Source organism: Oncorhynchus mykiss, chromosome 22 (genome assembly GCF_057628025.1).
Source record: "Oncorhynchus mykiss isolate SJ-2025 chromosome 22, ASM5762802v1, whole genome shotgun sequence".
Taxonomy (NCBI): Eukaryota; Metazoa; Chordata; class Actinopteri; order Salmoniformes; family Salmonidae; genus Oncorhynchus; species Oncorhynchus mykiss.
Genome location: NC_143043.1, coordinates 56,039,648 through 56,175,629, shown reverse-complemented (window position 1 = coordinate 56,175,629; position 135,982 = coordinate 56,039,648). Strand labels below are relative to the sequence as shown.

Sequence of the window (135,982 nt, the reverse complement as noted above, 5' to 3'; positions counted from 1 at the left end):
GCTCTGTTTTACCGGGGTCTACGGTGGGCTCTGTTTTACCGGGGTCTACGGTGGGCTCTGTTTTACCGGGGTCTAAGGTGGGTCCTGTTTCACCGGGGACTACGGTGGGTCCTGTTTAACCGGGGTCTAAGGTGGGTTCTGTTTCACCAGGGTCTACGGTGGGTCCTGTTTCACCAGGGTCTACGGTGGGTCCTGTTTCACCGGGGTCTAAGGTGGGCTCTGTTTTACCGGGGTCTACGATGGGCTCTATTTCACCGGGGTCTAAGGTGGGTTCTGTTTCACCGGGGTCTAAGGTGGGTTCTGTTTTGCCGGGGTCTAAGATGGGCTCTGTTTTACCGGGGTCTAAGGTGGGTTCTGTTTCACCGGGGTCTAAGGTGGGTTCTGTTTCACCGGGGTCTAAGGTGGGTTCTGTTTCACCGGGGTCTAAGGTGGGTTCTGCTTCACCGGGGTCTAAGGTGGGCTCGGTTTCACCGGGGAATAAGAAGGGCTCTGTTTCACCGGGGTCTAAGGTGGGTTCTTTTTTTACCGGGGTCTACGGTGGGCTCTGTTTGACCAGGGTCTAAGGTGGGCTCTGTTTCACCGGGGAATAAGGTGGGTCCTGTTTCACCGGGGTCTACGGTGGGTCCTGTTTCACCGGGGTCTAAGGTGGGTCCTGTTTTACCGGGGTCTACGGTGGGCTCTGTTTTACCGGGGTCTACGGTGGGCTCTGTTTTACCGGGGTCTAAGGTGGGTCCTGTTTCACCGGGGACTACGGTGGGTCCTGTTTAACCGGGGACTACGGTGGGTCCTGTTTAACCGGGGTCTAAGGTGGGTTCTGTTTCACCGGGGTCTACGGTGGTTTCTGTTTTACCGGGGTCTAAGGTGGGTTCTGTTTCACCGGGGTCTAAGGTGGGTTCTGTTTCACCGGGGTCTAAGGTTGGTTCTGTTTCACCGGGGTCCACGGTGGGCTCTTTTGCCGGGGTCTACGGTGGGCTCTTTTACCGGGGTCTACGGTGGGCTATGTTTCACCGGGGTCTAAGGTGGGTTCTGTTTCACCGGGGTGTAAGGTGGGTTCTGTTTCACCGGGGTCTAAGGTGGGTTCTGTTTCACCGGGGTCTAAGGTGGGTTCTGTTTCACCGGGGTCTAAGGTGGGTTCTGTTTACCGGGGTCTACGGTGGGCTCTGTTTCACCGGGGTCTAAGGTGGGCTCTGTTTCACCGGGGAATAAGGTGGGTTCTGTTTCACCGGGGTCTAAGGTGGGCTCGGTTTCACCGGGGAATAAGGAGGGCTCTGTTTCACCGGGGTCTAAGGTGGGTCCTGTTTCACCGGGGTCTACGGTGGGTCCTGTTTCACCGGGGTCTACAGTGGGTCCTGTTTCACCGGAGTCTACAGTGGGTTCTGTTTCACCGGTGTCTACGGTGGGCTCTGTTTCACCGGTGTCTACGGTGGGTTCTGTTTCACAAGGGTCTACGGTGGGTTCTGTTTCACCGGGGTCTACGGTGGGCTCTGTTTTACCGGGGTCTACGGTGGGCTCTGTTTTACCGGGGTCTACGGTGGGCTCTGTTTTACCGGGGTCTACTGTGGGTCCTGTTTCACCGGGGACTACGGTGGGTCCTGTTTCACCGGGGACTACGGTGGGTCCTGTTTCACCGGGGAATAAGGTGGGTCCTGTTTCACCGGGGTCTACGGTGGGTCCTGTTTCACCGGGGTCTACTGTGGGTCCTGTTTCACCGGGTCTACGGTGGGTTCTCTTTCACCGGTGTCTACGGTTGGCTCTTTTGCCGGGGTCTACGGTGGGCTCTTTTACCGGGGTCTACGGTGGGCTCTGTTTCACCGGGGTCTACGGTGGGTTCTGTTTCACCAGGGTATAAGGTGGGTTCTGTTTACCGGGGTCTACGGTGGGCTCTGTTTCACCGGGGTCTAAGGTGGGCTCTGTTTCACCGGGGAATAAGGTGGGTTCTGTTTCACCGGGGTCTAAGGTGGGCTCGGTTTCACCGGGGAATAAGGAGGGCTCTGTTTCACCGGGGTCTAAGGTGGGTCCTGTTTCACCGGGGTCTACGGTGGGCTCTGTTTTACCGGGGTCTGAGGTGGGTCCTGTTTCACCGGGGTCTACGGTGGGCTCTGTTTTACCGGGGTCTACGATGGGCTCTGTTTTACCGGGGTCTACGGTGGGCTCTGTTTTACCGGGTTCTACGGTGGGTCCTGTTTCACCGGGGACTACGGTGGGTCCTGTTTCACCAGGGAATAAGGTGGGTCCTGTTTCACCGGGGTCTACGGTGGGTCCTGTTTCACCGGGGTCTACGGTGGGTCCTGTTTCACCGGGGTCTACGGTGGGTTCTGTTTCACCGGTGTCTACGGTGGGCTCTGTTTCACCGGTGTCTAAGGTGGGTTCTGTTTCACCGGGGTCTACGGTGGGTTCTGTTTCACCGGGGTCTACAGTGGGCTCTGTTTTACCGGGGTCTACGGTGGGCTCTGTTTTACCGGGGTCTACGGTGGGCTCTGTTTTACCGGGGTCTACGGTGGGTCCTGTTTCACCGGGGACTACGGTGGGTCCTGTTTCACCGGGTCTACGGTGGGTTCTCTTTCACCGGTGTCTACGTTGGGCTCTGTTTCAACGGTGTCTACGGTGGGTTCTGTTTCACCAGGGTCTACGGTGGGTCCTGTTTCACCGGGCACTACGGTGGGTCCTGTTTCAACGGGGTCTAAGGTGGGTCCTGTTTCACCGGGGACTAAGGTGGGTCCTGTTTCGCCGGGGACTACGGTGGGTCCTGTTTAACCGGGGTCTAAGGTGGGTTCTGTTTCACCGGGGTCTACGGTGGGTCCTGTTTCACCGGGGTCTACGGTGGGCTCTGTTTCACCGGGGTCTACGGTGGGTTCTCTTTCACCGGTGTCTACGGTGGGCTCTGTTTCACCGGTGTCTACGGTGGGTTCTGTTTCACCAGGGTCTACGGTGGGTCCTGTTTCACCGGGGAATAAGGTGGGTCCTGTTTCACCGGGGTCTAAGGTGGGTCCTGTTTCACCGGGGACTACGGTGGGTCCAGTTTCACCGGGGTCTAAGGTGGGTCCTGTTTCACCTTGGACTACGGTGGGTTCTGTTTACCGGGGTCTACGGTGGGCTCTGTTTCACCGGGGTCTAAGGTGGGCTCTGTTTCACCGGGGAATAAGGTGGTTTCTGTTTCACCGGGGTCTAAGGTGGGCTCGGTTTCACCGGGGAATAAGGTGGGTCCTGTTTCACCGGGGTCTACGGTGGGTCCTGTTTCACCGGGGTCTACGGTGGGTTCTGTTTCACCGGTGTCTACGGTGGGCTCTGTTTCACCGGTGTCTAAGGTGGGTTCTGTTTCACCGGGGTCTACGGTGGGTTCTGTTTCACCGGGGTCTACAGTGGGCTCTGTTTTACCGGGGTCTACGGTGGGCTCTGTTTTACCGGGGTCTACGGTGGGCTCTGTTTTACCGGGGTCTACGGTGGGTCCTGTTTCACCGGGGACTACGGTGGGTCCTGTTTCACCGGGTCTACGGTGGGTTCTCTTTCACCGGTGTCTACGTTGGGCTCTGTTTCAACGGTGTCTACGGTGGGTTCTGTTTCACCAGGGTCTACGGTGGGTCCTGTTTCACCGGGCACTACGGTGGGTCCTGTTTCAACGGGGTCTAAGGTGGGTCCTGTTTCACCGGGGACTAAGGTGGGTCCTGTTTCGCCGGGGACTACGGTGGGTCCTGTTTAACCGGGGTCTAAGGTGGGTTCTGTTTCACCGGGGTCTACGGTGGGTCCTGTTTCACCGGGGTCTACGGTGGGCTCTGTTTCACCGGGGTCTACGGTGGGTTCTCTTTCACCGGTGTCTACGGTGGGCTCTGTTTCACCGGTGTCTACGGTGGGTTCTGTTTCACCAGGGTCTACGGTGGGTCCTGTTTCACCGGGGAATAAGGTGGGTCCTGTTTCACCGGGGTCTAAGGTGGGTCCTGTTTCACCGGGGACTACGGTGGGTCCAGTTTCACCGGGGTCTAAGGTGGGTCCTGTTTCACCGGGGACTACGGTGGGTTCTGTTTACCGGGGTCTACGGTGGGCTCTGTTTCACCGGGGTCTAAGGTGGGCTCTGTTTCACCGGGGAATAAAGTGGTTTCTGTTTCACCGGGGTCTAAGGTGGGCTCGGTTTCACCGGGGAATAAGGAGGGCTCTGTTTCACCGGGGTCTAAGGTGGGTCCTGTTTCACCTGGGTCTACGGTGGGCTCTGTTTTATCAGGGTCTAAGGTGGGTCCTGTTTCACCGGGGTCTACGGTGGGCTCTGTTTTACCGGGGTCTACGATGGGCTCTGTTTTACCGGGGTCTACGGTGGGCTCTGTTTTACCGGGTTCTACGGTGGGTCCTGTTTCACCGGGGACTACGGTGGGTCCTGTTTCACCAGGGAATAAGGTGGGTCCTGTTTCACCGGGGTCTACGGTGGGTCCTGTTTCACCGGGGTCTATGGTGGGTCCTGTTTCACCGGGGTCTACGGTGGGTTCTGTTTCACCGGTGTCTACGGTGGGCTCTGTTTCACCGGTGTCTAAGGTGGGTTCTGTTTCACCGGGGTCTACGGTGGGTTCTGTTTCACCGGGGTCTACGGTGGGCTCTGTTTTACCGGGGTCTACGGTGGGCTCTGTTTTACCGGGGTCTACGGTGGGCTCTGTTTTACCGGGGTCTATGGTGGGCTCTGTTTTACCGGGGTCTACGGTGGGTCCTGTTTCACCGGGGACTACGGTGGGTCCTGTTTCACCGCGGAATAAGGTGGGTCCTGTTTTACCGTGGTCTATGGTGGGCTCTGTTTTACCGGGGTCTACGGTGGGCTCTGTTTTACCGGGGTCTACGATGGGCTCTGTTTCACCGGGGTCTAAGGTGGGTTCTGTTTCACCGGGGTCTAAGGTGGGTTCTGTTTCGCCGGGGTCTAAGATGGGCTCTGTTTTACCGGGGTCTAAGGTGGGTTCTGTTTCACCGGGGTCTAAGGTGGGTTCTGTTTCACCGGGGTCTCCGGTGGGTTCTGTTTTACCGGGGTCTACGGTGGGCTCTGTTTTACCGGGGTCTACGGTGGGCTCTGTTTTACCTGGGTCTAAGGTGGGCTCGGTTTCACCAGGGAATAAGGAGGGCTCTGTTTCACCGGGGTCTAAGGTGGGTTCTGTTTTACCGGGGTCTACGGTGGGCTCTGTTTCACCAGGGTCTAAGGTGGGCTCTGTTTCACCGGGGAATAAGGTGGGTCCTGTTTCACCGGGGTCTACGGTGGGTCCTGTTTCACCGGGGTCTAAGGTGGGTCCTGTTTTACCGGGGTCTACGGTGGGCTCTGTTTTACCGGGGTCTACGGTGGGCTCTGTTTTACCGGGGTCTACGGTGGGTCCTGTTTCACCGGGGACCACGTTGGGTCCTGTTTCACCGGGGAATAAGGTGGGTCCTGTTTCACCAGGGTCTACGGTGGGTCCTGTTTCACCGGGGTCTAAGGTGGGTTCTGTTTCACCGGGGTCTACGGTGGGTTCTGTTTCACCGGTGTCTACGGTGGGCTCTGTTTCACCGGTGTCTACGGTGGGTTCTGTTTCACCAGGGTCTACGGTGGGTTCTGTTTCACCGGGGTCTACGGTGGGCTCTGTTTTACCGGGGTCTACGGTGGGCTCTGTTTTACCGGGGTCTACGGTGGGCTCTGTTTTACCGGGGTCTAAGGTGGGTCCTGTTTCACCGGGGTCTACGGTGGGTCCTGTTTCACCGGGGTCTACGGTGGGTCCTGTTTCACCGGGGAATAAGGTGGGTCCTGTTTCACCGGGGTCTACGGTGGGTCCTGTTTCACCGGGGAATAAGGTGGGTCCTGTTTCACCAGGGTCTACGGTGGGTCCTGTTTCACCGGGGTCTACGGTGGGTCCTGTTTCACCGGGGAATAAGGTGGGTCCTGTTTCACCGGGGTCTACGGTGGGTCCTGTTTCACCGGGGAATAAGGTGGGTCCTGTTTCACCAGGGTCTACGGTGGGTCCTGTTTCACCGGGGTCTACGGTGGGTCCTGTTTCACCGGGGTCTACGGTGGGTTCTGTTTCACCGGTGTCTACGGTGGACTCTGTTTTACCGGGGTCTACGGTGGGCTCTGTTTCACCGGGGAATAAGGTGGGTTCTGTTTCACCGGGGTCTAAGGTGGGCTCGGTTTCACCGGGGAATAAGGAGGGCTCTGTTTCACCGGGGTCTAAGGTGGGTCCTGTTTCACCTGGGTCTACGGTGGGCTCTGTTTTATCGGGGTCTAAGGTGGGTCCTGTTTCACCGGGGTCTATGGTGGGCTCTGTTTTACCGGGGTCTACGATGGGCTCTGTTTTACCGGGGTCTACGGTGGGTCCTGTTTCACCGGGGACCACGTTGGGTCCTGTTTCACCGGGGAATAAGGTGGGTCCTGTTTCACCAGGGTCTACGGTGGGTCCTGTTTCACCGGGGTCTAAGGTGGGTTCTGTTTCACCGGGGTCTACGGTGGGTTCTGTTTCACCGGTGTCTACGGTGGGCTCTGTTTCACCGGTGTCTACGGTGGGTTCTGTTTCACCAGGGTCTACGGTGGGTTCTGTTTCACCGGGGTCTACGGTGGGCTCTGTTTTACCGGGGTCTACGGTGGGTCCTGTTTCACCGGGGAATAAGGTGGGTCCTGTTTCACCAGGGTCTACGGTGGGTCCTGTTTCACCGGGGTCTACGGTGGGTTCTGTTTCACCGGTGTCTACGGTGGACTCTGTTTTACCGGGGTCTACGGTGGGCTCTGTTTCACCGGGGAATAAGGTGGGTTCTGTTTCACCGGGGTCTAAGGTGGGCTCGGTTTCACCGGGGAATAAGGAGGGCTCTGTTTCACCGGGGTCTAAGGTGGGTCCTGTTTCACCTGGGTCTACGGTGGGCTCTGTTTTATCGGGGTCTAAGGTGGGTCCTGTTTCACCGGGGTCTATGGTGGGCTCTGTTTTACCGGGGTCTACGATGGGCTCTGTTTTACCGGGGTCTACGGTGGGTCCTGTTTCACCGGGGACCACGTTGGGTCCTGTTTCACCGGGGAATAAGGTGGGTCCTGTTTCACCAGGGTCTACGGTGGGTCCTGTTTCACCGGGGTCTAAGGTGGGTTCTGTTTCACCGGGGTCTACGGTGGGTTCTGTTTCACCGGTGTCTACGGTGGGCTCTGTTTCACCGGTGTCTACGGTGGGTTCTGTTTCACCAGGGTCTACGGTGGGTTCTGTTTCACCGGGGTCTACGGTGGGCTCTGTTTTACCGGGGTCTACGGTGGGTCCTGTTTCACCGGGGAATAAGGTGGGTCCTGTTTCACCAGGGTCTACGGTGGGTCCTGTTTCACCGGGGTCTACGGTGGGTCCTGTTTCACCGGGGTCTACGGTGGGTTCTGTTTCACCGGTGTCTACGGTGGGCTCTGTTTCACCGGTGTCTACGGTGGGTTCTGTTTCACCAGGGTCTACTGTGGGTTCTGTTTCACCGGGGTCTACGGTGGACTCTGTTTTACCGGGGTCTACGGTGGGCTCTGTTTCACCGGGGAATAAGGTGGGTTCTGTTTCACCGGGGTCTAAGGTGGGCTCGGTTTCACCGGGGAATAAGGAGGGCTCTGTTTCACCGGGGTCTAAGGTGGGTCCTGTTTCACCTGGGTCTACGGTGGGCTCTGTTTTATCGGGGTCTAAGGTGGGTCCTGTTTCACCGGGGTCTACGGTGGGCTCTGTTTTACCGGGGTCTACGATGGGCTCTGTTTTACCGGGGTCTACGGTGGGCTCTGTTTTACCGGGTTCTACGGTGGGTCCTGTTTCACCGGGGACTACGGTGGGTCCTGTTTCACCAGGGAATAAGGTGGGTCCTGTTTCACCGGGGTCTACGGTGGGTCCTGTTTCACCGGGGTCTACGGTGGGTCCTGTTTCACCGGGGTCTACGGTGGGTTCTGTTTCACCGGTGTCTACGGTGGGCTCTGTTTCACCGGTGTCTAAGGTGGGTTCTGTTTCACCGGGGTCTACGGTGGGTTCTGTTTCACCGGGGTCTACGGTGGGCTCTGTTTTACCGGGGTCTACGGTGGGCTCTGTTTTACCGGGGTCTATGGTGGGCTCTGTTTTACCGGGGTCTACGGTGGGTCCTGTTTCACCGGGGACTACGGTGGGTCCTGTTTCACCGCGGAATAAGGTGGGTCCTGTTTTACCGTGGTCTATGGTGGGCTCTGTTTTACCGGGGTCTACGGTGGGCTCTGTTTTACCGGGGTCTACGATGGGCTCTGTTTCACCGGGGTTTAAGGTGGGTTCTGTTTCACCGGGGTCTAAGGTGGGTTCTGTTTCGCCGGGGTCTAAGATGGGCTCTGTTTTACCGGGGTCTAAGGTGGGTTCTGTTTCACCGGGGTCTAAGGTGGGTTCTGTTTCACCGGGGTCTCCGGTGGGTTCTGTTTTACCGGGGTCTACGGTGGGCTCTGTTTTACCGGGGTCTACGGTGGGCTCTGTTTTACCGGGGTCTACGGTGGGCTCTTTTACCGGGGTCTAAGGTGGGTTCTGCTTCACCGGGGTCTAAGGTGGGCTCGGTTTCACCAGGGAATAAGGAGGGCTCTGTTTCACCGGGGTCTAAGGTGGGTTCTGTTTTACCGGGGTCTACGGTGGGCTCTGTTTCACCAGGGTCTAAGGTGGGCTCTGTTTCACCGGGGAATAAGGTGGGTCCTGTTTCACCGGGGTCTACGGTGGGTCCTGTTTCACCGGGGTCTAAGGTGGGTCCTGTTTCACCGGGGACCACGGTGGGTCCTGTTTCACCGGGGAATAAGGTGGGTCCTGTTTCACCAGGGTCTACGGTGGGTCCTGTTTCACCGGGGTCTAAGGTGGGTTCTGTTTCACCGGGGTCTACGGTGGGTTCTGTTTCACCGGTGTCTACGGTGGGCTCTGTTTCACCGGTGTCTACGGTGGGTTCTGTTTCACCAGGGTCTACGGTGGGTTCTGTTTCACCGGGGTCTACGGTGGGCTCTGTTTTACCGGGGTCTACGGTGGGCTCTGTTTTACCGGGGTCTACGGTGGGCTCTGTTTTACCGGGGTCTAAGGTGGGTCCTGTTTCACCGGGGACTACGGTGGGTCCTGTTTAACCGGGGTCTAAGGTGGGTTCTGTTTCACCGGGGTCTACGGTGGGTCCTGTTTCACCGGGGTCTACGGTGGGCTCTGTTTTACCGGGGTCTAAGGTGGGTTCTGTTTCACCGGGGTCTAAGGTGGGTTCTGCTTCACCGGGGTCTAAGGTGGGCTCGGTTTCACCGGGGAATAAGGAGGGCTCTGTTTCACCGGGGTCTAAGGTGGGTTCTGTTTTTACCGGGGTCTACGGTGGGCTCTGTTTCACCAGGGTCTAAGGTGGGTCCTGTTTCACCGGGGACTACGGTGGGTCCTGTTTAACCGGGGTCTAAGGTGGGTTCTGTTTCACCGGGGTCTACGGTGGGTCCTGTTTCACCGGGGTCTACGGTGGGTCCTGTTTCACCGGGGAATAAGGTGGGTCCTGTTTCACCAGGGTCTACGGTGGGTCCTGTTTCACCGGGGTCTACGGTGGGTCCTGTTTCACCGGGGAATAAGGTGGGTCCTGTTTCACCGGGGTCTACGGTGGGTCCTGTTTCACCGGGGAATAAGGTGGGTCCTGTTTCACCAGGGTCTACGGTGGGTCCTGTTTCACCGGGGTCTACGGTGGGTCCTGTTTCACCGGGGTCTACGGTGGGTTCTGTTTCACCGGTGTCTACGGTGGGCTCTGTTTCACCGGTGTCTACGGTGGGTTCTGTTTCACCAGGGTCTACTGTGGGTTCTGTTTCACCGGGGTCTACGGTGGACTCTGTTTTACCGGGGTCTACGGTGGGCTCTGTTTCACCGGGGAATAAGGTGGGTTCTGTTTCACCGGGGTCTAAGGTGGGCTCGGTTTCACCGGGGAATAAGGAGGGCTCTGTTTCACCGGGGTCTAAGGTGGGTCCTGTTTCACCTGGGTCTACGGTGGGCTCTGTTTTATCGGGGTCTAAGGTGGGTCCTGTTTCACCGGGGTCTACGGTGGGCTCTGTTTTACCGGGGTCTACGATGGGCTCTGTTTTACCGGGGTCTACGGTGGGTCCTGTTTCACCGGGGACCACGTTGGGTCCTGTTTCACCGGGGAATAAGGTGGGTCCTGTTTCACCAGGGTCTACGGTGGGTCCTGTTTCACCGGGGTCTACGGTGGGTCCTGTTTCACCGGGGTCTACGGTGGGTTCTGTTTCACCGGTGTCTACTGTGGGTTCTGTTTCACCGGGGTCTACGGTGGACTCTGTTTTACCGGGGTCTACGGTGGGCTCTGTTTCACCGGGGAATAAGGTGGGTTCTGTTTCACCGGGGTCTAAGGTGGGCTCGGTTTCACCGGGGAATAAGGAGGGCTCTGTTTCACCGGGGTCTAAGGTGGGTCCTGTTTCACCTGGGTCTACGGTGGGCTCTGTTTTATCGGGGTCTAAGGTGGGTCCTGTTTCACCGGGGTCTACGGTGGGCTCTGTTTTACCGGGGTCTACGATGGGCTCTGTTTTACCGGGGTCTACGGTGGGCTCTGTTTTACCGGGTTCTACGGTGGGTCCTGTTTCACCGGGGACTACGGTGGGTCCTGTTTCACCAGGGAATAAGGTGGGTCCTGTTTCACCGGGGTCTACGGTGGGTCCTGTTTCACCGGGGTCTACGGTGGGTCCTGTTTCACCGGGGTCTACGGTGGGTTCTGTTTCACCGGTGTCTACGGTGGGCTCTGTTTCACCGGTGTCTAAGGTGGGTTCTGTTTCACCGGGGTCTACGGTGGGTCCTGTTTCACCGGGGTCTACGGTGGGTCCTGTTTCACCGGGGAATAAGGTGGGTCCTGTTTCACCAGGGTCTACGGTGGGTCCTGTTTCACCGGGGTCTACGGTGGGTCCTGTTTCACCGGGGAATAAGGTGGGTCCTGTTTCACCGGGGTCTACGGTGGGTCCTGTTTCACCGGGGAATAAGGTGGGTCCTGTTTCACCAGGGTCTACGGTGGGTCCTGTTTCACCGGGGTCTACGGTGGGTCCTGTTTCACCGGGGTCTACGGTGGGTTCTGTTTCACCGGTGTCTACGGTGGGCTCTGTTTCACCGGTGTCTACGGTGGGTTCTGTTTCACCAGGGTCTACTGTGGGTTCTGTTTCACCGGGGTCTACGGTGGACTCTGTTTTACCGGGGTCTACGGTGGGCTCTGTTTCACCGGGGAATAAGGTGGGTTCTGTTTCACCGGGGTCTAAGGTGGGCTCGGTTTCACCGGGGAATAAGGAGGGCTCTGTTTCACCGGGGTCTAAGGTGGGTCCTGTTTCACCTGGGTCTACGGTGGGCTCTGTTTTATCGGGGTCTAAGGTGGGTCCTGTTTCACCGGGGTCTACGGTGGGCTCTGTTTTACCGGGGTCTACGATGGGCTCTGTTTTACCGGGGTCTACGGTGGGTCCTGTTTCACCGGGGACCACGTTGGGTCCTGTTTCACCGGGGAATAAGGTGGGTCCTGTTTCACCAGGGTCTACGGTGGGTCCTGTTTCACCGGGGTCTACGGTGGGTCCTGTTTCACCGGGGTCTACGGTGGGTTCTGTTTCACCGGTGTCTACTGTGGGTTCTGTTTCACCGGGGTCTACGGTGGACTCTGTTTTACCGGGGTCTACGGTGGGCTCTGTTTCACCGGGGAATAAGGTGGGTTCTGTTTCACCGGGGTCTAAGGTGGGCTCGGTTTCACCGGGGAATAAGGAGGGCTCTGTTTCACCGGGGTCTAAGGTGGGTCCTGTTTCACCTGGGTCTACGGTGGGCTCTGTTTTATCGGGGTCTAAGGTGGGTCCTGTTTCACCGGGGTCTACGGTGGGCTCTGTTTTACCGGGGTCTACGATGGGCTCTGTTTTACCGGGGTCTACGGTGGGCTCTGTTTTACCGGGTTCTACGGTGGGTCCTGTTTCACCGGGGACTACGGTGGGTCCTGTTTCACCAGGGAATAAGGTGGGTCCTGTTTCACCGGGGTCTACGGTGGGTCCTGTTTCACCGGGGTCTACGGTGGGTCCTGTTTCACCGGGGTCTACGGTGGGTTCTGTTTCACCGGTGTCTACGGTGGGCTCTGTTTCACCGGTGTCTAAGGTGGGTTCTGTTTCACCGGGGTCTACGGTGGGTTCTGTTTCACCGGGGTCTACGGTGGGCTCTGTTTTACCGGGGTCTACGGTGGGCTCTGTTTTACCGGGGTCTACGGTGGGCTCTGTTTTACCGGGGTCTATGGTGGGCTCTGTTTTACCGGGGTCTACGGTGGGTCCTGTTTCACCGGGGACTACGGTGGGTCCTGTTTCACCGCGGAATAAGGTGGGTCCTGTTTTACCGTGGTCTATGGTGGGCTCTGTTTTACCGGGGTCTACGGTGGGCTCTGTTTTACCGGGGTCTACGATGGGCTCTGTTTCACCGGGGTCTAAGGTGGGTTCTGTTTCACCGGGGTCTAAGGTGGGTTCTGTTTCGCCGGGGTCTAAGATGGGCTCTGTTTTACCGGGGTCTAAGGTGGGTTCTGTTTCACCGGGGTCTAAGGTGGGTTCTGTTTCACCGGGGTCTCCGGTGGGTTCTGTTTTACCGGGGTCTACGGTGGGCTCTGTTTTACCGGGGTCTACGGTGGGCTCTGTTTTACCGGGGTCTACGGTGGGCTCTTTTACCGGGGTCTAAGGTGGGTTCTGCTTCACCGGGGTCTAAGGTGGGCTCGGTTTCACCAGGGAATAAGGAGGGCTCTGTTTCACCGGGGTCTAAGGTGGGTTCTGTTTTACCGGGGTCTACGGTGGGCTCTGTTTCACCAGGGTCTAAGGTGGGCTCTGTTTCACCGGGGAATAAGGTGGGTCCTGTTTCACCGGGGTCTACGGTGGGTCCTGTTTCACCGGGGTCTAAGGTGGGTCCTGTTTTACCGGGGTCTACGTTGGGCTCTGTTTTACCGGGGTCTACGGTGGGCTCTGTTTTACCGGGGACCACGGTGGGTCCTGTTTCACCGGGGACCACGGTGGGTCCTGTTTCACCGGGGAATGAGGTGGGTCCTGTTTCACCAGGGTCTACGGTGGGTCCTGTTTCACCGGGGTCTAAGGTGGGTTCTGTTTCACCGGGGTCTACGGTGGGTTCTGTTTCACCGGTGTCTACGGTGGGCTCTGTTTCACCGGTGTCTACGGTGGGTTCTGTTTCACCAGGGTCTACGGTGGGTTCTGTTTCACCGGGGTCTACGGTGGGCTCTGTTTTACCGGGGTCTACGGTGGGCTCTGTTTTACCGGGGTCTACGGTGGGCTCTGTTTTACCGGGGTCTAAGGTGGGTCCTGTTTCACCGGGGACTACGGTGGGTCCTGTTTAACCGGGGTCTAAGGTGGGTTCTGTTTCACCGGGGTCTACGGTGGGTCCTGTTTCACCGGGGTCTACGGTGGGTCCTGTTTCACCGGGGAATAAGGTGGGTCCTGTTTCACCGGGGTCTACGGTGGGCTCTGTTTTACCGGGGTCTAAGGTGGGTTCTGTTTCACCGGGGTCTACGGTGGGTCCTGTTTCACCGGGGTCTACGGTGGGTCCTGTTTCACCGGGGAATAAGGTGGGTCCTGTTTCACCGGGGTCTAAGGTGGGCTCTGTTTTACCGGGGTCTACGATGGGCTCTATTTCACCGGGGTCTAAGGTGGGTTCTGTTTCACCGGGGTCTAAGGTGGGTTCTGTTTTGCCGGGGTCTAAGATGGGCTCTGTTTTACCGGGGTCTAAGGTGGGTTCTGTTTCACCGGGGTCTAAGGTGGGTTCTGTTTCACCGGGGTCTAAGGTGGGTTCTGCTTCACCGGGGTCTAAGGTGGGCTCGGTTTCACCGGGGAATAAGGAGGGCTCTGTTTCACCGGGGTCTAAGGTGGGTTCTGTTTTTACCGGGGTCTACGGTGGGCTCTGTTTCACCAGGGTCTAAGGTGGGCTCTGTTTCACCGGGGAATAAGGTGGGTCCTGTTTCACCGGGGTCTACGGTGGGTCCTGTTTCACCGGGGTCTAAGGTGGGTCCTGTTTTACCGGGGTCTACGGTGGGCTCTGTTTTACCGGGGTCTACGGTGGGCTCTGTTTTACCGGGGTCTAAGGTGGGTCCTGTTTCACCGGGGACTACGGTGGGTCCTGTTTAACCGGGGACTACGATGGGTCCTGTTTAACCGGGGTCTAAGGTGGGTTCTGTTTCACCGGGGTCTACGGTGGGTTCTGTTTTACCGGGGTCTAAGGTGGGTTCTGTTTCACCGGGGTCTAAGGTGGGTTCTGTTTCACCGGGGTCTAAGGTGGGTTCTGTTTCACCGGGGTCCACGGTGGGCTCTTTTGCCGGGGTCTACGGTGGGCTCTTTTACCGGGGTCTACGGTGGGCTCTGTTTCACCGGGGTCTAAGGTGGGTTCTGTTTCACCGGGGTGTAAGGTGGGTTCTGTTTCACCGGGGTCTAAGGTGGGTTCTGTTTCACCGGGGTCTAAGGTGGGTTCTGTTTCACCGGGGTCTAAGGTGGGTTCTGTTTCACCGGGGAATAAGGTGGGTTCTGTTTCACCGGGGTCTAAGGTGGGCTCGGTTTCACCGGGGAATAAGGAGGGCTCTGTTTCACCGGTGTCTAAAGTGGGTCCTGTTTCACCGGGGTCTACGGTGGGTCCTGTTTCACCGGGGTCTACAGTGGGTCCTGTTTCACAAGGGTCTACGGTGGGTTCTGTTTCACCGGGGTCTACGGTGGGCTCTGTTTTACCGGGGTCTATGGTGGGTCCTGTTTCACCGGGGACTACGGTGGGTCCTGTTTCACCGGGGAATAAGGTGGGTCCTGTTTCACCGGGGAATAAGGTGGGTCCTGTTTCACCGGGGTCTACGGTGGGTCCTGTTTCACCGGGGTCTACTGTGGGTCCTGTTTCACCGGGTCTACGGTGGGTTCTCTTTCACCGGTGTCTACGGTTGGATCTTTTGCCGGGGTCTACGGTGGGCTCTTTTACCGGGGTCTACGGTGGGCTCTGTTTCACCGGGGTCTAAGGTGGGTTCTGTTTACCGGGGTCTACGGTGGGCTCTGTTTCACCGGGGTCTAAGGTGGGCTCTGTTTCACCGGGGAATAAGGTGGGTTCTGTTTCACCGGGGTCTAAGGTGGGCTCGGTTTCACCGGGGAATAAGGAGGGCTCTGTTTCACCGGGGTCTAAGGTGGGTCCTGTTTCACCGGGGTCTACGGTGGGCTCTGTTTTACCGGGGTCTGAGGTGGGTCCTGTTTCACCGGGGTCTACGGTGGGCTCTGTTTTACCGGGGTCTACGATGGGCTCTGTTTTACCGGGGTCTACGGTGGGCTCTGTTTTACCGGGTTCTACGGTGGGTCCTGTTTCACCGGGGACTACGGTGGGTCCTGTTTCACCAGGGAATAAGGTGGGTCCTGTTTCACCGGGGTCTACGGTGGGTCCTGTTTCACCGGGGTCTACGGTGGGTTCTGTTTCACCGGTGTCTACGGTGGGCTCTGTTTCACCGGTGTCTAAGGTGGGTTCTGTTTCACCGGGGTCTACGGTGGGTTCTGTTTAACCGGGGTCTACAGTGGGCTCTGTTTTACCGGGGTCTACGGTGGGCTCTGTTTTACCGGGGTCTACGGTGGGCTCTGTTTTACCGGGGTCTAAGGTGGGTTCTGTTTTGCCGGGGTCTAAGATGGGCTCTGTTTTACCGGGCTCTAAGGTGGGTTCTGTTTCACCGGGGTCTAAGGTGGGTTCTGTTTCACCGGGGTCTAAGGTGGGTTCTGCTTCACAGGGGTCTAAGGTGGGCTCTGTTTCACCGGGGTCTAAGGTGGGTCCTGTTTCACCGGGGTCTACGGTGGGCTCTGTTTTACCGGGGTCTGAGGTGGGTCCTGTTTCACCGGGGTCTACGGTGGGCTCTGTTTTACCGGGGTCTACGATGGGCTCTGTTTTACCGGGGTCTACGGTGGGCTCTGTTTTACCGGGTTCTACGGTGGGTCCTGTTTCACCGGGGACTACGGTGGGTCCTGTTTCACCAGGGAATAAGGTGGGTCCTGTTTCACCGGGGTCTACGGTGGGTTCTGTTTCACCGGGGTCTACGGTGGGTTCTGTTTTACCGGGGTCTAAGGTGGGTTCTGTTTCACCGGGGTCTAAGGTGGGTTCTGTTTCACCGGGGTCTAAGGTGGGTTCTGTTTCACCGGGGTCCACGGTGGGCTCTTTTGCCGGGGTCTACGGTGGGCTCTTTTACCGGGGTCTACGGTGGGCTCTGTTTCACCGGGGTCTAAGGTGGGTTCTGTTTCACCGGGGTGTAAGGTGGGTTCTGTTTCACCGGGGTCTAAGGTCGGTTCTGTTTCACCGGGGTCTAAGGTGGGTTCTGTTTCACCGGGGTCTAAGGTGGGTTCTGTTTACCGGGGTCTACGGTGGGCTCTGTTTCACCGGGGTCTAAGGTGGGCTCTGTTTCACCGGGGAATTAGGTGGGTTCTGTTTCACCGGGGTCTAAGGTGGGCTCGGTTTCACCGGGGAATAAGGAGGGCTCTGTTTCACCGGTGTCTAAAGTGGGTCCTGTTTCACCGGGGTCTACGGTGGGTCCTGTTTCACCGGGGTCTACAGTGGGTCCTGTTTCACAAGGGTCTACGGTGGGTTCTGTTTCACCGGGGTCTACGGTGGGCTCTGTTTTACCGGGGTCTATGGTGGGTCCTGTTTCACCGGGGACTACGGTGGGTCCTGTTTCACCGGGGAATAAGGTGGGTCCTGTTTCACCGGGGTCTACGGTGGGTCCTGTTTCACCGGGGTCTACTGTGGGTCCTGTTTCACCGGGGTCTACGGTGGGTCCTGTTTCACCGGCGTCTACTGTGGGTCCTGTTTCACCGGGTCTACGGTGGGTTCTCTTTCACCGGTGTCTACGGTTGGATCTTTTGCCGGGGTCTACGGTGGGCTCTTTTACCGGGGTCTACGGTGGGCTCTGTTTCACCGGGGTCTACGGTGGGTTCTGTTTCACCAGGGTCTAAGGTGGGTTCTGTTTACCGGGGTCTACGGTGGGCTCTGTTTCACCGGGGTCTAAGGTGGGCTCTGTTTCACCGGGGAATAAGGTGGGTTCTGTTTCACCGGGGTCTAAGGTGGGCTCGGTTTCACCGGGGAATAAGGAGGGCTCTGTTTCACCGGGGTCTAAGGTGGGTCCTGTTTCACCGGGGTCTACGGTGGGCTCTGTTTTACCGGGGTCTGAGGTGGGTCCTGTTTCACCGGGGTCTACGGTGGGCTCTGTTTTACCGGGGTCTACGATGGGCTCTGTTTTACCGGGGTCTACGGTGGGCTCTGTTTCACCGGGTTCTACGGTGGGTCCTGTTTCACCGGGGACTACGGTGGGTCCTGTTTCACCAGGGAATAAGGTGGGTCCTGTTTCACCGGGGTCTACGGTGGGTCCTGTTTCACCGGGGTCTACGGTGGGTTCTGATTCACCGGTGTCTACGGTGGGCTCTGTTTCACCGGTGTCTAAGGTGGGTTCTGTTTCACCGGGGTCTACGGTGGGTTCTGTTTCACCGGGGTCTACAGTGGGCTCTGTTTTACCGGGGTCTACGGTGGGCTCTGTTTTACCGGGGTCTACGGTGGGCTCTGTTTTACCGGGGTCTACGGTGGGTCCTGTTTCACCGGGGACTACGGTGGGTCCTGTTTCACCGGGGTCTAAGGTGGGCTCTGTTTCACCGGGGAATAAGGTGGGTTCTGTTTCACCGGGGTCTAAGGTGGGCTCGGTTTCACCGGGGAATAAGGAGGGCTCTGTTTCACCGGGGTCTAAGGTGGGTCCTGTTTCACCGGGGTCTACGGTGGGCTCTGTTTTACCGGGGTCTGAGGTGGGTCCTGTTTCACCGGGGTCTACGGTGGGCTCTGTTTTACCGGGGTCTACGATGGGCTCTGTTTTACCGGGGTCTACGGTGGGCTCTGTTTTACCGGGTTCTACGGTGGGTCCTGTTTCACCGGGGACTACGGTGGGTCCTGTTTCACCAGGGAATAAGGTGGGTCCTGTTTCACCGGGGTCTACGGTGGGTCCTGTTTCACCGGGGTCTACGGTGGGTTCTGTTTCACCGGTGTCTTCGGTGGGCTCTGTTTCACCGGTGTCTAAGGTGGGTTCTGTTTCACCGGGGTCTACGGTGGGTTCTGTTTCACCGGGGTCTACAGTGGGCTCTGTTTTACCGGGGTCTACGGTGGGCTCTGTTTTACCGGGGTCTACGGTGGGCTCTGTTTTACCGGGGTCTACGGTGGGTCCTGTTTCACCGGGGACTACGGTGGGTCCTGTTTCACCGAGTCTACGGTGGGTTCTCTTTCACCGGTGTCTACGGTGGGCTCTTTTTCAACGGTGTCTACGGTGGGTTCTGTTTCACCAGGGTCTACGGTGGGTCCTGTTTCAACGGGGTCTAAGGTGGGTCCTGTTTCACCGGGGACTAAGGTGGGTCCTGTTTCGCCGGGGACTACGGTGGGTCCTGTTTAACCGGGGTCTAAGGTGGGTTCTGTTTCACCGGGGTCTACGGTGGGTCCTGTTTCACCGGGGTCTACGGTGGGCTCTGTTTCACCGGGGTCTACGGTGGGTTCTCTTTCACCGGTGTCTACGGTGGGCTCTGTTTCACCGGTGTCTACGGTGGGTTCTGTTTCACCAGGGTCTACGGTGGGTCCTGTTTCACCGGGGAATAAGGTGGGTCCTGTTTCACCGGGGTCTAAGGTGGGTCCTGTTTCACCGGGGACTACGGTGGGTCCAGTTTCACCGGGGTCTAAGGTGGGTCCTGTTTCACCGGGGACTACGGTGGGTCCTGTTTCACCGGGGAATAAGGTGGGTCCTGTTTCACCGGGGTCTACGGTGGGTCCTGTTTCACCGGGGAATAAGGTGGGTCCTGTTTCACCAGGGTCTACGGTGGGTCCTGTTTCACCGGGGTCTACGGTGGGTCCTGTTTCACCGGGGTCTACGGTGGGTTCTGTTTCACCGGTGTCTACGGTGGGCTCTGTTTCACCGGTGTCTACGGTGGGTTCTGTTTCACCAGGGTCTACTGTGGGTTCTGTTTCACCGGGGTCTACGGTGGACTCTGTTTTACCGGGGTCTACGGTGGGCTCTGTTTCACCGGGGAATAAGGTGGGTTCTGTTTCACCGGGGTCTAAGGTGGGCTCGGTTTCACCGGGGAATAAGGAGGGCTCTGTTTCACCTGGGTCTACGGTGGGCTCTGTTTTATCGGGGTCTAAGGTGGGTCCTGTTTCACCGGGGTCTACGGTGGGCTCTGTTTTACCGGGGTCTACGATGGGCTCTGTTTTACCGGGGTCTACGGTGGGCTCTGTTTTACCGGGTTCTACGGTGGGTCCTGTTTCACCGGGGACTACGGTGGGTCCTGTTTCACCAGGGAATAAGGTGGGTCCTGTTTCACCGGGGTCTACGGTGGGTCCTGTTTCACCGGGGTCTACGGTGGGTTCTGTTTCACCGGTGTCTACGGTGGGCTCTGTTTCACCGGTGTCTAAGGTGGGTTCTGTTTCACCGGGGTCTACGGTGGGTTCTGTTTCACCGGGGTCTACGGTGGGCTCTGTTTTACCGGGGTCTACGGTGGGCTCTGTTTTACCGGGGTCTACGGTGGGCTCTGTTTTACCTGGGTCTATGGTGGGCTCTGTTTTACCGGGGTCTACGGTGGGTCCTGTTTCACCGAGGACTACGGTGGGTCCTGTTTCACCGCGGAATAAGGTGGGTCCTGTTTTACCGTGGTCTATGGTGGGCTCTGTTTTACCGGGGTCTACGGTGGGCTCTGTTTTACCGGGGTCTACGATGGGCTCTGTTTCACCGGGGTCTAAGGTGGGTTCTGTTTCACCGGGGTCTAAGGTGGGTTCTGTTTCGCCGGGGTCTAAGATGGGCTCTGTTTTACCGGGGTCTAAGGTGGGTTCTGTTTCACCGGGGTCTAAGGTGGGTTCTGTTTCACCGGGGTCTCCGGTGGGTTCTGTTTTACCGGGGTCTACGGTGGGCTCTGTTTTACCGGGGTCTACGGTGGGCTCTTTTACCGGGGTCTAAGGTGGGTTCTGCTTCACCGGGGTCTAAGGTGGGCTCGGTTTCACCAGGGAATAAGGAGGGCTCTGTTTCACCGGGGTCTAAGGTGGGTTCTGTTTTACCGGGGTCTACGGTGGGCTCTGTTTCACCAGGGTCTAAGGTGGGCTCTGTTTCACCGGGGAATAAGGTGGGTCCTGTTTCACCGGGGTCTACGGTGGGTCCTGTTTCACCGGGGTCTAAGGTGGGTCCTGTTTTACCGGGGTCTACGTTGGGCTCTGTTTTACCGGGGTCTACGGTGGGCTCTGTTTTACCGGGGACCACGGTGGGTCCTGTTTCACCGGGGACCACGGTGGGTCCTGTTTCACCGGGGAATAAGGTGGGTCCTGTTTCACCAGGGTCTACGGTGGGTCCTGTTTCACCGGGGTCTAAGGTGGGTTCTGTTTCACCGGGGTCTACGGTGGGTTCTGTTTCACCGGTGTCTACGGTGGGCTCTGTTTCACCGGTGTCTACGGTGGGTTCTGTTTCACCAGGGTCTACGGTGGGTTCTGTTTCACCGGGGTCTACGGTGGGCTCTGTTTTACCGGGGTCTACGGTGGGCTCTGTTTTACCGGGGTCTACGGTGGGCTCTGTTTTACCGGGGTCTAAGGTGGGTCCTGTTTCACCGGGGACTACGGTGGGTCCTGTTTAACCGGGGTCTAAGGTGGGTTCTGTTTCACCGGGGTCTACGGTGGGTCCTGTTTCACCGGGGTCTACGGTGGGTCCTGTTTCACCGGGGAATAAGGTGGGTCCTGTTTCACCGGGGTCTACGGTGGGCTCTGTTTTACCGGGGTCTAAGGTGGGTTCTGTTTCACCGGGGTCTACGGTGGGTCCTGTTTCACCGGGGTCTACGGTGGGTCCTGTTTCACCGGGGAATAAGGTGGGTCCTGTTTCACCGGGGTCTAAGGTGGGCTCTGTTTTACCGGGGTCTACGATGGGCTCTATTTCACCGGGGTCTAAGGTGGGTTCTGTTTCACCGGGGTCTAAGGTGGGTTCTGTTTTGCCGGGGTCTAAGATGGGCTCTGTTTTACCGGGGTCTAAGGTGGGTTCTGTTTCACCGGGGTCTAAGGTGGGTTCTGTTTCACCGGGGTCTAAGGTGGGTTCTGCTTCACCGGGGTCTAAGGTGGGCTCGGTTTCACCGGGGAATAAGGAGGGCTCTGTTTCACCGGGGTCTAAGGTGGGTTCTGTTTTTACCGGGGTCTACGGTGGGCTCTGTTTCACCAAGGTCTAAGGTGGGCTCTGTTTCACCGGGGAATAAGGTGGGTCCTGTTTCACCGGGGTCTACGGTGGGTCCTGTTTCACCGGGGTCTAAGGTGGGTCCTGTTTTACCGGGGTCTACGGTGGGCTCTGTTTTACCGGGGTCTACGGTGGGCTCTGTTTTACCGGGGTCTAAGGTGGGTCCTGTTTCACCGGGGACTACGGTGGGTCCTGTTTAACCGGGGACTACGGTGGGTCCTGTTTAACCGGGGTCTAAGGTGGGTTCTGTTTCACCGGGGTCTACGGTGGGTTCTGTTTTACCGGGGTCTAAGGTGGGTTCTGTTTCACCGGGGTCTAAGGTGGGTTCTGTTTCACCGGGGTCTAAGGTGGGTTCTGTTTCACCGGGGTCCACGGTGGGCTCTTTTGCCGGGGTCTACGGTGGGCTCTTTTACCGGGGTCTACGGTGGGCTCTGTTTCACCGGGGTCTAAGGTGGGTTCTGTTTCACCGGGGTGTAAGGTGGGTTCTGTTTCACCGGGGTCTAAGGTGGGTTCTGTTTCACAGGGGTCTAAGGTGGGTTCTGTTTCACCGGGGTCTAAGGTGGGTTCTGTTTACCGGGGTCTACGGTGGGCTCTGTTTCACCGGGGTCTAAGGTGGGCTCTGTTTCACCGGGGAATAAGGTGGGTTCTGTTTCACCGGGGTCTAAGGTGGGCTCGGTTTCACCGGTGTCTAAAGTGGGTCCTGTTTCACCGGGGTCTACGGTGGGTCCTGTTTCACCGGGGTCTACAGTGGGTCCTGTTTCACAAGGGTCTACGGTGGGTTCTGTTTCACCGGGGTCTACGGTGGGCTCTGTTTTACCGGGGACTACGGTGGGTCCTGTTTCACCGGGGAATAAGGTGGGTCCTGTTTCACCGGGGTCTACGGTGGGTCCTGTTTCACCGGGGTCTACTGTGGGTCCTGTTTCACCGGGGTCTACGGTGGGTCCTGTTTCACCGGGGTCTACTGTGGGTCCTGTTTCACCGGGTCTACGGTGGGTTCTCTTTCACCGGTGTCTACGGTTGGATCTTTTGCCGGGGTCTACGGTGGGCTCTTTTACCGGGGTCTACGGTGGGCTCTGTTTCACCGGGGTCTACGGTGGGTTCTGTTTCACCAGGGTCTAAGGTGGGTTCTGTTTACCGGGGTCTACGGTGGGCTCTGTTTCACCGGGGTCTAAGGTGGGCTCTGTTTCACCGGGGAATAAGGTGGGTTCTGTTTCACCGGGGTCTAAGGTGGGCTCGGTTTCACCGGGGAATAAGGAGGGCTCTGTTTCACCGGGGTCTAAGGTGGGTCCTGTTTCACCGGGGTCTACGGTGGGCTCTGTTTTACCGGGGTCTGAGGTTTCACCGGGGTCCTGTTTCACCGGGGACTACGTTGGGTCCTGTTTCACCAGGGAATAAGGTGGGTCCTGTTTCACCGGGGTCTACGGTGGGTCCTGTTTCACCGGGGTCTACGGTGGGTTCTGTTTCACCGGTGTCTACGGTGGGCTCTGTTTCACCGGTGTCTAAGGTGGGTTCTGTTTCACCGGGGTCTACGGTGGGTTCTGTTTCACCGGGGTCTACAGTGGGCTCTGTTTTACCGGGGTCTACGGTGGGCTCTGTTTTACCGGGGTCTACGGTGGGCTCTGTTTTACCGGGGTCTACGGTGGGTCCTGTTTCACCGGGGACTACGGTGGGTCCTGTTTCACCGGGGTCTAAGGTGGGCTCTGTTTCACCGGGGAATAAGGTGGGTTCTGTTTCACCGGGGTCTAAGGTGGGCTCGGTTTCACCGGGGAATAAGGAGGGCTCTGTTTCACCGGGGTCTAAGGTGGGTCCTGTTTCACCGGGGTCTACGGTGGGCTCTGTTTTACCGGGGTCTGAGGTGGGTCCTGTTTCACCGGGGTCTACGGTGGGCTCTGTTTTACCGGGGTCTACGATGGGCTCTGTTTCACAGGGGTCTACGGTGGGCTCTGTTTTACCGGGTTCTACGGTGGGTCCTGTTTCACCGGGGACTACGGTGGGTCCTGTTTCACCAGGGAATAAGGTGGGTCCTGTTTCACCGGGGTCTACGGTGGGTCCTGTTTCACCGGGGTCTACGGTGGGTTCTGTTTCACCGGTGTCTACGGTGGGTTCTGTTTCACCGGGGTCTACGGTGGGTTCTGTTTCACCGGGGTCTACAGTGGGTTCTGTTTCACCGGGGTCTACAGTGGGCTCTGTTTTACCGGGGTCTACGGTGGGCTCTGTTTTACCGGGGTCTACGGTGGGCTCTGTTTTACCGGGGTCTACGGTGGGTCCTGTTTCACCGGGGACTACGGTGGGTCCTGTTTCACCGAGTCTACGGTGGGTTCTCTTTCACCGGTGTCTACGGTGGGCTCTTTTTCAACGGTGTCTACGGTGGGTTCTGTTTCACCAGGGTCTACGGTGGGTCCTGTTTCAACGGGGTCTAAGGTGGGTCCTGTTTCACCGGGGACTAAGGTGGGTCCTGTTTCGCCGGGGACTACGGTGGGTCCTGTTTAACCGGGGTCTAAGGTGGGTTCTGTTTCACCGGGGTCTACGGTGGGTCCTGTTTCACCGGGGTCTACGGTGGGCTCTGTTTCACCGGGGTCTACGGTGGGTTCTCTTTCACCGGTGTCTACGGTGGGCTCTGTTTCACCGGTGTCTACGGTGGGTTCTGTTTCACCAGGGTCTACGGTGGGTCCTGTTTCACCGGGGAATAAGGTGGGTCCTGTTTCACCGGGGTCTAAGGTGGGTCCTGTTTCACCGGGGACTACGGTGGGTCCAGTTTCACCGGGGTCTAAGGTGGGTCCTGTTTCACCGGGGACTACGGTGGGTTCTGTTTACCGGGGTCTACGGTGGGCTCTGTTTCACCGGGGTCTAAGGTGGGCTCTGTTTCACCGGGGAATAAGGTGGGTTCTGTTTCACCGGGGTCTAAGGTGGGCTCGGTTTCACCGGGGAATAAGGAGGGCTCTGTTTCACCGGGGTCTAAGGTGGGTCCTGTTTCACCTGGGTCTACGGTGGGCTCTGTTTTATCGGGGTCTAAGGTGGGTCCTGTTTCACCGGGGTCTACGGTGGGCTCTGTTTTACCGGGGTCTACAATGGGCTCTGTTTTACCGGGGTCTACGGTGTGCTCTGTTTTACCGGGTTCTACGGTGGGTCCTGTTTCACCGGGGACTACGGTGGGTCCTGTTTCACCAGGGAATAAGGTGGGTCCTGTTTCACCGGGGTCTACGGTGGGTCCTGTTTCACCGGGGTCTACGGTGGGTCCTGTTTCACCGGTGTCTACGGTGGGCTCTGTTTCACCGGTGTCTAAGGTGGGTTCTGTTTCACCGGGGTCTACGGTGGGCTCTGTTTTACCGGGGTCTACGGTGGGCTCTGTTTTACCGGGGTCTACGGTGGGCTCTGTTTTACCGGGGTCTACGGTGGGCTCTGTTTTACCGGGGTCTACGGTGGGTCCTGTTTCACCGGGGACTACGGTGGGTCCTGTTTCACCGCGGAATAAGGTGGGTCCTGTTTTAACGTGGTCTATGGTGCGCTCTGTTTTACCGGGGTCTACGGTGGGCTCTGTTTTACCGGGGTCTACGATGGGCTCTGTTTCACCGGGGTCTAAGGTGGGTTCTGTTTCACCGGGGTCTAAGGTGGGTTCTGTTTCGCCGGGGTCTAAGATGGGTTCTGTTTTACCGGGGTCTACGGTGGGCTCTGTTTTACCGGGGTCTACGGTGGGCTCTGTTTTACCGGGGTCTACGGTGGGCTCTTTTACCGGGGTCTAAGGTGGGTTCTGCTTCACCGGGGTCTAAGGTGGGCTCGGTTTCACCAGGGAATAAGGAGGGCTCTGTTTCACCGGGGTCTAAGGTGGGTTCTGTTTTACCGGGGTCTACGGTGGGCTCTGTTTCACCAGGGTCTAAGGTGGGCTCTGTTTCACCGGGGAATAAGGTGGGTCCTGTTTCACCGGGGTCTACGGTGGGTCCTGTTTCACCGGGGTTTAAGGTGGGTCCTGTTTTACCGGGGTCTACGGTGGGCTCTGTTTTACCGGGGTCTACGGTGGGCTCTGTTTTACCGGGGTCTACGGTGGGTCCTGTTTCACCGGGGACCACGGTGGGTCCTGTTTCACCGGGGAATAAGGTGGGTCCTGTTTCACCAGGGTCTACGGTGGGTCCTGTTTCACCGGGGTCTAAGGTGGGTTCTGTTTCACCGGGGTCTACGGTGGGTTCTGTTTCACCGGTGTCTACGGTGGGCTCTGTTTCACCGGTGTCTACGGTGGGTTCTGTTTCACCAGGGTCTATGGTGGGTTCTGTTTCACCGGGGTCTACGGTGGGCTCTGTTTTACCGGGGTCTACGGTGGGCTCTGTTTTACCGGGGTCTACGGTGGGCTCTGTTTTACCGGGGTCTACGGTGGGCTCTGTTTTACCGGGGTCTAAGGTGGGTCCTGTTTCACCGGGGACTACGGTGGGTCCTGTTTAACCGGGGTCTAAGGTGGGTTCTGTTTCACCAGGGTCTACGGTGGGTCCTGTTTCACCAGGGTCTACGGTGGGTCCTGTTTCACCGGGGTCTAAGGTGGGCTCTGTTTTACCGGGGTCTACGATGGGCTCTATTTCACCGGGGTCTAAGGTGGGTTCTGTTTCACCGGGGTCTAAGGTGGGTTCTGTTTTGCCGGGGTCTAAGATGGGCTCTGTTTTACCGGGGTCTAAGGTGGGTTCTGTTTCACCGGGGTCTAAGGTGGGTTCTGTTTCACCGGGGTCTAAGGTGGGTTCTGCTTCACCGGGGTCTAAGGTGGGCTCGGTTTCACCGGGGAATAAGGAGGGCTCTGTTTCACCGGGGTCTAAGGTGGGTTCTGTTTTTACCGGGGTCTACGGTGGGCTCTGTTTCACCAGGGTCTAAGGTGGGCTCTGTTTCACCGGGGAATAAGGTGGGTCCTGTTTCACCGGGGTCTACGGTGGGTCCTGTTTCACCGGGGTCTAAGGTGGGTCCTGTTTTACCGGGGTCTACGGTGGGCTCTGTTTTACCGGGGTCTACGGTGGGCTCTCTTTTACCGGGGTCTAAGGTGGGTCCTGTTTAACCGGGGACTACGGTGGGTCCTGTTTAACCGGGGTCTAAGGTGGGTTCTGTTTCACCGGGGTCTACGGTGGGTTCTGTTTTACCGGGGTCTAAGGTGGGTTCTGTTTTACCGGGGTCTAAGGTGGGTTCTGTTTCACCGGGGTCTAAGGTGGGTTCTGTTTCACCGGGGTCTAAGGTGGGTTCTGTTTCACCGGGGTCCACGGTGGGCTCTTTTGCCGGGGTCTACGGTGGGCTCTTTTACCGGGGTCTACGGTGGGCTATGTTTCACCGGGGTCTAAGGTGGGTTCTGTTTCACCGGGGTGTAAGGTGGGTTCTGTTTCACCGGGGTCTAAGGTGGGTTCTGTTTCACCGGGGTCTAAGGTGGGTTCTGTTTCACCGGGGTCTAAGGTGGGTTCTGTTTACCGGGGTCTACGGTGGGCTCTGTTTCACCGGGGTCTAAGGTGGGCTCTGTTTCACCGGGGAATAAGGTGGGTTCTGTTTCACCGGGGTCTAAGGTGGGCTCGGTTTCACCGGGGAATAAGGAGGGCTCTGTTTCACCGGGGTCTAAGGTGGGTCCTGTTTCACCGGGGTCTAAGGTGGGTCCTGTTTCACCGGGGTCTACGGTGGGTCCTGTTTAACCGGGGTCTAAGGTGGGTTCTGTTTCACCGGGGTCTACGGTGGGTCCTGTTTCACCGGGGTCTACGGTGGGCTCTGTTTCACCGGGGTCTACGGTGGGTTCTCTTTCACCGGTGTCTACGGTGGGCTCTGTTTCACCGGTGTCTACGGTGGGTTCTGTTTCACCGGGGTCTAAGGTGGGTTCTGTTTCACCGGGGTCTAAGGTGGGTTCTGCTTCACCGGGGTCTAAGGTGGGCTCGGTTTCACCGGGGAATAAGGAGGGCTCTGTTTCACCGGGGTCTAAGGTGGGTTCTGTTTTTACCGGGGTCTACGGTGGGCTCTGTTTCACCAGGGTCTAAGGTGGGCTCTGTTTCACCGGGGAATAAGGTGGGTCCTGTTTCACCGGGGTCTACGGTGGGTCCTGTTTCACCGGGGTCTAAGGTGGGTCCTGTTTTACCGGGGTCTACGGTGGGCTCTGTTTTACCGGGGTCTACGGTGGGCTCTCTTTTACCGGGGTCTAAGGTGGGTCCTGTTTCACCGGGGACTACGGTGGGTCCTGTTTAACCGGGGACTACGGTGGGTCCTGTTTAACCGGGGTCTAAGGTGGGTTCTGTTTCACCGGGGTCTACGGTGGGTTCTGTTTTACCGGGGTCTAAGGTGGGTTCTGTTTCACCGGGGTCTAAGGTGGGTTCTGTTTCACCGGGGTCTAAGGTGGGTTCTGTTTCACCGGGGTCCACGGTGGGCTCTTTTGCCGGGGTCTACGGTGGGCTCTTTTACCGGGGTCTACGGTGGGCTATGTTTCACCGGGGTCTAAGGTGGGTTCTGTTTCACCGGGGTGTAAGGTGGGTTCTGTTTCACCGGGGTCTAAGGTGGGTTCTGTTTCACCGGGGTCTAAGGTGGGTTCTGTTTCACCGGGGTCTAAGGTGGGTTCTGTTTACCGGGGTCTACGGTGGGCTCTGTTTCACCGGGGTCTAAGGTGGGCTCTGTTTCACCGGGGAATAAGGTGGGTTCTGTTTCACCGGGGTCTAAGGTGGGCTCGGTTTCACCGGGGAATAAGGAGGGCTCTGTTTCACCGGGGTCTAAGGTGGGTCCTGTTTCACCGGGGTCTAAGGTGGGTCCTGTTTCACCGGGGTCTACGGTGGGTCCTGTTTAACCGGGGTCTAAGGTGGGTTCTGTTTCACCGGGGTCTACGGTGGGTCCTGTTTCACCGGGGTCTACGGTGGGCTCTGTTTCACCGGGGTCTACGGTGGGTTCTCTTTCACCGGTGTCTACGGTGGGCTCTGTTTCACCGGTGTCTACGGTGGGTTCTGTTTCACCAGGGTCTACGGTGGGTCCTGTTTCACCGGGGAATAAGGTGGGTCCTGTTTCACCGGGGTCTAAGGTGGGTCCTGTTTCACCGGGGACTACGGTGGGTCCAGTTTCACCGGGGTCTAAGGTGGGTCCTGTTTCACCGGGGACTACGGTGGGTTCTGTTTACCGGGGTCTACGGTGGGCTCTGTTTCACCGGGGTCTAAGGTGGGCTCTGTTTCACCGGGGAATAAGGTGGGTTCTGTTTCACCGGGGTCTAAGGTGGGCTCGGTTTCACCGGGGAATAAGGAGGGCTCTGTTTCACCGGGGTCTAAGGTGGGTCCTGTTTCACCTGGGTCTACGGTGGGCTCTGTTTTATCGGGGTCTAAGGTGGGTCCTGTTTCACCGGGGTCTACGGTGGGCTCTGTTTTACCGGGGTCTACGATGGGCTCTGTTTTACCGGGGTCTACGGTGGGCTCTGTTTTACCGGGTTCTACGGTGGGTCCTGTTTCACCGGGGACTACGGTGGGTCCTGTTTCACCAGGGAATAAGGTGGGTCCTGTTTCACCGGGGTCTACGGTGGGTCCTGTTTCACCGGGGTCTACGGTGGGTCCTGTTTCACCGGGGTCTACGGTGGGTTCTGTTTCACCGGTGTCTACGGTGGGCTCTGTTTCACCGGTGTCTAAGGTGGGTTCTGTTTCACCGGGGTCTACGGTGGGCTCTGTTTTACCGGGGTCTACGGTGGGCTCTGTTTTACCGGGGTCTACGGTGGGCTCTGTTTTACCGGGGTCTACGGTGGGCTCTGTTTTACCGGGGTCTACGGTGGGTCCTGTTTCACCGGGGACTACGGTGGGTCCTGTTTCACCGCGGAATAAGGTGGGTCCTGTTTTACCGTGGTCTATGGTGCGCTCTGTTTTACCGGGGTCTACGGTGGGCTCTGTTTTACCGGGGTCTACGATGGGCTCTGTTTCACCGGGGTCTAAGGTGGGTTCTGTTTCACCGGGGTCTAAGGTGGGTTCTGTTTCGCCGGGGTCTAAGATGGGTTCTGTTTTACCGGGGTCTACGGTGGGCTCTGTTTTACCGGGGTCTACGGTGGGCTCTGTTTTACCGGGGTCTACGGTGGGCTCTTTTACCGGGGTCTAAGGTGGGTTCTGCTTCACCGGGGTCTAAGGTGGGCTCGGTTTCACCAGGGAATAAGGAGGGCTCTGTTTCACCGGGGTCTAAGGTGGGTTCTGTTTTACCGGGGTCTACGGTGGGCTCTGTTTCACCAGGGTCTAAGGTGGGCTCTGTTTCACCGGGGAATAAGGTGGGTCCTGTTTCACCGGGGTCTACGGTGGGTCCTGTTTCACCGGGGTTTAAGGTGGGTCCTGTTTTACCGGGGTCTACGGTGGGCTCTGTTTTACCGGGGTCTACGGTGGGCTCTGTTTTACCGGGGTCTACGGTGGGTCCTGTTTCACCGGGGACCACGGTGGGTCCTGTTTCACCGGGGAATAAGGTGGGTCCTGTTTCACCAGGGTCTACGGTGGGTCCTGTTTCACCGGGGTCTAAGGTGGGTTCTGTTTCACCGGGGTCTACGGTGGGTTCTGTTTCACCGGTGTCTACGGTGGGCTCTGTTTCACCGGTGTCTACGGTGGGTTCTGTTTCACCAGGGTCTATGGTGGGTTCTGTTTCACCGGGGTCTACGGTGGGCTCTGTTTTACCGGGGTCTACGGTGGGCTCTGTTTTACCGGGGTCTACGGTGGGCTCTGTTTTACCGGGGTCTACGGTGGGCTCTGTTTTACCGGGGTCTAAGGTGGGTCCTGTTTCACCGGGGACTACGGTGGGTCCTGTTTAACCGGGGTCTAAGGTGGGTTCTGTTTCACCAGGGTCTACGGTGGGTCCTGTTTCACCAGGGTCTACGGTGGGTCCTGTTTCACCGGGGTCTAAGGTGGGCTCTGTTTTACCGGGGTCTACGATGGGCTCTATTTCACCGGGGTCTAAGGTGGGTTCTGTTTCACCGGGGTCTAAGGTGGGTTCTGTTTTGCCGGGGTCTAAGATGGGCTCTGTTTTACCGGGGTCTAAGGTGGGTTCTGTTTCACCGGGGTCTAAGGTGGGTTCTGTTTCACCGGGGTCTAAGGTGGGTTCTGCTTCACCGGGGTCTAAGGTGGGCTCGGTTTCACCGGGGAATAAGGAGGGCTCTGTTTCACCGGGGTCTAAGGTGGGTTCTGTTTTTACCGGGGTCTACGGTGGGCTCTGTTTCACCAGGGTCTAAGGTGGGCTCTGTTTCACCGGGGAATAAGGTGGGTCCTGTTTCACCGGGGTCTACGGTGGGTCCTGTTTCACCGGGGTCTAAGGTGGGCTCTGTTTCACCGGGGAATAAGGTGGGTCCTGTTTCACCGGGGTCTACGGTGGGCTCTGTTTTACCGGGGTCTACGGTGGGCTCTCTTTTACCGGGGTCTAAGGTGGGTCCTGTTTCACCGGGGACTACGGTGGGTCCTGTTTAACCGGGGACTACGGTGGGTCCTGTTTAACCGGGGTCTAAGGTGGGTTCTGTTTCACCGGGGTCTACGGTGGGTTCTGTTTTACCGGGGTCTAAGGTGGGTTCTGTTTCACCGGGGTCTAAGGTGGGTTCTGTTTCACCGGGGTCTAAGGTGGGTTCTGTTTCACCGGGGTCCACGGTGGGCTCTTTTGCCGGGGTCTACGGTGGGCTCTTTTACCGGGGTCTACGGTGGGCTATGTTTCACCGGGGTCTAAGGTGGGTTCTGTTTCACCGGGGTGTAAGGTGGGTTCTGTTTCACCGGGGTCTAAGGTGGGTTCTGTTTCACCGGGGTCTAAGGTGGGTTCTGTTTCACCGGGGTCTAAGGTGGGTTCTGTTTACCGGGGTCTACGGTGGGCTCTGTTTCACCGGGGTCTAAGGTGGGCTCTGTTTCACTTGGGAATAAGGTGGGTTCTGTTTCACCGGGGTCTAAGGTGGGCTCGGTTTCACCGGGGAATAAGGAGGGCTCTGTTTCACCGGGGTCTAAGGTGGGTCCTGTTTCACCGGGGTCTACGGTGGGTCCTGTTTCACCGGGGTCTACGGTGGGTTCTGTTTCACCGGAGTCTACAGTGGGTTCTGTTTCACCGGTGTCTACGGTGGGCTCTGTTTCACCGGTGTCTACGGTGGGTTCTGTTTCACAAGGGTCTACGGTGGGTTCTGTTTCACCGGGGTCTACGATGGGCTCTGTTTTACCGGGGTCTATGGTGGGCTCTGTTTTACCGGGGTCTACGGTGGGCTCTGTTTTACCGGGGTCTACTGTGGGTCCTGTTTCACCGGGGACTACGGTGGGTCCTGTTTCACCGGGGAATAAGGTGGGTCCTGTTTCACCGGTGTCTACGGTTGGCTCTTTTGCCGGGGTCTACGGTGGGCTCTTTTACCGGGGTCTACGGTGGGCTCTGTTTCACCGGGGTGTACGGTGGGTTCTGTTTCACCAGGGTCTAAGGTGGGTTCTGTTTACCGGGGTCTACGGTGGGCTCTGTTTCACCGGGGTCTAAGGTGGGCTCTGTTTCACCGGGGAATAAGGTGGGTTCTGTTTCACCGGGGTCTAAGGTGGGCTCGGTTTCACCGGGGAATAAGGAGGGCTCTGTTTCACCGGGGTCTAAGGTGGGTCCTGTTTCACCGGGGTCTACGGTGGGCTCTGTTTTACCGGTCTCTGAGGTGGGTCCTGTTTCACCGGGGTCTACGGTGGGCTCTGTTTTACCGGGTTCTACGGTGGGTCCTGTTTCACCGGGGACTACGGTGGGTCCTGTTTCACCAGGGAATAAGGTGGGTCCTGTTTCACCGGGGTCTACGGTGGGTCCTGTTTCACCGGGGTCTACGGTGGGTTCTGTTTCACCGGTGTCTACGGTGGGCTCTGTTTCACCGGTGTCTAAGGTGGGTTCTGTTTCACCGGGGTCTACGGTGGGTTCTGTTTCACCGGGGTCTACAGTGGGCTCTGTTTTACCGGGGTCTACGGTGGGCTCTGTTTTACCGGGGTCTACGGTGGGCTCTGTTTTACCGGGGTCTACGGTGGGTCCTGTTTCACCGGGGACTACGGTGGGTCCTGTTTCACCGGGTCTACGGTGGGTTCTCTTTCACCGGTGTCTACGGTGGGCACTGTTTCACCGGTGTCTACGGTGGGTTCTGTTTCACCAGGGTCTACGGTGGGTCCTGTTTCACCGGGGACTACGTTGGGTCCTGTTTCAACGGGGTCTAAGGTGGGTCCTGTTTCACCGGGGACTAAGGTGGGTCCTGTTTCGCCGGGGACTACGGTGGGTCCTGTTTAACCGGGGTCTACGGTGGGTTCTGTTTCACCGGGGTCTACGGTGGGCTCTGTTTTACCGGGGTCTATGGTGGGCTCTGTTTTACCGGTGTCTACGGTGGGTTCTGTTTCACCAGGGTCTATGGTGGGTTCTGTTTCACCGGGGTCTACGGTGGGCTCTGTTTCACCGGTGTCTACGGTGGGCTCTGTTTCACCGGTGTCTACGGTGGGTTCTGTTTCACCAGGGTCTATGGTGGGTTCTGTTTCACCGGGGTCTACGGTGGGCTCTGTTTTACCGGGGTCTACGGTGGGCTCTGTTTTACCGGGGTCTACGGTGGGCTCTGTTTTACCGGGGTCTAAGGTGGGTCCTGTTTCACCGGGGACTACGGTGGGTCCTGTTTAACCGGGGTCTAAGGTGGGTTCTGTTTCACCAGGGTCTACGGTGGGTCCTGTTTCACCAGGGTCTACGGTGGGTCCTGTTTCACCGGGGTCTAAGGTGGGCTCTGTTTTACCGGGGTCTACGATGGGCTCTATTTCACCGGGGTCTAAGGTGGGTTCTGTTTCACCGGGGTCTAAGGTGGGTTCTGTTTTGCCGGGGTCTAAGATGGGCTCTGTTTTACCGGGGTCTAAGGTGGGTTCTGTTTCACCGGGGTCTAAGGTGGGTTCTGTTTCACCGGGGTCTAAGGTGGGTTCTGCTTCACCGGGGTCTAAGGTGGGCTCGGTTTCACCGGGGAATAAGGAGGGCTCTGTTTCACCGGGGTCTAAGGTGGGTTCTGTTTTTACCGGGGTCTACGGTGGGCTCTGTTTCACCAGGGTCTAAGGTGGGCTCTGTTTCACCGGGGAATAAGGTGGGTCCTGTTTCATCGGGGTCTACGGTGGGTCCTGTTTCACCGGGGTCTAAGGTGGGTCCTGTTTTACCGGGGTCTACGGTGGGCTCTGTTTTACCGGGGTCTACGGTGGGCTCTCTTTTACCGGGGTCTAAGGTGGGTCCTGTTTCACCGGGGACTACGGTGGGTCCTGTTTAACCGGGGACTACGGTGGGTCCTGTTTAACCGGGGTCTAAGGTGGGTTCTGTTTCACCGGGGTCTACGGTGGGTTCTGTTTTACCGGGGTCTAAGGTGGGTTCTGTTTCACCGGGGTCTAAGGTGGGTTCTGTTTCACCGGGGTCTAAGGTGGGTTCTGTTTCACCGGGGTCCACGGTGGGCTCTTTTGCCGGGGTCTACGGTGGGCTCTTTTACCGGGGTCTACGGTGGGCTATGTTTCACCGGGGTCTAAGGTGGGTTCTGTTTCACCGGGGTGTAAGGTGGGTTCTGTTTCACCGGGGTCTAAGGTGGGTTCTGTTTCACCGGGGTCTAAGGTGGGTTCTGTTTCACCGGGGTCTAAGGTGGGTTCTGTTTACCGGGGTCTACGGTGGGCTCTGTTTCACCGGGGTCTACGGTGGGTCCTGTTTCACCAGGGTCTACGGTGGGTCCTGTTTCACCGGGGTCTAAGGTGGGCTCTGTTTTACCGGGGTCTACGATGGGCTCTATTTCACCGGGGTCTAAGGTGGGTTCTGTTTCACCGGGGTCTAAGGTGGGTTCTGTTTTGCCGGGGTCTAAGATGGGCTCTGTTTTACCGGGGTCTAAGGTGGGTTCTGTTTCACCGGGGTCTAAGGTGGGTTCTGTTTCACCGGGGTCTAAGGTGGGTTCTGCTTCACCGGGGTCTAAGGTGGGCTCGGTTTCACCGGGGAATAAGGAGGGCTCTGTTTCACCGGGGTCTAAGGTGGGTTCTGTTTTTACCGGGGTCTACGGTGGGCTCTGTTTCACCAGGGTCTAAGGTGGGCTCTGTTTCACCGGGGAATAAGGTGGGTCCTGTTTCACCGGGGTCTACGGTGGGTCCTGTTTCACCGGGGTCTAAGGTGGGCTCTGTTTCACCGGGGAATAAGGTGGGTCCTGTTTCACCGGGGTCTACGGTGGGCTCTGTTTTACCGGGGTCTACGGTGGGCTCTCTTTTACCGGGGTCTAAGGTGGGTCCTGTTTCACCGGGGACTACGGTGGGTCCTGTTTAACCGGGGACTACGGTGGGTCCTGTTTAACCGGGGTCTAAGGTGGGTTCTGTTTCACCGGGGTCTACGGTGGGTTCTGTTTTACCGGGGTCTAAGGTGGGTTCTGTTTCACCGGGGTCTAAGGTGGGTTCTGTTTCACCGGGGTCTAAGGTGGGTTCTGTTTCACCGGGGTCCACGGTGGGCTCTTTTGCCGGGGTCTACGGTGGGCTCTTTTACCGGGGTCTACGGTGGGCTATGTTTCACCGGGGTCTAAGGTGGGTTCTGTTTCACCGGGGTGTAAGGTGGGTTCTGTTTCACCGGGGTCTAAGGTGGGTTCTGTTTCACCGGGGTCTAAGGTGGGTTCTGTTTCACCGGGGTCTAAGGTGGGTTCTGTTTACCGGGGTCTACGGTGGGCTCTGTTTCACCGGGGTCTAAGGTGGGCTCTGTTTCACTTGGGAATAAGGTGGGTTCTGTTTCACCGGGGTCTAAGGTGGGCTCGGTTTCACCGGGGAATAAGGAGGGCTCTGTTTCACCGGGGTCTAAGGTGGGTCCTGTTTCACCGGGGTCTACGGTGGGTCCTGTTTCACCGGGGTCTACGGTGGGTTCTGTTTCACCGGAGTCTACAGTGGGTTCTGTTTCACCGGTGTCTACGGTGGGCTCTGTTTCACCGGTGTCTACGGTGGGTTCTGTTTCACAAGGGTCTACGGTGGGTTCTGTTTCACCGGGGTCTACGATGGGCTCTGTTTTACCGGGGTCTATGGTGGGCTCTGTTTTACCGGGGTCTACGGTGGGCTCTGTTTTACCGGGGTCTACTGTGGGTCCTGTTTCACCGGGGACTACGGTGGGTCCTGTTTCACCGGGGAATAAGGTGGGTCCTGTTTCACCGGTGTCTACGGTTGGCTCTTTTGCCGGGGTCTACGGTGGGCTCTTTTACCGGGGTCTACGGTGGGCTCTGTTTCACCGGGGTGTACGGTGGGTTCTGTTTCACCAGGGTCTAAGGTGGGTTCTGTTTACCGGGGTCTACGGTGGGCTCTGTTTCACCGGGGTCTAAGGTGGGCTCTGTTTCACCGGGGAATAAGGTGGGTTCTGTTTCACCGGGGTCTAAGGTGGGCTCGGTTTCACCGGGGAATAAGGAGGGCTCTGTTTCACCGGGGTCTAAGGTGGGTCCTGTTTCACCGGGGTCTACGGTGGGCTCTGTTTTACCGGTCTCTGAGGTGGGTCCTGTTTCACCGGGGTCTACGGTGGGCTCTGTTTTACCGGGTTCTACGGTGGGTCCTGTTTCACCGGGGACTACGGTGGGTCCTGTTTCACCAGGGAATAAGGTGGGTCCTGTTTCACCGGGGTCTACGGTGGGTCCTGTTTCACCGGGGTCTACGGTGGGTTCTGTTTCACCGGTGTCTACGGTGGGCTCTGTTTCACCGGTGTCTAAGGTGGGTTCTGTTTCACCGGGGTCTACGGTGGGTTCTGTTTCACCGGGGTCTACAGTGGGCTCTGTTTTACCGGGGTCTACGGTGGGCTCTGTTTTACCGGGGTCTACGGTGGGCTCTGTTTTACCGGGGTCTACGGTGGGTCCTGTTTCACCGGGGACTACGGTGGGTCCTGTTTCACCGGGTCTACGGTGGGTTCTCTTTCACCGGTGTCTACGGTGGGCACTGTTTCACCGGTGTCTACGGTGGGTTCTGTTTCACCAGGGTCTACGGTGGGTCCTGTTTCACCGGGGACTACGTTGGGTCCTGTTTCAACGGGGTCTAAGGTGGGTCCTGTTTCACCGGGGACTAAGGTGGGTCCTGTTTCGCCGGGGACTACGGTGGGTCCTGTTTAACCGGGGTCTACGGTGGGTTCTGTTTCACCGGGGTCTACGGTGGGCTCTGTTTTACCGGGGTCTATGGTGGGCTCTGTTTTACCGGTGTCTACGGTGGGTTCTGTTTCACCAGGGTCTATGGTGGGTTCTGTTTCACCGGGGTCTACGGTGGGCTCTGTTTCACCGGTGTCTACGGTGGGCTCTGTTTCACCGGTGTCTACGGTGGGTTCTGTTTCACCAGGGTCTATGGTGGGTTCTGTTTCACCGGGGTCTACGGTGGGCTCTGTTTTACCGGGGTCTACGGTGGGCTCTGTTTTACCGGGGTCTACGGTGGGCTCTGTTTTACCGGGGTCTAAGGTGGGTCCTGTTTCACCGGGGACTACGGTGGGTCCTGTTTAACCGGGGTCTAAGGTGGGTTCTGTTTCACCAGGGTCTACGGTGGGTCCTGTTTCACCAGGGTCTACGGTGGGTCCTGTTTCACCGGGGTCTAAGGTGGGCTCTGTTTTACCGGGGTCTACGATGGGCTCTATTTCACCGGGGTCTAAGGTGGGTTCTGTTTCACCGGGGTCTAAGGTGGGTTCTGTTTTGCCGGGGTCTAAGATGGGCTCTGTTTTACCGGGGTCTAAGGTGGGTTCTGTTTCACCGGGGTCTAAGGTGGGTTCTGTTTCACCGGGGTCTAAGGTGGGTTCTGCTTCACCGGGGTCTAAGGTGGGCTCGGTTTCACCGGGGAATAAGGAGGGCTCTGTTTCACCGGGGTCTAAGGTGGGTTCTGTTTTTACCGGGGTCTACGGTGGGCTCTGTTTCACCAGGGTCTAAGGTGGGCTCTGTTTCACCGGGGAATAAGGTGGGTCCTGTTTCATCGGGGTCTACGGTGGGTCCTGTTTCACCGGGGTCTAAGGTGGGTCCTGTTTTACCGGGGTCTACGGTGGGCTCTGTTTTACCGGGGTCTACGGTGGGCTCTCTTTTACCGGGGTCTAAGGTGGGTCCTGTTTCACCGGGGACTACGGTGGGTCCTGTTTAACCGGGGACTACGGTGGGTCCTGTTTAACCGGGGTCTAAGGTGGGTTCTGTTTCACCGGGGTCTACGGTGGGTTCTGTTTTACCGGGGTCTAAGGTGGGTTCTGTTTCACCGGGGTCTAAGGTGGGTTCTGTTTCACCGGGGTCTAAGGTGGGTTCTGTTTCACCGGGGTCCACGGTGGGCTCTTTTGCCGGGGTCTACGGTGGGCTCTTTTACCGGGGTCTACGGTGGGCTATGTTTCACCGGGGTCTAAGGTGGGTTCTGTTTCACCGGGGTGTAAGGTGGGTTCTGTTTCACCGGGGTCTAAGGTGGGTTCTGTTTCACCGGGGTCTAAGGTGGGTTCTGTTTCACCGGGGCCTAAGGTGGGTTCTGTTTACCGGGGTCTACGGTGGGCTCTGTTTCACCGGGGTCTAAGGTGGGCTCTGTTTCACCGGGGAATAAGGTGGGTTCTGTTTCACCGGGGTCTAAGGTGGGCTCGGTTTCACCGGGGAATAAGGAGGGCTCTGTTTCACCGGGGTCTAAGGTGGGTCCTGTTTCACCGGGGTCTAAGGTGGGTCCTGTTTCACCGGGGTCTACGGTGGGCTCTGTTTCACCGGGGTCTACGGTGGGTTCTCTTTCACCGGTGTCTACGGTGGGCTCTGTTTCACCGGTGTCTACGGTGGGTTCTGTTTCACCAGGGTCTACGGTGGGTCCTGTTTCACCGGGGAATAAGGTGGGTCCTGTTTCACCGGGGTCTAAGGTGGGTCCTGTTTCACCGGGGACTACGGTGGGTCCAGTTTCACCGGGGTCTAAGGTGGGTCCTGTTTCACCGGGGACTACGGTGGGTTCTGTTTACCGGGGTCTACGGTGGGCTCTGTTTCACCGGGGTCTAAGGTGGGCTCTGTTTCACCGGGGAATAAGGTGGGTTCTGTTTCACCGGGGTCTAAGGTGGGCTCGGTTTCACCGGGGAATAAGGAGGGCTCTGTTTCACCGGGGTCTAAGGTGGGTCCTGTTTCACCTGGGTCTACGGTGGGCTCTGTTTTATCGGGGTCTAAGGTGGGTCCTGTTTCACCGGGGTCTACGGTGGGCTCTGTTTTACCGGGGTCTACGATGGGCTCTGTTTTACCGGGGTCTACGGTGGGCTCTGTTTTACCGGGTTCTACGGTGGGTCCTGTTTCACCGGGGACTACGGTGGGTCCTGTTTCACCGGGGTCTACGGTGGGCTCTGTTTCACCGGTGTCTACGGTGGGCTCTGTTTCACCGGTGTCTACGGTGGGTTCTGTTTCACCAGGGTCTATGGTGGGTTCTGTTTCACCGGGGTCTACGGTGGGCTCTGTTTTACCGGGGTCTACGGTGGGCTCTGTTTTACCGGGGTCTACGGTGGGCTCTGTTTTACCGGGGTCTACGGTGGGCTCTGTTTTACCGGGGTCTAAGGTGGGTCCTGTTTCACCGGGGACTACGGTGGGTCCTGTTTAACCGGGGTCTAAGGTGGGTTCTGTTTCACCAGGGTCTACGGTGGGTCCTGTTTCACCAGGGTCTACGGTGGGTCCTGTTTCACCGGGGTCTAAGGTGGGCTCTGTTTTACCGGGGTCTACGATGGGCTCTATTTCACCGGGGTCTAAGGTGGGTTCTGTTTCACCGGGGTCTAAGGTGGGTTCTGTTTTGCCGGGGTCTAAGATGGGCTCTGTTTTACCGGGGTCTAAGGTGGGTTCTGTTTCACCGGGGTCTAAGGTGGGTTCTGTTTCACCGGGGTCTAAGGTGGGTTCTGCTTCACCGGGGTCTAAGGTGGGCTCGGTTTCACCGGGGAATAAGGAGGGCTCTGTTTCACCGGGGTCTAAGGTGGGTTCTGTTTTTACCGGGGTCTACGGTGGGCTCTGTTTCACCAGGGTCTAAGGTGGGCTCTGTTTCACCGGGGAATAAGGTGGGTCCTGTTTCACCGGGGTCTACGGTGGGTCCTGTTTCACCGGGGTCTAAGGTGGGTCCTGTTTTACCGGGGTCTACGGTGGGCTCTGTTTTACCGGGGTCTACGGTGGGCTCTCTTTTACCGGGGTCTAAGGTGGGTCCTGTTTCACCGGGGACTACGGTGGGTCCTGTTTAACCGGGGACTACGGTGGGTCCTGTTTAACCGGGGTCTAAGGTGGGTTCTGTTTCACCGGGGTCTACGGTGGGTTCTGTTTTACCGGGGTCTAAGGTGGGTTCTGTTTCACCGGGGTCTAAGGTGGGTTCTGTTTCACCGGGGTCTAAGGTGGGTTCTGTTTCACCGGGGTCCACGGTGGGCTCTTTTGCCGGGGTCTACGGTGGGCTCTTTTACCGGGGTCTACGGTGGGCTATGTTTCACCGGGGTCTAAGGTGGGTTCTGTTTCACCGGGGTGTAAGGTGGGTTCTGTTTCACCGGGGTCTAAGGTGGGTTCTGTTTCACCGGGGTCTAAGGTGGGTTCTGTTTCACCGGGGTCTAAGGTGGGTTCTGTTTACCGGGGTCTACGGTGGGCTCTGTTTCACCGGGGTCTAAGGTGGGCTCTGTTTCACCGGGGAATAAGGTGGGTCCTGTTTCACCGGGGTCTAAGGTGGGTCCTGTTTCACCGGGGTCTACGGTGGGCTCTGTTTCACCGGGGTCTACGGTGGGTTCTCTTTCACCGGTGTCTACGGTGGGCTCTGTTTCACCGGTGTCTACGGTGGGTTCTGTTTCACCAGGGTCTACGGTGGGTCCTGTTTCACCGGGGAATAAGGTGGGTCCTGTTTCACCGGGGTCTAAGGTGGGTCCTGTTTCACCGGGGACTACGGTGGGTCCAGTTTCACCGGGGTCTAAGGTGGGTCCTGTTTCACCGGGGACTACGGTGGGTTCTGTTTACCGGGGTCTACGGTGGGCTCTGTTTCACCGGGGTCTAAGGTGGGCTCTGTTTCACCGGGGAATAAGGTGGGTTCTGTTTCACCGGGGTCTAAGGTGGGCTCGGTTTCACCGGGGAATAAGGAGGGCTCTGTTTCACCGGGGTCTAAGGTGGGTCCTGTTTCACCTGGGTCTACGGTGGGCTCTGTTTTATCGGGGTCTAAGGTGGGTCCTGTTTCACCGGGGTCTACGGTGGGCTCTGTTTTACCGGGGTCTACGATGGGCTCTGTTTTACCGGGGTCTACGGTGGGCTCTGTTTTACCGGGTTCTACGGTGGGTCCTGTTTCACCGGGGACTACGGTGGGTCCTGTTTCACCAGGGAATAAGGTGGGTCCTGTTTCACCGGGGTCTACGGTGGGTCCTGTTTCACCGGGGTCTACGGTGGGTCCTGTTTCACCGGGGTCTACGGTGGGTTCTGTTTCACCGGTGTCTACGGTGGGCTCTGTTTCACCGGTGTCTAAGGTGGGTTCTGTTTCACCGGGGTCTACGGTGGGCTCTGTTTTACCGGGGTCTACGGTGGGCTCTGTTTTACCGGGGTCTACGGTGGGCTCTGTTTTACCGGGGTCTACGGTGGGCTCTGTTTTACCGGGGTCTACGGTGGGTCCTGTTTCACCGGGGACTACGGTGGGTCCTGTTTCACCGCGGAATAAGGTGGGTCCTGTTTTACCGTGGTCTATGGTGCGCTCTGTTTTACCGGGGTCTACGGTGGGCTCTGTTTTACCGGGGTCTACGATGGGCTCTGTTTCACCGGGGTCTAAGGTGGGTTCTGTTTCACCGGGGTCTAAGGTGGGTTCTGTTTCGCCGGGGTCTAAGATGGGTTCTGTTTTACCGGGGTCTACGGTGGGCTCTGTTTTACCGGGGTCTACGGTGGGCTCTGTTTTACCGGGGTCTACGGTGGGCTCTTTTACCGGGGTCTAAGGTGGGTTCTGCTTCACCGGGGTCTAAGGTGGGCTCGGTTTCACCAGGGAATAAGGAGGGCTCTGTTTCACCGGGGTCTAAGGTGGGTTCTGTTTTACCGGGGTCTACGGTGGGCTCTGTTTCACCAGGGTCTAAGGTGGGCTCTGTTTCACCGGGGAATAAGGTGGGTCCTGTTTCACCGGGGTCTACGGTGGGTCCTGTTTCACCGGGGTTTAAGGTGGGTCCTGTTTTACCGGGGTCTACGGTGGGCTCTGTTTTACCGGGGTCTACGGTGGGCTCTGTTTTACCGGGGTCTACGGTGGGTCCTGTTTCACCGGGGACCACGGTGGGTCCTGTTTCACCGGGGAATAAGGTGGGTCCTGTTTCACCAGGGTCTACGGTGGGTCCTGTTTCACCGGGGTCTAAGGTGGGTTCTGTTTCACCGGGGTCTACGGTGGGTTCTGTTTCACCGGTGTCTACGGTGGGCTCTGTTTCACCGGTGTCTACGGTGGGTTCTGTTTCACCAGGGTCTATGGTGGGTTCTGTTTCACCGGGGTCTACGGTGGGCTCTGTTTTACCGGGGTCTACGGTGGGCTCTGTTTTACCGGGGTCTACGGTGGGCTCTGTTTTACCGGGGTCTACGGTGGGCTCTGTTTTACCGGGGTCTAAGGTGGGCTCGGTTTCACCGGGGACTACGGTGGGTCCTGTTTAACCGGGGTCTAAGGTGGGTTCTGTTTCACCAGGGTCTACGGTGGGTCCTGTTTCACCAGGGTCTACGGTGGGTCCTGTTTCACCGGGGTCTAAGGTGGGCTCTGTTTTACCGGGGTCTACGATGGGCTCTATTTCACCGGGGTCTAAGGTGGGTTCTGTTTCACCGGGGTCTAAGGTGGGTTCTGTTTTGCCGGGGTCTAAGATGGGCTCTATTTTACCGGGGTCTAAGGTGGGTTCTGTTTCACCGGGGTCTAAGGTGGGTTCTGTTTCACCGGGGTCTAAGGTGGGTTCTGCTTCACCGGGGTCTAAGGTGGGCTCTGTTTCACCAGGGTCTAAGGTGGGCTCTGTTTCACCGGGGAATAAGGTGGGTCCTGTTTCACCGGGGTCTACGGTGGGTCCTGTTTCACCGGGGTCTAAGGTGGGTCCTGTTTTACCGGGGTCTACGGTGGGCTCTGTTTTACCGGGGTCTACGGTGGGCTCTCTTTTACCGGGGTCTAAGGTGGGTCCTGTTTCACCGGGGACTACGGTGGGTCCTGTTTAACCGGGGACTACGGTGGGTCCTGTTTAACCGGGGTCTAAGGTGGGTTCTGTTTCACCGGGGTCTACGGTGGGTTCTGTTTTACCGGGGTCTAAGGTGGGTTCTGTTTCACCGGGGTCTAAGGTGGGTTCTGTTTCACCGGGGTCTAAGGTGGGTTCTGTTTCACCGGGGTCCACGGTGGGCTCTTTTGCCGGGGTCTACGGTGGGCTCTTTTACCGGGGTCTACGGTGGGCTATGTTTCACCGGGGTCTAAGGTGGGTTCTGTTTCACCGGGGTGTAAGGTGGGTTCTGTTTCACCGGGGTCTAAGGTGGGTTCTGTTTCACCGGGGTCTAAGGTGGGTTCTGTTTCACCGGGGTCTAAGGTGGGTTCTGTTTACCGGGGTCTACGGTGGGCTCTGTTTCACCGGGGTCTAAGGTGGGCTCTGTTTCACTTGGGAATAAAGTGGGTTCTGTTTCACCGGGGTCTAAGGTGGGCTCGGTTTCACCGGGGAATAAGGAGGGCTCTGTTTCACCGGGGTCTAAGGTGGGTCCTGTTTCACCGGGGTCTACGGTGGGTCCTGTTTCACCGGGGTCTACGGTGGGTTCTGTTTCACCGGAGTCTACAGTGGGTTCTGTTTCACCGGTGTCTACGGTGGGCTCTGTTTCACCGGTGTCTACGGTGGGTTCTGTTTCACAAGGGTCTACGGTGGGTTCTGTTTCACCGGGGTCTACGGTGGGCTCTGTTTTACCGGGGTCTATGGTGGGCTCTGTTTTACCGGGGTCTACGGTGGGCTCTGTTTTACCGGGGTCTACTGTGGGTCCTGTTTCACCGGGGACTACGGTGGGTCCTGTTTCACCGGGGAATAAGGTGGGTCCTGTTTCACCGGGGAATAAGGTGGGTCCTGTTTCACCGGGGTCTACGGTGGGTCCTGTTTCACCGGGGTCTACTGTGGGTTCTCTTTCACCGGTGTCTACGGTTGGCTCTTTTGCCGGGGTCTACGGTGGGCTCTTTTACCGGGGTCTACGGTGGGCTCTGTTTCACCGGGGTGTACGGTGGGTTCTGTTTCACCAGGGTCTAAGGTGGGTTCTGTTTACCGGGGTCTACGGTGGGCTCTGTTTCACCGGGGTCTAAGGTGGGCTCTGTTTCACCGGGGAATAAGGTGGGTTCTGTTTCACCGGGGTCTAAGGTGGGCTCGGTTTCACCGGGGAATAAGGAGGGCTCTGTTTCACCGGGGTCTAAGGTGGGTCCTGTTTCACCGGGGTCTACGGTGGGCTCTGTTTTACCGGTCTCTGAGGTGGGTCCTGTTTCACCGGGGTCTACGGTGGGCTCTGTTTTACCGGGGTCTACGATGGGCTCTGTTTTACCGGGGTCTACGGTGGGCTCTGTTTTACCGGGTTCTACGGTGGGTCCTGTTTCACCGGGGACTACGGTGGGTCCTGTTTCACCAGGGAATAAGGTGGGTCCTGTTTCACCGGGGTCTACGGTGGGTCCTGTTTCACCGGGGTCTACGGTGGGTTCTGTTTCACCGGTGTCTACGGTGGGCTCTGTTTCACCGGTGTCTAAGGTGGGTTCTGTTTCACCGGGGTCTACGGTGGGTTCTGTTTCACCGGGGTCTACAGTGGGCTCTGTTTTACCGGGGTCTACGGTGGGCTCTGTTTTACCGGGGTCTACGGTGGGCTCTGTTTTACCGGGGTCTACGGTGGGTCCTGTTTCACCGGGGACTACGGTGGGTCCTGTTTCACCGGGTCTACGGTGGGTTCTCTTTCACCGGTGTCTACGGTGGGCACTGTTTCACCGGTGTCTACGGTGGGTTCTGTTTCACCAGGGTCTACGGTGGGTCCTGTTTCACCGGGGACTACGTTGGGTCCTGTTTCAACGGGGTCTAAGGTGGGTCCTGTTTCACCGGGGACTAAGGTGTGTCCTGTTTCGCCGGGGACTACGGTGGGTCCTGTTTAACCGGGGTCTACGGTGGGTTCTGTTTCACCGGGGTCTACGGTGGGCTCTGTTTTACCGGGGTCTATGGTGGGCTCTGTTTTACCGGGGTCTACGGTGGGCTCTGTTTTACCGGGGTCTACTGTGGGTCCTGTTTCACCGTGGACTACGTTGGGTCCTGTTTCACCGGGGAATAAGGTGGGTCCTGTTTCACCGGTGAATAAGGTGGGTCCTGTTTCACCGGGGTCTACGGTGGGTCCTGTTTCACCGGGGTCTACTGTGGGTCCTGTTTCACCGGGGACTACGTTGGGTCCTGTTTCAACGGGGTCTAAGGTGGGTCCTGTTTCACCGGGGACTAAGGTGGGTCCTGTTTCGCCGGGGACTACGGTGGGTCCTGTTTAACCGGGGTCTACGGTGGGTTCTGTTTCACCGGGGTCTACGGTGGGCTCTGTTTTACCGGGGTCTATGGTGGGCTCTGTTTTACCGGGGTCTACGGTGGGCTCTGTTTTACCGGGGTCTACTGTGGGTCCTGTTTCACCGTGGACTACGTTGGGTCCTGTTTCACCGGGGAATAAGGTGGGTCCTGTTTCACCGGTGAATAAGGTGGGTCCTGTTTCACCGGGGTCTACGGTGGGTCCTGTTTCACCGGGGTCTACTGTGGGTCCTGTTTCACCGGGTCTACGGTGGGTTCTCTTTCACCGGTTTCTACGGTTGGCTCTTTTGCCGGGGTCTACGGTGGGCTCTTTTACCGGGGTCTACGGTGGGCTCTGTTTCACCGGGGTCTACGGTGGGTTCTGTTTCACCAGGGTCTAAGGTGGGTTCTGTTTACCGGGGTCTACGGTGGGCTCTGTTTCACCGGGGTCTAAGGTGGGCTCTGTTTCACCGGGGAATAAGGTGGGTTCTGTTTCACCGGGGTCTAAGGTGGGCTCGGTTTCACCGGGGAATAAGGAGGGCTCTGTTTCACCGGGGTCTAAGGTGGGTCCTGTTTCACCGGGGTCTACGGTGGGCTCTGTTTTACCGGGGTCTGAGGTGGGTCCTGTTTCACCGGGGTCTACGGTGGGCTCTGTTTTACCGGGGTCTACGATGGGCTCTGTTTTACCGGGGTCTACGGTGGGCTCTGTTTTACCGGGTTCTACAGTGGGTCCTGTTTCACCGGGGACTACGGTGGGTCCTGTTTCACCAGGGAATAAGGTGGGTCCTGTTTCACCGGGGTCTACGGTGGGTCCTGTTTCACCGGGGTCTACGGTGGGTTCTGTTTCACCGGTGTCTACGGTGGGCTCTGTTTCACCGGTGTCTAAGGTGGGTTCTGTTTCACCGGGGTCTACGGTGGGTTCTGTTTCACCGGGGTCTACAGTGGGCTCTGTTTTACCGGGGTCTACGGTGGGCTCTGTTTCACCGGGGTCTAAGGTGGGCTCTGTTTCACCGGGGAATAAGGTGGGTTCTGTTTCACCGGGGTCTAAGGTGGGCTCGGTTTCACCGGGGAATAAGGAGGGCTCTGTTTCACCGGGGTCTAAGGTGGGTCCTGTTTCACCGGGGTCTACGGTGGGCTCTGTTTTACCGGGGTCTGAGGTGGGTCCTGTTTCACCGGGGTCTACGGTGGGCTCTGTTTTACCGGGGTCTACGATGGGCTCTGTTTTACCGGGGTCTACGGTGGGCACTGTTTTACCGGGTTCTACAGTGGGTCCTGTTTCACCGGGGACTACGGTGGGTCCTGTTTCACCAGGGAATAAGGTGGGTCCTGTTTCACCGGGGTCTACGGTGGGTCCTGTTTCACCGGGGTCTACGGTGGGTTCTGTTTCACCGGTGTCTACGGTGGGCTCTGTTTCACCGGTGTCTAAGGTGGGTTCTGTTTCACCGGGGTCTACGGTGGGTTCTGTTTCACCGGGGTCTACAGTGGGCTCTGTTTTACCGGGGTCTACGGTGGGCTCTGTTTTACCGGGGTCTACGGTGGGCTCTGTTTTACCGGGGTCTACGGTGGGTCCTGTTTCACCGGGGACTACGGTGGGTCCTGTTTCACCGGGTCTACGGTGGGTTCTCTTTCACCGGTGTCTACGGTGGGCTCTGTTTCACCGGTGTCTACGGTGGGTTCTGTTTCACCAGGGTCTACGGTGGGTCCTGTTTCACCGGGGACTACGGTGGGTCCTGTTTCAACGGGGTCTAAGGTGGGTCCTGTTTCACCGGGGGACTAAGGTGGGTCCTGTTTCGCCGGGGACTACGGTGGGTCCTGTTTAACCGGGGTCTAAGGTGGGTTCTGTTTCACCGGGGTCTACGGTGGGTCCTGTTTCACCGGGGTCTACGGTGGGCTCTGTTTCACCGGGGTCTACGGTGGGTTCTGTTTCACCGGGGTCTACGGTGGGCTCTGTTTTACCGGGGTCTATGGTGGGCTCTGTTTTACCGGGGTCTACGGTGGGCTCTGTTTTACCGGGGTCTACTGTGGGTCCTGTTTCACCGGGGACTACGGTGGGTCCTGTTTCACCGGGGAATAAGGTGGGTCCTGTTTCACCGGGGAATAAGGTGGGTCCTGTTTCACCGGGGTCTACGGTGGGTCCTGTTTCACCGGGGTCTACTGTGGGTCCTGTTTCACCGGGTCTACGGTGGGTTCTCTTTCACCGGTGTCTACGGTTGGCTCTTTTGCCGGGGTCTACGGTGGGCTCTTTTACCGGGGTCTATGGTGGGCTCTGTTTCACCAGGGTCTAAGGTGGGTTCTGTTTACCGGGGTCTACGGTGGGCTCTGTTTCACCGGGGTCTAAGGTGGGCTCTGTTTCACCGGGGAATAAGGTGGGTTCTGTTTCACCGGGGTCTAAGGTGGGCTCGGTTTCACCGGGGAATAAGGAGGGCTCTGTTTCACCGGGGTCTAAGGTGGGTCCTGTTTCACCGGGGTCTACGGTGGGCTCTGTTTTACCGGGGTCTGAGGTGGGTCCTGTTTCACCGGGGTCTACGGTGGGCTCTGTTTTACCGGGGTCTACGATGGGCTCTGTTTTACCGGGGTCTACGGTGGGCTCTGTTTTACCGGGTTCTACGGTGGGTCCTGTTTCACCGGGGACTACGGTGGGTCCTGTTTCACCAGGGAATAAGGTGGGTCCTGTTTCACCGGGGTCTACGGTGGGTCCTGTTTCACCGGGGTCTACGGTGGGTTCTGTTTCACCGGTGTCTACGGTGGGCTCTGTTTCACCGGTGTCTAAGGTGGGTTCTGTTTCACCGGGGTCTACGGTGGGTTCTGTTTCACCGGGGTCTACAGTGGGCTCTGTTTTACCGGGGTCTACGGTGGGCTCTGTTTTACCGGGGTCTACGGTGGGCTCTGTTTTACCGGGGTCTACGGTGGGTCCTGTTTCACCGGGGACTACGGTGGGTCCTGTTTCACCGGGTCTACGGTGGGTTCTCTTTCACCGGTGTCTACGGTGGGCTCTGTTTCACCGGTGTCTACGGTGGGTTCTGTTTCACCAGGGTCTACGGTGGGTCCTGTTTCACCGGGGACTACGGTGGGTCCTGTTTCAACGGGGTCTAAGGTGGGTCCTGTTTCACCGGGGACTAAGGTGGGTCCTGTTTCGCCGGGGACTACGGTGGGTCCTGTTTAACCGGGGTCTAAGGTGGGTTCTGTTTCACCGGGGTCTACGGTGGGTCCTGTTTCACCGGGGTCTACGGTGGGCTCTGTTTCACCGGGGTCTACGGTGGGCTCTGTTTTACCGGGGTCTATGGTGGGCTCTGTTTTACCGGGGTCTACGGTGGGCTCTGTTTTACCGGGGTCTACTGTGGGTCCTGTTTCACCGGGGACTACGGTGGGTCCTGTTTCACCGGGGAATAAGGTGGGTTCTGTTTCACCAGGGAATAAGGAGGGCTCTGTTTCACCGGGGTCTAAGGTGGGTTCTGTTTTACCGGGGTCTACGGTGGGCTCTGTTTCACCAGGGTCTAAGGTGGGCTCTGTTTCACCGGGGAATAAGGTGGGTCCTGTTTCACCGGGGTCTACGGTGGGTCCTGTTTCACCGGGGTCTAAGGTGGGTCCTGTTTTACCGGGGTCTACGGTGGGCTCTGTTTTACCGGGGTCTACGGTGGGCTCTGTTTTACCGGGGTCTACGGTGGGTCATGTTTCACCGGGGACCACGGTGGGTCCTGTTTCACCGGGGTCTAAGGTGGGTCCTGTTTCACCGGGGACTACGGTGGGTCCTGTTTAACCGGGGTCTAAGGTGGGTTCTGTTTCACCAGGGTCTACGGTGGGTCCCGTTTCACCAGGGTCTACGGTGGGTCCTGTTTCACCGGGGTCTAAGGTGGGCTCTGTTTTACCGGGGTCTACGATGGGTTCTGTTTCACCGGGGTCTAAGGTGGGTTCTGCTTCACCGGGGTCTAAGGTGGGCTCGGTTTCACCGGGGAATAAGGAGGGCTCTGTTTCACCGGGGTCTAAGGTGGGTTCTGTTTTTACCGGGGTCTACGGTGGGCTCTGTTTCACCAGGGTCTAAGGTGGGCTCTGTTTCACCGGGGAATAAGGTGGGTCCTGTTTCACCGGGGTCTACGGTGGGTCCTGTTTCACCGGGGTCTAAGGTGGGTCCTGTTTTACCGGGGTCTACGGTGGGCTCTGTTTTACCGGGGTCTACGGTGGGCTCTGTTTTACTGGGGTCTAAGGTGGGTCCTGTTTCACCGGGGACTACGGTGGGTCCTGTTTAACCGGGGACTACGGTGGGTCCTGTTTAACCGGGGTCTAAGGTGGGTTCTGTTTCACCGGGGTCTACGGTGGGTTCTGTTTTACCGGGGTCTAAGGTGGGTTCTGTTTCACCGGGGTCTAAGGTGGGTTCTGTTTCACCGGGGTCTAAGGTGGGTTCTGTTTCACCGGGGTCCACGGTGGGCTCTTTTGCCGGGGTCTACGGTGGGCTCTTTTACCGGGGTCTACGGTGGGCTATGTTTCACCGGGGTCTAAGGTGGGTTCTGTTTCACCGGGGTGTAAGGTGGGTTCTGTTTCACCGGGGTCTAAGGTGGGTTCTGTTTCACCGGGGTCTAAGGTGGGTTCTGTTTCACCGGGGTCTAAGGTGGGTTCTGTTTACCGGGGTCTACGGTGGGCTCTGTTTCACCGGGGTCTAAGGTGGGCTCTGTTTCACCGGGGAATAAGGTGGGTTCTGTTTCACCGGGGTCTAAGGAGGGCTCTGTTTCACCGGGGTCTAAGGTGGGCTCTGTTTCACCGGGGAATAAGGTGGGTTCTGTTTCACCGGGGTCTAAGGAGGGCTCTGTTTCACCGGGGTCTAAGGTGGGTCCTGTTTCACCGGGGTCTAAGGTGGGTCCTGTTTCACCGGGGTCTACGGTGGGTTCTGTTTCACCGGAGTCTACAGTGGGTTCTGTTTCACCGGTGTCTACGGTGGGCTCTGTTTCACCGGTGTCTACGGTGGGTTCTGTTTCACAAGGGTCTACGGTGGGTTCTGTTTCACCGGGGTCTACGGTGGGCTCTGTTTTACCGGGGTCTATGGTGGGCTCTGTTTTACCGGGGGCTACGGTGGGCTCTGTTTTACCGGGGTCTACTGTGGGTCCTGTTTCACCGGGGACTACGGTGGGTCCTGTTTCACCGGGGAATAAGGTGGGTCCTGTTTCACCGGGGAATAAGGTGGGTCCTGTTTCACCGGGGTCTACTGTGGGTCCTGTTTCACCGGGGTCTACTGTGGGTCCTGTTTCACCGGGTCTACGGTGGGTTCTCTTTCACCGGTGTCTACGGTTGGCTCTTTTGCCGGGGTCTACGGTGGGCTCTTTTACCGGGGTCTACGGTGGGCTCTGTTTCACCGGGGTCTACGGTGGGTTCTGTTTCACCAGGGTCTAAGGTGGGTTCTGTTTACCGGGGTCTACGGTGGGCTCTGTTTCACCGGGGTCTAAGGTGGGCTCTGTTTCACCGGGGAATAAGGTGGGTTCTGTTTCACCGGGGTCTACGGTGGGTTCTGTTTCACCGGTGTCTACGGTGGGTTCTGTTTCACCGGTGTCTACGGTGGGCTCTGTTTCACCGGTGTCTAAGGTGGGTTCTGTTTCACCGGGGTCTACGGTGGGTTCTGTTTCACCGGGGTCTACAGTGGGCTCTGTTTTACCGGGGTCTACGGTGGGCTCTGTTTTACCGGGGTCTACGGTGGGTCCTGTTTCACCGGGTCTACGGTGGGTTCTCTTTCACCGGTGTCTACGGTGGGCTCTGTTTCACCGGTGTCTACGGTGGGTTCTGTTTCACCAGGGTCTACGGTCGGTCCTGTTTCACCGGGGACTACGGTGGGTCCTGTTTCAACGGGGTCTAAGGTGGGTCCTGTTTCACCGGGGACTAAGGTGGGTCCTGTTTCGCCGGGGACTACGGTGGGTCCTGTTTAACCGGGGTCTAAGGTGGGTTCTGTTTCACCGGGGTCTACGGTGGGTCCTGTTTCACCGGGGTCTACGGTGGGCTCTGTTTCACCGGGGTCTACGGTGGGCTCTGTTTCACCGGGGTCTACGGTGGGTTCTGTTTCACCGGGGTCTACGGTGGGCTCTGTTTTACCGGGGTCTATGGTGGGCTCTGTTTTACCGGGGTCTACGGTGGGCTCTGTTTTACCGGGGTCTACTGTGGGTCCTGTTTCACCGGGGACTACGGTGGGTCCTGTTTCACCGGGGAATAAGGTGGGTCCTGTTTCACCGGGGAATAAGGTGGGTCCTGTTTCACCGGGGTCTACGGTGGGTCCTGTTTCACCGGGTCTACGGTGGGTTCTCTTTCACCGGTGTCTACGGTTGGCTCTTTTGCCGGGGTCTACGGTGGGCTCTTTTACCGGGGTCTACGGTGGGCTCTGTTTCACCGGGGTCTACGGTGGGTTCTGTTTCACCAGGGTCTAAGGTGGGTTCTGTTTACCGGGGTCTACGGTGGGCTCTGTTTCACCGGGGTCTAAGGTGGGCTCTGTTTCACCGGGGAATAAGGTGGGTTCTGTTTCACCGGGGTCTAAGGTGGGCTCGGTTTCACCGGGGAATAAGGAGGGCTCTGTTTCACCGGGGTCTAAGGTGGGTCCTGTTTCACCGGGGTCTACGGTGGGCTCGGTTTTACCGGGGTCTGAGGTGGGTCCTGTTTCACCGGGGTCTACGGTGGGCTCTGTTTTACCGGGGTCTACGATGGGCTCTGTTTTACCGGGGTCTACGGTGGGCTCTGTTTTACCGGGTTCTACGGTGGGTCCTGTTTCACCGGGGACTACGGTGGGTCCTGTTTCACCAGGGAATAAGGTGGGTCCTGTTTCACCGGGGTCTACGGTGGGTCCTGTTTCACCGGGGTCTACGGTGGGTCCTGTTTCACCGGGGTCTACGGTGTGTTCTGTTTCACCGGTGTCTACGGTGGGCTCTGTTTCACCGGGGTCTAAGGTGGGTTCTGTTTCACCGGGGTCTACGGTGGGTTCTGTTTCACCGGGGTCTACAGTGGGTTCTGTTTCACCAGGGTCTACGGTGGGTCCTGTTTCACCGGGGACTACGGTGGGTCCTGTTTCAACGGGGTCTAAGGTGGGTCCTGTTTCACCGGGGACTAAGGTGGGTCCTGTTTCGTCGGGGACTACGGTGGGTCCTGTTTAACCGGGGTCTAAGGTGGGTTCTGTTTCACCAGGGTCTACGGTGGGTCCTGTTTCACCGGGGAATAAGGTGGGTCCTGTTTCACCGGGGTCTAAGGTGGGTCCTGTTTCACCGGGGACTACGGTGGGTCCAGTTTCACCGGGGTCTAAGGTGGGTCCTGTTTCACCGGGGACTACGGTGGGTTCTGTTTACCGGGGTCTACGGTGGGCTCTGTTTCACCGGGGTCTAAGGTGGGCTCTGTTTTACCGGGGTCTAAGGTGGGTTCTGTTTCACCTGGGTCTAAGGTGGGTTCTGTTTCACCTGGGTCTAAGGTGGGTTCTGTTTCACCGGGGTCTAAGGTGGGTTCTGTTTCACCGGGGTCTACGGTGGGCTCTTTCACCGGGGTGTAAGGTGGGTTCTGTTTCACCGGGGTCTACGGTGGGTTCTGTTTCACCAGGGTCTACGGTGGGTCCTGTTTCACCGTGGAATAAGGTGGGTCCTGTTTCACCGGGTACTACGGTGGGTCCTGTTTCACCGGGGACTACGGTGGGTCCTGTTTAACCGGGGTCTAAGGTGGGTTCTGTTTCACCGGGGTCTACGGTGGGTCCTGTTTCACCGGGGACTACGGTGGGTCCTGTTTCACCGGGGAATAAGGTGGGTCCTGTTTCACCGGGGAATAAGGTGGGTCCTGTTTCACCGGGGTCTACGGTGGGTCCTGTTTCACCGGGGTCTACTGTGGGTCCTGTTTCACCGGGGTCTACGGTGGGTTCTCTTTCACCGGTGTCTACGGTGGGCTCTGTTTCACCGTGTCTACGGTGGGTCCTGTTTCACCGGGGACTACGGTGGGTCCTGTTTCACCGGGGAATAAGGTGGGTCCTGTTTCACCGGGGTCTAAGGTGGGTCCTGTTTCACCGGGGACTACGGTGGGTCCTGTTTCACCGGGGTCTAAGGTGGGTCCTGTTTCACCGGGGACTACGGTGGGTCCTGTTTAACCGGGGTCTAAGGTGGGTTCTGTTTCACCGGGGTCTACGGTGGGTCCTGTTTCACCGGGGTCTACGGTGGGCTCTGTTTTACCGGGGTCTTCGGTGGGCTCTGTTTCACCTGGGTCTACGGTGGGTCCTGTTTCACCGGGGTCTACGGTGGGTCCTGTTTCACCGGGGTCTACGGTGGGCTCTGTTTCACCGGGGTCTACGGTGGGCTCTGTTTTACCGGGGTCTAAGGTGGGTTCTGTTTCACCTGGGTCTAAGGTGGGTTCTGTTTCACCGGGGTCTAAGGTGGGTTCTGTTTCACCGGGGTCTACGGTGGGCTCTTTCACCGGGGTGTAAGGTGGGTTCTGTTTCACCGGGGTCTAAGGTGGGCTCTGTTTCACTGGGGTCTAAGGTGGGCTCTGTTTTAACGGGGTCTAAGGTGGGTTCTGTTTCACCGGGGTCTAAGGTGGGTTCTGTTTCACCGGGGTCTACGGTGGGTCCTGTTTCACCGGGGTCTACGGTGGGCTCTGTTTTACCGGGGTCTTCGGTGGGCTCTGTTTCACCTGGGTCTACGGTGGGTCCTGTTTCACCGGGGTCTACGGTGGGTCCTGTTTCACCGGGGTCTACGGTGGGCTCTGTTTCACCGGGGTCTACGGTGGGCTCTGTTTTACCGGGGTCTATGGTGGGCTCTGTTTTACCGGGGTCTAAGGTGGGTTCTGTTTCACCTGGGTCTAAGGTGGGTTCTGTTTCACCTGGGTCTAAGGTGGGTTCTGTTTCACCGGTGTCTAAGGTGGGTTCTGTTTCACCGGGGTCTACGGTGGGCTCTTTCACCGGGGTGTAAGGTGGGTTCTGTTTCACCGGGGTCTAAGGTGGGCTCTGTTTCACCGGGGTCTACGGTGGGCTCTGTTTTAACGGGGTCTAAGGTGGGTTCTGTTTCACCGGGGTCTAAGGTGGGTCCTGTTTCACCGGGGACTACGGTGGGTCCTGTTTCACCGGGGTCTAAGGTGGGTCCTGTTTCACCGGGGACTACGGTGGGTCCTGTTTAACCGGGGTCTAAGGTGGGTTCTGTTTCACCGGGGTCTACGGTGGGTCCTGTTTCACCGGGGTCTACGGTGGGCTCTGTTTTACCGGGGTCTTCGGTGGGCTCTGTTTCACCTGGGTCTACGGTGGGTCCTGTTTCACCGGGTTCTACGGTGGGTCCTGTTTCACCGGGGTCTACGGTGGGCTCTGTTTCACCGGGGTCTACGGTGGGCTCTGTTTTACCGGGGTCTACGGTGGGCTCTGTTTTACCGGGGTCTAAGGTGGGTTCTGTTTCACCTGGGTCTAAGGTGGGTTCTGTTTCACCGGGGTCTAAGGTGGGTTCTGTTTCACCGGGGTCTACGGTGGGCTCTTTCACCGGGGTGTAAGGTGGGTTCTGTTTCACCGGGGTCTAAGGTGGGCTCTGTTTCACCGGGGTCTACGGTGGGCTCTGTTTTAACGGGGTCTAAGGTGGGTTCTGTTTCACCGGGGTCTAAGGTGGGTTCTGTTTCACCGGGGTCTAAGGTGGGTTCTGTTTTACCGGGGTCTACGGTGGGCTCTGTTTCACCGGGGTCTAAGGTGGGCTCTGTTTCACCGGGGAATAAGGTGGGTTCTGTTTCACCGGGGTCTAAGGTGGGCTCGGTTTCACCGGGGAATAAGGAGGGCTCTGTTTCACCGGGGTCTAAGGTGGGTTCTGTTTTACCGGGGTCTACGGTGGGCTCTGTTTCACCGGGGTCTAAGGTGGGCTCTGTTTTACCGGGGAATAAGGTGGGTTCTGTTTCACCGGGGTCTAAGGTGGGTTCTGTTTCACCGGGTTCTAAGGTGGGTTCTGTTTCACTGGGGTCTAAGGTGGGTTCTGTTTTACCGGGGTCTACGGTGGGCTCTGTTTCACCGGGGTCTAAGGTGGGCTCTGTTTCACCGGGGAATAAGGTGGGTTCTGTTTCACCGGAGTCTAATGTGGGTTCTGTTTCACCGGGGTCTACGATTGGTCCTGTTTCACCGGGGTCTAAGGTGGGTCCTGTTTCACCGGGGTCTACCCCAGTGGTGTTGATTGTTGGAGATTTTAACCTTGCAGGATGCTGAGTGTTTAAATGATTTTTGTACAAATCTAAATTTGACCCAGCTGGAAAGCCTACTCTTCCAAACTTAAAGGACGAAATCGACTGATCGATCTGATTTATTTTATTTACAATCAATTTACAAAAAGTATTTACAATTATTTACCATTTTTTACAATTTCCAATCTGACAGAAACTCCCTCTAAATGAAGTTTATTTGTCACGTGATGAATACAACATGTGTAGTCGACCTCACAGTGAAATGCTGAATACAACAGGTGTACAGTGCTTTGCGAAAGTATTCGGCCGCCTTGAACTTTGCGACCTTTTGCCACATTTCAGGCTTCAAACATAAAGATATAAAACTGTATTTTTTTGTGAAGAATCAACAACAAGTGGGACACAATCATGAAGTGGAACGACATTTATTGGATATTTCAAACTTTTTTAACAAATCAAAAACTGAAAAATTGGGTGTGCAAAATTATTCAGCCCCTTTACTTTCAGTGCAGCAAACTCTCTCCAGAAGTTCAGTGAGGATCTCTGAATGATCCAATCTTGACCTAAATGACTAATGATGATAAATACAATCCACCTGTGTGTAATCAAGTCTCCGTATAAATGCACCTGCACTGTGATAGTCTCAGAGGTCCGTTAAAAGCGCAGAGAGCATCATGAAGAACAAGGAACACACCAGGCAGGTCCGAGATACTGTTGTGAAGAAGTTTAAATCCGGATTTGGATACAAAAAGATTTCCCAAGCTTTAAACATCCCAAGGAGCACTGTGCAAGCAATAATATTGAAATGGAAGGAGTATCAGACCACTGCAAATCTACCAAGACCTGGCCGTCCCTCTAAACTTTCAGCTCATACAAGGAGAAGACTGATCAGAGATGCAGCCAAGAGGCCCATGATCACTCTGGATGAACTGCAGAGATCTACAGCTGAGGTGGGAGACTCTGTCCATAGGACAACAATCAGTCGTATATTGCACAAATCTGGCCTTTATGGAAGAGTGGCAAGAAGAAAGCCATTTCTTAAAGATATCCATAAAAAGTGTAGTTGAAAGTTTTCCACAAGCCACCTGGGAGACACACCAAACATGTGGAAGAAGGTGAACTTTTTGGCAACAATGCAAAACGTTATGTTTGGCGTAAAAGCAACACAGCTGAACACACCATGCCCACTGTCAAACATGGTGGTGGCAGCATCATGGTTTGGGCCTGCTTTTCTTCAGCAGGGACAGGGAAGATGGTTAAAATTGATGGGAAGATGGATGGAGCCAAATACAGGACCGTTCTGGAAGAAAACCTGATGGAGTCTGCAAAAGACCTGAGACTGGGACGGAGATTTGTCTTCCAACAAGACAATGATCCAAAACATAAAACAAAATCTACAATGGAATGGTTCAAAAATAAACATATCCAGGTGTTAGAATGGCCAAGTCAAAGTCCAGACATGAATCCAATCGAGAATCTGTGGAAAGACCTGAAAACTGCTGTTCACAAATGCTCTCCATCCAACCTCACTGAGCTCGAGCTGTTTTGCAAGGAGGAATGGGAAAAAATGTCAGTCTCTCGATGTGCAAAACTGATAGAGACATACCCCAAGCGACTTACAGCTGTAATCGCAGCAAAAGGTGGCGCTACAAAGTATTAACTTAAGGGGGCTGAATAATTTTGCACGCCCAATTTTTCAGTTTTTGATTTGTTAAAAAAGTTTGAAATATCCAATAAATGTCGTTCCACTTCATGATTGTGTCCCACTTGTTGTTGATTCTTCACAAAAAAATACAGTTTTATATCTTTGTTTGAAGCCTGAAATGTGGCAAAAGGTCGCAAAGTTCAAGGGGGCCGAATACTTTCGCAAGGCACTGTAGTAGACCTCACAGTGAAATGCTGAATACAACAGGTGTAGTAGACCTCACAGTGAAATGCTGAATACAACAGGTGTAGTAGACCTCACAGTGAAATGCTGAATACAACAGGTGTAGTAGACCTCACAGTGAAATGCTGAATACAACAGGTGTAGTAGACCTTACAGTGAAATGCTGAATACAACAGGTGTAGTAGACCTCACAGTGAAATGCTGAATACAACAGGTGTAGTAGACCTCACAGTGAAATGCTGAATACAACAGGTGTAGTAGACCTCACAGTGAAATGCTGAATACAACAGGTGTAGTAGACCTCAGTGAAATGCTGAATACAACAGGTGTAGTAGTCCTCACAGTGAAATGCTGAATACAACAGGTGTAGTAGACCTCACAGTGAAATGCTGAATACAACAGGTGTAGTAGACCTCAGTGAAATGCTGAATACAACAGGTGTAGTAGTCCTCACAGTGAAATGCTGAATACAACAGGTGTAGTAGACCTCAGTGAAATGCTGAATACAACAGGTGTAGTAGTCCTCACAGTGAAATGCTGAATACAACAGGTGTAGTAGACCTCACAGTGAAATGCTGAATACAACAGGTGTAGTAGACCTCAGTGAAATGCTGAATACAACAGGTGTAGTAGACCTTACAGTGAAATGCTGAATACAACAGGTGTAGTAGACCTCAGTGAAATGCTGAATACAACAGGTGTAGTAGTCCTCACAGTGAAATGCTGAATACAACAGGTGTAGTAGACCTCACAGTGAAATGCTGAATACAACAGGTGTAGTAGACCTCACAGTGAAATGCTGAATACAACAGGTGTAGTAGACCTTACAGTGAAATGCTGAATACAACAGGTGTAGTAGACCTTACAGTGAAATGCTGAATACAACAGGTGTAGTAGACCTTACAGTGAAATGCTGAATACAACAGGTGTAGTAGACCTGACAGTGAAATGCTGAATACAACAGGTGTAGTAGACCTGACAGTGAAATGCTGAATACAACAGGTGTAGTAGACCTTACAGTTAAATGCTGAATACAACAGGTGTAGTAGACCTTACAGTGAAATGCTGAATACAACAGGTGTAGTAGACCTGACAGTGAAATGCTGAATACAACAGGTGTAGTAGACCTGACAGTGAAATGCTGAATACAACAGGTGTAGTAGACCTCACAGTGAAATGCTGAATACAACAGGTGTAGTAGACCTTACAGTGAAATGCTGAATACAACAGGTGTAGTAGACCTCACAGTGAAATGCTGAATACAACAGGTGTAGTAGACCTCACAGTGAAATGCTGAATACAACAGGTGTAGTAGACCTGACAGTGAAATGCTGAATACAACAGGTGTAGTAGACCTCACAGTGAAATGCTGAATACAACAGGTGTAGTAGACCTCACAGTGAAATGCTGAATACAACAGGTGTAGTAGACCTTACAGTGAAATGCTGAATACAACAGGTGTAGTAGACCTGACAGTGAAATGCTGAATACAACAGGTGTAGTAGACCTCACAGTGAAATGCTGAATACAACAGGTGTAGTAGACCTCACAGTGAAATGCCTACTTACAGGCTCTAACCAATAGTGAGGAGAAAAAAAAGTGTGTGTGTGTGTCTGGGTAAGTAAAGAAATAAAACAGCAGTACAAAGACATTTGAAAATAGGAGGGAGGGTGGGGGGAGGGAATGCAGATAGCCCGGTTAGCCACTGTGCGGGGGCACTGATTGGTCGGCCCAATTGAGGTAGTATTTACATGAATGTATAGATGTAACATCATTAACTAAGATAAGAATCATAAGTTACCCTACCCGTTCTCAAGAATGGACAACACTAGCGATCCCCTCCAGTCTCCACAGATATGGGAAAAATCAGCGATTTGTATATTTTTGCCCCTAATTTATGGGATAATCTGCAGAGTTCACTGTAGTTAGATGTGCTGGTGCCAACTCAGGCAGTTTACATTATTGATTGAGGACCTCTATGTAGTTGAATGGGATTGATTTCATTAAATATGTTTATTTAGTTATTGTGTGCTGAATTATATTGTTTTACACACACATATGTTTTATTGTTTTGTTGTTATTGTAAAGAGATTGTTCATCTCAAAATGACTCCAATGTTTAAATAAAAGGTTAAAAAAATGAAAATAAATACATTTTATATAATGCAATTCTGTTGGTCAGAACCCTATGATGATCCGGTTGGCGTTGAGGACACACCCACGGGCTGTGTTATGTTGTGTTTTCTATCATAGTATTTGTTTGAAGTGACTAGTTTGATAAACTGGAAAAACCTGACTCCTACTGAGTTCTGCTATCCTGTGCAGAATATCTGTCCATGTAGCTTATTATCAAAATGTACGTTTCTATTGGAGTGTCTTTTTTTATGTATTACATATTACATGTATTCATTAAATGTCATCGAAACGTTGTCTTTTTCAGTTGCTATGGTAATGTTTTTTATTTTTTTTATTTTATGAGAATGTGACACAAGACTAAAGTCTTCTGTTGAAACAGAATGAGGTAATGTGGTCTTGGGAAGAAGAGACCAGAGGGCGGTGATGACCATGTCGGGCTGCTGTTACCAGGCAAGTCAGACAAGGCAGTCTGTGATTCTCCCCTATCCTACTTTTCCTGTTCACAATCCCACACGTGACAATGACCACAGGAGTTGGCAACACAGCAACAACAGATCCATGGACCAGGCTAACCCTTCTCCATCACCAGACCTGTAGTCAGTGTGATCTCTGCCTCAGATGCCTCAGCAGTAATCCTCTCCTATGAGGATTTAACCAGGATTAGGCAGCAGTATCCTCAGCTGGGGCTCAGAGCTGCCCTCCCCCACCAACTACTGAGGTAGGCAGACCTATGGCACCATGTTCCCTGTAGTACACTGTACAGGAAGAAAAGGATGCCTTTTGGGACTTAACCTTTATATCCTCAGCCAGGCCCTGAGCCGTGCTAGAATGGGGAGAGAACAGGCGGTAAGTAACAGGCGGTAAGTAACAGGTGGTAAGAACAGACTGGGCTGCTGTTACCAGGCAACTCAGACAAGGCAGTCTGTGATTCTCCCCTATCCTACTTTTCCTGTTCACAATCCCACACGTGACAATGACCACAGGAGTTGGCAACACAGCAACAACAGATCCATGGACCAGGCTAACCCTTCTCCATCACTCAGTAGTCAGTGTGATCTCTGCCTCAGATGCCTCAGCAGTAATCAGGCGGTAAGTCACAGGCAGTAAGTCAGGTGGGAACAACAGACGTTCCAGGCAGTGAGTCACAGGTGGGAACAACAGACGTTCCAGGCGGTAAGTCACAGGTGGGAACAACAGACGTTAAGTAACAGGTGGTAAGAACAGACGTTAAGTCACAGGTGGTAAGTAACAGGTGGTAAGAACAGACGTTCCAGGCAGTAAGTCACAGGTGGGAACAACAGACGTTAAGTAACAGGTGGTAAGAACAGACGTTCCAGGCGGTAAGTCACAAACACTTTTTCCTCCTCTGGAGACCTGGGCTGTAGGAGGAGGTGGGTCTCGTGTTTGTGGCTAATTATTTAACTGGGTTGAATACAGAGACATCAGGTAGACCTGAGTTATTAGGCTTTAGTTATTGGTTAGTTTTGTTAGAGTTTTTTTTATGTGTTTGCAAGGATCCACAACAGTTGTTGTTTTGTATATGCAAAAATCCAGTGTTGCATGTTTAGTGTGTAGTTTGATCTGCTGTCAGTGATTGAAGCTCTGGAAGACTTTGTACAGTTATTAGCCAACAAAACAATTGTAGTCTGATTGTCTTTGTGCCTCATACACTGTCATATTAAGTATATTGCTGATTGTTCAACACGTCTATTCCCATGTCCAGGTTAGTGGTTCAATTCCCATGTCCAGGTTAGTGGTTCTATTCCCATGCCCAGGTTAGTGGTTCTATTCCCATGCCCAGGTTAGTGGTTCTATTCCCATGCCCAGGTTAGTGGTTCTATTCCCATGCCCAAGTTAGTGGTTCTGTTCCCATGTCCAGGTTAGTGGTTCTGTTCCCATGCCCAGGTTAGTGGTTCTATTCCCATGCCCAGGTTAGTGGTTCAATTCCCATGCCCAGGTTAGTGGTTCAATTCCCATGCCCAGATTAGTGGTTCTATTCCCATATTCAGGTTAGTGGTTCTGTTCCCATGCCCAGGTTAGTGGTTCTATTCCCATGCCCAGGTTAGTGGTTCTATTCCCATGCCCAGGTTAGTGGTTCAATTCCCATGCCCAGGTTAGTGGTTATATTCCCATGCCCAGGTTAGTGGTTCTATTCCCATGCCCAGGTTAGTGGTTCTATTCCCATGCCCAGGTTAGTGGTTCTATTCCCATGCCCAGGTTAGTGGTTATATTCCCATGCCCAGGTTAGTGGTTCTATTCCCATGCCCAGGTTAGTGGTTCTATTCCCATATTCAGGTTAGTGGTTCTGTTCCCATGCCCAGGTTAGTGGTTCTATTCCCATGCCCAGGTTAGTGGTTCTATTCCCATGCCCAGGTTAGTGGTTATATTCCCATGCCCAGGTTAGTGGTTCTGTTCCCATGCCCAGGTTAGTGGTTCTATTCCCATGCCCAGGTTAGTGGTTCAATTCCCATGTCCAGGTTAGTGGTTCTATTCCCATGCCCAGGTTAGTGGTTCAATTCCCATGCCCAGGTTAGTGGTTCTATTCCCATGTACAGGTTATTGGTTCTATTCCCATGCCCAGGTTAGTGGTTCTATTCCCATGCCCAGGTTAGTGGTTCTATTCCCATGCCCAGGTTAGTGGTTCTATTCCCATGCCCAGATTAGTGGTTCTATTCCCATATTCAGGTTAGTGGTTCTGTTCCCATGCCCAGGTTAGTGGTTCTATTCCCATGCCCAGGTTAGTGGTTCTATTCCCATGCCCAGGTTAGTGGTTATATTCCCATGCCCAGGTTAGTGGTTATATTCCCATGTTCAGGTTAGTGGTTCTATTCCCATGCCCAGGTTAGTGGTTCTATTCCCATGCCCAGGTTAGTGGTTCTATTCCCATGCCCAGGTTAGTGGTTCTATTCCCATGCCCAGGTTAGTGGTTATATTCCCATGCCCAGGTTAGTGGTTCTATTCCCATATTCAGGTTAGTGGTTCTGTTCCCATGCCCAGGTTAGTGGTTCTATTCCCATGCCCAGGTTAGTGGTTCTATTCCCATGCCCAGGTTAGTGGTTCTATTCCCATGCCCAGGTTAGTGGTTCTATTCCCATGCCCAGGTTAGTGGTTCTATTCCCATGTCCAAGTTAGTGGTTCTATTCCCATGCCCAGGTTAGTGGTTCTATTCCCATGCCCAGGTTAGTGGTTCTATTCCCATGCCCAGGTTAGTGGTTCTGTTCCCATGCCCAGGTTAGTGGTTCTATTCCCATGCCCAGGTTAGTGGTTCAATTCCCATGTCCAGGTTAGTGGTTCTATTCCCATGCCCAGGTTAGTGGTTCAATTCCCATGCCCAGGTTAGTGGTTCAATTCCCATGTACAGGTTAGTGGTTCTATTCCCATGCCCAGGTTAGTGGTTCTATTCCCATGCCCAGGTTAGTGGTTCAATTCCCATGCCCAGATTAGTGGTTCTATTCCCATATTCAGGTTAGTGGTTCTGTTCCCATGCCCAGGTTAGTGGTTCTATTCCCATGCCCAGGTTAGTGGTTATATTCCCATGCCCAGGTTAGTGGTTATATTCCCATGCCCAGGTTAGTGGTTATATTCCCATGTTCAGGTTAGTGGTTCTATTCCCATGCCCAGGTTAGTGGTTCTATTCCCATGCCCAGGTTAGTGGTTCTATTCCCATGCCCAGGTTAGTGGTTCTATTCCCATGCCCAGGTTAGTGGTTATATTCCCATGCCCAGGTTAGTGGTTCTATTCCCATATTCAGGTTAGTGGTTCTGTTCCCATGCCCAGGTTAGTGGTTCTATTCCCATGCCCAGGTTAGTGGTTCTATTCCCATGCCCAGGTTAGTGGTTCTATTCCCATGCCCAGGTTAGTGGTTCTATTCCCATGCCCAGGTTAGTGGTTCTATTCCCATGTCCAAGTTAGTGGTTCTATTCCCATGCCCAGGTTAGTGGTTCTATTCCCATGCCCAGGTTAGTGGTTCTATTCCCATGCCCAGGTTAGTGGTTCTGTTCCCATGCCCAGGTTAGTGGTTCTATTCCCATGCCCAGGTTAGTGGTTCAATTCCCATGTCCAGGTTAGTGGTTCTATTCCCATGCCCAGGTTAGTGGTTCAATTCCCATGCCCAGGTTAGTGGTTCAATTCCCATGTACAGGTTAGTGGTTCTATTCCCATGCCCAGGTTAGTGGTTCAATTCCCATGCCCAGGTTAGTGGTTCAATTCCCATGTACAGGTTAGTGGTTCTATTCCCATGCCCAGGTTAGTGGTTCAATTCCCATGCCCAGATTAGTGGTTCTATTCCCATATTCAGGTTAGTGGTTCTGTTCCCATGCCCAGGTTAGTGGTTCTATTCCCATGCCCAGGTTAGTGGTTATATTCCCATGCCCAGGTTAGTGGTTATATTCCCATGCCCAGGTTAGTGGTTATATTCCCATGTTCAGGTTAGTGGTTCTATTCCCATGCCCAGGTTAGTGGTTCTATTCCCATGCCCAGGTTAGTGGTTCTATTCCCATGCCCAGGTTAGTGGTTCTATTCCCATGCCCAGGTTAGTGGTTATATTCCCATGCCCAGGTTAGTGGTTCTATTCCCATATTCAGGTTAGTGGTTCTGTTCCCATGCCCAGGTTAGTGGTTCTATTCCCATGCCCAGGTTAGTGGTTCTATTCCCATGCCCAGGTTAGTGGTTATATTCCCATGCCCAGGTTAGTGGTTCTATTCCCATGCCCAGGTTAGTGGTTCTATTCCCATGTCCAAGTTAGTGGTTCTATTCCCATGCCCAGGTTAGTGGTTCTATTCCCATGCCCAGGTTAGTGGTTCTATTCCCATGCCCAGGTTAGTGGTTCTATTCCCATGCCCAGGTTAGTGGTTCTATTCCCATGTCCAGATTAGTGGTTCTATTCCCAAATCCAGATTAGTGGTTCTATTCCCATGTCCAGATTAGTGGTTATATTCCCATGCCCAGGTTAGTGGTTCTATTCCCATGCCCAGGTTAGTGGTTTTATTCTCATGCCCAGGTTAGTGGTTCTATTCCCATGCCCAGGTTAGTGGTTCTATTCCCATGCCCAGGTTAGTGGTTCTATTCCCATGCCCAGGTTAGTGGTTCTATTCCCATGCCCAGGTTAGTGGTTCAATTCCCATGCCCAGGTTAGTGGTTCTATTCCCATGTCCAGTTTAGTGGTTCTATTCCCATGCCCAGGTTAGTGGTTCTATTCCCATGCCCAGGTTAGTGGTTCTATTCCCATGCCCAGGTTAGTGGTTCTATTCCCATGCCCAGATTAGTGGTTCTATTCCCATATTCAGGTTAGTGGTTCTGTTCCCATGCCCAGGTTAGTGGTTCTATTCCCATGCCCAGGTTAGTGGTTCTATTCCCATGCCCAGGTTAGTGGTTATATTCCCATGCCCAGGTTAGTTGTTATATTCCCATGTTCAGGTTAGTGGTTCTATTCCCATGCCCAGGTTAGTGGTTCTATTCCCATGCCCAGGTTAGTGGTTCTATTCCCATGCCCAGGTTAGTGGTCATATTCCCATGCCCAGGTTAGTGGTTCTATTCCCATATTCAGGTTAGTGGTTCTGTTCCCATGCCCAGGTTAGTGGTTCTATTCCCATGCCCAGGTTAGTGGTTCTATTCCCATGCCCAGGTTAGTGGTTATATTCCCATGCCCAGGTTAGTGGTTCTATTCCCATGCCCAGGTTAGTGGTTCTATTCCCATGTCCAAGTTAGTGGTTCTATTCCCATGCCCAGGTTAGTGGTTCTGTTCCCATGTCCAGGTTAGTGGTTCTGTTCCCATGCCCAGGTTAGTGGTTCTGTTCCCATGCCCAGGTTAGTGGTTCTATTCCCATGCCCAGGTTAGTGGTTCTATTCCCATGCCCAGGTTAGTGGTTCTATTCCCATGCCCAGGTTAGTGGTTCTATTCCCATGTCCAGATTAGTGGTTCTATTCCCAAATCCAGATTAGTGGTTCTATTCCCATGTCCAGATTAGTGGTTCTATTCCCATGCCCAGGTTAGTGGTTTTATTCTCATGCCCAGGTTAGTGGTTATATTCCCATGCCCAGGTTAGTGGTTCTATTCCCATGCCCAGGTTAGTGGTTCTATTCCCATGCCCAGGTTAGTGGTTCTATTCCCATGCCCAGGTTAGTGGTTCTGTTCCCATGTCCAGGTTAGTGGTTCTGTTCCCATGCCCAGGTTAGTGGTTCTGTTCCCATGCCCAGGTTAGTGGTTCTGTTCCCATGTCCAGGTTAGTGGTTCTGTTCCCATGTCCAGGTTAGTGGTTCTGTTCCCATGCCCAGGTTAGTGGTTCTGTTCCCATGCCCAGGTTAGTGGTTCTGTTCCCATGTCCAGGTTAGTGGTTCTATTCCCATGCCCAGGTTAGTGGTTCTGTTCCCATGTCCAGGTTAGTGGTTCTATTCCCATGCCCAGGTTAGTGGTTCTATTCCCATGTCCAGGTTAGTGGTTCTATTCCCATGCCCAGGTTAGTGGTTCTATTCCCATGCCCAGGTTAGTGGTTCTATTCCCATGTCCAAGTTAGTGGTTCTATTCCCATGCCCAGGTTAGTGGTTCTATTCCCATGCCCAGGTTAGTGGTTCTATTCCCATGCCCAGGTTAGTGGTTCTGTTCCCATGCCCAGGTTAGTGGTTCTATTCCCATGCCCAGGTTAGTGGTTCAATTCCCATGTCCAGGTTAGTGGTTCTATTCCCATGCCCAGGTTAGTGGTTCAATTCCCATGCCCAGGTTAGTGGTTCAATTCCCATGTACAGGTTAGTGGTTCTATTCCCATGCCCAGGTTAGTGGTTCTATTCCCATGCCCAGGTTAGTGGTTCAATTCCCATGCCCAGATTAGTGGTTCTATTCCCATATTCAGGTTAGTGGTTCTGTTCCCATGCCCAGGTTAGTGGTTCTATTCCCATGCCCAGGTTAGTGGTTCTATTCCCATGCCCAGGTTAGTGGTTATATTCCCATGCCCAGGTTAGTGGTTATATTCCCATGTTCAGGTTAGTGGTTCTATTCCCATGCCCAGGTTAGTGGTTCTATTCCCATGCCCAGGTTAGTGGTTCTATTCCCATGCCCAGGTTAGTGGTTCTATTCCCATGCCCAGGTTAGTGGTTATATTCCCATGCCCAGGTTAGTGGTTCTATTCCCATATTCAGGTTAGTGGTTCTGTTCCCATGCCCAGGTTAGTGGTTCTATTCCCATGCCCAGGTTAGTGGTTCTATTCCCATGCCCAGGTTAGTGGTTATATTCCCATGCCCAGGTTAGTGGTTCTATTCCCATGCCCAGGTTAGTGGTTCTATTCCCATGTCCAAGTTAGTGGTTCTATTCCCATGCCCAGGTTAGTGGTTCTATTCCCATGCCCAGGTTAGTGGTTCTATTCCCATGCCCAGGTTAGTGGTTCTATTCCCATGCCCAGGTTAGTGGTTCTATTCCCATGTCCAGATTAGTGGTTCTATTCCCAAATCCAGATTAGTGGTTCTATTCCCATGTCCAGATTAGTGGTTATATTCCCATGCCCAGGTTAGTGGTTCTATTCCCATGCCCAGGTTAGTGGTTTTATTCTCATGCCCAGGTTAGTGGTTCTATTCCCATGCCCAGGTTAGTGGTTCTATTCCCATGCCCAGGTTAGTGGTTCTATTCCCATGCCCAGGTTAGTGGTTCTATTCCCATGCCCAGGTTAGTGGTTCAATTCCCATGCCCAGGTTAGTGGTTCTATTCCCATGTCCAGTTTAGTGGTTCTATTCCCATGCCCAGGTTAGTGGTTCTATTCCCATGCCCAGGTTAGTGGTTCTATTCCCATGCCCAGGTTAGTGGTTCTATTCCCATGCCCAGATTAGTGGTTCTATTCCCATATTCAGGTTAGTGGTTCTGTTCCCATGCCCAGGTTAGTGGTTCTATTCCCATGCCCAGGTTAGTGGTTCTATTCCCATGCCCAGGTTAGTGGTTATATTCCCATGCCCAGGTTAGTTGTTATATTCCCATGTTCAGGTTAGTGGTTCTATTCCCATGCCCAGGTTAGTGGTTCTATTCCCATGCCCAGGTTAGTGGTTCTATTCCCATGCCCAGGTTAGTGGTCATATTCCCATGCCCAGGTTAGTGGTTCTATTCCCATATTCAGGTTAGTGGTTCTGTTCCCATGCCCAGGTTAGTGGTTCTATTCCCATGCCCAGGTTAGTGGTTCTATTCCCATGCCCAGGTTAGTGGTTATATTCCCATGCCCAGGTTAGTGGTTCTATTCCCATGCCCAGGTTAGTGGTTCTATTCCCATGTCCAAGTTAGTGGTTCTATTCCCATGCCCAGGTTAGTGGTTCTGTTCCCATGTCCAGGTTAGTGGTTCTGTTCCCATGCCCAGGTTAGTGGTTCTGTTCCCATGCCCAGGTTAGTGGTTCTATTCCCATGCCCAGGTTAGTGGTTCTATTCCCATGCCCAGGTTAGTGGTTCTATTCCCATGCCCAGGTTAGTGGTTCTATTCCCATGTCCAGATTAGTGGTTCTATTCCCAAATCCAGATTAGTGGTTCTATTCCCATGTCCAGATTAGTGGTTCTATTCCCATGCCCAGGTTAGTGGTTTTATTCTCATGCCCAGGTTAGTGGTTATATTCCCATGCCCAGGTTAGTGGTTCTATTCCCATGCCCAGGTTAGTGGTTCTATTCCCATGCCCAGGTTAGTGGTTCTATTCCCATGCCCAGGTTAGTGGTTCTGTTCCCATGTCCAGGTTAGTGGTTCTGTTCCCATGCCCAGGTTAGTGGTTCTGTTCCCATGCCCAGGTTAGTGGTTCTGTTCCCATGTCCAGGTTAGTGGTTCTATTCCCATGCCCAGGTTAGTGGTTCTATTCCCATGTCCAGGTTAGTGGTTCTATTCCCATGTCCAGGGTAGTGGTTCTATTCCCATGCCCAGGTTAGTGGTTATATCTTAAAAAACATCTCGTTATTTATTTTCTCTCTGACCAGCACGATCCAAAATTACAATTAGTACCCTAGATATGTAATTGTGTTGGTGTTGTCAGCAAACTGTCAGCTGATGTGGTGCCACCCTCGTAGTGTCATCTAATATGGCCCACCCTCGTAGTGTCATCTAATATGGCCCACCCTCGTAGTGTCATCTAATATGGCCCACCCTCGTAGTGTCATCTAATATGGCCCACCCTCGTAGTGTCATCTAATATGGTCAACCCTCGTAGTGTCATCTAATATGGTCAACCCTCGTAGTGTCAGCTAATATGGTCAACCCTCGTAGTGTCAGCTAATATGGTCCACCCTCGTAGTGTCATCTAATATGGTCCACCCTCGTAGTGTCATCTAATATGGTCAACCCTCGTAGTGTCATCTAATATGGTCCACCCTCGTAGTGTCATCTAATATGGTCCACCCTCGTAGTGTCATCTAATATGGCCCACCCTCGTAGTGTCATCTAATATGGCCCACCCTCGTAGTGTCTTCTAATATGGTCCACCCTCGTAGTGTCAGCTAATATGGTCAACCCTCGTAGTGTCATCTAATATGGTCAACCCTCGTAGTGTCTTTTAATATGGTCAACCCTCGTAGTGTCAGCTAATATGGTCAACCCTCGTAGTGTCTTTTAATATGGTCAACCCTCGTAGTGTCAGCTAATATGGTCAACCCTCGTAGTGTCATCTAATATGGTCAACCCTCGTAGTGTCATCTAATATGGTCAACCCTCGTAGTGTCAGCTAATATGGTCAACCCTCGTAGTGTCATCTAATATGGTCAACCCTCGTAGTGTCATCTAATATGGTCAACCCTCGTAGTGTTTTTTAATATGGTCAACCCTCGTAGTGTCAGCTAATATGGTCAACCCTCGTAGTGTCAGCTAATATGGTCAACCCTCGTAGTGTCATCTAATATGGTCAACCCTCGTAGTGTCATCTAATATGGTCAACCCTCGTAGTGTCATCTAATATGGTCAACCCTCGTAGTGTCATCTAATATGGTCAACCCTCGTAGTGTCTTTTAATATGGTCAACCCTCGTAGTGTCATCTAATATGGTCAACCCTCGTAGTGTCATCTAATATGGTCAACCCTCGTAGTGTCAGCTAATATGGTCCACCCTCATGGTGCCAGCTGATGTCACCATAGTGTCATCATTGAGCCCTTGTATACGTGAAAAGCAGACTATAGGAGAGATAATAGGATCACTTCCTATAGACCTAAATGGCTCTAGTGGTCCCTCTCTCTCTCTTCCTCTCTCTCACTCACTCACTCTCCCTTCTCTCTCCCTTCTCTCTCGCTAGCTGCCTCCCGTTTCTCTCTGAAGCCCAGGTAGAGTAGGCATCTCCGTAGGGGGAATAGGGAGGAGGTAATTATCATAGACCTAGTTTACCGAGTTAATACACTCATTCTGTTCTCTATCAGCTACGGGTCTGGTACAGGTTTGACAGCTAGCCAACCGATAGGCTGTCACAACCTAATCAACCTGCTTATAGCCAACCAATAGGCTGTCACAACCAACCTGCTTATCCTCGGGTCAATCTAAGCTGTTTCTGAGAAGAGTCTCAGTGCTAGGAGACAGTCCAGTGGGTGACACCATAGGAGACGTGCGGTCGGAGAGGGAAGCCAAAGAAGTAGTACCTTTTGGATGATTGAAGTGGACTAACATACTTTTGTTGATTTGTATCTGATATTATTGTTGTTGTTTTCTCCTCTGGACTCTTTTCATGGTTGTTGCCGAACGCAGTCAAGACAGAGCCGGTGAGTCTGTCTGTCTGCCTGTCTGTCTGTCTGCCCTGCCTGTCTGCCTGTCTGTCTGTCTGTCTGTCTGTCTGCCTGTCTCTGTCTGCCTGCCTGTCTGTCTATCTGGTTGTCTGTCTGCCTGTCTGTCTGTCTGTCTGTCTGTCTCTGTCTGTCTGTCTGTCTGTCTGTCTGTCTGTCTGTCTGTCTGTCTGTCTCTGTCTGCCTGTCTGTCTGTCTGTCTGTCTGTCTGTCTGTCTGCCTGTCTCTGTCTGCCTGTCTCTGTCTGCCTGTCTCTGTCTGCCTTTCTCTGTCTATCTGTCTGTCTGTCTGTCTGTCTTGTATTGTTACTCTGAAAGACACGTTTCTTTGTTTACCAGACGATCTATACTTACTAGATGTACTGTACGTGTCATATATACACTGAGTGGACAAAGCATTAGGTACACCTGCTCTTTCCATGACAGAGACTGACCAGGTGAAAGCTATGATCCCTTATTGATGTCACTTGTTAAATCCACCTCTCTCAATGTAGATGAAGGGATGAGACAGGTTAAAGAAGGATTGACAAGCCTTGAGACATGGATAGTGTGTGTGTGTCATTCAGAGGGTGAATGGGCAAGACTAAAGATTGAAGTGCCTTTGAACGGGGTATGGTAGCAGGTGCCAGGTGCACCGGTTTGTGTCAAGAACTGCAACATTTCTGGGGTTTTCACACAACAGTTTCCTGTGTGGATCAAGAATGGTCCACCACCCAAAGAACATCCAGCCAACTTGACACAACTGTAGGAAACTTTTTAGTCAACATGGACCAGCATCCCTGTGGAACGCTTTCAACACCTTGTAGAGTCAACATGGGCCAGCATCCCTGTGGAACGCTTTCCACACCTTGTAGAGTCAACATGGACCAGCATCCCTGTGGAACGCTGTAGACACCTTGTAGAGTCAACATGGACCAGCATCCCTGTGGAACGCTTTCAACACCTTGTAGAGTCAACATGGACCAGCATCCCTGTGGAACGCTTTCAACACCTTGTAGAGTCAACATGGACCAGCATCCCTGTGGAACGCTTTAGACACCTTGTAGAGTCAACAGGGACCAGCATCCCTGTGGAACGCTTTCAACACCTTGTAGAGTCAACATGGACCAGCATCCCTGTGGAACGCTTTCAACACCTTGTAGAGTCAACATGGACCAGCATCCCTGTGGAACGCTGTAGACACCTTGTAGAGTCAACATGGGCCAGCATCCCTGTGGAACGCTTTAGACACCTTGTAGAGTCAACATGGACCAGCATCCCTGTGGAACGTTTTCAACACCTTGTAGAGTCCACGACCCCGACGAATTGAGGCTGTTCTGAGGGGAAAAGGGGGGAAAATAGGGTGCAACATAATATTAGGAAGGTGTTCCTAATGTTTTGTACACTCAATGTAGATTGACTGCATAGACATGTGTTTAGTGTGTTCAGGTGTCTGCAAGGTCCATTGTGTCACTGCCCTCAGATACCTTATGTTAATGAGAGATATGTTAATGAGAGATATGTTAATGAGAGATATGTTAATGAGAGATATGTTAATGAGACATAGCTACTTAAACCCTATTAAACGTTTGATCAATGAACTTCATTGTTTGATTGATCCATCCAGACGTGATGCCAATCACCAAATCAACCAAGAAGAAGAAATGGAAGAAGGAAGCCGGTGATGTGGAGGACCCAGAAGGTGGGTGGGCTGATAAAGAATATATACTCTGATTAAAGGGACAATCTGCAATTGAAACAATAACAAAGTGGACACCCCCCGCCTCTGTTTTGGTAAAAAAAAAAAAAGCTTTCTTTTAACCAATCATCAGTCATCTGAGTCGGTGCACGTTAATTGCCCTTCTCTATGTGAAAGTAAGTAGTTAACTTATTCTCTGAAAAAAATAGCATTGCATTTGGTCAAAGACAATTCTCTCCATTTTACTAAGAGCAATCTGATTGGACGGCTGTTAATCAACAAAAGGTGCTTTACTATTTGTAGAATAATAGTGAAGATATTGAAACTATGAAATAACACATATGGAATCATGTAGTAACCAAAAAAAGTGTGAAACATTTTTATTTGAGGTTCTTCAAAGTAGCCACCTTTTGCCTTGATGGCAGCTTTGCACACTCTTGGCATTCTCTCAACCAGCTTCATGAGGTAGTCACCTGGAACTTGCCTTGTTAAAAGTTAATTTGTGAGCCAATCAGTTGTGTTGTGACAAGGTAGGGGGGTATACAGAAGATAGCCCTATTTGGTAAAAGACCGAGTCCATATTATGGTAAGAACTGCTCAGATAAGCAAAGAGAAACAACAGTCCATCATTACTTAAAGACATGAAGGTCAGTCAATCTGGAAAATGTCAACAACTTTGAAAGTTTCTTCAAGTGCAGTCGCAGAAACGATCTAGTGCTATGATGAAACTGGCTCTCATGAGGACCGCCGTAGGAAAGGAAGACGCAGAGTTACCTCTGCTGCAGAGGATAAGTTCATTGGAGTTAACTGATAAAGTTCATTAGTTACCAGCCTCAGAAATTGCAGCCCAAATAAATGCTTCACAGAGTTCAAGTAACAGACATCTCAACATCAACTGTTCAGAGGAGACTGGGTGAATCAGACCTTCATGGTCGAATTGCTGCAAAGAAACCACTACTAAAGCACACCAGTAAGAAGAGACTTGCTTGGGCCAAGAAACACGAGCAATGGACATTAGACTGGTGGAAATCTATCCATTGGTCTGATGAGTCCACATTTGAGATTTTTGGTTCCAACTGCCGTGTCTTTGTGAGACGCAGAGTAGGTAAACTGCTGATCTCTGCATGTGTAGTTCCCACCGTGAAGCATGGAGGAGGAGGTGTGTTGGTGACACGGAATCAGCATGGCTACCACAGCATTCTGCAGCGATACGCCATCCCTTCTGGTTTGCGCTTAGTGGGACAATAATTTGTTCCTCAACAGGACAATGACCCAAAACACACCTCCAGGCTGTGTAAGGGCTATTTGACCAAGGAGAGTGATGGAGTGCTGCATCAGATGACCCGACCTCAAACCAACTGAGATGAGTTAGGACGAGTTGGACTGCAGAGTGAAGGAAAAGCAGCCAGCAAGAGATGGTTAGGGATGAGTTGGACTGAATAAAGTGAATAAAAAGTAGACAACAAGTGCTCAGCATATGTGGGAACTCCTTCAAGACAGTTGGAAAAGCATTCCTCATGAAGCTGGTTGAGAGAATGCCAAGAGTGTGCACAGCTGTCATCAAGGGTGGCTACTTTAAAGAATGTCAAATATAAAATATATTTTGATTTGTTTAATACTTTTTTGGTTACTTCATAGTTTTGATGTCTTCACTAACTTGACCAAATTAAATTATTTTGACCTTTATTTAACTAGGCAAGTCAGTTGAACAAATTCTTATTTACAATGACAGCCTACTAAGGAACAGTGGATTAACTGCCTTGTTCAGGGGCAGAACAACAGATATTTTACCTTGTCAGCTCAGAGATCCAGCAACCTTTCGGTTACTGGCCCAACACTCTAACCACTAGCTACCTGCCGCCCCTACACTCTAACCACTAGGCTACCTGCCGCCTCTACACTCTAACCACTAGGCTACCTGCCTCCTCTACACTCTAACCACTAGGCTACCTGCCTCCTCTACACTCTAACCACTAGGCTACCTACCTCCTCTACACTCTAACCACTAGGCTACCTGCCGCCTCTACACTCTAACCACTAGGCTACCTACCTCCTCTACACTCTAACCACTAGGCTACCTGCCTCCTCTACACTCTAACCACTAGGTTACCTGCCTCCTCTACACTCTAACCACTAGGCTACCTGCCTCCCCTACACTCTAACCACTAGGCTACCTGCCCCCTACACTCTAACCACTAGGTTACCTGCCTCCTCTACACTCTAACCACTAGGCTACCTGCCTCCCCTACACTCTAACCACTAGGCTACCTGCCTCCCCTACACTCTAACCACTAGGTTACCTGCCTCCTCTACACTCTAACCACTAGGCTACCTGCCTCCCCTACACTCTAACCACTAGGTTACCTGCCTCCTCTACACTCTAACCACTAGGCTACCTGCCTCCTCTACACTCTAACCACTAGGCTACCTGCCTCCTCTACACTCTAACCACTAGGCTACCTGCCGCCCCTACACTCTAACCACTAGGCTACCTGCCGCCTCTACACTCTAACCACTAGGCTACCTACCTCCTCTACACTCTAACCACTAGGCTACCTGCCTCCTCTACACTCTAACCACTAGGTTACCTGCCTCCTCTACACTCTAACCACTAGGCTACCTGCCGCCCCTACACTCTAACCACTAGGCCACCTGCCGCCTCTACACTCTAACCACTAGGTTACCTGCCTCCTCTACACTCTAACCACTAGGCTACCTGCCTCCTCTACACTCTAACCACTAGGCTACCTGCCTCCTCTACACTCTAACCACTAGGCTACCTGCCTCCTCTACACTCTAACCACTAGGCCACCTGCCGCCTCTACACTCTAACCACTAGGTTACCTGCCTCCTCTACACTCTAACCACTAGGCTACCTGCCTCCTCTACACTCTAACCACTAGGCTACCTGCCTCCTCTACACTCTAACCACTAGGCTACCTGCCTCCTCTACACTCTAACCACTAGGCCACCTGCCGCCTCTACACTCTAACCACTAGGTTACCTGCCTCCTCTACACTCTAACCACTAGGCTACCTGCCTCCTCTACACTCTAACCACTAGGCTACCTGCCCCCTACACTCTAACCATTAGGCTACCTGCCACCTCTACACTCTAACCACTAGGTTACCTGCCTCCTCTACACTCTAACCACTAGGTTACCTGCCTCCTCTACACTCTAACCACTAGGCTACCTGCCTCCTCTACACTCTAACCACTAGGCTACCTGCCACCTCTACACTCTAACCACTAGGTTACCTGCCTCCTCTACACTCTAACCACTAGGCTACCTGCCTCCTCTACACTCTAACCACTAGGCCACCTGCCGCCTCTACACTCTAACCACTAGGTTACCTGCCTCCTCTACACTCTAACCACTAGGCTACCTGCCCCCTACACTCTAACCACTAGGCTACCTGCCACCTCTACACTCTAACCACTAGGTTACCTGCCTCCTCTACACTCTAACCACTAGGTTACCTGCCGCCTCTACACTCTAACCACTAGGCTACCTGCCTCCTCTACACTCTAACCACTAGGCTACCTGCCTCCTCTACACTCTAACCACTAGGCTACCTACCTCCTCTACACTCTAACCACTAGGCTACCTGCCGCCTCTACACTCTAACCACTAGGCTACCTACCTCCTCTACACTCTAACCACTAGGCTACCTGCCTCCTCTACACTCTAACCACTAGGTTACCTGCCTCCTCTACACTCTAACCACTAGGCTACCTGCCTCCCCTACACTCTAACCACTAGGCTACCTGCCCCCTACACTCTAACCACTAGGTTACCTGCCTCCTCTACACTCTAACCACTAGGCTACCTGCCTCCCCTACACTCTAACCACTAGGCTACCTGCCTCCCCTACACTCTAACCACTAGGTTACCTGCCTCCTCTACACTCTAACCACTAGGCTACCTGCCTCCCCTACACTCTAACCACTAGGTTACCTGCCTCCTCTACACTCTAACCACTAGGCTACCTGCCTCCTCTACACTCTAACCACTAGGCTACCTGCCTCCTCTACACTCTAACCACTAGGCTACCTGCCGCCCCTACACTCTAACCACTAGGCTACCTGCCGCCTCTACACTCTAACCACTAGGCTACCTACCTCCTCTACACTCTAACCACTAGGCTACCTGCCTCCTCTACACTCTAACCACTAGGTTACCTGCCTCCTCTACACTCTAACCACTAGGCTACCTGCCGCCCCTACACTCTAACCACTAGGCCACCTGCCGCCTCTACACTCTAACCACTAGGTTACCTGCCTCCTCTACACTCTAACCACTAGGCTACCTGCCTCCTCTACACTCTAACCACTAGGCTACCTGCCTCCTCTACACTCTAACCACTAGGCTACCTGCCTCCTCTACACTCTAACCACTAGGCCACCTGCCGCCTCTACACTCTAACCACTAGGTTACCTGCCTCCTCTACACTCTAACCACTAGGCTACCTGCCTCCTCTACACTCTAACCACTAGGCTACCTGCCTCCTCTACACTCTAACCACTAGGCTACCTGCCTCCTCTACACTCTAACCACTAGGCCACCTGCCGCCTCTACACTCTAACCACTAGGTTACCTGCCTCCTCTACACTCTAACCACTAGGCTACCTGCCTCCTCTACACTCTAACCACTAGGCTACCTGCCCCCTACACTCTAACCACTAGGCTACCTGCCACCTCTACACTCTAACCACTAGGTTACCTGCCTCCTCTACACTCTAACCACTAGGCTACCTGCCTCCTCTACACTCTAACCACTAGGCTACCTGCCACCTCTACACTCTAACCACTAGGTTACCTGCCTCCTCTACACTCTAACCACTAGGCTACCTGCCTCCTCTACACTCTAACCACTAGGCTACCTGCCTCCTCTACACTCTAACCACTAGGCTACCTGCCTCCTCTACACTCTAACCACTAGGCTACCTGCCTCCTCTACACTCTAACCACTAGGTTACCTACCTCCTCTACACTCTAACCACTAGACTACCTGCCACCTCTACACTCTAACCACTAGACTACCTGCCTCCTCTACACTCTAACCACTAGTCTACCTACCTCCTCTACACTCTAACCACTAGGCTACCTGCCTCCTCTACACTCTAACCACTAGGTTACCTGCCTCCTCTACACTCTAACCACTAGACTACCTACCTCCTCTACACTCTAACCACTAGGATACCTGCCTCCTCTACACTCTAACCACTAGGTTACCTACCTCCTCTACACTCTAACCACTAGGCTACCTGCCTCCTCTACACTCTAACCACTAGGTTACCTACCTCCTCTACACTCTAACCACTAGGCTACCTGCCTCCTCTACACTCTAACCACTAGACTACCTACCTCCTCTACACTCTAACCACTAGACTACCTGCCTCCTCTACACTCTAACCACTAGGCTACCTGCCTCCTCTACACTCTAACCACTAGGTTACCTGCCTCCTCTACACTCTAACCACTAGGCTACCTGCCTCCCCTACACTCTAACCACTAGGCTACCTGCCTCCTCTACACTCTAACCACTAGACTACCTGCCTCCTCTACACTCTAACCACTAGACTACCTACCTCCTCTACACTCTAACCACTAGACTACCTACCTCCTCTACACTCTAACCACTAGACTACCTACCTCCTCTACACTCTAACCACTAGGCTACCTGCCTCCTCTACACTCTAACCACTAGACTACCTACCTCCTCTACACTCTAACCACTAGGATACCTACCTCCTCTACACTCTAACCACTAGGATACCTACCTCCTCTACACTCTAACCACTAGACTACCTACCTCCTCTACACTCTAACCACTAGACTACCTGCCTCCTCTACACTCTAACCACTAGGATACCTACCTCCTCTACACTCTAACCACTAGGATACCTACCTCCCCTACACTCTAACCACTAGACTACCTGCCACCTCAGCAATCCTTCTCTTTCTTTTATACAAAAATATGATGGTTTACTGTTGTCTTTTTACTTTGAGTTTTTTCACTTTCCTAGTGAAATAGTTATTGAAATGATTGTCAATATCTAAAGATTTTGTTATAAATGACCCATCAACTTCAATGGACAATGGCGATAAATGTAGTTTTCTGCACATTATGATTCTACAGATGTTAGATCGTAACGCGATCACTCTTTTGTCACAGAGAATTTTCCTGTTGCATCAGGAAATTCAAACGAGCCTCGTCAATTCTTGAAAATGAGCAGTTATCTTTCCATGCGGAGGATGTCTAGTCATCAGGCCTGTTATCAAAGTAATATTTTCTCTGGCTCGCTCAAATGCTAGGTCCTACTACTGCAACGTTAAAATGTAATTTTGAAATATCTGAAATGCAGCCATGCACATCAACAACCGTAGTTTTATACAGCTTAATAACACAAGATAGATATTGGTCTCCACTAGGCTACAACATACTAGTGTCAAGTGTATACTAAGGTCAAATTTGAGTTCAATCGTGGCCTGGGGTGGTGTAGTGGTTGGGGCCGTTGCCTTCAGCGTGCCCATATAGGCCTACGCCCTTCTGGCACAAATAACTCCCCCCGATTTGACTGAATTTAGTTACACAGTTTAAATGTGGAAAGTCCAGACTGATTTTTATTTTATTTATGGTGTATAAAGTAACCAGTTGTCATACTTCGGTAAAAGTAAAGATACCTTAATAGTAAATGACTCAAGAAATAGTCATAATAAACATTCATAAAAAATACAAGTGTCATACATCGTCTTAAAGATGAACTTCTTGTTAATCCAGCCGCTGTTTCAGATTTCAAAAAGGCTTTACGGCGAAAACATACCATGCGATTATCTGTGGACAGCGCCCCATATACAAAAGTGGAAGAGTCAATAAAGTCAGAAATAGGGACAAAATGAATCACTTACCTTTGATGATCTTCATATGGTTGAACTCACAAGACTCGCAGTTACACAGTAAATGCTTGTTTTGTTCGATAAAGTCACTCTTTATGTCCCAAAAACTCAGGTTTTTTTGCACGTTTTGTTCAGTAATCCAATGGCTCCAAGGCGGTCACAACATGCAGACGAATACATACTAAAAGTACCAGCGATGTTTATAATGAATCCTCAGGTTGTTTATTGTCTTTATAATCAATAATATTTATATCGGAAAATACCGTTTTCAATAGAAAGGAAAAATAACAAACCGCGCGCAAATCAGGTCTGCATACGTCCTCTGACCAAAATGGCTTTTAACTCATAGTTTTTCAAAATAAAAGCCTGAAACTATGTCTAAAGACTGTTCACATCTAGTGGAAGCCACAGGAACAGCAATCTGATTCTTAACCCATTGGATTCTCTATAGGCATGGAGTTGAAAAACAGCCACATGAAAATAATTCCACTTCCTGGATGGATTTTTCTCAGGTTGTCGCCTGCCTTATCAGTTCTCTTATACTCACAGACATTATTTTAACAGTTTTGGAAACTTTAGAGTGTTTTCTATCCAAATCTACCAATTATATGCATATCCTAGCTTCTGGGCCTGAGTAACAGGCAGTTTACTTTGGGCACGCTTTTCATCTGGAGGTGAAAATACTGCCCCTTACCCAAGAGAGGTTAAGTATCTAAAGTAAAACTATAAATAATTTTTAAATTCCTTATTAAGCAAATCAGACTGCAACGTTTTCTTGTTATTTTAATGTATGGATAGCCCTGCGGCACACAAATTAAGCATGTGTGTTTACTGAGTCCACCAGATCAGAGGCAGTAGGGATGACCAGGGATGTTCTCTGTTTAGTGAGTCCACCAGATCAGAGGCAGTAGGGATGACCAGGGATGTTCTCTGTTTAGTGAGTCCTCCAGATCAGACAGTAGGGATGACCAGGGATGTTCTCTGTTTAGTGAGTCCTCCAGATCAGAGGCAGGAGGGATGACCAGGGATGTTCTCTGTTTAGTGAGTCCTCCAGATCAGAGGCAGTAGGGATGACCAGGGATGTTCTCTGTTTAGTGAGTCCTCCAGATCAGAGGCAGTAGGGATGATTGTAACATCAGGTGACTGTTTTTTGAACCCCCAAAAATGAACATTGTAGAATCATCTGCACAACTGGACAGTTTTTTTGTGTTTTGGGAGTCCAACCCTGGAGATCTACTGTCCTGTAGGTTTTCAGTCCAACCCTCTTCCTGGAGATCTACTGTCCTGTAGGTTATGAGTCCAACACTCTTCCTGGAGATCTACTGTCCTGTAGGTTTTCATTCCAACCCTCTTCCTGGAGATCTACTGTCCTGTAGGTTATGAGTCCAACCCTCTTCCTGGGGATCTACTGTCCTGTAGGTTATGAGTCCAACACTCTTCCTGGAGATATACTGTCCTGTAGGTTTTCAGTCCAACCCTCTTCCTGGAGATCTACTGTCCTGTAGGTTATGAGTCCAACACTCTTCCTGGAGATATACTGTCCTGTAGGTTTTCAGTCCAACCCTCTTCCTGGAGATCTACTGTCCTGTAGGTTATGAGTCCAACCCTCTTCCTGGAGATCTACTGTCCTGTAGGTTATGAGTCCAACACTCTTCCTGGAGATCTACTGTCCTGTAGGTTTTCAGTCCAACCCTCTTCCTGGAGATCTACTGTCCTGTAGGTTATGAGTCCAACACTCTTCCTGGAGATATACTGTCCTGTAGGTTTTCATTCCAACCCTCTTCCTGGAGATCTACTGTCCTGTAGGTTATGAGTCCAACCCTCTTCCTGGAGATCTACTGTCCTGTAGGTTATGAGTCCAACACTCTTCCTGGAGATATACTGTCCTGTAGGTTTTCAGTCCAACCCTCTTCCTGGAGATCTACTGTCCTGTAGGTTATGAGTCCAACCCTCTTCCTGGGGATCTACTGTCCTGTAGGTTGAGAGTCCAACCCTCTTCCTGGAGATCTACTGTCCTGTAGGTTATGAGTCCAACACTCTTCCTGGAGATCTACTGTCCTGTAGGTTATGAGTCCAACACTCTTCCTGGAGATCTACTGTCCTGTAGGTTTTCAGTCCAACCCTCTTCCTGGAGATCTACTGTCCTGTAGGTTATGAGTCCAACCCTCTTCCTGGAGATCTACTGTCCTGTAGGTTATGAGTCCAACACTCTTCCTGGAGATCTACTGTCCTGTAGGTTTTCAGTCCAACCCTCTTCCTGGAGATCTACTGTCCTGTAGGTTATGAGTCCAACCCTCTTCCTGGAGATCTACTGTCCTGTAGGTTATGAGTCCAACACTCTTCCTGGATATCTACTGTCCTGTAGGTTGAGAGTCCAACCCTCTTCTTGGAGATCTACTGTCCTGTAGGTTATGAGTCCGAGTCCAACACTCTTCCTGGAGATATACTGTCCTGTAGGTTTTCAGTCCAACCCTCTTCCTGGAGATCTACTGTCCTGTAGGTTATGAGTCCAACACTCTTCCTGGAGATCTATTGTCCTGTAGGTTGAGAGTCCAACCCTCTTCCTGGAGATCTACTGTCCTGTAGGTTATGAGTCCGAGTCCAACCCTCTTCCTGGAGATCTACTGTCCTGTAGGTTATGAGTCCAACACTCTTCCTGGAGATCTACTGTCCTGTAGGTTATGAGTCCAACCCTCTTCCTGGAGATCTACTGTCCTGTAGGTTATGAGTCCAACACTCTTCCTGGAGATCTACTGTCCTGTAGGTTATCAATCCAACACTCTTCCTGGAGATCTACTGTCCTGTAGGTTATCAGTCCAACACTCTTCCTGGAGATCTACTGTCCTGTAGGTTATGAGTCCAACACTCTTCCTGGAGATCTACTGTCCTGTAGGTTATCAGTCCAACCCTAATTTAGTATATCTGATTCAGCTAGTTACGGTCTTTGTTGAGCAGCTAATTAGTAGAAATAGGTGACGTTATCATCGCAGTGTTACATAAAACCCTAACTAGAACTTACTGGGAATCTTATTAACTAATGTCATGGGAATGTTCCCGGTTTGCTGGGATGACATCATTTCCAATGAACTCTGAACTCCTTCAACTATCGACTCCAGCAAAAACTGATCATCAACGGCACATATTAGTTAAAATAAATAAAAGTGTGTAAACATTGATATGATATTTCATGCTGAAACATGAAATCTACATGAACTGTAGATTGGTTATATTTAGGAACATGTTTTACAGCTGTGTCATTCTATTTTGTATACTAATATTAATGTATTATTTATTTAAATTTACTTTACATGTTATAAAAAATCCATCAAATCCTAAAAGTTTTCACAATTCTGCTACTTTACTGGAAACCTTTTGCCAACTCATGTCTGTATACTGAACTAAGTGTCCTCCTCAGTGTGTTCTGCTGTCTGCTACCCAGGCAGCCCTCCAGAGCCAGGTATTGAGATGGAGGGACTGGCCAGTAGGAGGCAGTCAGAGACGATCCCTCTGACCCCTGAACCACAGGAAGTTCCACCACAGAAGAGGAAGAAGAAAAAGAAAGCTCAGACCCAAGGTACCTTAGGTTCTGTTACCCTAGGATCTGTTACTCTAGGTTCTAGGTTATGTTACCCTAGTACCCTAGGTAATGTTACTCTAGGTTATGTTACCCTAGGTACTGTTACCCTAGAATCTGTTACTCTAGGTTCTAGGTTCTGTTACCCTAGTACCATAGGATCTGTTACTCTAGGTTCTAGGTTCTGTTACCCTAGTACCCTAGGTTCTGTTACCCTAGGATCTGTTACTCTAGGATCTGTTACTCTAGGTTCTGTTACCCTAGTACCCTAGGTAATGTTACTCTAGGTTCTGTTACCCTAGGTACTGTTACCCTAGGTTCTAGGTTCTGTTACCCTAGTACCCTAGGTTCTGTTACCCTAGGATCTGTTACTCTAGGTTCTAGGTTCTGTTACCCTAGTACCCTAGGTTCTGTTACCCTAGGATCTGTTACTCTAGGTTCTGTTACCCTAGTACCCTAGGATCTGTTACTCTATGATATGTTACCTAGTACCCTAGGTTCTGTTACCCTAGTACCCTAGGTTATGTTACCCTAGGATCTGTTACCCTAGTACCCTAGGTAATGTTACTCTAGGTTCTGTTACCCTAGGTACTGTTACCCTAGGTTCTGTTATCCTAGTACCCTAGGTTATGTTACCCTAGGTTCTGTTACTCTAGGTTCTGTTACCCTAGTACACTAGGTTCTGTTACCCTAGTACCCTAGGTTATGTTAACCTAGGTACTGTTACTCTAGTACCCTAGGTTCTGTTACCCTAGTACCCTAGGTTCTGTTACCCTAGTACCCTAGGTTATGTTACCCTAGGTTCTGTTACCCTATGTTCTGTTACCCTAGTACCCTAGGTTATGTTACCCTAGGTACTGTTACCCTAGGTTCTGTTACCCTAGCACCCTAGGTTCTGTTACCCTAGGTTCTGTTACCCTAGTACCCTAGGTTCTGTTACCCTAGGTTCTGTTACCCTAGGTTCTGTTACACTAGGTTCTGTTACCCTAGGTTCTGTTACCCTAGGTACTGTTACCCTAGGTTCTGTTACCCTAGGTTCTGTTACCCTAGGTACTGTTACCCTAGGTTCTGTTACCCTAGGTACTGTTACCCTAGGTTCTGTTACCCTAGGTTCTGTTACCCTAGGTACTGTTACCCTAGGTTCTGTTACCCTAGCACCCTAAATAAACTGAAGTAAAAAAAAGTAACACAGTAAAATAACAATAGCGAGGCTATATACCTGGGGTACCGAGTCAATGTGCAGGGGTACAGGTTAGTCAAAGTAACAATATGTACATGTAGGTAGGGGTAAAGGGACTATGCATAGCAGCAGTAGCAGCAGTGTCAAACATGCAAATAGTGTTATGGCTTGGGGGTAGAAGCTGTTAAGGAGCCTTTTGGACCTAGACTTGGCGCTCCGTGCGGTAGCAAAGAGAAGGTGGCTGGAGTCTTTGACAATTGTCAGGGCCTTCCTCTGACACCACCTGGTATAGAGGTCCTGGATGGCAGGAAGCTTGGCCCCAGTGATGTACTGGGCCGTACGCACTACCCTCTGTAGTGCCTTATGGTCGGATGACGAGCAGTTGCCACAACGGGCAGTGATGCAGCCAGGCAAGATGCTCTCGATGGTGCAGCTGTAAAAATCTTTGAGGATCTGGGAACCATGACAAATATTTTCAGCCTCCTGGGGGGGGAATAGGTGTGGTCGTGTCCTCTTCACAACTGTCTTGTTGTGTTTGGACCAATGATAGTCTGTCTTGTCGTGGTTGGACCAATGATAGTCTGTCTTGTCGTGGTTGGACCAATGATAGTCTGTCTTGTTGTGTTTGGACCAATGATAGTCTGTCTTGTCGTGTTTGGACCAATGATAGTCTGTCTTGTCGTGGTTGGACCAATGATAGTCTGTCTTGTCGTGGTTGGCCAATGCAACAGTAGGCCTATAACTTCCATTGCTCTTTCACACTGAATAAGGGTGATTATTGAAGGGGGAGATTCGTAAATTATGGTTATGAAATAAACAAAAACTTGTTTCTCACAATTGTAGCAGGTTGTGAACGCCACAAACAACGTTACCACTGCGAGAATGAGAACGGTAAATTACTGTAATTAATACATGCATGAACAGAAATGAATGTAACCAAATGACAGGGGTTAATTGTATGTTTAGTCCTGGTGACGTAATGGAGAATTGATCAAAATCTACAATCAACGGGCAAACAATTCACACATTGAGAGCCCACGAATTGGCTGGAGACGGTGGAGCACATTCTGGAGAGAGAGACACACACACCTCTCCCTTTCTTCTTGTCTCAACATTTTAAATGATGCTCGAGCCACCTTATCTTCACATATCTTAGATGTTTTTCATGTTTGGTCATCACTATAATGTTCTGTTAAGATACATCACCATAATGTTCTGTTAAGATACATCACTATAATGTTCTGTTAAGATACATCACCATAATGTTCTGTTAAGATACATCACTATAATGTTCTGTTAAGATACATCACTATAATGTTCTGTTAAGATACATCACCATAATGTTCTGTTAAGATAAATCACCATAATGTTCTGTTAAGATACATCACCATAATGTTCTGTTAAGATACATCACCATAATGTTCTGTTAAGATACATCACTATAATGTTCTGTTAAGATAAATCACCATAATGTTCTGTTAAGATACATCACCATAATGTTCTGTTAAGATACATCACCATAATGTTCTGTTAAGATACATCACTATAATGTTCTGTTAAGATACATCACTATAATGTTCTGTTAAGATACATCACCATAATGTTCTGTTAAGATACATCACCATAATGTTCTGTTAAGATACATCACCATAATGTTCTGTTAAGATACATCACCATAATGTTCTGTTAAGATACATCACCATAATGTTCTGTTAAGATACATCACCATAATGTTCTGTTAAGATACATCACCATAATGTTCTGTTAAGATACATCACCATAATGTTCTGTTAAGATACATCACCATAATGTTCTGTTAAGATACATCACCATAATGTTCTGTTAAGATACATCACCATAATGTTCTGTTAAGATACATCACCATAATGTTCTGTTAAGATAAATCACCATAATGTTCTGTTAAGATACATCACCATAATGTTCTGTTAAGATACATCACCATAATGTTCTGTTAAGATACATCACCATAATGTTCTGTTAAGATACATCACCATAATGTTCTGTTAAGATACATCACCATAATGTTCTGTTAAGATACATCACCATAATGTGATTTCTGTCATTCTGAACGCTGTGTCAGGACAACCTATTGGGTTTTACACCCCAATGCATATGGATCCAGTAAATTTCACAAACGTCTGGTAAAGTAAAGTAAAATAAAATAATACTATCTTCCCGGTCACGTTGTCCGGCGTCACATCTTCCTAACGGTAACCCTCCTAACGGTAACCCTGCTGCTTTGTGGCCTGGGTTTCCAGATGTTGCCAGGACTAAAGAGATCTCCATTGAGAAAGGACAAGGCTTAAAGTCATGCTTTTGTATCCTTTTAGGCCAGTAGTTTTGAAAGTAGTGCTTACAAAGCCTAAATGGGTCCCTCATAATTGTGCACTACGTCATCAATTTCATATATGTTACGTCCTACAAAAAAATAAATATATATATATATATGTTTATCTGTAAAATAAGTTCTGAATTTGTAATTGCTTAAGCCTCACGGACTGCATTTTTAATCTGTGTCTAGGTAGCTTATTTATCAGACTACAGCCAGCCCAAATAGATACTCTGCCTGGTGTGTAGACTGCATGTTTAATCTGTGTCTAGGTAGTTTATTTATCAGACTACAGCCAGCCCAAAGAGACACTCTGCCTGGTGTGTAGACTGCATGTTTAATCTGTGTCTAGGTAGTTTATTTATCAGACTACAGCCAGCCCAAAGAGATACTCTGCCTGGTGTGTAGACTGCATGTTTAATCTGTGTCTAGGTAGTTTATTTATCAGACTACAGCCAGCCCAAAGAGACACTCTGCCTGGTGTGTAGACTGCATGTTTAATCTGTGTCTAGGTAGTTTATTTATCAGACTACAGCCAGCCCAAAGAGATACTCTGCCTGGTGTGTAGACTGCATGTTTAATCTGTGTCTATGTAGCTTATTTATCAGACTACAGCCAGCCCAAAGAGATACTCTGCCTGGTGTGTAGACTGCATGTTTAATCTGTGTCTAGGTAGTTTATTTATCAGACTACAGCCAGCCCAAAGAGATACTCTGCCTGGTGTGTAGACTGCATGTTTAATCTGTGTCTAGGTAGTTTATTTATCAGACTACAGCCAGCCCAAAGAGATACTCTGCCTGGTGTGTAGACTGCATGTTTAATCTGTGTCTAGGTAGTTTATTTATCAGACTACAGCCAGCCCAAAGAGATACTCTGCCTGGTGTGTAGACTGCATGTTTAATCTGTGTCTAGGTAGTTTATTTATCAGACTACAGCCAGCCCAAAGAGACACTCTGCCTGGTGTGTAGACTGCATGTTTAATCTGTGTCTAGGTAGTTTATTTATCAGACTACAGCCAGCCCAAAGAGATGCTCTGCCTGGTGTGTAGACTGCATGTTTAATCTGTGTCTAGGTAGTTCATTTATCAGACTACAGCCAGCCCAAAGAGATACTCTGCCTGGTGTGTAGACTGCATGTTTAATCTGTGTCTAGGTAGTTTATTTATCAGACTACAGCCAGCCCAAAGAGATACTCTGCCTGGTGTGTAGACTGCATGTTTAATCTGTGTCTAGGTAGTTTATTTATCAGACTACAGCCAGCCCAAAGAGATACTCTGCCTGGTGTGTAGACTGCATGTTTAATCTGTGTCTAGGTAGTTTATTTATCAGACTACAGCCAGCCCAAAGAGATACTCTGCCTGGTGTGTAGACTGCATGTTTAATCTGTGTCTAGGTAGTTTATTTATCAGACTACAGCCAGCCCAAAGAGATACTCTGCCTGGTGTGTAGACTGCATGTTTAATCTGTGTCTAGGTAGTTTATTTATCAGACTACAGCCAGCCCAAAGAGATACTCTGCCTGGTGTGTAGACTGCATGTTTAATCTGTGTCTAGGTAGTTTATTTATCAGACTACAGCCAGCCCAAAGAGATACTCTGCCTGGTGTGTAGACTGCATGTTTAATCTGTGTCTAGGTAGTTTATTTATCAGACTACAGCCAGCCCAAAGAGATACTCTGCCTGGTGTGTAGACTGCATGTTTAATCTGTGTCTAGGTAGTTTATTTATCAGACTACAGCCAGCCCAAAGAGATACTCTGCCTGGTGTGTAGACTGCATGTTTAATCTGTGTCTAGGTAGTTTATTTATCAGACTACAGCCAGCCCAAAGAGATACTCTGCCTGGTGTGTAGACTGCATGTTTAATCTGTGTCTAGGTAGTTTATTTATCAGACTACAGCCAGCCCAAAGAGATACTCTGCCTGGTGTGTAGACTGCATGTTTAATCTGTGTCTAGGTAGTTTATTTATCAGACTACAGCCAGCCCAAAGAGATACTCTGCCTGGTGTGTAGACTGCATGTTTAATCTGTGTCTAGGTAGTTTATTTATCAGACTACAGCCAGCCCAAATAGATGTGTAGACTGTTGTCACAGTTGGTTGCAGCTGGACATAGTTGCTCGTTCGTTAGTTGGTCCTGATTTAACACAAAGAGTCTACCACGGACTGTACCACTCTATAATTAGTTGTATAGATGTATAGAAAGCCTTTAAACCTCTCTCATGCCCATGTGTAATTATCTATTCTCAAATGGCTGGTAAATTATGTCTATCTATCTATCTAATCTTATCTATTTTATATAATCTTATCTAATCTGTTTTATCTGTCTTATCTATCTATCTATCTATATTATCTAATCTATCAATCTTATCTTTTGTGCCGTGCGAAAGTATTCGGCCCCCTTGAACTTTGCGACCTTTTGCCACATTTAAGGCTTCAAACATAAAGATATAAAACTGTATTTTTTTGTGAAGAATCAACAACAAGTGGGGCACAATCATGAAGTGGAACGACATTTATTGGATATTTCAAACTTTTTTAACAAATCAAAAACTGAAAAATTGGGCGTGCAAAATTATTCAGCCCCTTTACTTTCAGTGCAGCAAACTCTCTCCAGAAGTTCAGTGAGGATCTCTGAATGATCCAATGTTGACCTCAATGACTAATGATGATAAATACAATCCACCTGTGTGTAATCAAGTCTCCGTATAAATGCACCTGCACTGTGATAGTCTCAGAGGTCCGTTAAAAGCGCAGAGAGCATCATGAAGAACAAGGAACACACCAGGCAGGTCCGAGATACTGTTGTGAAGAAGTTTAAACCCGGATTTGGATACAAAAAGATTTCCCAAGCTTTAAACATCCCAAGGAGCACTGTGCAAGCGATAATATTGAAATGGAAGGAGTATCAGACCACTGCAAATCTACCAAGACCTGGCCGTCCCTCTAAACATTCAGCTCATACAAGGAGAAGACTGATCAGAGATGCAGCCAAGAGGCCCATGATCACTCTGGATGAACTGCAGAGATCTACAGCTGAGGTGGGAGACTCTGTCCATAGGACAACAATCAGTCGTATATTGCACAAATCTGGCCTTTATGGAAGAGTGGCAAGAAGAAAGACATTTCTTAAAGATATCCATAAAAAGTGTAGTTTAAAGTTTGCCACAAACCACCTGGGAGACACACCAAACATGTGGAAGAAGGTGCTCTGGTCAGATGAAACCAAAATTGAACTTTTTGGCAACAATGCAAAACGTTATGTTTGGCGTAAAAGCAACACAGCTCATCACCATGAACACACCATCCCCACTGTCAAACATGGTGGTGGCAGCATCATGGTTTGGGCCTGCTTTTCTTCAGCAGGGACAGGGAAGATGGTTAAAATTGATGGGAAGATGGATGGAGCCAAATACAGGACCATTCTGGAAGAAAACCTGATGGAGTCTGCAAAAGACCTGAGACTGGGACGGAGATTTGTCTTCCAACAAGACAATGATCCAAAACATAAAGCAAAATCTACAATGGAATGGTTCAAAAATAAACATATCCAGGTGTTAGAATGGCCAAGTCAAAGTCCAGACCTGAATCCAATCGAGAATCTGTGGAAAGAACTGAAAACTGCTGTTCACAAATGCTCTCCATCCAACCTCACTGAGCTCGAGCTGTTTTGCAAGGAGGAATGGGAAAAAATGTCAGTCTCTCGATGTGCAAAACTGATAGAGACATACCCCAAGCGACTTACAGCTGTAATCGCAGCAAAAGGTGGCGCTACAAAGTATTAACTTAAGGGGGCTGAATAATTTTGCACGCCCAATTTTTCAGTTTTGATTTGTTAAAAAAGTTTGAAATATCCAATAAATGTCGTTCCACTTCATGATTGTGTCCCACTTGTTGTTGATTCTTCACAAAAACATACAGTTTTATATCTTTATGTTTGAAGCCTGAAATGTGTCAAAAGGTCGCAAAGTTCAAGGGGGCCGAATACTTTCGCAAGGCACTGTATCTATCAATCTTATCTTATCTTATCTATCTATCTCAGACATGGAGGAGCCGGAGCTGGTGAATGGGGATGGGATGGACCAGCACACGGACGGGGAGGAACAAGCCGTCACCAGGACAAAAACCAAGAGGAAGAAGTGAGTTCTGGACTGCTGCAGGCCAGACCCTCCATAGCTTGGTACCACATCTGTTTGGGCGGTTTGCAAAGCCACGTGGTCATTGTGACCATAGGAAAACAGCACAACCAGATCTGCGACCAGGCTAGACCCGGGCTAAAGCAACTGCTACAGAACATATGAAAAAGAGAACATTGTGATGAATCTAACCTCCAGCATCGAACTACGGGGACGTTCCAGGTCGCCTATATTGAATATGTGTTCCAGGAACCCCCATCCATATGCCTTAATGACCTGTTGATGATATATCTGCACAGTAAGCGACCTGGAACGTCTTCATAATCTCCATCTTGACACGTTACTATCTGCACCCCCCCCCCCTCCCCCCTACAACAGGAAGTCCAAGATTGACATGCATTACGCCAATGACCTGGGTGTGGAGGAAGGTGACATCGTCAGTGGTTTGCACCATGCTATCCCCCAGCATTCCCTGTTTTCTTCTCCTCTGGGCCACAGCCAGCCTGTCGGCAAAGTGTTTGTGGAGAGAAACAGTGAGTGTCCTGTCTCTCTTATTTTAACATAAAATCGGAACGTGCAACCAAATCTTGAGGTGTCGGCAGAGACTTAGATCTCTAAACAACGGTAGAACGGCGCTGCAAACTCTCACAAAGTATTTCACTTTTTAAAGTAAATCACTAGTCTAGACTAGTCTGCCTGTCTGCCTGCGACTAGCTGTCTGTCTGCCTGTGACTAGTCTGCCTGTCTGCCTGTGACTAGTCTGCCTGCGACTAGCTGTCTGTCTGCCTGCGACTAGCTGCCTGTCTGCCTGCGACTAGTCTGCCTGTCTGCCTGTGACTAGTCTGCCTGTCTGCCTGCGACTAGCTGTCTGTCTGCCTGTGACTAGTCTGCCTGTCTGCCTGCGACTAGCTGTCTGTCTGCCTGCGACTAGTCTGCCTGTCTGCCTGTGACTAGTCTGCCTGCGACTAGCTGTCTGTCTGCCTGTGACTAGTCTGCCTGTCTGCCTGCAACTAGCTGTCTGTCTGCCTGCGACTAGTCTGCCTGTCTGCCTGCAACTAGCTGTCTGTCTGCCTGTGACTAGTCTGCCTGTCTACCTGCAACTAGCTGTCTGTCTGCCTGTCTGCCTGCGACTAGCTGTCTGTCTGCCTGCAACTAGCTGTCTGTCTGCCTGCGACTAGCTGTCTGTCTGCCTGTGACTAGTCTGCCTGTGACTAGCTGCCTGTCTGCCTGCGACTAGCTGTCTGCCTGACTGCCTGTGACTAGCTGTCTGTCTGCCTGCAACTAGCTGTCTGTCTGCCTGCAACTAGCTGTCTGTCTGCCTGTGACTAGTCTGCCTGCAACTAGCTGTCTGTCTGCCTGTGACTAGTCTGCCTGTCTGCCTGTCAGCCTGCGACTAGCTGTCTGTCTGCCTGCAACTAGCTGTCTGTCTGTCTGCCTGTGACTAGTCTGCCTGTCTGCCTGCAACTAGTCTGCCTGTCTGCCTGCAACTAGCTGTCTGTCTGCCTGCCTGTGACGAGTCTGCCTGCGACTAGCTGTCTGTCTGCCTGCGACTAGTCTGCCTGCAACTAGTCTGCCTGTCTGCCTGCAACTAGTCTGCCTGTCTGCCTGCAACTAGCTGTCTGTCTGCCTGCAACTAGCTGTCTGTCTGCCTGCAACTAGCTGTCTGTCTGCCTGCAACTAGCTGTCTGTCTGCCTGTGACTAGTCTGCCTGTCAGCCTGCGACTAGCTGTCTGTCTGCCTGCAACTAGCTGTCTGTCTGCCTGTGACTAGTCTGCCTGTCTGCCTGCAACTAGCTGTCTGTCTGCCTGTGACTAGTCTGCCTGTCTGCCTGCGACTAGCTGTCTGTCTGCCTGTGACTAGTCTGCCTGTCTGCCTGCAACTAGCTGTCTGTCTGCCTGTGACTAGTCTGCCTGTCTGCCTGCAACAAGCTGTCTGTCTGCCTGTGACTAGTTGTCTGTCTGCCTGCAACTAGCTGTCTGTCTGCCTGTGACTAGTCTGCCTGTCTGCCTGTCAGCCTGCGACTAGCTGTCTGTCTGCCTGTGACTAGTCTGCCTGTCTGTCTGCAACTAGCTGTCTGTCTGCCTGCAACTATCTGTCTGTCTGCCTGTGACTAGTCTGCCTGTCTGCCTGCAACTAGCTGCCTGTCTGCCTGCAGCTAGCTGCCTGTCTGCCTGCAACTAGCTGTCTGTCTGTCTGCAACTAGCTGTCTGTCTGTCTGCAACTAGCTGTCTGTCTGCCTGCAACTAGCTGTCTGTCTGCCTGTGACTAGTCTGCCTGTCTGCCTGCAACTAGCTGCCTGTCTGCCTGTCTGCCTGCAGCTAGCTGCCTGTCTGCCTGCAGCTAGCTGCCTGTCTGCCTGCAACTAGCTGCCTGTCTGCCTGCAACTAGCTGCCTGTCTGCCTGCAACTAGCTGCCTGTCTGCCTGCAACTAGCTGTCTGTCTGCCTGCAGCTAGCTGCCTGTCTGCCTGCGACTAGTCTGCCTGTCTGCCTGTGACTAGTCTGCCTGCGACTAGCTGTCTGTCTGCCTGTGACTAGTCTGCCTGTCTGCCTGCAACTAGCTGTCTGTCTGCCTGCGACTAGTCTGCCTGTCTGCCTGCAACTAGCTGTCTGTCTGCCTGTGACTAGTCTGCCTGTCTACCTGCAACTAGCTGTCTGTCTGCCTGTCTGCCTGCGACTAGCTGTCTGTCTGCCTGCAACTAGCTGTCTGTCTGCCTGCGACTAGCTGTCTGTCTGCCTGTGACTAGTCTGCCTGTGACTAGCTGCCTGTCTGCCTGCGACTAGCTGTCTGCCTGACTGCCTGTGACTAGCTGTCTGTCTGCCTGCAACTAGCTGTCTGTCTGCCTGTGACTAGTCTGCCTGCAACTAGCTGTCTGTCTGCCTGTGACTAGTCTGCCTGTCTGCCTGTCAGCCTGCGACTAGCTGTCTGTCTGTCTGCCTGTGACTAGTCTGCCTGTCTGCCTGCAACTAGATGTCTGTCTTCCTGCAACTAGTCTGCCTGTCTGCCTGCGACTAGCTGTCTGTCTGCCTGTGACTAGTCTGCCTGTCTGCCTGCAACTAGCTGTCTGTCTGCCTGCCTGTGACGAGTCTGCCTGCGACTAGCTGTCTGTCTGCCTGCGACTAGTCTGCCTGTCTGCCTGCGACTAGTCTGCCTGCAACTAGTCTGCCTGTCTGCCTGCAACTAGTCTGCCTGTCTGCCTGCAACTAGCTGCCTGTCTGCCTGCAACTAGCTGTCTGTCTGCCTGCAACTAGCTGTCTGTCTGCCTGCAACTAGCTGTCTGTCTGCCTGCAACTAGCTGTCTGTCTGCCTTCAACTAGCTGTCTGTCTGCCTGTGACTAGTCTGCCTGTCAGCCTGCGACTGTCTGTCTGCCTGCAACTAGCTGTCTGTCTGCCTGTGACTAGTCTGCCTGTCTGCCTGCAACTAGCTGTCTGTCTGCCTGTGACTAGTCTGCCTGTCTGCCTGCGACTAGCTGTCTGTCTGCCTGTGACTAGTCTGCCTGTCTGCCTGCAACTAGCTGTCTGTCTGCCTGTGACTAGTCTGCCTGTCTGCCTGCAACAAGCTGTCTGTCTGCCTGTGACTAGTTGTCTGTCTGCCTGCAACTAGCTGTCTGTCTGCCTGTGACTAGTCTGCCTGTCTGCCTGTCAGCCTGCGACTAGCTGTCTGTCTGTCTGCAACTAGTTGTCTGTCTGCCTGCAACTAGCTGTCTGTCTGCCTGTGACTAGTCTGCCTGTCTGCCTGTCAGCCTGCGACTAGCTGTCTGTCTGCCTGTGACTAGTCTGCCTGTCTGTCTGCAACTAGCTGTCTGTCTGCCTGCAACTATCTGTCTGTCTGCCTGTGACTAGTCTGCCTGTCTGCCTGCAACTAGCTGCCTGTCTGCCTGCAGCTAGCTGCCTGTCTGCCTGCAACTAGCTGTCTGTCTGTCTGCAACTAGCTGTCTGTCTGTCTGCAACTAGCTGTCTGTCTGCCTGCAACTAGCTGTCTGTCTGCCTGTGACTAGTCTGCCTGTCTGCCTGCAACTAGCTGCCTGTCTGCCTGTCTGCCTGCAGCTAGCTGCCTGTCTGCCTGCAGCTAGCTGCCTGTCTGCCTGCAACTAGCTGCCTGTCTGCCTGCAACTAGCTGCCTGTCTGCCTGCAACTAGCTGCCTGTCTGCCTGCAACTAGCTGTCTGTCTGCCTGCAGCTAGCTGCCTGTCTGCCTGCGACTAGTCTGCCTGTCTGCCTGTGACTAGTCTGCCTGCGACTAGCTGTCTGTCTGCCTGTGACTAGTCTGCCTGTCTGCCTGCAACTAGCTGTCTGTCTGCCTGCGACTAGTCTGCCTGTCTGCCTGCAACTAGCTGTCTGTCTGCCTGTGACTAGTCTGCCTGTCTACCTGCAACTAGCTGTCTGTCTGCCTGTCTGCCTGCGACTAGCTGTCTGTCTGCCTGCAACTAGCTGTCTGTCTGCCTGCGACTAGCTGTCTGTCTGCCTGTGACTAGTCTGCCTGTGACTAGCTGCCTGTCTGCCTGCGACTAGCTGTCTGCCTGACTGCCTGTGACTAGCTGTCTGTCTGCCTGCAACTAGCTGTCTGTCTGCCTGTGACTAGTCTGCCTGCAACTAGCTGTCTGTCTGCCTGTGACTAGTCTGCCTGTCTGCCTGTCAGCCTGCGACTAGCTGTCTGTCTGTCTGCCTGTGACTAGTCTGCCTGTCTGCCTGCAACTAGATGTCTGTCTTCCTGCAACTAGTCTGCCTGTCTGCCTGCGACTAGCTGTCTGTCTGCCTGTGACTAGTCTGCCTGTCTGCCTGCAACTAGCTGTCTGTCTGCCTGCCTGTGACGAGTCTGCCTGCGACTAGCTGTCTGTCTGCCTGCGACTAGTCTGCCTGTCTGCCTGCGACTAGTCTGCCTGCAACTAGTCTGCCTGTCTGCCTGCAACTAGTCTGCCTGTCTGCCTGCAACTAGCTGCCTGTCTGCCTGCAACTAGCTGTCTGTCTGCCTGCAACTAGCTGTCTGTCTGCCTGCAACTAGCTGTCTGTCTGCCTGCAACTAGCTGTCTGTCTGCCTTCAACTAGCTGTCTGTCTGCCTGTGACTAGTCTGCCTGTCAGCCTGCGACTGTCTGTCTGCCTGCAACTAGCTGTCTGTCTGCCTGTGACTAGTCTGCCTGTCTGCCTGCAACTAGCTGTCTGTCTGCCTGTGACTAGTCTGCCTGTCTGCCTGCGACTAGCTGTCTGTCTGCCTGTGACTAGTCTGCCTGTCTGCCTGCAACTAGCTGTCTGTCTGCCTGTGACTAGTCTGCCTGTCTGCCTGCAACAAGCTGTCTGTCTGCCTGTGACTAGTTGTCTGTCTGCCTGCAACTAGCTGTCTGTCTGCCTGTGACTAGTCTGCCTGTCTGCCTGTCAGCCTGCGACTAGCTGTCTGTCTGTCTGCAACTAGCTGTCTGTCTGCCTGCAACTATCTGTCTGTCTGCCTGTGACTAGTCTGCCTGTCTGCCTGCAGCTAGCTGCCTGTCTGCCTGCAGCTAGCTGCCTGTCTGTCTGCAGCTAGCTGCATGTCTGCCTGCAACTAGCTGCCTGTCTGCCTGCAACTAGCTGCCTGTCTGCCTGCAACTAGCTGTCTGTCTGCCTGCAGCTAGCTGCCTGTCTGCCTGCAACTAGTCTGCCTGTCTGCCTGCAACTAGTCTGCCTGTCTGCCTGCAACTAGTCTGCCTGTCTGCCTGCAACTAGTCTGCCTGTCTGCCTGCAACTAGTCTGCCTGTCTGCCTGCGACTAGTCTGCCTGCAACTAGCTGCCTGTCTGCCTGCAGCTAGCTGTCTGTCTGCCTGCAGCTAGCTGCCTGTCTGCCTGCAGCTAGCTGTCTGTCTGCCTGCAGCTAGCTGTCTGTCTGCCTGCAACTAGCTGTCTGTCTGCCTGCAACTAGCTGCCTGTCTGCCTGCAACTAGCTGTCTGTCTGCCTGCAGCTAGCTGCCTGTCTGCCTGCAACTCGTCTGCCTGTCTGCCTGCGACTAGTCTGCCTGCAACTAGCTGCCTGTCTGCCTGCAGCTAGCTGTCTGTCTGCCTGCAGCTAGCTGCCTGTCTGCCTGCAGCTAGCTGTCTGTCTGCCTGCAACTAGCTGTCTGTCTGCCTGCAACTAGCTGTCTGTCTGCCTGCAACTAGCTGTCTGTCTGCCTGCAACTAGCTGTCTGCCTTCAACTAGCTGTATGTCTGCCTGTGACTAGTCTGCCTGTCAGCCTGCGACTAGCTGTCTGTCTGCCTGTGACTAGTCTGCCTGTCTGCCTGCAACTAGCTGTCTGTCTGCCTGTGACTAGTCTGCCTGTCTGCCTGCGACTAGCTGTCTGTCTGCCTGTGACTAGTCTGCCTGTCTGCCTGCAACTAGCTGTCTGTCTGCCTGTGACTAGTCTGCCTGTCTGCCTGCAACAAGCTGTCTGTCTGCCTGTGACTAGTTGTCTGTCTGCCTGCAACTAGCTGTCTGTCTGCCTGTGACTAGTCTGCCTGTCTGCCTGTCAGCCTGCGACTAGCTGTCTGTCTGCCTGTGACTAGTCTGCCTGTCTGTCTGCAACTAGCTGTCTGTCTGCCTGCAACTAGCTGTCTGTCTGTCTGCCTGTGACTAGTCTGCCTGTCTGCCTGCAACTAGCTGTCTGTCTTCCTGCAACTAGTCTGCCTGTCTGCCTGCGACTAGCTGTCTGTCTGCCTGTGACTAGTCTGCCTGTCTGCCTGCAACTAGCTGTCTGTCTGCCTGCCTGTGACGAGTCTGCCTGTGACTAGCTGTCTGTCTGCCTGCAAACTAGTCTGCCTGTCTGCCTGCGACTAGTCTGCCTGTCTGCCTGCAACTAGTCTGCCTGTCTGCCTGCAACTAGTCTGCCTGTCTGCCTGCAACTAGCTGTCTGTCTGCCTGCAACTAGCTGTCTGTCTGCCTGCAACTAGCTGTCTGTCTGCCTGCAACTAGCTGTCTGTCTGCCTGCAACTAGCTGTCTGTCTGCCTGCAACTAGCTGTCTGTCTGCCTTCAACTAGCTGTCTGTCTGCCTGTGACTAGTCTGCCTGTCTGCCTGCGACTGTCTGTCTGCCTGCAACTAGCTGTCTGTCTGCCTGTGACTAGTCTGCCTGTCTGCCTGCAACTAGCTGTCTGTCTGCCTGTGACTAGTCTGCCTGTCTGCCTGCGACTAGCTGTCTGTCTGCCTGTGACTAGTCTGCCTGTCTGCCTGCAACTAGCTGTCTGTCTGCCTGTGACTAGTCTGCCTGTCTGCCTGCAACAAGCTGTCTGTCTGCCTGTGACTAGTTGTCTGTCTGCCTGCAACTAGCTGTCTGTCTGCCTGTGACTAGTCTGCCTGTCTGCCTGTCAGCCTGCGACTAGCTGTCTGTCTGTCTGCAACTATCTGTCTGTCTGCCTGTGACTAGTCTGCCTGTCTGCCTGCAGCTAGCTGCCTGTCTGCCTGCAGCTAGCTGCCTGTCTGCCTGCAGCTAGCTGCCTGTCTGCCTGCAACTAGCTGCCTGTCTGCCTGCAACTAGCTGCCTGTCTGCCTGCAACTAGCTGTCTGTCTGCCTGCAGCTAGCTGCCTGTCTGCCTGCAACTAGTCTGCCTGTCTGCCTGCAACTAGCTGTCTGTCTGCCTGCGACTAGTCTGCCTGTCTGCCTGCAACTAGCTGTCTGTCTGCCTGTGACTAGTCTGCCTGTCTACCTGCAACTAGCTGTCTGTCTGCCTGTCTGCCTGCGACTAGCTGTCTGTCTGCCTGCAACTAGCTGTCTGACTGCCTGTGACTAGTCTGCCTGTGACTAGCTGCCTGTCTGCCTGCGACTAGCTGTCTGCCTGACTGCCTGTGACTAGCTGTCTGTCTGCCTGCAACTAGCTGTCTGTCTGCAACTAGCTGTCTGTCTGCCTGTGACTAGTCTGCCTGCAACTAGCTGTCTGTCTGCCTGTGACTAGTCTGCCTGTCTGCCTGTCAGCCTGCGACTAGCTGTCTGTCTGCCTGCAACTAGCTGTCTGTCTGTCTGCCTGTGACTAGTCTGCCTGTCTGCCTGCAACTAGCTGTCTGTCTTCCTGCAACTAGTCTGCCTGTCTGCCTGCGACTAGCTGTCTGTCTGCCTGTGACTAGTCTGCCTGTCTGCCTGCAACTAGCTGTCTGTCTGCCTGCCTGTGACGAGTCTGCCTGCGACTAGCTGTCTGTCTGCCTGCGACTAGTCTGCCTGTCTGCCTGCGACTAGTCTGCCTGTCTGCCTGCAACTAGTCTGCCTGTCTGCCTGCAACTAGTCTGCCTGTCTGCCTGCAACTAGCTGTCTGTCTGCCTGCAACTAGCTGTCTGTCTGCCTGCAACTAGCTGTCTGTCTGCCTGCAACTAGCTGTCTGTCTGCCTGCAACTAGCTGTCTGTCTGCCTGCAACTAGCTGTCTGTCTGCCTTCAACTAGCTGTCTGTCTGCCTGTGACTAGTCTGCCTGTCTGCCTGCGACTGTCTGTCTGCCTGCAACTAGCTGTCTGTCTGCCTGTGACTAGTCTGCCTGTCTGCCTGCAACTAGCTGTCTGTCTGCCTGTGACTAGTCTGCCTGTCTGCCTGCAACAAGCTGTCTGTCTGCCTGTGACTAGTTGTCTGTCTGCCTGCAACTAGCTGTCTGTCTGCCTGTGACTAGTCTGCCTGTCTGCCTGTCAGCCTGCGACTAGCTGTCTGTCTGTCTGCAACTATCTGTCTGTCTGCCTGTGACTAGTCTGCCTGTCTGCCTGCAGCTAGCTGCCTGTCTGCCTGCAGCTAGCTGCCTGTCTGCCTGCAACTAGCTGCCTGTCTGCCTGCAACTAGCTGCCTGTCTGCCTGCAACTAGCTGTCTGTCTGCCTGCAGCTAGCTGCCTGTCTGCCTGCAACTAGTCTGCCTGTCTGCCTGCAACTAGCTGTCTGTCTGCCTGCGACTAGTCTGCCTGTCTGCCTGCAACTAGCTGTCTGTCTGCCTGTGACTAGTCTGCCTGTCTACCTGCAACTAGCTGTCTGTCTGCCTGTGACTAGTTGTCTGTCTGCCTGCAACTAGCTGTCTGTCTGCCTGTGACTAGTCTGCCTGTCTGCCTGCGACTAGCTGTCTGTCTGCCTGTGACTAGTCTGCCTGTGACTAGCTGCCTGTCTGCCTGCGACTAGCTGTCTGTCTGCCTGTGACTAGTTGTCTGTCTGCCTGCAACTAGCTGTCTGTCTGCCTGTGACTAGTCTGCCTGTCTGCCTGTCAGCCTGCGACTAGCTGTCTGTCTGCCTGCAACTAGCTGTCTGTCTGTCTGCCTGTGACTAGTCTGCCTGTCTGCCTGCAACTAGCTGTCTGTCTTCCTGCAACTAGTCTGCCTGTCTGCCTGCGACTAGCTGTCTGTCTGCCTGTGACTAGTCTGCCTGTCTGCCTGCAACTAGCTGTCTGTCTGCCTGCCTGTGACGAGTCTGCCTGCGACTAGCTGTCTGTCTGCCTGCGACTAGTCTGCCTGTCTGCCTGCGACTAGTCTGCCTGTCTGCCTGCAACTAGTCTGCCTGTCTGCCTGCAACTAGTCTGCCTGTCTGCCTGCAACTAGCTGTCTGTCTGCCTGCAACTAGCTGTCTGTCTGCCTGCAACTAGCTGTCTGTCTGCCTGCAACTAGCTGTCTGTCTGCCTGCAACTAGCTGTCTGTCTGCCTGCAACTAGCTGTCTGTCTGCCTTCAACTAGCTGTCTGTCTGCCTGTGACTAGTCTGCCTGTCTGCCTGCGACTGTCTGTCTGCCTGCAACTAGCTGTCTGTCTGCCTGTGACTAGTCTGCCTGTCTGCCTGCAACTAGCTGTCTGTCTGCCTGTGACTAGTCTGCCTGTCTGCCTGCAACAAGCTGTCTGTCTGCCTGTGACTAGTTGTCTGTCTGCCTGCAACTAGCTGTCTGTCTGCCTGTGACTAGTCTGCCTGTCTGCCTGTCAGCCTGCGACTAGCTGTCTGTCTGTCTGCAACTATCTGTCTGTCTGCCTGTGACTAGTCTGCCTGTCTGCCTGCAGCTAGCTGCCTGTCTGCCTGCAGCTAGCTGCCTGTCTGCCTGCAACTAGCTGCCTGTCTGCCTGCAACTAGCTGCCTGTCTGCCTGCAACTAGCTGTCTGTCTGCCTGCAGCTAGCTGCCTGTCTGCCTGCAACTAGTCTGCCTGTCTGCCTGCAACTAGCTGTCTGTCTGCCTGCGACTAGTCTGCCTGTCTGCCTGCAACTAGCTGTCTGTCTGCCTGTGACTAGTCTGCCTGTCTACCTGCAACTAGCTGTCTGTCTGCCTGTCTGCCTGCGACTAGCTGTCTGTCTGCCTGCAACTAGCTGTCTGTCTGCCTGTGACTAGTCTGCCTGTGACTAGCTGCCTGTCTGCCTGCGACTAGCTGTCTGCCTGACTGCCTGTGACTAGCTGTCTGTCTGCCTGCAACTAGCTGTCTGTCTGCCTGCAACTAGCTGTCTGTCTGCCTGTGACTAGTCTGCCTGCAACTAGCTGTCTGTCTGCCTGTGACTAGTCTGCCTGTCTGCCTGTCAGCCTGCGACTAGCTGTCTGTCTGCCTGCAACTAGCTGTCTGTCTGTCTGCCTGTGACTAGTCTGCCTGTCTGCCTGCAACTAGCTGTCTGTCTTCCTGCAACTAGTCTGCCTGTCTGCCTGCGACTAGCTGTCTGTCTGCCTGTGACTAGTCTGCCTGTCTGCCTGCAACTAGCTGTCTGTCTGCCTGCCTGTGACGAGTCTGCCTGCGACTAGCTGTCTGTCTGCCTGCGACTAGTCTGCCTGTCTGCCTGCGACTAGTCTGCCTGTCTGCCTGCGACTAGTCTGCCTGTCTGCCTGCAACTAGTCTGCCTGTCTGCCTGCAACTAGTCTGCCTGTCTGCCTGCAACTAGCTGTCTGTCTGCCTGCAACTAGCTGTCTGTCTGCCTGCAACTAGCTGTCTGTCTGCCTGCAACTAGCTGTCTGTCTGCCTGCAACTAGCTGTCTGTCTGCCTTCAACTAGCTGTCTGTCTGCCTGTGACTAGTCTGCCTGTCTGCCTGCGACTGTCTGTCTGCCTGCAACTAGCTGTCTGTCTGCCTGTGACTAGTCTGCCTGTCTGCCTGCAACTAGCTGTCTGTCTGCCTGTGACTAGTCTGCCTGTCTGCCTGCGACTAGCTGTCTGTCTGCCTGTGACTAGTCTGCCTGTCTGCCTGCAACTAGCTGTCTGTCTGCCTGTGACTAGTCTGCCTGTCTGCCTGCAACAAACTGTCTGTCTGCCTGTGACTAGTTGTCTGTCTGCCTGCAACTAGCTGTCTGTCTGCCTGTGACTAGTCTGCCTGTCTGCCTGTCAGCCTGCGACTAGCTGTCTGTCTGTCTGCAACTAGCTGCCTGTCTGCCTGCAACTAGCTGCCTGTCTGCCTGCAACTAGCTGCCTGTCTGCCTGCAACTAGCTGTCTGTCTGCCTGCAGCTAGCTGCCTGTCTGCCTGCAACTAGTCTGCCTGTCTGCCTGCAACTAGTCTGCCTGTCTGCCTGCAACTAGTCTGCCTGTCTGCCTGCAACTAGTCTGCCTGTCTGCCTGCAACTAGTCTGCCTGTCTGCCTGCAACTAGTCTGCCTGTCTGCCTGCAACTAGTCTGCCTGTCTGCCTGCAACTAGCTGCCTGTCTGCCTGCAGCTAGCTGTCTGTCTGCCTGCAGCTAGCTGCCTGTCTGCCTGCAGCTAGCTGTCTGTCTGCCTGCAGCTAGCTGTCTGTCTGCCTGCAACTAGCTGTCTGTCTGCCTGCAACTAGCTGTCTGTCTGCCTGCAACTAGCTGTCTGTCTGCCTGCAACTAGCTGCCTGTCTGCCTGCAACTAGCTGTCTGTCTGCCTGCAGCTAGCTGTCTGTCTGCCTGCAGCTAGCTGCCTGTCTGCCTGCAACTAGTCTGCCTGCGACTAGTCTGCCTGCAACTAGCTGCCTGTCTGCCTGCAGCTAGCTGTCTGTCTGCCTGCAGCTAGCTGCCTGTCTGCCTGCAGCTAGCTGTCTGTCTGCCTGCAGCTAGCTGTCTGTCTGCCTGCAACTAGCTGTCTGTCTGCCTGCAACTAGCTGTCTGTCTGCCTGCAACTAGCTGCCTGTCTGCCTGCAACTAGCTGCCTGTCTGCCTGCAACTAGCTGTCTGTCTGCCTGCAGCTAGCTGTCTGTCTGCCTGCAGCTAGCTGCCTGTCTGCCTGCAGCTAGCTGTCTGTCTGCCTGCAACTAGCTGTCTGTCTGCCTGCAACTAGCTGTCTGTCTGCCTGCAACTAGCTGCCTGTCTGCCTGCAACTAGCTGCCTGTCTGCCTGCAACTAGCTGTCTGTCTGCCTGCAGCTAGCTGTCTGTCTGCCTGCAGCTAGCTGCCTGTCTGCCTGCAGCTAGCTGTCTGTCTGCCTGCAACTAGCTGTCTGTCTGCCTGCAGCTAGCTGTCTGTCTGCCTGCAACTAGCTGCCTGTCTGCCTGCAACTAGCTGCCTGTCTGCCTGCAACTAGCTGTCTGTCTGCCTGCAGCTAGCTGTCTGTCTGCCTGCAGCTAGCTGCCTGTCTGCCTGCAGCTAGCTGTCTGTCTGCCTGCAACTAGCTGTCTGTCTGCCTGCAACTAGCTGTCTGTCTGCCTGCAACTAGCTGCCTGTCTGCCTGCAACTAGCTGCCTGTCTGCCTGCAACTAGCTGTCTGTCTGCCTGCAGCTAGCTGTCTGTCTGCCTGCAGCTAGCTGCCTGTCTGCCTGCAGCTAGCTGTCTGTCTGCCTGCAACTAGCTGTCTGTCTGCCTGCAGCTAGCTGTCTGTCTGCCTGCAGCTAGCTGCCTGTCTGCCTGCAACTAGCTGCCTGTCTGCCTGCAACTAGCTGCCTGTCTGCCTGCAACTAGCTGTCTGTCTGCCTGCAACTAGCTGTCTGTCTGCCTGCAACTAGCTGGCAGACCACTAGTCTAGGACTAGTAAAGTATTTCAACGGAGAGCTTCGTAGTCCTGGACTAGTAAAGTATTTCAACGGAGAGCTTCGTAGTCCTGGACTAGTAAAGTATTTCAACGGAGAGCTTCGTAGTCCTGGACTAGTAAAGTATTTCAACGGAGAGCTTCGTAGTCCTGGACTAGTAAAGTATTTCAACGGAGAGCTTCGTAGTCCTGGACTAGTAAAGTATTTCAACGGAGAGCTTCGTAGTCCTGGACTAGTAAAGTATTTCAACGGAGAGCTTCGTAGTCCTGGACTAGTAAAGTATTTCAACGGAGAGCTTCGTAGTCCTGGACTAGTAAAGTATTTCAACGGAGAGCTTCGTAGTCCTGGACTAGTAAAGTATTTCAACGGAGAGCTTCGTAGTCCTGGACTAGTAAAGTATTTCAACGGAGAGCTTCGTAGTCCTGGACTAGTAAAGTATTTCAACGGAGAGCTTCGTAGTCCTGGACTAATAAAGTATTTCAACGGAGAGCTTCGTAGTCCTGGACTAGTAAAGTATTTCAACGGAGAGCTTCGTAGTCCTGGACTAGTAAAGTATTTCAACGGAGAGCTTCGTAGTCCTGGACTAGTAAAGTATTTCAACGGAGAGCTTCGTAGTCCTGGACTAGTAAAGTATTTCAACGGAGAGCTTCGTAGTCCTGGACTAGACTACATCTGTGTCCGGGGAAACTGGCTCTCTCCTTTTGAACTCAGACCCTGGTCAGGAGTTTAACCGGTTGTTGTCTCCATGTTCTTTCAGAGCGTTTCCAGGCGACTGACCCGCCCAAACACAATGCACATCTACCTGACCACATGGAGGATTACATGGAGGTCAGACCCCTCTGGACGACCAGGGACGTAGCTATGAGAGTACACAGTGGGTTCAGGTGAGTTACACAGTGGCTTCAGGTGAGCTTACATGCCTTGCAGAGGGCTTGGATGTGATAACGGACACTTTATCTAATTCTCTCTCTCTCTCTCTCTCTCTCTGTGTGTGTGTGTCTCTCTCTCTCCAGAGTGATAGGTCTGTTTTCCCATGGCTTCCTGGCTGGCTATGCAGTGTGGAACACTGTGGTGGTGTATGTTTTGGCTGGGGAGCAGTTCACCACCCTACCTAACCTGCTACAGCAGTACCACTCCTTGGCCTACCCTGCCCAGTCTCTCCTCTACCTACTGTTGGCTATCAGCACAGTGTCTGCCTTCGACAGGTAAAGTCCTACCCTGCCCAGTCTCTCCTCTACCTACTGTTGGCTATCAGCACAGTGTCTGCCTTCGACAGGTAAAGTCCTACCCTGCTCAGTCTCTCCTCTACCTACTGTTGGCTATCAGCACAGTGTCTGCCTTCGACAGGTAAAGTCCTACCCTGCCCAGTCTCTCCTCTACCTACTGTTGGCTATCAGCACAGTGTCTGCCTTCGACAGGTAAAGTCCTACCCTGCTCAGTCTCTCCTCTACCTACTGTTGGCTATCAGCACAGTGTCTGCCTTCGACAGGTAAAGTCCTACCCTGCTCAGTCTCTCCTCTACCTACTGTTGGCTATCAGCACAGTGTCTGCCTTCGACAGGTAAAGTCCTACCCTGCCCAGTCTCTCCTCTACCTACTGTTGGCTATCAGCACAGTGTCTGCCTTCGACAGGTAAGGATCATGGGTCAAACCTTCTGTTTCTGTATCTCTCTGTGAGCACTTTGATATAGAAACGGTGTCCTCTCGTGTCAGAGGTTGGTCTAGGGGTCAACACATGTCCCCCCCTGGACTACACACGCCCCCCCCCCCCCCAACAGCGGGGGATTGAATCACAGTAGTACCAGTTTTCAATACTGTTCCTGTAGTATAGTGTCTATCCTGTAGTCTAATTTCTATACTGTTCCTGTAGTCTAGTTTCTATCCTGTAGTCTAGTTTCTATACTGTTCCTGTAGTCTAGTTTCTATACTGTTCCTGAAGTGTGGTTTCTATACTGTAGTCTTGTTTCTATACTGTTCCTGTAGTCTAGTTTCTATACTGTTCCTGTAGTCTAGTTTCTATACTGTAGTATTGTTTCTATACTGTTCCTGTAGTCTAGTTTCTATACTGTTCCTGTAGTCTAGTTGCTATACTGTTCCTGTAGTCTAGTTTCTATACTGTTCCTGTAGTCTAGTTTCTATACTGTTCCTGTAGTCTAGTTTCTATACTGTTCCTGTAGTCTAGTTTCTATCCTGTAGTCTAGTTTCTATCCTGTAGTCTAGTTTCTATACTGTTCCTGTATTCTAGTTTCTATACTGTTCCTGTAGTCTAGTTTATATTCTGTTCCTGTAGTCTAGTTTATATTCTGTTCCTGTAGTCTAGTTTCTACTGTTCCTGTAGTCTAGTTTCTATACTGTTCCTGTAGTCTAGTTTCTATCCTGTAGTCAAGTTTCTATACTGTTCCTGTAGTCTAGTTTCTATCCTGTAGTCTAGTTTCTATACTGTTACTGTAGTCTAGTTTCTATACTGTTCCTGTAGTCTAGTTTCTATACTGTTCCTGTAGTCTAGTTTCTATACTGTTCCTGTGGTCTAGTTTCTATCCTGTAGTCAAGTTTCTATACTGTTCCTGTAGTCTAGTTTCTATCCTGTAGTCTAGTTTCTATACTGTTACTGTAGTCTAGTTTCTATACTGTTCCTGTAGTCTAGTTTCTATACTGTTCCTGTAGTCTAGTTTCTATACTGTTCCTGTAGTCTAGTTTCTATACTGTTCCTGTAGTCTAGTTTCTATCCTGTAGTCTAGTTTCTATACTGTTACTGTAGTCTAGTTTCTATACTGTAGTCTAGTTTCTATACTGTTCCTGTAGTCTAGTTTCTATCCTGTAGTCTAGTTTCTATACTGTTCCTGTAGTCTACTTTCTATACAGTTCCTGTAGTCTAGTTTCTATAATGTAGTCTAGTTTCTATCCTGTAGTCTAGTTTCTATACTGTTCCTGTAGTCTAATTTCTATACTGTTCCTGTAGTCTAGTTTCTATACTGTAGTCTAGTTTCTATACTGTTCCTGTAGTCTAATTTCTATACTGTAGTCTAGTTTCTATACTGTTCCTGTAGTCTAGTTTCTATCCTGTAGTCTAGTTTCTATACTGTTCCTGTAGTCTACTTTCTATACAGTTCCTGTAGTCTAGTTTCTATAATGTAGTCTAGTTTCTATCCTGTAGTCTAGTTTCTATACTGTTCCTGTAGTCTAATTTCTATACTGTTCCTGTAGTCTAGTTTCCATACTGTTCCTGTAGTCTAGTTTCTATACTGTTCCTGTAGTCTAGTTTCTATACTGTTCCTGTAGTCTAGTTTCTATACTGTATTCTAGTTTCTATACTGTTCCTGTAGTCTAGTTTCTATACTGTTCCTGTAGTCTAGTTTCCATACTGTTCCTGTAGTCTAGGTGTCTGCCTTCGACAGGTAAGGATCATGGGTCAAACCTTCTGTTTCTGTATCTCTCTGTGAGCACTTTGATATAGAAACGGTGTCCTCTCGTGTCAGAGGTTGGTCTAGGGGTCAACACATGTCCCCCCCTGGACTACACACGCCCCCCCCCCCCCAACAGCGGGGGATTGAATCACAGTAGTACCAGTTTTCAATACTGTTCCTGTAGTATAGTGTCTATCCTGTAGTCTAATTTCTATACTGTTCCTGTAGTCTAGTTTCTATCCTGTAGTCTAGTTTCTATACTGTTCCTGTAGTCTAGTTTCTATACTGTTCCTGAAGTGTGGTTTCTATACTGTAGTCTTGTTTCTATACTGTTCCTGTAGTCTAGTTTCTATACTGTTCCTGTAGTCTAGTTTCTATACTGTAGTCTTGTTTCTATACTGTTCCTGTAGTCTAGTTTCTATACTGTTCCTGTAGTCTAGTTTCTATACTGTTCCTGTAGTCTAGTTTCTATACTGTTCCTGTAGTCTAGTTTCTATACTGTTCCTGTAGTCTAGTTTCTATACTGTTCCTGTAGTCTAGTTTCTATCCTGTAGTCTAGTTTCTATCCTGTAGTCTAGTTTCTATACTGTTCCTGTATTCTAGTTTCTATACTGTTCCTGTAGTCTAGTTTATATTCTGTTCCTGTAGTCTAGTTTATATTCTGTTCCTGTAGTCTAGTTTCTACTGTTCCTGTAGTCTAGTTTCTATACTGTTCCTGTAGTCTAGTTTCTATACTGTAGTCTAGTTTCTATACTGTTCCTGTAGTCTAGTTTCTATACTGTAGTCTAGTTTCTATACTGTTCCTGTAGTCTAGTTTCTATACTGTTCCTGTAGTCTAGTTTCTATACTTTTCCTGTAGTCTAGTTTCTATACTGTTCCTGTGGTGTCGTTTCTATACTGTTCCTGTAGTCTAGTTTCTATACTGTTCCTGTAGTCTAGTTTCTATACTGTTCCTGTAGTCTAGTTTCTATACTGTTCCTGTAGTCTAGTTTCTATACTGTTCCTGTAGTCTAGTTTCTATACTGTATTCTAGTTTCTATACTGTTCCTGTAGTCTAGTTTCTATACTGTTCCTGTAGTCTAGTTTCTATACTGTTCCTGTAGTCTAGTTTCTATACTGTTCCTGTAGTCTAGTTTCTATCCTGTAGTCTAGTTTCTATACTGTTCCTGTAGTCTACTTTCTATACAGTTCCTGTAGTCTAGTTTCTATAATGTAGTCTAGTTTCTATCCTGTAGTCTAATTTCTATACTGTTCCTGTAGTCTAGTTTCCATACTGTTCCTGTAGTCTAGTTTCTATACTGTTCCTGTAGTCTAGTTTCTATACTGTTCCTGTAGTCTAGTTTCTATACTGTATTCTAGTTTCTATACTGTTCCTGTAGTCTAGTTTCTATACTGTTCCTGTAGTCTAGTTTCTATACTGTTCCTGTAGTCTAGTTTCTATACTGTTCCTGTAGTCTAGTTTCTATCCTGTAGTCTAGTTTCTATACTGTTCCTGTAGTCTAGTTTCTATACTGTTCCTGTAGTCTAGTTTCTATACTGTATTCTAGTTTCTATACTGTTCCTGTAGTCTAGTTTCTATACTGTTCCTGTAGTCTAGTTTCCATACTGTTCCTGTATTCTAGTTTCTATACTGTTCCTGTAGTCTAGTTTCTATACTGTTCCTGTAGTCTAGTTTCTATCCTGTAGTCTAGTTTCTATACTGTTCCTGTAGTCTAGTTTCTATACTGTTCCTGTAGTCTAGTTTCTATCCTGTAGTCTAGTTTCTATACTGTTCCTGTAGTCTAGTTTCTATACTGTTCCTGTAGTCTAGTTTCTATACTGTTCCTGTAGTCTAGTTTCTATCCTGTAGTCTAGTTTCTATACTGTTCCTGTAGTCTAGCTGCTCTGTTGTCTGATATCCATGCTCTGTGTTGTAGGGTGAACCTGGCGAAGGCCTCCATGGCTCTAAGAGGATTCCTCACCCTGGACCCGGCCGCTCTGGCCTCCTTCTGTAGGTTCCTCTTCTTACTAGTTCATTACAACATCCTATGATCTGTAGCCTCTTCTGTTAGTTAACCGCGTAGTAGACAAAACATATTCTGTGAGATATGATGTTTTCTCCTTCCTTCTCTGGTGTTTCCAGTGTACTTTACAGCGCTCATCCTGTCCCTCAGTCAGCAGATGACCAGCGATCGTATTAACCTCTACCCCACTGCCAACGAGACCCTGTGGTGAGCACTGCACAGCTCTGTGGTGGAGGTCTACAATGGCAACCCATCCCTATATAGTGACCAGGGCCCATAGCAACCCATCCCTATATAGTGACCAGGGCCCATAGCAACCCATCCCTATATAGTGACCAGGGCCCATAGCAACCCATCCCTATATAGTGACCAGGGCCCATAGCAACCCATCCCTATATAGTGACCAGGGCCCATAGCAACCCATCCCTATATAGTGACCAGGGCCCATAGCAACCTATTCCCTATATAGTGACCAGGGACCATAGCAACCCATTCCCTATATAGTGACCAGGGCCCATAGTGACCAGGGCCCATAGTGACCAGGGCCCATAGCAACCTGTCCCTTCCATAGTGACCAGGGCCCATAGTGACCAGGGCCCATGGCAACCTGTCCCTTACATAGTGACCAGGGCCCATAGTGACCAGGGCCCATGGCAACCTGTCCCTTACATAGTGACCAGGGCCCATGGCAACCTGTCCCTTACATAGTGCACAATTCCAAAGGGAATAGGGTCCTAATTGGGATGCAGGTATTATTATCTATCCGACTGTTACCCCAGACACATGGCTGTAGTCTGCTATTGGGTTACTAATACTGAAGACTGTTACCCCAGACACATGGCTGTAGTCTGCTATTGGGTTACTAATACTGTTACCCCAGACACATGGCTGTAGTCTGCTATTGGGTTACTAATACTGAAGACTGTTACCCCAGACACATGGCTGTAGTCTGCTATTGGGTTACTAATACTGTTACCCCAGACACATGGCTGTAGTCTGCTATTGGGTTACTAATACTGTTACCCCAGACACATGGCTGTAGTCTGCTATTGGGTTACTAATACTGTTACCCCAGACACATGGCTGTAGTCTGCTATTGGGTTACTAATACTGAAGACTGTTACCCCAGACACATGGCTGTAGTCTGCTATTGGGTTACTAATACTGAAGACTGTTACCCCAGACACATGGCTGTAGTCTGCTATTGGGTTACTAATACTGAAGACTGTTACCCCAGACACATGGCTGTAGTCTGCTATTGGGTTACTAATACTGAAGACTGTTACCCCAGACACGTGGCTGTAGTCTGCTATTGGGTTACTAATACTGAAGACTGTTACCCCAGACACATGGCTGTAGTCTGCTATTGGGTTACTAATACTGAAGACTGTTACCCCAGACACATGGCTGTAGTCTGCTATTGGGTTACTAATACTGTTACCCCAGACACATGGCTGTAGTCTGCTATTGGGTTACTAATACTGTTACCCCAGACACATGGCTGTAGTCTGCTATTGGGTTACTAATACTGTTACCCCAGACACATGGCTGTAGTCTGCTATTGGGTTACTAATACTGTTACCCCAGACACATGGCTGTAGTCTGCTATTGGGTTACTAATACTGTTACCCCAGACACATGGCTGTAGTCTGCTATTGGGTTACTAATACTGTTACCCCAGACACATGGCTGTAGTCTGCTATTGGGTTACTAATACTGTTACCCCAGACACATGGCTGTAGTCTGCTATTGGGTTACTAATACTGAAGACTGTTACCCCAGACACATGGCTGTAGTCTGCTATTGGGTTACTAATACTGAAGACTGTTACCCCAGACACATGGCTGTAGTCTGCTATTGGGTTACTAATACTGAAGACTGTTACCCCAGACACATGGCTGTAGTCTGCTATTGGGTTACTAATACTGAAGACTGTTACCCCAGACACATGGCTGTAGTCTGCTATTGGGTTACTAATACTGTTACCCCAGACACATGGCTGTAGTCTGCTATTGGGTTACTAATACTGAAGACTGTTACCCCAGACACATGGCTGTAGTCTGCTATTGGGTTACTAATACTGAAGACTGTTACCCCAGACACATGGCTGTAGTCTGCTATTGGGTTACTAATACTGAAGACTGTTACCCCAGACACATGGCTGTAGTCTGCTATTGGGTTACTAATACTGAAGACTGTTACCCCAGACACATGGCTGTAGTCTGCTATTGGGTTACTAATACTGAAGACTGTTACCCCAGACACATGGCTGTAGTCTGCTATTGGGTTACTAATACTGAAGACTGTTACCCCAGACACATGGCTGTAGTCTGCTATTGGGTTACTAATACTGAAGACTGTTACCCCAGACACATGGCTGTAGTCTGCTATTGGGTTACTAATACTGTTACCCCAGACACATGGCTGTAGTCTGCTATTGGGTTACTAATACTGTTACCCCAGACACATGGCTGTAGTCTGCTATTGGGTTACTAATACTGAAGACTGTTACCCCAGACACATGGCTGTAGTCTGCTATTGGGTTACTAATACTGAAGACTGTTACCCCAGACACATGGCTGTAGTCTGCTATTGGGTTACTAATACTGAAGACTGTTACCCCAGACACATGGCTGTAGTCTGCTATTGGGTTACTAATACTGAAGACTGTTACCCCAGACACATGGCTGTAGTCTGCTATTGGGTTACTAATACTGAAGACTGTTACCCCAGACACATGGCTGTAGTCTGCTATTGGGTTACTAATACTGAAGACTGTTACCCCAGACACATGGCTGTAGTCTGCTATTGGGTTACTAATACTGAAGACTGTTACCCCAGACACATGGCTGTAGTCTGCTATTGGGTTACTAATACTGAAGACTGTTACCCCAGACACATGGCTGTAGTCTGCTATTGGGTTACTAATACTGTTACCCCAGACACATGGCTGTAGTCTGCTATTGGGTTACTAATACTGTTACCCCAGACACATGGCTGTAGTCTGCTATTGGGTTACTAATACTGTTACCCCAGACACATGGCTGTAGTCTGCTATTGGGTTACTAATACTGAAGACTGTTACCCCAGACACATGGCTGTAGTCTGCTATTGGGTTACTAATACTGAAGACTGTTACCCCAGACACATGGCTGTAGTCTGCTATTGGGTTACTAATACTGAAGACTGTTACCCCAGACACATGGCTGTAGTCTGCTATTGGGTTACTAATACTGAAGACTGTTACCCCAGACACATGGCTGTAGTCTGCTATTGGGTTACTAATACTGAAGACTGTTACCCCAGACACATGGCTGTAGTCTGCTATTGGGTTACTAATACTGAAGACTGTTACCCCAGACACATGGCTGTAGTCTGCTATTGGGTTACTAATACTGAAGACTGTTACCCCAGACACATGGCTGTAGTCTGCTATTGGGTTACTAATACTGAAGACTGTTACCCCAGACACATGGCTGTAGTCTGCTATTGGGTTACTAATACTGTTACCCCAGACACATGGCTGTAGTCTGCTATTGGGTTACTAATACTGAAGACTGTTACCCCAGACACATGGCTGTAGTCTGCTATTGGGTTACTAATACTGAAGACTGTTACCCCAGACACATGGCTGTAGTCTGCTATTGGGTTACTAATACTGTTACCCCAGACACATGGCTGTAGTCTGCTATTGGGTTACTAATACTGTTACCCCAGACACATGGCTGTAGTCTGCTATTGGGTTACTAATACTGAAGACTGTTACCCCAGACACATGACTGTAGTCTGCTATTGGGTTACTAATACTGAAGACTGTTACCCCAGACACATGGCTGTAGTCTGCTATTGGGTTACTAATACTGTTACCCCAGACACATGGCTGTAGTCTGCTATTGGGTTACTAATACTGAAGACTGTTACCCCAGACACATGGCTGTAGTCTGCTATTGGGTTACTAATACTGAAGACTGTTACCCCAGACACATGGCTGTAGTCTGCTATTGGGTTACTAATACTGTTACCCCAGACACATGGCTGTAGTCTGCTATTGGGTTACTAATACTGAAGACTGTTACCCCAGACACATGACTGTAGTCTGCTATTGGGTTACTAATACTGAAGACTGTTACCCCAGACACATGGCTGTAGTCTGCTATTGGGTTACTAATACTGAAGACTGTTACCCCAGACACATGGCTGTAGTCTGCTATTGGGTTACTAATACTGAAGACTGTTACCCCAGACACATGGCTGTAGTCTGCTATTGGGTTACTAATACTGAAGACTGTTACCCCAGACACATGGCTGTAGTCTGCTATTGGGTTACTAATACTGAAGACTGTTACCCCAGACACATGGCTGTAGTCTGCTATTGGGTTACTAATACTGTTACCCCAGACACATGGCTGTAGTCTGCTATTGGGTTACTAATACTGAAGACTGTTACCCCAGACACATGGCTGTAGTCTGCTATTGGGTTACTAATACTGAAGACTGTTACCCCAGACACATGGCTGTAGTCTGCTATTGGGTTACTAATACTGAAGACTGTTACCCCAGACACATGGCTGTAGTCTGCTATTGGGTTACTAATACTGAAGACTGTTACCCCAGACACATGGCTGTAGTCTGCTATTGGGTTACTAATACTGTTACCCCAGACACATGGCTGTAGTCTGCTATTGGGTTACTAATACTGTTACCCCAGACACATGGCTGTAGTCTGCTATTGGGTTACTAATACTGAAGACTGTTACCCCAGACACATGGCTGTAGTCTGCTATTGGGTTACTAATACTGAAGACTGTTACCCCAGACACATGGCTGTAGTCTGCTATTGGGTTACTAATACTGTTACCCCAGACACATGGCTGTAGTCTGCTATTGGGTTACTAATACTGTTACCCCAGACACATGGCTGTAGTCTGCTATTGGGTTACTAATACTGAAGACTGTTACCCCAGACACATGGCTGTAGTCTGCTATTGGGTTACTAATACTGAAGACTGTTACCCCAGACACATGGCTGTAGTCTGCTATTGGGTTACTAATACTGTTACCCCAGACACATGGCTGTAGTCTGCTATTGGGTTACTAATACTGTTACCCCAGACACAGGGCTGTAGTCTGCTATTGGGTTACTAATACTGTTACCCCAGACACATGGCTGTAGTCTGCTATTGGGTTACTAATACTGAAGACTGTTACCCCAGACACATGGCTGTAGTCTGCTATTGGGTTACTAATACTGAAGACTGTTACCCCAGACACATGGCTGTAGTCTGCTATTGGGTTACTAATACTGAAGACTGTTACCCCAGACACATGGCTGTAGTCTGCTATTGGGTTACTAATACTGTTACCCCAGACACATGGCTGTAGTCTGCTATTGGGTTACTAATACTGTTACCCCAGACACATGGCTGTAGTCTGCTATTGGGTTACTAATACTGAAGACTGTTACCCCAGACACATGGCTGTAGTCTGCTATTGGGTTACTAATACTGAAGACTGTTACCCCAGACACATGGCTGTAGTCTGCTATTGGGTTACTAATACTGTTACCCCAGACACATGGCTGTAGTCTGCTATTGGGTTACTAATACTGTTACCCCAGACACATGGCTGTAGTCTGCTATTGGGTTACTAATACTGAAGACTGTTACCCCAGACACATGACTGTAGTCTGCTATTGGGTTACTAATACTGAAGACTGTTACCCCAGACACATGGCTGTAGTCTGCTATTGGGTTACTAATACTGTTACCCCAGACACATGGCTGTAGTCTGCTATTGGGTTACTAATACTGAAGACTGTTACCCCAGACACATGGCTGTAGTCTGCTATTGGGTTACTAATACTGAAGACTGTTATCCCAGACACATGGCTGTAGTCTGCTATTGGGTTACTAATACTGTTACCCCAGACACATGGCTGTAGTCTGCTATTGGGTTACTAATACTGAAGACTGTTACCCCAGACACATGACTGTAGTCTGCTATTGGGTTACTAATACTGAAGACTGTTACCCCAGACACATGGCTGTAGTCTGCTATTGGGTTACTAATACTGAAGACTGTTACCCCAGACACATGGCTGTAGTCTGCTATTGGGTTACTAATACTGAAGACTGTTACCCCAGACACATGGCTGTAGTCTGCTATTGGGTTACTAATACTGAAGACTGTTACCCCAGACACATGGCTGTAGTCTGCTATTGGGTTACTAATACTGAAGACTGTTACCCCAGACACATGGCTGTAGTCTGCTATTGGGTTACTAATACTGTTACCCCAGACACATGGCTGTAGTCTGCTATTGGGTTACTAATACTGAAGACTGTTACCCCAGACACATGGCTGTAGTCTGCTATTGGGTTACTAATACTGAAGACTGTTACCCCAGACACATGGCTGTAGTCTGCTATTGGGTTACTAATACTGAAGACTGTTACCCCAGACACATGGCTGTAGTCTGCTATTGGGTTACTAATACTGAAGACTGTTACCCCAGACACATGGCTGTAGTCTGCTATTGGGTTACTAATACTGTTACCCCAGACACATGGCTGTAGTCTGCTATTGGGTTACTAATACTGTTACCCCAGACACATGGCTGTAGTCTGCTATTGGGTTACTAATACTGAAGACTGTTACCCCAGACACATGGCTGTAGTCTGCTATTGGGTTACTAATACTGAAGACTGTTACCCCAGACACATGGCTGTAGTCTGCTATTGGGTTACTAATACTGTTACCCCAGACACATGGCTGTAGTCTGCTATTGGGTTACTAATACTGTTACCCCAGACACATGGCTGTAGTCTGCTATTGGGTTACTAATACTGAAGACTGTTACCCCAGACACATGGCTGTAGTCTGCTATTGGGTTACTAATACTGAAGACTGTTACCCCAGACACATGGCTGTAGTCTGCTATTGGGTTACTAATACTGTTACCCCAGACACATGGCTGTAGTCTGCTATTGGGTTACTAATACTGTTACCCCAGACACATGGCTGTAGTCTGCTATTGGGTTACTAATACTGTTACCCCAGACACATGGCTGTAGTCTGCTATTGGGTTACTAATACTGAAGACTGTTACCCCAGACACATGGCTGTAGTCTGCTATTGGGTTACTAATACTGAAGACTGTTACCCCAGACACATGGCTGTAGTCTGCTATTGGGTTACTAATACTGAAGACTGTTACCCCAGACACATGGCTGTAGTCTGCTATTGGGTTACTAATACTGAAGACTGTTACCCCAGACACATGGCTGTAGTCTGCTATTGGGTTACTAATACTGTTACCCCAGACACATGGCTGTAGTCTGCTATTGGGTTACTAATACTGAAGACTGTTACCCCAGACACATGGCTGTAGTCTGCTATTGGGTTACTAATACTGAAGACTGTTACCCCAGACACATGGCTGTAGTCTGCTATTGGGTTACTAATACTGAAGACTGTTACCCCAGACACATGGCTGTAGTCTGCTATTGGGTTACTAATACTGAAGACTGTTACCCCAGACACATGGCTGTAGTCTGCTATTGGGTTACTAATACTGAAGACTGTTACCCCAGACACATGGCTGTAGTCTGCTATTGGGTTACTAATACTGAAGACTGTTACCCCAGACACATGGCTGTAGTCTGCTATTGGGTTACTAATACTGTTACCCCAGACACATGGCTGTAGTCTGCTATTGGGTTACTAATACTGTTACCCCAGACACATGGCTGTAGTCTGCTATTGGGTTACTAATACTGAAGACTGTTACCCCAGACACATGGCTGTAGTCTGCTATTGGGTTACTAATACTGAAGACTGTTACCCCAGACACATGGCTGTAGTCTGCTATTGGGTTACTAATACTGTTACCCCAGACACATGGCTGTAGTCTGCTATTGGGTTACTAATACTGAAGACTGTTACCCCAGACACATGGCTGTAGTCTGCTATTGGGTTACTAATACTGAAGACTGTTACCCCAGACACATGGCTGTAGTCTGCTATTGGGTTACTAATACTGAAGACTGTTACCCCAGACACATGGCTGTAGTCTGCTATTGGGTTACTAATACTGAAGACTGTTACCCCAGACACATGGCTGTAGTCTGCTATTGGGTTACTAATACTGTTACCCCAGACACATGGCTGTAGTCTGCTATTGGGTTACTAATACTGAAGACTGTTACCCCAGACACATGGCTGTAGTCTGCTATTGGGTTACTAATACTGAAGACTGTTATCCCAGACACATGGCTGTAGTCTGCTATTGGGTTACTAATACTGTTACCCCAGACACATGGCTGTAGTCTGCTATTGGGTTACTAATACTGAAGACTGTTACCCCAGACACATGACTGTAGTCTGCTATTGGGTTACTAATACTGAAGACTGTTACCCCAGACACATGGCTGTAGTCTGCTATTGGGTTACTAATACTGAAGACTGTTACCCCAGACACATGGCTGTAGTCTGCTATTGGGTTACTAATACTGAAGACTGTTACCCCAGACACATGGCTGTAGTCTGCTATTGGGTTACTAATACTGAAGACTGTTACCCCAGACACATGGCTGTAGTCTGCTATTGGGTTACTAATACTGAAGACTGTTACCCCAGACACATGGCTGTAGTCTGCTATTGGGTTACTAATACTGTTACCCCAGACACATGGCTGTAGTCTGCTATTGGGTTACTAATACTGAAGACTGTTACCCCAGACACATGGCTGTAGTCTGCTATTGGGTTACTAATACTGAAGACTGTTACCCCAGACACATGGCTGTAGTCTGCTATTGGGTTACTAATACTGAAGACTGTTACCCCAGACACATGGCTGTAGTCTGCTATTGGGTTACTAATACTGAAGACTGTTACCCCAGACACATGGCTGTAGTCTGCTATTGGGTTACTAATACTGTTACCCCAGACACATGGCTGTAGTCTGCTATTGGGTTACTAATACTGTTACCCCAGACACATGGCTGTAGTCTGCTATTGGGTTACTAATACTGAAGACTGTTACCCCAGACACATGGCTGTAGTCTGCTATTGGGTTACTAATACTGAAGACTGTTACCCCAGACACATGGCTGTAGTCTGCTATTGGGTTACTAATACTGTTACCCCAGACACATGGCTGTAGTCTGCTATTGGGTTACTAATACTGTTACCCCAGACACATGGCTGTAGTCTGCTATTGGGTTACTAATACTGAAGACTGTTACCCCAGACACATGGCTGTAGTCTGCTATTGGGTTACTAATACTGAAGACTGTTACCCCAGACACATGGCTGTAGTCTGCTATTGGGTTACTAATACTGTTACCCCAGACACATGGCTGTAGTCTGCTATTGGGTTACTAATACTGTTACCCCAGACACATGGCTGTAGTCTGCTATTGGGTTACTAATACTGTTACCCCAGACACATGGCTGTAGTCTGCTATTGGGTTACTAATACTGAAGACTGTTACCCCAGACACATGGCTGTAGTCTGCTATTGGGTTACTAATACTGAAGACTGTTACCCCAGACACATGGCTGTAGTCTGCTATTGGGTTACTAATACTGAAGACTGTTACCCCAGACACATGGCTGTAGTCTGCTATTGGGTTACTAATACTGAAGACTGTTACCCCAGACACATGGCTGTAGTCTGCTATTGGGTTACTAATACTGTTACCCCAGACACATGGCTGTAGTCTGCTATTGGGTTACTAATACTGAAGACTGTTACCCCAGACACATGGCTGTAGTCTGCTATTGGGTTACTAATACTGAAGACTGTTACCCCAGACACATGGCTGTAGTCTGCTATTGGGTTACTAATACTGAAGACTGTTACCCCAGACACATGGCTGTAGTCTGCTATTGGGTTACTAATACTGAAGACTGTTACCCCAGACACATGGCTGTAGTCTGCTATTGGGTTACTAATACTGAAGACTGTTACCCCAGACACATGGCTGTAGTCTGCTATTGGGTTACTAATACTGAAGACTGTTACCCCAGACACATGGCTGTAGTCTGCTATTGGGTTACTAATACTGAAGACTGTTACCCCAGACACATGGCTGTAGTCTGCTATTGGGTTACTAATACTGTTACCCCAGACACATGGCTGTAGTCTGCTATTGGGTTACTAATACTGTTACCCCAGACACATGGCTGTAGTCTGCTATTGGGTTACTAATACTGAAGACTGTTACCCCAGACACATGGCTGTAGTCTGCTATTGGGTTACTAATACTGAAGACTGTTACCCCAGACACATGGCTGTAGTCTGCTATTGGGTTACTAATACTGTTACCCCAGACACATGGCTGTAGTCTGCTATTGGGTTACTAATACTGAAGACTGTTACCCCAGACACATGGCTGTAGTCTGCTATTGGGTTACTAATACTGAAGACTGTTACCCCAGACACATGGCTGTAGTCTGCTATTGGGTTACTAATACTGAAGACTGTTACCCCAGACACATGGCTGTAGTCTGCTATTGGGTTACTAATACTGAAGACTGTTACCCCAGACACATGGCTGTAGTCTGCTATTGGGTTACTAATACTGAAGACTGTTACCCCAGACACATGGCTGTAGTCTGCTATTGGGTTACTAATACTGAAGACTGTTACCCCAGACACATGGCTGTAGTCTGCTATTGGGTTACTAATACTGAAGACTGTTACCCCAGACACATGGCTGTAGTCTGCTATTGGGTTACTAATACTGAAGACTGTTACCCCAGACACATGGCTGTAGTCTGCTATTGGGTTACTAATACTGTTACCCCAGACACATGGCTGTAGTCTGCTATTGGGTTACTAATACTGAAGACTGTTACCCCAGACACATGGCTGTAGTCTGCTATTGGGTTACTAATACTGAAGACTGTTACCCCAGACACATGGCTGTAGTCTGCTATTGGGTTACTAATACTGAAGACTGTTACCCCAGACACATGGCTGTAGTCTGCTATTGGGTTACTAATACTGAAGACTGTTACCCCAGACACATGGCTGTAGTCTGCTATTGGGTTACTAATACTGAAGACTGTTACCCCAGACACATGGCTGTAGTCTGCTATTGGGTTACTAATACTGTTACCCCAGACACATGGCTGTAGTCTGCTATTGGGTTACTAATACTGAAGACTGTTACCCCAGACACATGGCTGTAGTCTGCTATTGGGTTACTAATACTGAAGACTGTTACCCCAGACACATGGCTGTAGTCTGCTATTGGGTTACTAATACTGAAGACTGTTACCCCAGACACATGGCTGTAGTCTGCTATTGGGTTACTAATACTGTTACCCCAGACACATGGCTGTAGTCTGCTATTGGGTTACTAATACTGTTACCCCAGACACATGGCTGTAGTCTGCTATTGGGTTACTAATACTGTTACCCCAGACACATGGCTGTAGTCTGCTATTGGGTTACTAATACTGAAGACTGTTACCCCAGACACATGGCTGTAGTCTGCTATTGGGTTACTAATACTGTTACCCCAGACACATGGCTGTAGTCTGCTATTGGGTTACTAATACTGTTACCCCAGACACATGGCTGTAGTCTGCTATTGGGTTACTAATACTGTTACCCCAGACACATGGCTGTAGTCTGCTATTGGGTTACTAATACTGTTACCCCAGACACATGGCTGTAGTCTGCTATTGGGTTACTAATACTGTTACCCCAGACACATGGCTGTAGTCTGCTATTGGGTTACTAATACTGTTACCCCAGACACATGGCTGTAGTCTGCTATTGGGTTACTAATACTGAAGACTGTTACCCCAGACACATGGCTGTAGTCTGCTATTGGGTTACTAATACTGAAGACTGTTATCCCAGACACATGGCTGTAGTCTGCTATTGGGTTACTAATACTGTTACCCCAGACACATGGCTGTAGTCTGCTATTGGGTTACTAATACTGAAGACTGTTACCCCAGACACATGACTGTAGTCTGCTATTGGGTTACTAATACTGAAGACTGTTACCCCAGACACATGGCTGTAGTCTGCTATTGGGTTACTAATACTGAAGACTGTTACCCCAGACACATGGCTGTAGTCTGCTATTGGGTTACTAATACTGAAGACTGTTACCCCAGACACATGGCTGTAGTCTGCTATTGGGTTACTAATACTGAAGACTGTTACCCCAGACACATGGCTGTAGTCTGCTATTGGGTTACTAATACTGAAGACTGTTACCCCAGACACATGGCTGTAGTCTGCTATTGGGTTACTAATACTGTTACCCCAGACACATGGCTGTAGTCTGCTATTGGGTTACTAATACTGAAGACTGTTACCCCAGACACATGGCTGTAGTCTGCTATTGGGTTACTAATACTGAAGACTGTTACCCCAGACACATGGCTGTAGTCTGCTATTGGGTTACTAATACTGAAGACTGTTACCCCAGACACATGGCTGTAGTCTGCTATTGGGTTACTAATACTGAAGACTGTTACCCCAGACACATGGCTGTAGTCTGCTATTGGGTTACTAATACTGTTACCCCAGACACATGGCTGTAGTCTGCTATTGGGTTACTAATACTGTTACCCCAGACACATGGCTGTAGTCTGCTATTGGGTTACTAATACTGAAGACTGTTACCCCAGACACATGGCTGTAGTCTGCTATTGGGTTACTAATACTGAAGACTGTTACCCCAGACACATGGCTGTAGTCTGCTATTGGGTTACTAATACTGAAGACTGTTACCCCAGACACATGGCTGTAGTCTGCTATTGGGTTACTAATACTGAAGACTGTTACCCCAGACACATGGCTGTAGTCTGCTATTGGGTTACTAATACTGAAGACTGTTACCCCAGACACATGGCTGTAGTCTGCTATTGGGTTACTAATACTGAAGACTGTTACCCCAGACACATGGCTGTAGTCTGCTATTGGGTTACTAATACTGAAGACTGTTACCCCAGACACATGGCTGTAGTCTGCTATTGGGTTACTAATACTGTTACCCCAGACACATGGCTGTAGTCTGCTATTGGGTTACTAATACTGTTACCCCAGACACATGGCTGTAGTCTGCTATTGGGTTACTAATACTGAAGACTGTTACCCCAGACACATGGCTGTAGTCTGCTATTGGGTTACTAATACTGAAGACTGTTACCCCAGACACATGGCTGTAGTCTGCTATTGGGTTACTAATACTGTTACCCCAGACACATGGCTGTAGTCTGCTATTGGGTTACTAATACTGAAGACTGTTACCCCAGACACATGGCTGTAGTCTGCTATTGGGTTACTAATACTGTTACCCCAGACACATGGCTGTAGTCTGCTATTGGGTTACTAATACTGAAGACTGTTACCCCAGACACATGGCTGTAGTCTGCTATTGGGTTACTAATACTGAAGACTGTTACCCCAGACACATGGCTGTAGTCTGCTATTGGGTTACTAATACTGAAGACTGTTACCCCAGACACATGGCTGTAGTCTGCTATTGGGTTACTAATACTGAAGACTGTTACCCCAGACACATGGCTGTAGTCTGCTATTGGGTTACTAATACTGAAGACTGTTACCCCAGACACATGGCTGTAGTCTGCTATTGGGTTACTAATACTGAAGACTGTTACCCCAGACACATGGCTGTAGTCTGCTATTGGGTTACTAATACTGAAGACTGTTACCCCAGACACATGGCTGTAGTCTGCTATTGGGTTACTAATACTGTTACCCCAGACACATGGCTGTAGTCTGCTATTGGGTTACTAATACTGAAGACTGTTACCCCAGACACATGGCTGTAGTCTGCTATTGGGTTACTAATACTGAAGACTGTTACCCCAGACACATGGCTGTAGTCTGCTATTGGGTTACTAATACTGAAGACTGTTACCCCAGACACATGGCTGTAGTCTGCTATTGGGTTACTAATACTGTTACCCCAGACACATGGCTGTAGTCTGCTATTGGGTTACTAATACTGTTACCCCAGACACATGGCTGTAGTCTGCTATTGGGTTACTAATACTGTTACCCCAGACACATGGCTGTAGTCTGCTATTGGGTTACTAATACTGAAGACTGTTACCCCAGACACATGGCTGTAGTCTGCTATTGGGTTACTAATACTGTTACCCCAGACACATGGCTGTAGTCTGCTATTGGGTTACTAATACTGTTACCCCAGACACATGGCTGTAGTCTGCTATTGGGTTACTAATACTGTTACCCCAGACACATGGCTGTAGTCTGCTATTGGGTTACTAATACTGTTACCCCAGACACATGGCTGTAGTCTGCTATTGGGTTACTAATACTGTTACCCCAGACACATGGCTGTAGTCTGCTATTGGGTTACTAATACTGTTACCCCAGACACATGGCTGTAGTCTGCTATTGGGTTACTAATACTGAAGACTGTTACCCCAGACACATGGCTGTAGTCTGCTATTGGGTTACTAATACTGAAGACTGTTATCCCAGACACATGGCTGTAGTCTGCTATTGGGTTACTAATACTGTTACCCCAGACACATGGCTGTAGTCTGCTATTGGGTTACTAATACTGAAGACTGTTACCCCAGACACATGACTGTAGTCTGCTATTGGGTTACTAATACTGAAGACTGTTACCCCAGACACATGGCTGTAGTCTGCTATTGGGTTACTAATACTGAAGACTGTTACCCCAGACACATGGCTGTAGTCTGCTATTGGGTTACTAATACTGAAGACTGTTACCCCAGACACATGGCTGTAGTCTGCTATTGGGTTACTAATACTGAAGACTGTTACCCCAGACACATGGCTGTAGTCTGCTATTGGGTTACTAATACTGAAGACTGTTACCCCAGACACATGGCTGTAGTCTGCTATTTGGTTACTAATACTGTTACCCCAGACACATGGCTGTAGTCTGCTATTGGGTTACTAATACTGAAGACTGTTACCCCAGACACATGGCTGTAGTCTGCTATTGGGTTACTAATACTGAAGACTGTTACCCCAGACACATGGCTGTAGTCTGCTATTGGGTTACTAATACTGAAGACTGTTACCCCAGACACATGGCTGTAGTCTGCTATTGGGTTACTAATACTGAAGACTGTTACCCCAGACACATGGCTGTAGTCTGCTATTGGGTTACTAATACTGTTACCCCAGACACATGGCTGTAGTCTGCTATTGGGTTACTAATACTGTTACCCCAGACACATGGCTGTAGTCTGCTATTGGGTTACTAATACTGAAGACTGTTACCCCAGACACATGGCTGTAGTCTGCTATTGGGTTACTAATACTGAAGACTGTTACCCCAGACACATGGCTGTAGTCTGCTATTGGGTTACTAATACTGTTACCCCAGACACATGGCTGTAGTCTGCTATTGGGTTACTAATACTGTTACCCCAGACACATGGCTGTAGTCTGCTATTGGGTTACTAATACTGAAGACTGTTACCCCAGACACATGGCTGTAGTCTGCTATTGGGTTACTAATACTGAAGACTGTTACCCCAGACACATGGCTGTAGTCTGCTATTGGGTTACTAATACTGTTACCCCAGACACATGGCTGTAGTCTGCTATTGGGTTACTAATACTGTTACCCCAGACACATGGCTGTAGTCTGCTATTGGGTTACTAATACTGTTACCCCAGACACATGGCTGTAGTCTGCTATTGGGTTACTAATACTGAAGACTGTTACCCCAGACACATGGCTGTAGTCTGCTATTGGGTTACTAATACTGAAGACTGTTACCCCAGACACATGGCTGTAGTCTGCTATTGGGTTACTAATACTGAAGACTGTTACCCCAGACACATGGCTGTAGTCTGCTATTGGGTTACTAATACTGAAGACTGTTACCCCAGACACATGGCTGTAGTCTGCTATTGGGTTACTAATACTGTTACCCCAGACACATGGCTGTAGTCTGCTATTGGGTTACTAATACTGAAGACTGTTACCCCAGACACATGGCTGTAGTCTGCTATTGGGTTACTAATACTGAAGACTGTTACCCCAGACACATGGCTGTAGTCTGCTATTGGGTTACTAATACTGAAGACTGTTACCCCAGACACATGGCTGTAGTCTGCTATTGGGTTACTAATACTGAAGACTGTTACCCCAGACACATGGCTGTAGTCTGCTATTGGGTTACTAATACTGAAGACTGTTACCCCAGACACATGGCTGTAGTCTGCTATTGGGTTACTAATACTGAAGACTGTTACCCCAGACACATGGCTGTAGTCTGCTATTGGGTTACTAATACTGTTACCCCAGACACATGGCTGTAGTCTGCTATTGGGTTACTAATACTGTTACCCCAGACACATGGCTGTAGTCTGCTATTGGGTTACTAATACTGAAGACTGTTACCCCAGACACATGGCTGTAGTCTGCTATTGGGTTACTAATACTGAAGACTGTTACCCCAGACACATGGCTGTAGTCTGCTATTGGGTTACTAATACTGTTACCCCAGACACATGGCTGTAGTCTGCTATTGGGTTACTAATACTGAAGACTGTTACCCCAGACACATGGCTGTAGTCTGCTATTGGGTTACTAATACTGAAGACTGTTACCCCAGACACATGGCTGTAGTCTGCTATTGGGTTACTAATACTGAAGACTGTTACCCCAGACACATGGCTGTAGTCTGCTATTGGGTTACTAATACTGAAGACTGTTACCCCAGACACATGGCTGTAGTCTGCTATTGGGTTACTAATACTGAAGACTGTTACCCCAGACACATGGCTGTAGTCTGCTATTGGGTTACTAATACTGAAGACTGTTACCCCAGACACATGGCTGTAGTCTGCTATTGGGTTACTAATACTGAAGACTGTTACCCCAGACACATGGCTGTAGTCTGCTATTGGGTTACTAATACTGAAGACTGTTACCCCAGACACATGGCTGTAGTCTGCTATTGGGTTACTAATACTGTTACCCCAGACACATGGCTGTAGTCTGCTATTGGGTTACTAATACTGAAGACTGTTACCCCAGACACATGGCTGTAGTCTGCTATTGGGTTACTAATACTGAAGACTGTTACCCCAGACACATGGCTGTAGTCTGCTATTGGGTTACTAATACTGAAGACTGTTACCCCAGACACATGGCTGTAGTCTGCTATTGGGTTACTAATACTGAAGACTGTTACCCCAGACACATGGCTGTAGTCTGCTATTGGGTTACTAATACTGAAGACTGTTACCCCAGACACATGGCTGTAGTCTGCTATTGGGTTACTAATACTGTTACCCCAGACACATGGCTGTAGTCTGCTATTGGGTTACTAATACTGAAGACTGTTACCCCAGACACATGGCTGTAGTCTGCTATTGGGTTACTAATACTGAAGACTGTTACCCCAGACACATGGCTGTAGTCTGCTATTGGGTTACTAATACTGAAGACTGTTACCCCAGACACATGGCTGTAGTCTGCTATTGGGTTACTAATACTGTTACCCCAGACACATGGCTGTAGTCTGCTATTGGGTTACTAATACTGTTACCCCAGACACATGGCTGTAGTCTGCTATTGGGTTACTAATACTGTTACCCCAGACACATGGCTGTAGTCTGCTATTGGGTTACTAATACTGAAGACTGTTACCCCAGACACATGGCTGTAGTCTGCTATTGGGTTACTAATACTGTTACCCCAGACACATGGCTGTAGTCTGCTATTGGGTTACTAATACTGTTACCCCAGACACATGGCTGTAGTCTGCTATTGGGTTACTAATACTGTTACCCCAGACACATGGCTGTAGTCTGCTATTGGGTTACTAATACTGTTACCCCAGACACATGGCTGTAGTCTGCTATTGGGTTACTAATACTGTTACCCCAGACACATGGCTGTAGTCTGCTATTGGGTTACTAATACTGTTACCCCAGACACATGGCTGTAGTCTGCTATTGGGTTACTAATACTGTTACCCCAGACACATGGCTGTAGTCTGCTATTGGGTTACTAATACTGTTACCCCAGACACATGGCTGTAGTCTGCTATTGGGTTACTAATACTGTTACCCCAGACACATGGCTGTAGTCTGCTATTGGGTTACTAATACTGTTACCCCAGACACATGGCTGTAGTCTGCTATTGGGTTACTAATACTGTTACCCCAGACACATGGCTGTAGTCTGCTATTGGGTTACTAATACTGTTACCCCAGACACATGGCTGTAGTCTGCTATTGGGTTACTAATACTGTTACCCCAGACACATGGCTGTAGTCTGCTATTGGGTTACTAATACTGTTACCCCAGACACATGGCTGTAGTCTGCTATTGGGTTACTAATACTGTTACCCCAGACACATGGCTGTAGTCTGCTATTGGGTTACTAATACTGTTACCCCAGACACATGGCTGTAGTCTGCTATTGGGTTACTAATACTGAAGACTGTTACCCCAGACACATGGCTGTAGTCTGCTATTGGGTTACTAATACTGTTACCCCAGACACATGGCTGTAGTCTGCTATTGGGTTACTAATACTGTTACCCCAGACACATGGCTGTAGTCTGCTATTGGGTTACTAATACTGTTACCCCAGACACATGGCTGTAGTCTGCTATTGGGTTACTAATACTGTTACCCCAGACACATGGCTGTAGTCTGCTATTGGGTTACTAATACTGAAGACTGTTACCCCAGACACATGGCTGTAGTCTGCTATTGGGTTACTAATACTGAAGACTGTTACCCCAGACACATGGCTGTAGTCTGCTATTGGGTTACTAATACTGTTACCCCAGACACATGGCTGTAGTCTGCTATTGGGTTACTAATACTGAAGACTGTTACCCCAGACACATGGCTGTAGTCTGCTATTGGGTTACTAATACTGAAGACTGTTACCCCAGACACATGGCTGTAGTCTGCTATTGGGTTACTAATACTGAAGACTGTTACCCCAGACACATGGCTGTAGTCTGCTATTGGGTTACTAATACTGTTACCCCAGACACATGGCTGTATTCTGCTATTGGGTTACTAATACTGAAGACTGTTACCCCAGACACATGGCTGTAGTCTGCTATTGGGTTACTAATACTGTTACCCCAGACACATGGCTGTAGTCTGCTATTGGGTTACTAATACTGAAGACTGTTACCCCAGACACATGGCTGTAGTCTGCTATTGGGTTACTAATACTGAAGACTGTTACCCCAGACACATGGCTGTAGTCTGCTATTGGGTTACTAATACTGTTACCCCAGACACATGGCTGTAGTCTGCTATTGGGTTACTAATACTGAAGACTGTTACCCCAGACACATGGCTGTAGTCTGCTATTGGGTTACTAATACTGTTACCCCAGACACATGGCTGTAGTCTGCTATTGGGTTACTAATACTGAAGACTGTTACCCCAGACACATGGCTGTAGTCTGCTATTGGGTTACTAATACTGTTACCCCAGACACATGGCTGTAGTCTGCTATTGGGTTACTAATACTGTTACCCCAGACACATGGATGTAGTCTGCTATTGGGTTACTAATACTGAAGACTGTTACCCCAGACACATGGCTGTAGTCTGCTATTGGGTTACTAATACTGAAGACTGTTACCCCAGACACATGGCTGTAGTCTGCTATTGGGTTACTAATACTGAAGACTGTTACCCCAGACACATGGCTGTAGTCTGCTATTGGGTTACTAATACTGAAGACTGTTACCCCAGACACATGGCTGTAGTCTGCTATTGGGTTACTAATACTGAAGACTGTTACCCCAGACACATGGCTGTAGTCTGCTGTTGGGTTACTAATACTGAAGACTGTTACCCCAGACACATGGCTGTAGTCTGCTATTGGGTTACTAATACTGAAGACTGTTACCCCAGACACATGGCTGTAGTCTGCTGTTGGGTTACTAATACTGAAGACTGTTACCCCAGACACATGGCTGTAGTCTGCTGTTGGGTTACTAATACTGAAGACTGTTACCCCAGACACATGGCTGTAGTCTGCTATTGGGTTACTAATACTGAAGACTGTTACCCCAGACACATGGCTGTAGTCTGCTATTGGGTTACTAATACTGAAGACTGTTACCCCAGACACATGGCTGTAGTCTGCTATTGGGTTACTAATACTGAAGACTGTTACCCCAGACACATGGCTGTAGTCTGCTATTGGGTTACTAATACTGAAGACTGTTACCCCAGACACATGGCTGTAGTCTGCTATTGGGTTACTAATACTGTTACCCCAGACACATGGCTGTAGTCTGCTATTGGGTTACTAATACTGTTACCCCAGACACATGGCTGTAGTCTGCTATTGGGTTACTAATACTGTTACCCCAGACACATGGCTGTAGTCTGCTATTGGGTTACTAATACTGTTACCCCAGACACATGGCTGTAGTCTGCTATTGGGTTACTAATACTGTTACCCCAGACACATGGCTGTAGTCTGCTATTGGGTTACTAATACTGTTACCCCAGACACATGGCTGTAGTCTGCTATTGGGTTACTAATACTGTTACCCCAGACACATGGCTGTAGTCTGCTATTGGGTTACTAATACTGAAGACTGTTACCCCAGACACATGGCTGTAGTCTGCTATTGGGTTACTAATACTGAAGACTGTTACCCCAGACACATGGCTGTAGTCTGCTATTGGGTTACTAATACTGAAGACTGTTACCCCAGACACATGGCTGTAGTCTGCTATTGGGTTACTAATACTGTTACCCCAGACACATGGCTGTAATCTGCTATTGGGTTACTAATACTGAAGACTGTTACCCCAGACACATGGCTGTAGTCTGCTATTGGGTTACTAATACTGTTACCCCAGACACATGGCTGTAGTCTGCTATTGGGTTACTAATACTGTTACCCCAGACACATGGCTGTAGTCTGCTATTGGGTTACTAATACTGAAGACTGTTACCCCAGACACATGGCTGTAGTCTGCTATTGGGTTACTAATACTGAAGACTGTTACCCCAGACACATGGCTGTAGTCTGCTATTGGGTTACTAATACTGTTACCCCAGACACATGGCTGTAGTCTGCTATTGGGTTACTAATACTGAAGACTGTTACCCCAGACACATGGCTGTAGTCTGCTATTGGGTTACTAATACTGAAGACTGTTACCCCAGACACATGGCTGTAGTCTGCTATTGGGTTACTAATACTGTTACCCCAGACACATGGCTGTAATCTGCTATTGGGTTACTAATACTGAAGACTGTTACCCCAGACACATGGCTGTAGTCTGCTATTGGGTTACTAATACTGTTACCCCAGACACATGGCTGTAGTCTGCTATTGGGTTACTAATACTGTTACCCCAGACACATGGCTATAGTCTGCTATTGGGTTACTAATACTGTTACCCCAGACACATGGCTGTAATCTGCTATTGGGTTACTAATACTGAAGACTGTTACCCCAGACACATGGCTGTAGTCTGCTATTGGGTTACTAATACTGTTACCCCAGACACATGGCTGTAGTCTGCTATTGGGTTACTAATACTGAAGCTTCCCTTCCCTTTGGAAATAAAAACAAAACAGCAATAACAAGCGTAATAAACACTGTGTGTATATATATATATATATATTATAACGAAGAGCACAAGGTACAACAGAGACATTATTTAAAGGAGAACAGCTGAGTACAGGAGATTGGAGACATACAACAGGACGTGTGGACACAAGCACTCATCATGGGTCACCTGTTACGTCATCTTCCATCTGTAGCTAGGACAATCTTAATTACCTGCAGGAAACTGTCTGAGCTTTGTGTTGTCTGTGTCCCCCAGCGCCCCTCCCTCTCTCTCAATTCAATTAAATTCATATCAAGAGGCTTTAATTGGCACTGGGAAACATATGTTAATATTGTCAAAGCAAGTGAAGTAGATAATACTTCTCTCTCTCTTCCTCTAACCCCCTCCTCTCTCCCTGTCTCTCTCCCTCCCTCCAGGCCCCCTGGTTCAGAGCACCAAATCCTCCAGCCCTGGATAGTGGTCAACCTGGTGATAGCCCTGTTAGTGGGTCTGGCCTGGGCCTTCGTCTCAACGCGGCCAGACATGGACTACACCGAAGGTGAGAGCTTTATGAACTCAACTCAAGTTATCGTGTGAATTATCATAATAACTAGCACTAATTACAAACGTCTAACGGTCTGGTTCATAACTATCAACTTTAAACTGAGTGACAATTATTCCCGTGTCTTGTGTCGACAGAGTTTTTAATGGCGATGGCAGTTGAAGACCTCTACCCAAGACATGACGATAACCCAGATCTTTCAGCCTGAAACTCAGTCCGTTATGATCTATTTGGTTTCACAGCAGTTGGAAAGAATCATTTTTAAAGTGTTTTTTTTTGTTTGTATTATGTGTACCATAAAATGATAGAGATTTTCATTCCACAATGTCATTTAAACATAAAATAAAAGGGGATCAAAATAACTGTTTCTGTTTACTGCTGACCTCTAGTGGGATCGTCTGATACCGCAGTATCAAAGTAGTGTAGTGGAGGTTCACGCTGTATAAGGTTGATGGAACAGACCTCTAGTGGGATCTTCTGATACCGCAGTGATGATGATGATGATCCCATGTTCAGTATCAAAGTAGTGTAGTGGAGGTTCACGCTGTATAAGGTTGATGGAACAGACCTCTAGTGGGATCTTCTGATACCGCAGTGATGATGATGATGATCCCATGTTCAGTATCAAAGTAGTGTACTGGAGGTTCACGCTGTATAAGGTTGATGGAACAGACCTCTAGTGGGATCTTCTGATACCGCAGTGATGATGATGATGATCCCATGTTCAGTATCAAAGTAGTGTACTGGAGGTTCACGCTGTATAAGGTTGATGGAACAGACCTCTAGTGGGATCTTCTGATACCGCAGTATCAAAGTAGTGTAGTGGAGGTTCACGCTGTATAAGGTTGATGGAACAGACCTCTAGTGGGATCGTCTGATACCGCAGTGATGATGATGATGATCCCATGTTCAGTATCAAAGTAGTGTACTGGAGGTTCACGCTGTATAAGGTTGATGGAACAGACCTCTAGTGGGATCTTCTGATACCGCAGTGGTGATGATGATGATCCCATGTTCAGTATCAAAGTAGTGTAGTGGAGGTTCACGCTGTATAAGGTTGATGGAACAGACCTCTAGTGGGATCTTCTGATACCGCAGTGGTGATGATGATGATCCCATGTTCAGTATCAAAGTAGTGTAGTGGAGGTTCACGCTGTATAAGGTTGATGGAACAGACCTCTAGTGGGATCTTCTGATACCGCAGTGAAGTACATGATGATCCCATGTTCAGTATCAAAGTAGTGTAGTGGAGGTTCACGCTGATGGGACGGGTTGGATAATGTGATTGGGATAATGGGTTGTTAATATGATTGGGATAATGGGTTGTTATATGACTGGGATAATGACTGGGATAATGGGTTGTTAATATGACTGGGATAATGGGTATGTTTTGCAGCATTGTGTGAAGGATGCTTTGTTGCGATATAGGAAGCCAATTCTAGATTTAATTTTGGATTGGAGATGCTTAATGTGAGTCTGGAAGGAGAGTTTACAGTCTAACCAGACACCTAGGTATTTGTAGTTGTCCACATGTTCTAAGTCAGAACCGTCCAGAGTAGTGATGCTGGACGGGGGGCGTGTGCGGGCAGCAATCGGTTGAAGAGCATGCATTTAGTTTAACTAGCATTTAAAACAAGTTGGAGGCCACGGAAGGAGAGTTGTATGACATTGAAGCTCGTCTGGAGGTTAGTTAACACAGTGTCCAAAGAAGGGCCAGAAGTATACAGAATGGTGTCGTCTGCGTAGAGGTGGATCAGAGAATCACCAGCAGCGAGAGCGACATCATTGATATTTCCAAAGAAAAGAGTTGGCCCGAGAATTGAACCCTGTGGCACCCCCATAGAGACTGCCAGAGGTCCGGACAACAGGCCCTCCGATTTGACACACTGAACTCTGTCAGAGAAGTAGTTGGTGAACTTGCAGCAAGGAGAAGGAGATCCTGATGTAGTTTAAACCAGGGATTCTGAACTGGGGGGTTGGATTTTAAGTGGTCGTGGGATTTATGCAAGAATATAAAAAATGTAATTAAAAAATATTTTGAACTGAAACTTTTATTTTGAAAGGTAACCGCCACACGGAAACTTTTATTTTGAAAGGATATCGCGCGTGCACGCACACACAAAATGTCACTCTGCAACATTGTTTTGTTTTAAAATATGACACGTCCAATCAGATAATACAGATCTCCTTCTGAGAGCCATCTTAGATATCTAACTATGCAGATGTGTTCCTCAGGCATTGCACATGTGGATAGTTAGCTGTCATTTAACTCATGTAGGCTAGCTGTCAGAGTATAATCATGGACAGGTTTTTAAAACGTGCAGCTCCCCCTTCATCTACTGCTGCTTCCAATGTTAACAACAACGCGGACAATCCGGTCCCTGTCAAGAAGAGAAAATACCACCCCAATTTATATGGTTTCACCTATATTGAAGACAGGCAGGGTGAGTGTAGACGTCCTATGAGCAACGAGCTGTGTAGACGTCCTATGAGCAACGAGCTGTGTAGACGTCCTATGAGCAACGAGCTGTGTAGACGTCCTATGAGCAACGAGCTGTGTAGACGTCCTATGAGCAACGAGCTGTGTAGACGTCCTATGAGCAACGAGCTGTGTAGACGTCCTATGAGCAACGGGCTGTGTAGACGTCCTATGAGCAACGGGCTGTGTAGACGTCCTATGAGCAACGAGCTGTGTAGACGTCCTATGAGCAACGAGCTGTGTAGACGTCCTATGAGCAACGAGCTGTGTAGACGTCCTATGAGCAACGAGCTGTGTAGACGTCCTATGAGCAACGAGCTGTGTAGACGTCCTATGAGCAACGAGCTGTGTAGACGTCCTATGAGCAACGAGCTGTGTAGACGTCCTATGAGCAACGGGCTGTGTAGACGTCCTATGAGCAACGGGCTGAGTAGACGTCCTATGAGCAACGGGCTGTGTAGACGTCCTATGAGCAACGGGCTGTGTAGACGTCCTATGAGCAACGGGCTGTGTAGACGTCCTATGAGCAACGGGCTGTGTAGACGTCCTATGAGCAACGGGCTGTGTAGACGTCCTATGAGCAACGAGCTGTGTAGACGTCCTATGAGCAACGAGCTGTGTAGACGTCCTATGAGCAACGAGCTGTGTAGACGTCCTATGAGCAACGAGCTGTGTAGACGTCCTATGAGCAACGAGCTGTGTAGACGTCCTATGAGCAACGAGCTGTGTAGACGTCCTATGAGCAACGAGCTGTGTAGACGTCCTTTGAGCAACGGGCTGTGTAGACGTCCTATGAGCAACGAGCTGTGTAGACGTCCTATGAGCAACGAGCTGTTAGCTAATGAGAGCATGAAACCCCTCCAAAACTAAAAAGACATCTGGCCACCAAGCAATCCAAGACACAATGATAAGCCAGCTGGTGTCCTCACAAGATTCATTGAAGAACGTATGAATCGTAGCAATGCAGCGAAGGACAAGGTAGCGAAGAACAAGGTGGCTGAGCTCCACGCCACTCTCCAGGATGTGATCCAGTCTGTCGACTATATCAAAAAGGTGTTTCCAGGCCTTCTAAAGGGATAATGGGGAACGAGCTCCAGCAGGTGTTTCCAGGCCTTCTAAAGGGATAATGGGGAACGAGCTCCAGCAGGTGTTTCCAGGCCTTCTAAAGGGATAATGGGGAACGAGCTCCAGCAGGTGTTTCCAGGCCTTCTAAAGGGATAATGGGGAACGAGCTCCAGCAGGTGTTTCCAGGCCTTCTAAAGGGATAATGGGGAACGAGCTCCAGCAGGTGTTTCCAGGCCTTCTAAAGGGATAATGGGGAACGAGCTCCAGCAGGTGTTTCCAGGCCTTCTAAAGGGATAATGGGGAACGAGCTCCAGCAGGTGTTTCCAGGCCTTCTAAAGGGATAATGGGGAACGAGCTCCAGCAGGTGTTTTCAGGCCTTCTAAAGGGATAATGGGGAACGAGCTCCAGCAGGTGTTTTCAGGCCTTCTAAAGGGATAATGGGGAACGAGCTCCTGCAGGTGTTTCCAGGCCTTCTAAAGGGATAATGGGGAACGAGCTCCAGCAGGTGTTTCCAGGCCTTCTAAAGGGATAATGGGGAACGAGCTCCAGCAGGTGTTTCCAGGCCTTCTAAAGGGATAATGGGGAACGAGCACCAGCAGGTGTTTCCAGGCCTTCTAAAGGGACGCTCTAACCGCTAGGCTACCTGCCGCCCAATGCTATAACCGCTAGGCTACCACCGCCCAACGCTCTAACCGCTAGGCTACCTGCCGCCCAATGCTCTAACCGCTAGGCTACCTGCCGCCCAACGCTCTAACCGCTAGGCTACCTGCCGCCCAATGCTATAACCGCTAGGCTACCTGCCGCCCAACGCTCTAACCGCTAGGCTACCTGCCGCCCAATGCTCTAACCGCTAGGCTACCTGCCGCCCAATGCTCTAACCGCTAGGCTACCTGCCGCCCAATGCTTTAACCGCTAGGCTACCTGCCGCCCAACGCTCTAACCGCTAGGCTACCTGCCACCCAATGCTCTAACCGCTAGGCTACCTGCCGCCCAACGCTCTAACCGCTAGGCTACCTGCCGCCCAATGCTCTAACCGCTAGGCTACCTGCCGCCCAACACTCTAACCGCTAGGCTACCTGCCGCCCAACGCTCTAACCGCTAGGCTACCTGCCGCCCAACGCTCTAACCGCTAGGCTACCTGCCACCCCAACATACACACAAATACACAAATAGAATAACACACTTATATAGAAGAGAACATGATTCTTTCACTATTGCACTTCAAACAAGAAACACACAAACTAAATTCCATTCCTACTGTAAAAAGTTAGAGGTGCGCTCCCCCTACCTCGGGTTTCCAGTTGGGAGACCGGAGGTCAACCTTCCCCCCGCTCCAGTCCCCGTGTAGTACTCCTGAGTGGGAGACCTTCCCAGGCAGTGTCCTGCCTACCTCATCAACTAGTATCAGGGCGCCCACCATGTCTTGTTTTGAACACATTGTACTACAGGATATTTCTTAACGCAGCTCTTTATTAGCTAGCTACAACTGGCATGTTCACGTATCGCCAACCAGGATCAAAGTGACCATGACCTAACCGTTTGGGTGGTCTTAACCAATCATAGCACAGTATGATATGGCGGTAAAATGCATCCAATTACAATTCACTATGTTTACATATGAATATTACCCACTTCGACAAGGTTTATTGACCCACTGTCCCACACGGTGACATCCTATCATTGGCGTAACGTGAAAATGAGCGATAGAAAACCGATCTCGCAAATGTCACCATTAGGAATGTTATTTTTAGTTGTTTTTTTGTGCGGGCACCTTTGTGCCGCCCTGGGCGTCTGCCTCTACCTAAACCCACCACTGAGGAACGGCTCGTGCAGGTGCCGCCCTGGGCGTCTGCCTCTACCTAAACCCACCACTGAGGAATGGCTCGCGCAGGTGCCTCCCTGGGCGTCTGCCTCTACCTAAACCCGCTACAGAGGAACGGCTCGCACAGGTGCCGCCCTGGGCGTCTGCCTCTACCTAAACCCGCTACTGAGGAACGGCTGGCACAGGTGCCGCCCTGGGCGTCTGCCTCTACCTAAACCCACCACTGAGGAACGGCTCGCGCAGGTGCCTCCCTGGGCGTCTGCCTCTACCTAAACCCGCCACTGAGGAACGGCTCGCGCAGGTTGACTACCTGGCGGGTAGTTTAGATCATCTGAATTCGCTCAATGTGTCAAAGAAAGGGAATGGGAACCATCGATTTGGACAGAGGGACAAAGTGGATGACCTTCAAGATGAAGCTTACCGTTTCTAACAGGAGGATTGACATCGAGGTAAAAACAGTTTTAAGTTGGATGTTCGGCGGATATTCGCGCATTCAAACACTGGAGCCACAGACTCCAAATAAGTGTTGGACAAAATTGCGCACAACATTGCACAGGTTTTATTTTCACGATTTGGACATGAATTCGCTTTCCAAAGGAATAAACATCTGGAAATGTGAGCAGCATTTTGTATTTCTAGTCGAATTACTTAGGGAGCGTAAACAAAGTACAAACTTTTTTTTTTACATCCGAATTTCAATAGCTCCTTGGTCATGTGACCTACTTGACTCAAACAAGTTTCAGAATGTCCACTGACTACCCTTCTATATTGCACACCCTTTAGTTTGTTCACTAAGCATAGGAAAACATTGAAATTAATTTGACTATTAACTATAACTTTTTGTACTCGACTTAAAACGAATTGCCGGTTTCCAAAACAACCATGCCGATGAAGCTGGAAACAATTATCGAGTACCAATTCAGTTTTTTGTTCCCAGAACTTCCCACAACAATCTGTTGTAAATCACAGGATTCAGGATAATGGGGAAACCGACACTCACTTTTGTCTGTCATTTTAGATCCATTACTAGTTAAAGGTTAAATAAGAATAAATCTAAACGTCCGTTCCCTGTGGGGGG

At 51.1% G+C, this 135,982-nt stretch overlaps 1 protein-coding gene across 2 annotated transcripts; it reads left to right on the top strand.

The window, feature by feature from the left end:
- The first annotated feature begins 68,880 nt into the window (after positions 1–68,880).
- tmem237a (transmembrane protein 237a) lies at positions 68,881–129,891 on the top strand. 2 transcript variants are annotated; one of them, XM_090216468.1, is made up of 11 exons: positions 68,881–69,335; positions 70,962–71,036; positions 81,374–81,508; positions 89,074–89,170; positions 89,546–89,700; positions 102,751–102,877; positions 103,007–103,198; positions 107,313–107,386; positions 107,519–107,606; positions 129,414–129,535; positions 129,676–129,891. In XM_090216468.1, the coding sequence occupies exons 1-11, from the start codon at positions 69,302–69,304 to the stop codon at positions 129,744–129,746; spliced, it is 1,170 nt and encodes a 389-aa protein (XP_090072594.1). In that variant the 5' UTR covers positions 68,881–69,301; the 3' UTR covers positions 129,747–129,891. The 2 variants fall into 2 exon arrangements, with proteins under 2 accessions (XP_090072594.1, XP_090072593.1); XM_090216467.1 differs by having other exon boundaries at positions 69,121–69,335; positions 81,350–81,508.
- Positions 129,892–135,982: the final 6,091 nt, after the last annotated feature.

What these genes read in the sequence shown, in the direction of transcription:
- tmem237a (XM_090216467.1), top strand. Translation starts at nt 69,302, where the DNA reads ATGGTTGTTGCCGAACGCAGTCAAGACAGAGCCG. An exon ending in AGAGTACACAGTGGGTTCAG is followed by an intron (nt 102,878 to 103,006) that starts GTGAGTTACACA and finishes CTCTCTCTCCAG; the next exon opens with AGTGATAGGTCTGTTTTCCC. An exon ending in ACAGTGTCTGCCTTCGACAG is followed by an intron (nt 103,199 to 107,312) that starts GTAAAGTCCTAC and finishes TCTGTGTTGTAG; the next exon opens with GGTGAACCTGGCGAAGGCCT.